Source organism: Cydia fagiglandana, chromosome 1 (genome assembly GCF_963556715.1).
Source record: "Cydia fagiglandana chromosome 1, ilCydFagi1.1, whole genome shotgun sequence".
NCBI lineage: Eukaryota > Metazoa > Arthropoda > Insecta > Lepidoptera > Tortricidae > Cydia > Cydia fagiglandana.
In genome coordinates this window covers 20879903-20994616 of record NC_085932.1, presented here as the reverse complement: position 1 = coordinate 20994616, position 114714 = coordinate 20879903, and the positions used below count along the sequence as shown (strand labels likewise).

At 39.6% G+C, this 114714-nt stretch overlaps 2 protein-coding genes and 1 long non-coding RNA gene across 5 annotated transcripts; 1 reads left to right on the top strand and 2 right to left on the bottom strand.

The window, feature by feature from the left end:
• Positions 1-26308: 26308 nt before the first annotated feature.
• On the bottom strand, positions 26309-109518 carry LOC134665188 (protein unc-79 homolog). Its single transcript, XM_063522095.1, has 59 exons — positions 109274-109518; positions 80738-80857; positions 79708-79869; positions 78845-79015; positions 78540-78632; positions 77549-77734; positions 76774-76933; positions 76087-76159; positions 75902-75984; positions 74418-74549; positions 73453-73578; positions 72575-72696; positions 70016-70205; positions 69428-69527; positions 68933-69227; positions 68710-68889; positions 68488-68633; positions 67523-67625; positions 66836-66966; positions 66192-66297; positions 65901-66016; positions 62891-63034; positions 59445-59525; positions 58201-58338; positions 57312-57464; positions 55816-55952; positions 54649-54831; positions 52555-52711; positions 51973-52174; positions 51522-51698; positions 50934-51062; positions 49899-50031; positions 48643-48777; positions 48014-48119; positions 47535-47675; positions 46861-46993; positions 45353-45518; positions 44560-44662; positions 43794-43889; positions 43323-43399; positions 43062-43171; positions 42609-42707; positions 41956-42082; positions 39793-39887; positions 39026-39149; positions 38548-38663; positions 36113-36223; positions 35357-35495; positions 34766-34920; positions 34098-34225; positions 31580-31792; positions 31404-31517; positions 30774-31002; positions 30176-30345; positions 29753-29937; positions 29299-29458; positions 28139-28363; positions 27746-27868; positions 26309-27025 (listed from the first exon to the last, which is right to left on the bottom strand). The coding sequence occupies exons 1-59, from the start codon at positions 109326-109328 to the stop codon at positions 26861-26863; spliced, it is 8229 nt and encodes a 2742-aa protein (XP_063378165.1). The 5' UTR covers positions 109329-109518; the 3' UTR covers positions 26309-26860.
• LOC134666348 (uncharacterized) lies at positions 83025-91339 on the top strand. Of its 3 annotated transcripts, XR_010098492.1 has the most exons (4): positions 83025-83534; positions 85869-86057; positions 89248-89342; positions 89873-91339. It is a non-coding gene; the product is annotated as an uncharacterized LOC134666348 (long non-coding RNA). The 3 variants fall into 3 exon arrangements; XR_010098487.1 differs by lacking the exon at positions 89873-91339 and having other exon boundaries at positions 83042-83534; positions 89248-89553; XR_010098485.1 differs by lacking the exon at positions 89248-89342 and having other exon boundaries at positions 83045-83534.
• A 590-nt stretch (positions 109519-110108) lies between the features above and the next one.
• Positions 110109-113493, bottom strand: LOC134666337 (transient receptor potential channel pyrexia). The gene has a single exon (XM_063523488.1). It carries the CDS (start codon positions 113438-113440, stop codon positions 110513-110515), a length of 2928 nt encoding a protein of 975 aa, XP_063379558.1. The 5' UTR covers positions 113441-113493; the 3' UTR covers positions 110109-110512.
• Between the last annotated feature and the right edge of the window lie 1221 nt (positions 113494-114714).

The following is a 114714-nucleotide window of genomic DNA, read 5'->3' as shown; positions in this document are numbered from 1 at the left end:
TGAAAGTTTGTATGAAGATCAGATATTTTGTGAGTGCGGAACTTGAATCTTTGTATAAGGGCATAGGCACCTATTATGAGAATACAAGAAAAGTAATTTCAGCAATCAACATCAAAATTCACTTGACTTAAAACTTCATACAAATTGCTAAAAAAGAAAGTACTTAATTTCAAAATTGCTTGGATATGAAAATTATAGTACTAATAAAGATGTAAAATGTTGAAGATAAGATTCCACGCGGACGAAGTCGCGGGCAACAGCTAGTAATACATAATCATAAATAACAATAATAGTGACAGAAACGTCAGTAACCAATACGCACCTAATATTATAAGAAATAATTTAAATAATAAACGCATCGTGCGATTCTGCGTTTTACTATGATTATGAGTTTATGATCAGGGGCCAAATTCGACATGTCAGATTTCGCATCCACGTCAAATCAATAGTTGATTTTATTGCATTCCTTTTTATTATAAATTTATTGGTACTGAGTATTGATTCCATCAAAGGTGGATAATATTATTTGGTACAACTAAAACTCAACTCTAAACTAAGGGTTCGGTTTGGTTTGCTTGTTACCCTAACTGTGGATTGTTAATGTCAAATGTTGACATTGTACGTATTCGAGAACTTATGATTTTTCCCACATCAACGGGAGATCAACACGATACGTCAAACATCGCTTGTCGAATAGGGGTCCAGTAGTGTACGTTATAAGCGTAGCTATTTTCACAACAGTATGTAAAACCAATATTTATTTGAAAGTTGTTTAATAAATTTTATATTAAACTGAAGGTTTTCTTAATTAAAGTATATTACGTATCTGGTACCTAATCACATACTTAGGTAACTGAAAGGTTTATGATTAACTAACAACTTTATGCTACGAAAAGTGTTTATTTAAACCTTACCCGTATATATTTAATATTCCAATTTACTGGATGACTCATTTTAAATAATTAGTAGGTAACCTGTGATAGCGTGATAGGTTATAGGTTCAATGGAACATAAAATAAATCTCAAATTTAGTACTTATTGAAGATAACTAGATAAAAATTAAAGAATAACCTGTCGAATGTTCACCAATTAAAAATACGGCTTAATTTAATTCACATCTATTGATCCGAGCAGTGAACGAATATTTCACTGGCTCCGAGTAGATCAGTTTGCGGCGCGCGTTGATGTCTTTGTGTGGCGTAATGCGCGGGAGTGCGAAATTTCTAGTATTTCTACGGCGTAGCATTTTACTATTGGTCACAAATTATAAATAAACGTTGTGCGTTATCCTTATCTTTTATTTGAGACAAGCCTTGAGTTGAGTTATTACCAGCTGCTAAGCTTGATTAAGATGGTTTTTTTTTGTAAATAATAAGTAATATGTACCTATTCTCCATTTTATTTTTGAGTGTCTAATTATTTACTTACAGTATTTTAACAAATAGTTTTTATATATAAACATGTTGGAAAACCTCCTTAATCAATAATGTCCCAGAATTCGACGTCAAGCCGTAAACGGATGATAGACCAAGTCATAACAGTTATCATAAAAATACAAAAAAAAAACCAACTCATGTTCTTTAAAAATTATGGTCACTTTAAAAATTCACTAAAAAATCCACACCCTGTAATTATTCAAGATTACACAATAGTAAAAAAAATAGAATAAATTATGGAATTTGTAGTAACAAGAGTTAAAGAACCATTACAGGCTGCGGATTTTTTAGTGAATTTTTAAAGTGACCATAATTTAAAAAAACATGAGTTGGATTTTTTTTTTGTATTTTTATGATAACTGTTATGACTTGGTCTATCATCCGTTTACGGCTTGACGTCGAATTCTGGGATACCCTGTATGTAAAGGGGGGCAAGCATTTTTGTACTGAAAATGCTTGTGCCGCACAGTGCCGCACACTGGTGGAATCCCGCCTTAACATTGAACTCACATGTGCTATAAAATAATAAACATAATCGTGTACATCTAGTATAACTACCGTATAATGTCCAATGTTATCTAACCCATGCATTTGTAAATACATAAATATATTCATATCACTCAACAATAAACATACTCTACTCAAAGAAAAGTGAATTTTCTCTAGCTAACGAGCATGACGCACACACATTGACACCGTCATAAATATACGCACATGCAAAGCATGAGCGATATGACGTCGTTTTGTTGTACTTTCAGTTTCGAGATAGAATTATCGCATCTGACCGTCGGTATCGGTAATCATAATCATTTGTGGTGAACGGATTATCGTAGCTCTATGAAATGTTGATTAAATGTGACGTTCCACGGGTAAAGGTACCTTATAGCGGTTGACACTTACGCTATTATTAACGCCGCTCCAATACTATTGTGGTGCTACGCGACGTAAGCGCCAGCCGCCATAAGGTACCTTTTCCCGTGGGACGTCACAAATAACGAAACGGTTTCTTGTATACTCGTAACACATTTTAATGCATAAATGTGCAAAGAGAAGTAATTTCAAAATTATTCTAGTAGGTAAGCCCAATCTTATTTTGGCAGCGTTTTTTCGTTGTGGATTTTTTCTGACCGCCTTGCGATAATTCAGTTCAGAAATAAGGTAAATAAGTATATAAGATTCTAGCTTAATAAGTCAGATAATGGTAACTTTAGCTTGAAAAAATAATTAAACAAATATATTAGTAATATGAAATGAAGCTAAATAACCTCCTTAATTAATTGATTAATAAAATATTATGTAGGTACACAATATATATTATCGTTTTACTGGAAAGCAATCCAAATGTAATGAAGGACATTATTAAAATGCAAGAAGTAAACAAAAATAAAAATAACCAACACTTGTATAATTGTGAATTGGGACAATTAACCCGTTTTATACGCGAGCTTTATGTATAATTGTTTTGCACAACTCCGAGCTTCATTAGCACAAGTTTCATAATAATTGTACTATGAATTTTGAAATTTTTATGCTAGCGTGCTAGGATGTTTCATGCCGGGTAATGTTGATGGTTACTTAGTTACATCGTAAAGTGTGAAATTATGTAGGTACCTACTGAAGTATAGTTAGAGTTAAGGTTAACTGGGGTTAAATATATTTGTAGGAATTTATTGAACTAAGTATACAAGCCTCATCAACAACCTACTTAATTTGCCAATAAGGTTACATTCATGGTTTAAGCCATAATTTTGACGCATATTAGCGAAAACAACAATACAATACAATACGACATTAGGCAAAATGATAGAATAACGTAAGTACCTATAAAATTACATACCATTTTGCTAAAAAAATGTCACGTCTTTTACAAATTTTCTGGGTTCATCAGTAGGTACCTACCCCTCAGTAGACATCTTTAATTTAGTGGTTAACCTGAGCTAATAACCATATATTTAGACATATACCTAAAATACATATACAATAAAAAACTCAAGGAACTAATATGTGTACCTATTAAATTAATGTATATTAAAATTTTAATTGACCTGCCTATACATAAATTGAAATGCATATGTGTTTATCTTATAATTTAACAAAATGCTATTTATGTAATTAATAATGTTATATATTTGTAATGTGACATATAACTTCCATGTTTGGCAATCTGCTGTAACTGTAAATAAGTTGGATAAATAAATAAATAAAATAAAAATACTCACCCACGTTAAAACAGCTTTCAACACAAACTTGTCACAAAACTATAAGTCAGGCACTTGCCACTTGAGTCACTTTTGTTGGTCTGTGTACTTCCAAATCTTGACGCTGAAGGATATAAAAATACCTAAAAATTAAAACGAATTGTTTTATCAGTTCATGTTGATTTCTTCTTCTTTTTAGCCCTTTTCAATCTTTGAGATGTAGGCCTCCTTTAATTTATGCCATTCTGATCTATTTTGTGCCCTTTGTACCCATTTTGATTTAGTCTATATTTCCGCTTCTAAAAACATTTTCGAATGTCTAACGTACCAATGTGTTATTGATTGTACCGTAATGACTGTATAAGAAATAATCGTGGCCCTAGTTTGACAGCTGCAATATATGGCGCTGTGCTACACGATATTATGTTTTGTGGTCACAGGATTTTCAAAACTCAACTTTTGACAACCTTAAACAATTAAACAGGTATGGCGTTATTCTGATAATCATTAATTTGTCCGTATCCATATTTTGACATTATTTTGTGTTAGTTAGAAAGAGACAAAACTTAACAAAGTTTTGCTAAGTTTCATGAATAAGGGGGATAATCAACCAATATTTCGTTAATATTGGTACTTAATCCTACCTCTAGTGGAAACCCAGTTTAGTTTGTTCAGAAATAAAGTTAAAAGTTTTTTGTTTGAACCAAAGCATATCAATAATGAAATGATTTGCTACAATAAATAGGAAAATTAGTATATAGAAGATGAGATAAATTCTAAAGGGATGGTCATAGACGAAGGAAATATAATCGTTGAAAATGTATTATAAGATCAAGCCTGTCAAATAATTACGGGTACACTTCACTGTCGCACCCCTGAAAATAACAGACATAGGGGAAATTAACCCGTCAAGTGTCAAACGCAGTTCCTGCAAGTTGTATAACAACACTGAGCCTAATCTCACAAAAACCGACGGAGTTACGCCGCCGGGTTATACCCTATCTTGCGGTTAAAATTAACGACCTTATTCCAACGGATTATGTGTCATTTTTGAGTAGAACTTAATCATGTTACTTGGGTACAATCGTTCCCACGCTAAAGACACGTTACGCAAATATTGCAGATAATTAGAGTCTTTTTTTAAAACGGACATTGTCTAAGAATTTGACAAAGAATAAAGTGGGGTTGAGAAAAAAACGGCATTGTGCCGAGCGGGTCAGAGGGCGATGTTATCGGCGCGCATCGGTGTAAATAGGGCCTTCGGGAAAACATAATTAGTTTTAAATTAGCGATATAACAGAACTTCTTATATTAACGATTGTTTAAAATAAATAATGTGTTATGGCAGCCTATAATGCGATTCACTTAATCGTGAGTGATTGAGTGGATAATTCATGGCATGCGATAGTAAATATTCGAGTATCGTTTGATTTATTTTGTTTTTTTTTTCATCCTCAAAGCTCATGCAAATGATTAATCTTATTTTATTTATTTGAAAAAACGACGTTAGTCTAAGTAGTAAAAATAGGTTGTAGTCTATAAACATATGTATTAAAACGTTATAAGTAGATGCATATGGCTTTCTTTTACCAATTTTTAAATGTCTACAGTATTCTAATATTTCATATACAAAACCACAATTCAAAAACACAAGCCAAAATAATCGCAAGTATTGAAAGCTTGAAAGTGCACAAACCAACAAGTTACACTCGCGAAGATGCGCTCGCGTCGCGGCGCGTTCGGAGACTGCGCGGATCTTGCGCCGGCGCATCGGCTCGGCGGGGCGGCTCGCGAGGAACCGACCCTTCGCTTGCATCCTTATGTGTCGGTCTACGCGAACTTTTTTAACACTGAAGAACCGACTAACTCCGACATTGTATAACGTCTAATTTTCCTTAGATCATCGCCGATCTAAACTGCAGAGGTTAACTGTCATGTGTTTTGAGTGTCTTTTCAATATAAATAATGAGTAATGACACTGACACTGAAAATTACTGACCATTATTATGACAATTACATGTTTGAATTTCAGAAAGTAATGAATAAATGACTAAGCAATGTACTTATATTGACAATTAAAATTATGAAGTAGGTGTAAAAGATACATTATCTCACTACATAATAATTAAAATATGTACTTTTTAACACAAATAGCCAATTATCAACCTTAACGAGATTTATTTAACGGGCTAATGCATAGCTAACAAATTAACGGTCTAATTAACAATTAACAAAGTAAAGGCATTCAAATATAAAATCTTGATAAATCAGTTCGATATCTTTACGAGGCTTTGTGTGGCGGCCTCGGACAGGCACACTGAGAGACAACAAAGAGTTCCCACTATGTAAACATTGTAAACGGTGACGTCGTAGGTTCAACTCCATCTAAGAAAACTGGTGGCAGGTAACAACTAGAATTTTTCTCAGTACAGTGTACAACTTGGTGCAAACATGTGTAAAACCTAAAAAAAGATTAGTCCACTAGCGTTACCATGGTAAATAAGTTTTATTCTTTATTCTTAAATGTTAAACATTTGTTATTTTTTCACGGCTAAACTCCGTGGCTAAACTATTGTACCAAAATGTATGTGGGAAGCTTAAGACCTGGGAGTGAACTTGCTGTTTTTGTAATCTACCTCATAGGGGCGGAGCGAAGGGAAGTAATCTTATAACAAAGACTTACATACTTATTAGGTATATGACATTTACTATTTTTACTATACCCATGACCCCACCATATAGAAAATTTCCCAAAAATCTAGTTGAACCTACTCACACAAATCCACGGAAACCGATTGAAATGCGTTCGGAAGAGAAAAACAGCTGAACAGACATACGAAAGCAATTTTAGCGAGGTATAAATGTTAGTTGGATAGAATTATATGATCTGTGGTTGGATAGACTGCCCAGTGTAGTGAGAACAACAGTAGATTACGAAGCAAACATCTACAAGTAACTCAATTTGCTCCTGTCAGCCTATGGCCTTTTACTGAGTGAATAAGAACATCAATCAAACATATTGTAAGTGCTAAAAGGGCTTCAGAAAGGACAGAACTGTATGTAATCAACCCGTAATGCTATCGCAAATGCCTCTTCATGCAGCCATATTAATGTGATGCATTAGCATTTCACTTATGTTTCCGTCAGGTCACTCGTGCTTTTAGAAACCATACCGCTCCCTCTCTCACTGCCTGATATACGTCGTTTGGAAATTGGGGATAAAACATTTCAAGCTGTGATGGAGGTTTTTAATTAAACGAATTCATTATCATTATAATCGGCTCGTACTTGATCACTGTTGCACTACGCAACAGCCGTTACAGCCCATCCGTTGAAAACATTCAACCATTTTTAATATGGAATTTATTGTGCGATATTACGGTAAATGAGATTTGTACAATAGGACAATGTGAAAACGCTCTTACGTATTTCAGTACCTATAGGTACCGTAAAACGGGGTGAGTAGGTTTCGCGGGGAGAGTTGGGTTATGAATGGGGAGAGAAGGTTTGAGAAAGGATTTTAAGGCTACTGCTACAAAAATAATGTATTCCAATTCCAATTTAAAATGGGGCTATAGTAATACGCATAATAAAAAAAAATCGATCCAACAATCTTCCAAAATCACCTTTGTATGAAAAACCCTCTCACCCCAAATACGAGGCACTACGGGGTGAGGTGGGTTTTCCTCTTTATAGTCAAAGTTATGAAATGGAACTACCCAAAATAAAATAAAAATAAAAATACAAACGTCCGGAACACTTATTACATTCAGTTTTCATATGTAAAAATAAAATGTTATCGAGGTTCGAATTTCAGTTTTGACCCTACTCACCCCATTTTACGGTACCTATTTTAACCAAATTTGAATTATACATATTTGAATTAATATTGGGGGCGCCTTGTTTACCCCCAATAGTAATCCAAATATGTATAATTCAACTGGACGTTTACACAAATTAATTGCGGTCTGACTAGACTTGGATTAGACACTTATTGTACCTTCTGTTTAAAAGAACTATCATTACCATCAAGTCAGCATTGTGTAAAATAAGCGTTGCATAAGTAGGTATTCACTGAGACGTAAACATAATAGGTACCTTTGATTTAACAGTGGTCAAGCGAACAAAATGACGACGGACAGGACGTGAACCCACGACCCTCTGCCTAACGAGCCCGCGCCAGCCCCGCGGCGGGAGAGAGCTGTGACCGATGCCTGTACCTTGTAGATAACTAGTATCTATGCTTTCTTCCTTATGGCCATCATTATTCATATATTATGAATGTCCAGTTGTTATTTAGTAAATATTAAAACACACAAACAAACAATTTAGTAATAAAAATATATTTATTTAAAATTATACGCGTCTTCCTGATACTTGTAGATTAAATTAAAATTTGGCTTTCATAAATTCAGTGACTACAAAAAATAAGAAATTCCTGACATAGAAGTACCTACATATGTATCTAAGTAAATGTATATACGGTGGCACCTACCTACCTAGTACTATTATTTATTCTGTGACGGTGGCTAAAAATAACTGCATTTCCCGTTGCCAGGGAGGTCTTGGGATTATACTAAGCAACTGAGCAACCGCGATTTCGGGGTTGGTCCCATAGTAAAAGTTGATCAGTATAATCCTCCCTGGCAACGGGGAAGCAGTTATTTTTAGCAACCCTGTATAGGTGTAGTTAACATCATCAAAACAAACACTTGACTGTAATTTTGTAGTCATTATTGTAATTGTTCAAATTTATAACGTTCTTTAATGGACTTGTTTTTTATTTTATCGGTTTTTTTTACAAATGCTTATTACGGTATAAACTATCAAGAGCAATCGTGGTAATAGGTACCTACTACGTTTGGTTGCGATGTTCACATGCCCTTGAGACAATTAATCAGAACTATTTCGCCTAATTTTTGTGCAGTTGGGTGTCAAGTATGGAGTGGTAGCGTATTCAGAATCAGCATCTCGCTCTTAGCGAGACGTTTAGCTATTGAAGGCTGATTGGAAGTTAACTAACGGCTCGATTCGGAAAATGAATTAGATTTCTACTAGACTTCAGCAAGTTACGATATGGATAATTTAAAGATATTTGTAAGATAGATATGTCAAATTTGACGTTTCCGCGATTCTGGAGGTCCTCTTGAACGATTTGGACAAGTTATGACTTAGATATCCAAGTCACATCTAGTCGATATCTAATGTAGATCCCTGTTCTGTACTTGTGTATGTTAATAGTTTGACGTGTAAAATTTGGAATTTAATTATGAATAAAGGCTATTATTAAAAAAATGTAGATCTAGTTGATCTCTATATCGTCTCTAGATCTTGTGATTATCTCGAAATCCGAATAGGCTGGTCAATCTGTGAAACAGCACGTTTATTCAAGTAATAATTATTCTAAGATATTTTAAGAAAATAAAAGGAAATTCGTAGCACGTAAGTACAAGTATCACTATTTGATCTGCTCGTATTAACTAGTAAAATGACACAGTAAAAAAATCACAAAGCTAAGTTAGAATATAAATGAAAATATACTTATAATATAACTTTTAAGTTTGTAACCTTCCAACAAAAGACATGTTTGTAGCCTGAAAGCACTTGACGATGGTAATTAATTTATGTTAATAGAAAAATACAATTTCAGTTTAGTTTAGGTTTTAAAGATGTAAAATTCAATCTAAAACATGATTTTAATTTTGGTCAGTAGTTGTTCCTTTGCAACCCTATACCCTTTTACAGTAAGGTTTTTCCAACGGGTCAGTAATGTAAAATATACACATTTTTAATATAGTATTCACAATGTATATGCACACTTTGTATAATTTTGTTTAGTATAAGATTTGCATGGTATAAATGCTGTATTGTATAATGATAAAATGTCTAATTCCTGTTTGAATAACATTCAATGTACATAATTTCATATTTTATAAATGTTAATTTTCATAACAATTATATAGTCGAACGATCATAAACTATATTAGTTAGTTGATCTAAGAACATAAATAATAATGTTCAAAACGCCTAGCAGAATTGCAGAATTTATTTCTTACAACCACTCTAAAAATCCCTTAAATAGTTAACCATTGAAGAATTTTGTTCTGGCGCTTCGCCGGCCGCTACCGCGGCACGCTCGCTTCGCTCGCTCGGCTCGCGCGCTGTTTGTTCGCAGTTCAACCTAACACTCCTCCTCGCTTCGCTCGTCGTCGTACCTAACGGAGACCTGCGTCATTATAGAACAACCGGCAGAACGTATTCATTTAGTTTCATATCTATTTGATCATATGTATAATTCAGAAGGTATTTATGTCATGTAATTATTATGTTATATATAAGATATTTCAAATATTTTTATTTGTAATAATTACTATAAGTTATGTATGTTATACAAAAAATAATTAGCCAATACAATTTTTATATGACATACTAATATATGCGAAGTACATTAGATAATTTCTACAATATATATTAAAAACATATATTTTTTGTTGATATTCCTAACGTGTGTTATATATTGTGAATAATATTAAAATTAGATTATATCAAATGTTGGTATAAATTATAAGACGCACCCTTTTCCAACCGCTCTCGCTTGTGACTTGCGACTTGCGAGCCGCGGCTACCACACACCAGCATCACGTAACGGCGATTGCCCCTGTCCAGTAGTTGATACAGTTCAGGCCAGGCCGTGTAGCCAAGATGCCAGTCGCTTACGCTCCGTAGCGATCGAAACGCAACTGTCACTGTCGTACTAATATGGAAGAGTGATAAAGAGACATAATGCTTTTCGTTGTCGAAGCGATAGCCATTGTAACCTTGGCTAGGCCGGCAGGTACGTCACGACACACACGTTCCTATACGGAAATCGGTTGCACGAGATCTACAGAATATCTACTTGCGTATGCGTAGTGTCCATAATTGGGCAAATCCAGATCCAGATCCAGATATACATATTTATGTAAACAAGCAACTGTTTAATTAATTGAAATAAAACTGGTCAAATGCGAGTCGGACTCGCGTTTCAAGGGTTCCGTACATCACACAACTTTCAACAATTTTTTTTTGTACGTGTAACGTGACGTGAGTGAAACGTCTTGAAAAACCCGAATGAGTCAATCAAGTTTTCAACACATGTAATATGAAGTTTTCTGGCGTGGTGGCTTATATCTCTGCAAATATGCAATGTAGCTTAGATAGGAAATTAAATGCCGAACAATAGTACAAGTGTCTAAATGCGAAGACTGAAGACCGAGCTCCGCCAGGCGTGTCTCACTCCGCGATTTCGTCGCTTTGCTACAGGTAGCTAAAAGTACATCCGTTCGACCCCAATTTTGGGGTTTGCCATAAGCCGCGCGTGGCGCTGTCGCCACCTAGCGGCCATATCTGTGCTGATCGTGACAGACGCGTTTTGTTAGAGAGTGAGTCTTCTGTACCTAGTACTATTATTTATTCTGTGGCTCCGCGTAGAGCTTAAAACTCGGAGCGTCCGACGGGTCGCGCTTCCTACAACTTCCGCAAGTGTTTTAAAAGCGAAGGCCGAAGAGAGATAATACCTACAAGATGACCAAAAAATACGCACATTCCCGTAGCCAGGGAGGTTTTGGGATTATACCTACTGAGCAACATTTACTATGGGACCCGAAATCGCGAAAAAAAATGTATCCTCCCATAGAAAACGGACCAGCCAAAACGTATGAAACAGCCAAATTTTTCTTCGCGATTTCGGGGTTGCACGTCGGCAACGGGAATACACTTAGTTTATTTTTTGGCCACCCTGTATAGTGCTTTTTAAAACACGTGACAATACCTAGTAACCTAATCAATCAGTACTACAAGTACCATTGCGGCTGTGTGCCAGATACAGCCTAGTCGCATTTTGTTATCTACAGTCCAACTCACGCTTGAAGCTAAAGGCACGCCTCTTCGGGACGCTTCGGGTCTTCGGCCTTATGCGGATATCGGCCTAGGGCCTTCGCAATAGCTGTCTACATCATGTTTCACTTAAAGTATTGCGGCTGTGTCCCTAAAAAAACCTAAACCGCATTTTTGTTTTTAAGTCCGACTCACGCTTGACTCTAGATTTCTAATAAGTTTTCCTGTCATCTTTAGGTAAAGGACTATTTTGTGTATTTTTTTCAGAATTTTAGACTTAGTAGTTTCGCAGATAGAGGGGGGGGGGAATGGTCATTTTTTGTCTATTTTCTTGAATAAATTCTAAAATTTTTATCGTAAATTTATAAAAAAAAATATATTTGAGATTCTCACAATGAGCTCTTTCGTTTGATATGTAACACGACATAGTTTGCAAAACTTTGATTTTTAATTTTATGGTTTACCCCCCAAAAGTAGCCCCTATGTTTAAAATTCATTTGTTGACGTTACATATCCGTTTTTGGGTCACAGACTTACATATGTGTACGAAATTTCAACTTAATTGCTCCAGTAGTTTCGGAGCAAATTGGCTGTGACAGACGGACGGACAGACAGACGCACGAGTGATCCTATAAGGGTTCCGTTTTTTCCTTTTGAGGTACGGAACCCTAGTTCCGTTTTTTCCTTTTGAGGTACGGAACCCTAAAAACATAAATATCACATATTTTAAGTAAAAAATGTCTTTACACTGTCTTAAAAGATTACCTTACTATTTATAGTGTTTATCATATAACACGAGTTATGGTAGTTACTTAAATAAAATTAAAAATTAAAAACATAAAATACCGGGTGTGGCCTGTAACACGAGCAAATAATAAAAACATACATTGTACTCCTCAAACGGTCACACTTTTGTTCAACAACTTTTAAAAATTATGAAGTATTTAGACTCCCTATTTTTCATATTAAATAAATATTATCTTCAATGGACGCCATCGCCACGCCATATTATTGTGATTGACGTTGCTTGTCACGCCTTTAAACATAACAAAATTCGCAATACATTGCGTCTTAGAATAAACTTTAAAGTGTATTAAAAATCAAACCACAAGTTATTTTTAAAAGTAGCTGAACAAATGTTGGTCAGTATGAGGACTACAGCCTACAGTTTAATTTTTTGCTCATGTTACAGGCCACACCCGGTATAACTTAGTCTGCTTAATAAATATAACGGGCCATACTACATGAGAACATCTTGTAATTTGCGAACGAATCATTAGGTGTGTAAATGCTATAATTTATTGAACAGCGAGATAACAGGCAATCGTTTTTTTTTCACCGAAAATATATAAATTCTTATGAATTGGAATTCCTGCTTGAGGCAAGTAATTTTTATACTCGTAGATATTCATTTATATATATATGTACTTGTTTTATCAAAGTAAGTCAATAGTGTACCTAGTGCTAATGTTCCTTAATCCAAAATATTAAATATGTATAGGCGTTAAGGATAAGGCGTTGCAATAAATTTAAGGCATACTGAGGATGCTAATAGTAGAAACGGAAAAGTATAATTTTCCGTTTCTACTCTACAAGACTACCAAGACGATCATTTCAGCGTCAAAAATATATAACCGAGCGAAGAAGATGGGGTAAGCACAAAATCAAGGCTCTGTCAAAACGTCAGTGTTTGTTTTTTAGTACCATGGCCATAGAATGGACGCGTCCCAAAATTAATCTGACTAGACATTCGACCATTTAGTGTCATCATTAACAGTTGTTAAATATAATTAGGTACTTCAATAAAATTGCGTACAGTCCGCGGCATGACTTGTCGAGAAAAAACGTGGATTCCTGTACGGGTCCAAATAATTATAACTATTAAGTATCTTGTGGTATTCTTGTTACTTTGTTATTTATTTTGCATCTTGTCTAATTAAGAAAAGCCCTGTCTCAGGTTTTTTATTATCATGTATTTACTTTTTTTTTTTAATTTATTGAACAATAAGCTAAATAAAGTAAATTATTATTACAAGACCCATCGTGGGCAAAACCTTGAGGAGGTTTGTATGCCGATGGGGAGTTCGAGAAAATAACATGACAATATACATATCTATCTTATACTAATTAAAATTCTTAATATATGTAACTAAAGTCGTTAGATTGTAACAATTGCGTCTTAATTACTTTTTTTCTATTTTTCCCGTTTACATATTTTAATCTAGTATTTTCTGGCAAATCATTTAATATTTTAGGCAATATATATGTATACAGTCTAGTGCCATAAATGTTCTTATATTTGGGTAAACAATATTTGTTTTGGCTCTGTAAACTTCTTAGTTTTGTACATCTTATATATTCTTTTAGTTTAGTAACATGGTGATATTCTTCAGTTAGTATGGCTAGTTTACATTTATTTTGAACTGGGAGTATATTACAGTATTTGAAAAGTTGTGCGTAGTCTGTTTCGTGTTTCTTTTTTATATGCTTAGGTACAATTGTCTTCAGTAGTCTTATCTGTAGGTTATATATTTTTTCTATATATGTTTTAAAGGTCCTACCATATGTACTCAGAGCGTAACCGATCACAGAGTCAGCCAGGGCTAAGTACAGCATACGCAAGGTTTTGTACGGTAATTTGTACCTTAGGGTTGACATTTTACTTAGAATTGCTCTTAATTTATCGCACACATAATTAATATGAGGTCCCCAGTTGAATCTATGGTCGATTATGAGCCCAAGATACATGTGTTCTGTGACTACTTCGATTTTATCACAGTTACAGTTTGTGATATTATGTTGGTGCAAGCAGCTATGTTGGTGTGCAAACACAGTAATGTCATGAGTGGTTTTATTGTGAGCCGAACGAATATGCATTATTTTCGTCTTTTGCGCGTTAATTACTAAACCGACGTCGTGCGCCCATTTGCAAAGGGTGTTGAAGTTAGATTGCATTGTGCGCTCGGCAGCCGCTATGTCACGGTCGGCTGTGATAATGCATGTGTCGTCCGCGAACTGATAGACAGATAGACAGACTTACCCTTACCTTGGTTTATTCTATAACTATAACACTTAACTATTCTATTATTGACATTCTTTGTCATCAACGAATAATTAAGAACAAATGCGGACTGCGGCGCCTAATTAACGAGGCAATCTGGACTGGTGACACTCGTGTCATCGCAAACTAAGTAAGTTAGGAATTTTCGAATACAAATCATCGAATATTAAAGTGGACCAACCTTATATGAACATATGTAAGTACGAAATACAAGATCAACGTCATTAACAGTCAGTCATTTCAAATACTAAAAAATACTTAAATGCAAGTTTGTACATTGTACAATACGGTTGAAATGGGCCAACGACGTCACTAGGGAATGCAAATCGGTTATTTTAGGTTATTTTTTGTATGGAAATAATCGGTTATTAACCGAAACCGCGGTTATTTCCATACAAAAAATAACCGATTTGCATTCCCTAGACGTCACCAAAAAAATCTTCATCATACGGAAAATCAAACTATAGCTCCATAGCTTACTATGTGCTGTGCCATACTAACAAAACTATGTGCTTCAAGTTCAAGGTTTACACGGTCATGTTTCTGAAACTCCTGCGCAACAAAACAAGACAACCACAAATTGCGTCGCCTTTTCATCTTTCCATCTTTGCGGTGGTTTGCGACATGCGGACCACACTACACAGTACCGTAGAAAACCAACTGTTCCTCATTTAGAACCTTGTAGACTACAAATTAAGGATTCTATTTCCATAAACTTGTTTTCACATCTACAAAATGTAAGTTAGGAATTGTTTTTAGATCTTAAAACTTGAGATTTCAGGAATGTATGCCTTAACATAATGAGCTACAGTTGATAATTGTTCATCTGAGGTTTTAAGAAGGTGTTGAATACCAAATTGAACCAGAAACTGTCACGAAAATATTAGCCAAGGACAAATACGCAATTTTAATATTATTTTAATAATTACTAACATTTCTGCGGGACAGAACTATTAATTTTGCGACATTGACGGTTTTAATAAGCAATTATTATTACCGCAAAACAATTAATTTTATAAACTAAATCGTTCTTTAAATTGAACTATACCATTTTTAAATTAAATGTAAATAAACTACTATTATAATCATATTGTAATCCAATTATTGAACTTGGTGGAATATACTTAATTTATTATGATGCTTATTTTGTTGTAATAAGGTGTATTCGGGTAATACCGAAAATCGGATAATTCCGAAATTCAGATGAAAATCACCCTTAATTCCATCATAATAAAAGTCTCTTTTCGGAATTATCCGACAGTTTTCGACATTCGGAATTACCCGAGTAAACCTTATATTATATCGATGTTTGCTTATATTTACCTATTCTCATCAAATCAACAGGAATAAAAATACAAAGTAATCCTTATTTCGGTATCAATTACCTACTCTTCGTTAATTTTATTCTTACTACTATCTACTGAAATACTTAGGTAATGTTAAATTGCTGACACAACATAACATTTACTTTTTAAGGAAATTCAGTAATATATATTTTTTTATTAACTACCTACCTAAAGGCTAAAGGTACTATCTACTACTACTATCTACTCTGATTTAGTGCCAGCAGTCGTAGGACATATCAATCATGTAATTTACGTTGCTAGTGGCTCTGTGTGGCATATAAAAATTTCATGAGAATCGGTTGAGTTGAGAGTTTCGATCTGTAGAGAATATCCGGATATATTTGCCCAAGCTGAAACTTATACCTTCACTAACGCTTGGTCAATAACTTTAATACTTATGCTTCAACTTTTGTTGCTGCTCTCACTTTACTTTATTGTGTTATCCTGGTAATCCTGGAGTTATCCTGGATAGGTACCAATGTAGTCGTTAAGTGTATTCATAAACATACTTATTAGCTAGCCTAGGTAAGACTGACCGCAACCATGTCGTAACTGTTCATGAGTCAAGGTCTCGAGCTAATCACACTCGATACGTGTCAGTTGGTCTGTCATTCACTCCATTCGTCACGCGATGTCCGAACCTACGCTCGCATGAGAATTCTGTCAAATTATAAAACAACAATTGATACTTTATTAAAATTATCTTTTCGTTCATGCTTGTCAGTTACTATTTTGTGCAATAGTAAATACAGAATATAGGTTAGGTTAGGACATCCTCTGACATTGTTCAGGATAATAAAATTGATGTTGCGTAGGCAATTCAATGCAAAAGTAAACATTAATATAGCTACAGTTGAAGAAAGAAGGTAGATATTAATTCAGATAGAAAGGGAGAACTTATAATCACAGTACGATTCTTATTATTCTTAGAAGTCTTAGATAGTATTCTTATTATTACAGGTTTTTGGTACGAAAAAGATTGTTGATGAAAAAAATTAAACTCCCACACAGCAGCACCTCCTCTCTCGTCCACAAGAGTTGGCCTAGGCTCAGTAGTGACAGGTATCTACTTTACGTATACTTTGTAGCCTAGAAACATATATATATGATGACAATTATGTAGGTAGTGAGTAATAACTGCCTCATGCTCAACCGCCTGTCCGCTCATCCGCCTGAACCTCGCAAATTTCATTTTCATTGCGCATGCTTTAAGCTCTACCCTTTTAAGTAGCTACATGGATTATTAAACTTTCTACATATCTTACCCATCAAACGGTAGGTGACATAACTCGACGTGAGACCGTCCCGGAAACGGATTTTGGTGAGAAACCCACGGTTCAGCTCCGTCTCTTATCTGTCATCTGTCGTTACTCACGAGCGCATGGTTGGCATTTCTTCTTTTGTAGGTTTTGCTTTATCCTGAAATGCTATTAAATCATACACTCGCTTTTGTTAAGTTTGGGAATGAGGCGAAATATTTATTTGTGACTCGCTTTGTTGACCACAACAATACCACAATACCAGTACACCAATAAGTATGTATATTTCAATATATTCTATGAAAAGACTAAAAAATCAGTAGGTATAAATCTTTCACCGGATTTTATTAATCGACTTGTACACGATTAAGTACATACATACTTGCATAAAATAAGCTCGTTGGAAAATTTAAAATTTTAGAAATTGATAGACGCCCTCGTTAGATCGACGTAGATCACGCCCGTTGCGATGATCTAAGTACATAAATTATGACAGTATTTACGTGTTTCAATATTGCAGTAAAAAAAATCCAAGTGCAATTGGTGGCAATTGGCGGCTTGAATATAATTACGAGTATATCTCCTATTTGCATACTCGTAATGTCTGCAAAACTTTTATATTTAACTAGGCTATTCTGAAAAAGAAAACCCAATACCTATTGCGAAACCAGTAGGTACATTATGTATTTATAAAAGTGGGATTGAGCAGCAGAAGTTGAAGAATAACTCTTGTTGTATGGTTAATAAGAAATTATCCTCAAAATTAGGGTAGATCTATAGTCACTTCTTATATTCATGCATGATCATCAAAAAGTGGATCTATCTACCAAAATACATGCAAATACTGGAAAATTTAAAGTAGGAGCATATAGGGCACGCTCGCGTGTTGATGGAGATTATGGCACAAAATAAGAAAAATCTGATCTCATTCCAAGCAAAACATTATTGCTGAGATGTGTTCCCACATTCTTCAAGTGACGTACCGACGAAAGTGATGTATCGATAACCTGGAATAGAGCAAATATAGTTGTCGAAAAATACCAGAGTAGTGAGGAGCTTGTAACGAAAACCTATTGCAATTATGATAATACCTAAAATCACAGTATAGTAGTAGGTATTTAATTCGTTTTACCAGCACAGATTTATTTACAAGTAAATTGAGTAACGAACTGAATATTAAATAGTGATTTTTTTTGTTTCGCTAGTTATTATAAGGACCTTATGCTTTCCGCTATTTCCGCATTTTGTGTCTCAATCAAGACATAAGAATTAATTCGCAAGATTGATCGACCACCGCCTTCGATGGTTCTTCTTACGAAAACCCATAAGAAATAACGTAGACTTTGTATTTAAACTTATTCAAACATAGGTATTAAAGCTTGTATTCAGTATAAGCTTCACCAAAACGCGCTATAGGTGTAGGTACAATTTGCTGAGGCTTGGATGTACTTATAGTAACTGAAAGTCATAAAACCGATCAGAACTTACAGATAAGTAAGTAAGTACTCAATTTTCCAATTCCCAAGAATCGTCTCTGGAGGTCGTTAAAACCAACTTAAAGGAGAGGGTTATTGAATGAACAGTCTTATTGTATGATATATCGATAATGGCACATCCCTAGCGGTGCAGCGGCGTTGACACGGATCCCGCGCGGCCGCGCGTGGTGCTATAATCATTGTTATTATGACATTTTTCTAGTGACGCAAACCTAGTGGTGACATAAGGCTTTCAACTCAGAACAACATTTTTATTTTGACCCTAGAGGTTGTTCAATGATAATCAGTAATACTGATATCTAATTACCCACGATTATATTGTTATTTTGAAATAAATAAGCATTCACTTATAAATAAAAATGTATTTGCTTCATAATCTTGATGATCTCGCTTTGCAATATAATTACCTACACATTATTAGACATTCAATACATACATTTTTTAATATTGTTATTTGATGTCCTAAAATGTGATGTGACAACCCTAAAGCGACGCCATCTTGCGGGAAGCTGCGCGCGCGCTTTTTCTGCTTCTAATTGGATTGGATGGAACATTGTTTTGAGCAAACTCGAATGTAGGTTGGTCGGTAGCTTTATTACCTTCTAATTATCTGAGATTTGAGTGAATCTTCCACAATCATTTTTGGTAAGAAACGAAACATGATTTGTTATTTAAACTTTATATAATCCTGATTTCACTTTTTCTTTAAGTATGTACTTCTAATCTGGTTCGTTTCGGAAACTAATATCACCTGAATAATGTAATATCAAGATCGTAAAATGTGATGGTACAAATATTTAACTTTTTGCACAGTAAGAAATAAAATATACAAAAGGTAGATTTCACGCCTTAATGCATTCTTATATCTGTCAGCAATAGGCAAATAAATTTATTATGGTGGGTGCAGTGAGAAAAAATCTAGAAATACTTAGTCGAATACTCCTTAGTATTCACACTATCCAATATCTCTACCGCATAACTACTTAGTTCCAGTTGACTCTACCGTCACATACATCGTTTTATACATTTTTACATTAAATTTGTCACCATTGTCATAGCCATGTCATAACATAGCTCATAAGTTACAATAATAACTGATGACATTTAATTATGACTATTGTTACCTACACAATTACCTACGATGAATTTCCGCACGTTCAGAGTAGATACTCACATGATGTTTGTCAAATTTACATAACTTCGAATGCCATAAGAACACCCGACACCGGCACGAGACAAAATTGACAGACCATGAGAATATGTCGTTCTACACATTTCATGTCTAGTTTTTCTTATCGATTGATTAGGTTGTCACAAATCCAGGCAAACTGCATAATGGCATATAACTCACAAATGTTCCGATCTCGTGACTAGCATTTATTAATAATTATGGTACCCACTGTTAAAGTAATATTTCTACGTGCGCGAGTAAAGTTCACACTCAAAAGAATATTGAGAAAACAAACGGCCGAGTGTCACCATTCACGATATTTTGAAAACTTTAAAGACGTTGCGGCATTAGTAACCCTTAGCCTATGGACAATAGGAACTAGTTTTCCTAGATTTACGTGGAAAAATTACGTGGTTATTTTGTAAATACCACAAAAAACACAGTTGATGTATCGATCGCCCTGTTACGTGTGAAATTGATTGAATTGGGTATTGTTTTAAAATGACATTATTCAGAAATGTTCCCTGTGTCTAGTTTTAGCAAGTGCTAGGTGTTTGCAAAAAACTAGGTTTGTCTCGTTAGGCACTCTGAGAATGCAGCATAATTGGCAAGTATGTACATAAATTCACACTGTCAACTCTAGACAATTTATAAACGTAATCTAACGTTTTAAAATGAAACATAGGTATTTGAAATTGTATTAATGATAATGTATATAGAGTATGATATAGAAGCAGCTTAAAAGTCATGTACCTAAGCAGATTTTTTTGTTTGAGATTAGGTACATCTACAATAATATTATATTGGCGTCATGATTATAAAAATCTGTACCTACGCTACTGGGTGCTCTAGGTTTTTCTTCTACTGTTAACAGTCAATTAATTATGTATCTGAGAACTGAGAAGAAATCGTAAACCATTGTCCACAAGCGCAAGCTTCAACTTAACACGACAATGCATCTTCAGCCAAAAATTAATCATCCTTTCGTTAGCAAAAGTTCAAGGCTGATTGTATTACACGACTAACCAAAACTCTATTAATATCAATTGGCCCTAGAGAATTGTAACAATATGTATACGATGGCCCAAACTAGACGACAATAGATTTGAATACGGCGCGGAGATCTGAGACTTATTAACTTGTGATGTATGGTGATGCAAGGGCACGGTCAATTTGTAGTTAAATGTCAGGCCGATAAGATGATAGATTATCAAAAATAGTAAGTAGGTACAGTCAACTGTAAAAATATAGGTGTAGCCAGCTTATTTAAAAAAATGTCCCATAGTTCTTAATTCGCTGACATAATAAGAGCTATGGGACATATTTTTGAGATGATTTGTGCACCCATAATTATTTTTACAGTTGACTGTAGGTTAACTACTTAGATACCTACTAATGATTGTAACTCAATGATTTACCCGTATCTATACAATGGTTTTTACCGTACTCGTTAACTAACCGCAATTTTATAAATTGGGTGCATATCTTGATGCATAACTTGGTAAGCCCATCTACACTTCTCTTTACATCTCCATATGCGCACAAGCTGCAATACCCGTGTTGCGCATCGCAAATAGTTCATACAAAAATTGCCCAACGCGCACAAAAGCCTTAATGAACGCAATTCGGGCGATGGCGACGAAAATGGCTGTATTAGCAGGCCTATTGTTTGGTCACACCCAATTTCACCGGCGACGTGGGCGGTAATGGCGTAGGTATCTATAATGAGGTGATAATTTAACTTAGGTTATAGGACAGCAATTGACCCGTTACCTACTTAGGGGCTATTCATAAATTACGTCAATTCTGGGAGGGGGGGGGGGGGGTCTGGACATCGGATGATGGTAGCATGACGTAGCAGGAAACGCGGTCATTCGAAGCATGATTTTTGGATGATTTTAGGGGGGGGGGGGTCAAAATTGTCAAAAATAGATGACGTAATTTACGAACAGCCCCTTAGTGTCTTTACCCATGCTTTACCCTTTGAAGCAGTGCCTGGTGCGATGTGTCAAGGTCACTCAAAAACAAGGGAGTGTCTGTTCTTGAATGAAAATAATTATCAGATATTAACGTTTTACGTTTTCGCTTAGGTACCTATCTACCTACAATATTAATTGTGTAAGAAAGCGACGCGCTGATAAATATTGATATGAGGGACAATGAAAATGATTAAAATTTCTATAATTCAGGTGAAATGTGAACAATAGTGTAACGTCAGTATATTCATATTGGTACCTACGCTAAAGCAAGTAAGTGCAAGCGTAAGATAAGTGACTATTAGCTGTCATTTTATTAACTGTTTTCAGTTTACGAAGCGATTTATATTATATAAATGCAAAATGCACCTTTTGTGGTCGATGTACTAAATTAGCATGATTTTATCTTTACTCACTATCTTGCTTTGTGTACATATTCGCCATAAAATTACATGATAGCATGTAGGTGGGGTTCTGTCCAAAATAGGGAGCTTGGAATACAATCGATTAAGCATTTTATTTTATAGCATCTAAAAGAATAAACGCGCCTGCTTAGAGTCTTAAGGGTTTTTTACTCTTATATTTCATTTGTGTGTCCATACGTACCAATAGATATTAGTCTAAGCTCATAAAAACTCATTTATTATACCTAACTCGTACTCGTAAAATGAATATAAAACTAAATTAGCTACAATTCAAATATCTAAAGCTAAAAAATTAAAAATACCTACCTAACAGAATTCTGCACCCTTGGTAGGGTGCCCATCACGCAGCCAGCGTTCCCGCGCTGGATTGCTATGGCCAATCTTTGCGCGAGAAAGCGGCCTGCGCGAGGGTCACCTGTGGTCTCCCTTAGGCGTTTGCTGAGCGCCTTGTGGAGCCCCCGTGCCCCCCTACCCCACGGACATAGTCTAAGCTCGTCAGTTTTAACTCTACTTGTTTTAACCATTACAGTCCTTTAGTTAATTAGTACTTTTGTTGAATCTTTGACGATAATCTCTTGGTAACTCTGTAGGCGGCGGCGGCTTCTTCTTATTGTATTACATAAGCAAAACCATTGAAGATTGTCTCTTATAAAAGCCTCTCAATCGAAACAAAGCAATTGGACCCTTACATCATTGTGATTAGGATGCCTGCTGATTTAAGAATGGCAAACGACGCTTACATTGTAAGCATGTAAATTATTTATTGCCTTTTGTTGAATGGTTGCCGAGAGGTTCCCACGGTGTTTTGTTTTGTGGTTTACGGTCAGTGTGATTGAACTATTGAAGTGATGGATTTGCTGTTTGAAAGAAAATAGGGCGAACTCCCTGCATACTACCTTCTACGCAGAGTATACAGCAGGGTAATCGCGAAAAAAGAATTGACAGTTACTGTATGTATTTTAGCTGGTCGATTTCGGGGTTGGTCCCGTGGTAAAAGTTGCTCAGTAATAATCCCAAATCCTCCCTGGCAACGGGAATGTAGTTATTTTTTAGCCAACCAGTATAACTACCTACTTATCTTTGTTGACCTATGAAATCGGAAATGTCAAACACACATTCTTCCGTGGGACAACCCGGAGCTACTATGACCTGCTTTTTTCTCACACACCCACACGATGCTCGATGTAAGTATGCCGGTGATATTCATTGAACGCCTCACCACCGGAGGCCAATTCTGACTGAATGGTTTGTTAAGGTTTTCATCTTCATCACCAATTAGTGCGAGTGTTTTTCTAATCATTATCTGGTGCTTCATTTCATGCATGGTGGAAAATAATTTATTTGAAATACAGTATAATACCATTAATACCCATTGAAACTCAGTAACAAAGCTCAGTAAGCAAACTGGATGGCAGGAAGTAGCTTTCCGTGAGGAAATCTTGATAACAAATCCAATGAGGGGCATTTGACAGATTCATATCTATTCAATGAATTCCCATCCAAAACAGATTTTGTTACAACATTTGCTTAGATGCTATGTCGGTTAATGTTGTACCAGACATAAATTACGTTATTAGGCTAACTACTATGAAGCTAGAAATATTTAAGTACCTACCTACTATACAGGGCGTCCCACGGCGATGCCACATGGAGGGAAAGTACCTTAAATATCATAGATAGCATATTTTGCTGAAAGAAGACTTCATTTTATTTTTAAAACTTAGTAAAGTTGCATTCATACTTTTTTAATTTTTTTTTTGAAAAAAAATATATGGAAAAAAATTATCGCGTCATTGGAGGAAAAGTACCTTGATTATTGTAAATGAACATCTTACTGAAAGAAGACATTATTTCGATTTAAAAAAAACAAGTTGAATTGCATTTTAAATAATTTAATGGTTAAACCGGGAATCGAACCCGCTAGCCCGCTACACGAGAAAAAAAAAAACCTTGTACCAAAAAAATAATTCTCACATTGAAGCCTTTCGATCGGTATGACAAAGCTACAAGGTATTTTTTTTTCTCGTGTAGCGGGTTCGATTCCCGGTTTAACCATGAAATTATTTAAAATGCAATTCAACTTGTTTTTTTAAATCGAAATAATGTCTTCTTTCAGTAAGATGTTCATTTACAATAATTAAGGTACTTTTCCTCCAATGACGCGATAATTTTTTTCCATACATTTAAAAAAAAAATTAAAAAAGTATGAATGCAATTTAACTAAGTTTTAAAAATAAAATGAAGTCTTCTTTCAGCAAAATATGCTATCTATGATATTTAAGGTACTTTCCCTCCATGTGGCATCGCCGTGGGACACCCTGTATAGGGCTTCAAATTAAAAGCACGTAGTTTCAAAATAATCTCGAGATTCATGCACGTGGTACCAAAAAATATCTAACACAATTTTAATCTAAGCAGCAACGTGAAAAATACGTCAATAACGCGACGTATGAAAATAATTTAGATACCATAATTTACGTGACTGAATGTCTCTAACTTTATTGTAAGCTCTAGGTGGTCTACAAATGCGTCGTAATAGGTAACAATTATTTCGGCTCCCAGCTAAGGTGCCGGAACATCGGCATAATGACACAATCAATCACCCATGAAGCAACAACCAATGCGTCCATTCACATCGAATCGACAGACAATACGGGTCAGAGTGCGTGCAATTAATCCAGCGGACTGATGTGGGCAGAATCAATTAAAAACAATTAACACGCGGGTTATGATATGCCATTAGGTAACCGCGATGTTGTGACCGCGATTGTATTGTCCCACCCTACATTTTAGTGAGTAGGTACTTTTTAAATGTATGTATTTCAATTACATATTTTCATTTTATTTCAAAGGGCCACATACGCCACCCAGGGTTAGCCACTTATATAAGCTCGGTTTTCCTAGGATAGCGGTGCCGTCATATAGCGGCCGTCTCTATACAAAATAATACAGCTAAAAATTGATGTCGTAGTATTTTGTATGGAGACGGCCGCGGCCGCTATATTATGGCACCGCTATCCTAGGAAACTAGAGTATTTCTAGAGGTAAACCGTTTAAACCTGGAGTTACCAGTAAAATTGGCTAATTTCCTACTAGTCAAATCAGCTTCTTTTTTAGAACTGTCAAAATTATTTACCTACTAATAATTATGTACTTTATATGAAAACGTGTATCACGTGTCACGGTCAACTCACCTACTTTTTTTATTTCAATCCGATTTATTTAATAGAAATTGTGGTTAAAATTAATTGCTATCTTTGTTTCTTTAATAATTATCTGGTGTTTTATTTCGTACACAGAGGAGTACCCAATTTAACCCTGTGTTAACGGTTAACTCCGAGTTAGTGGCTAACCCTGGATGGTGCAAGTAGCCCTAACTGTGGTTACTAGTTATGTGCAGGGCAATCCTATTTAGCTCATCTTTGATCTTGAATGCAAATAAGAAATGTAGCCATTCATATTTAGATGGTATTAGTGTGATACAACCAGACGAAATACAATTATCCGTCAATAGATGCAACGGACAATAGCGGTCAGTTCGAGTGGGTTTTGTTTTGCTCGGATTTCGCACTTCATTACATTAGGTAGTATTTCAATAGTATTGTTCGGCATATTGATCGTGTAATGATGAGCATTTTTAATTCTATTGATGGTTGTTTTGAAATAATATCGGTTACGTTCTGAATGTTTCAGCATATTATCGTTGTTACATCCACTTTTAACATGCATTATTTATTTAATTGCACAATTTAATTTTAATTTAAGTTACCCTTTCATAGGGTTTATAAACTTATACATATATGTATTAACATCAAAGCTGTCTCTTTCGTGACAAACCATGTGCATTCAACACTGGTCGTCCGCTTTGTAACAAGCAAACAATAACCGGTATCTAATGGTGCAATAATAAATAAACATTAGAGTATCTACCTAAAATTTAAAACTTACATGCGTGTAATAAACACTGTTAGTCGTTCCTAGAATTTAGCTGAGGATCATAAAGAAATACGATTTGAATTATAATTAAAATTATTTAATTCATAATCTAACATCAATGTACAAATAACATTTTTTCACTACTTATATCTATTTTGACACGGCTTTGGCTAAATTATAAACTATGTAAATAAAATGTGACGTCCCACGGGAAAAGGTACCTTATGGCGGCTGGCACTTACGTCGCGTAGCACCACAATAGTATTGGAGCGGCGTTAATAATAGCGTAAGTGTCAACCGCTATAAGGTACCGTTACCCGTGGAACGTCACAAATCACAATAGATTATGGACTAGACAAACAACAAGACAAGACAATCATCACAAGTACTATGACTATGTGTATCATGACAAGTACTAGACATGTATTAACAGCTATCTAGATTTAATAATCACCCAAGTGTTAATCTGTGTTCCTCAAGTTCACATAATTACTTTATATGCAAGTATCCTAACTTAGGATATAGTATATTACAGCATTTTATTAGAGTTATTCGGATACGAGGAATGTATTCATAAAATAATTTTACTGTACATGTAGTATTTAAACTCGCGTTCCTGCGTGGACGAAGCTCGCCGCACATAACCAAACACTTTTCTTCAAACATTAGAATATAAACCGTCTATATGAAGTAGAAGGCGTGCGGCTGCAGCTCGAGCTGCGCCATCTTGGCGAGCAGGCGCAGCAGGCGGCGCTGCGGGCGCGCCGTGGCGGGCTTCTGCGCGCGCACCACCTCTGGCCGGAGCGCGCGGCACGCCGCCACACGCTCAGCTACGTGTGGAGGCATCTACGAGCAAAACATCGATTGTCAATTTTACTTTCTTTTTCTACTCCCGTACTTTTATTTGTCATTTAAAGGATCGTGCACACACCTTTAAAACCCTACCTTATAGTTGTCAAGACAATTTTTTAGTCTATTCCCCAAAAAAGAATTTGTGCATACACGCAGTATCTTTTTGACGATTTTACGATACTTTGTGTGATGACCACTTAAACAATATTGAATGAAATACAGTGTTGCCAAGTTGCCAACCTTATTTTAAATGTCATCTCTGACAATTAAGTGAACCATAGACATTTTTTTTTAATTTTATTCATTCATTCATTCATTTCCCGCCCGTACCCTCCATTTTTGCTACTTCTTGAATTAAAAATATTTGTTAAATTTACAATTTTATTTCAAAGTAAGTGCTTGGTCGTAGAAAAAGTATTGTATGCAACGTTGTTTAACAAAGTCAAAAAATACTCGTGGCGTTTTTATTAACAATTTTAGGCTTCGCCTCAAATTGTTACTCACGCAACTCGCCTTTTTTGACCTCTCTTAAACAACGGTTGCATAAAATACTATAATACAAGCTTTTTACGTAACATTATAAGTTGATAACTAAGAATTAATTTTGTTTCAAACTGCAACCCACGCCACGTCAAAATTCTTAAACCGTTTGTAGTCTAGCGTGCTAAGCTCGACTTTGCGACTATGTCCATGGATATCAGGAAAAATACTTACACTGAAAAGCGGTGAATGCAGAATGGGCGTCCAGAGAGGTAGAAGCTTATTGAGTACGGTCGAGTTGCACTCCAGCAGAGATTCCAGCAGGCTCAGGAAATGCAGGTTCACGGTTTCCGCCAGCTGCATTAAAAATTAACTTAATGTGAGTATTGCCAATTCTTTAAGGTACATCAACCGGTAAAACAGAATTCAAAAAGGACATATTCTTCGCTTGATAGGTGAACATATACATAGAAGAGCCTGCTTTAATATAATAAACCCTACCTATCCAATGTGCATTGCGTGTCTCTCTCATTGAGCAAAATGTGAGACGCAAATTGGACAGGTCTCTCATTAAGCAAAATTGGACCAAGATATTGGACAGATGGAATACTATCCTAAGACACGTACCACTTTAGACTGCACGGTGACCTGCAGTATGCTCGGCACCAGCTTGCACCAGAAGTCCAGCAGGATACACACAGTGGTGTGGTTCGCTTCGCTGCTGGGGGTGCTGGCCGCCGCCAGCTCTTCGAGGTACAGGGTCCACAGGTGGCAGAGGATGAAAGCGTGGAAAAGCGCATTCATTCGTTGAGGTCCCGGTTTTGTTTGCTCCACGTATGAAGACATTATTGTCTGTGAAATAGAACAGGCAGATGATATGACTATAAACGGGAGAAAGAGAGATTTAGGGTCAGTTGCACCAACCATATTTGGCAAACTGATAACCGTCACTGAGCAGTGAACTATGAAAATTCCCATACAATAAAATTTAATGAACGTTTTAACGGTGACAAGCGGTTTGGTACAACTGGCACTTAAAATAATTACCTATTATTTTAAAAATATGGTATTAAGCTAAAGCGTACGTCCTCACTTCTGGAACCTAAATGGTCACGCACTGTGTGGTTCTAAAGGAATTTACTGCGTTTCCCCAACGCCCCTAAGCGCACAACAATATGAGTGACGATGAAATCTTAACCTTTTCGACGCCGTGTCAAACACAAAAGCTGTCACTCAGACGCCATGTCACCGAAGTGTCAAAACTGAAATTGAATTTTATGCATATGAACGTAGGTCTATGGGGAAGCGCTGGTGGCCTAGCGGTGAGAGCGTGCGACTTGCAATCGGGAGGTCGCGGGTTCAAACCCCGGCTCGTACCAATGAGTTTTTCGGAACTTATGTACGAAATATCATTTGATATTTACCAGTCGCTTTTCGGTGAAGGAAAACATCGTGAGGAAACCGGACTAATCCCAATAAGGCCTAGTTTACCCTCTGGGTTGGAAGGTCAGATGGCAGTCGCTTTCGTAAAAACTAGTGCCTACGTCAAATCATGGGATTAGTTGTCAAGCGGACCCCAGGTTCTCATGAGCCGTGGCGAAATGCCGGGATAACGCGCGGAAGAAGAAGAGAACGTAGGTCTATGTTGCTCTGTGGTATGGGACCGATTAATCGGTCTTTGGCGTTGAACCTACAGTGCGGATATATCGGTCACTGGCGTCCAAAAGGATCGAGAGATAAAGGGATCCTCAACACTTGTTTCTTCTTCAATACTTCCTATCAGGCACCTGTATGTGGTCGGTGATGTGGCAGTTGGCGTCCTGCGGCACGGGCTGCTGCAGCGGCTGCGGCTCGGCGCCGGCGCCGCCGCACGCGTTGCACAGCGCGCCCATCACCAGCCACGACACCAGCCGGACGCGGCTGATGCACTCGGTCACTTCTCGCGATCTGTTATAGAAAATAAGAGTGCTCTGTTTTTCCAAGGTTTTGTCAGGGAGCGATGGACTAAGTATTCACAGAACCGATCGAAACAGATAAACCGATTTGCGATAAAGCAGAATGGGGCGTGGCTAAAGAAAAGGTAAGGACTGAGGCCCAGACAGACAGAAAAGGTGATAGCGGAATGAATTACATATATGCGTTCTTCACGGAAAATTAAAAAAAAATTAGGGCCGAGTGGAGAAAAATAAAAGAGCCCTTCGCCCAGTAAAATCGGCAAATTAAATAATAATGTATACAAACCCAGGTAATGCTGTGGTGGTGAGCCAAGGCAACACATGGCGGCCCTGCGAGCAGGCCTTGCCGCCTCGTTCCGCTGCCAGCTCTAACGCAACGTACTGAGCGATCCCGCCCTTCACGATCGCTCCCAGCGTGTCCTCGTTGAGACATATTAGGTTGCGGTTCACTATTGACTTGGATACGGATCCCTGGTGACAGAAAACATACACTTTACTATAGTTATAATGCGCTCTTTTACTATAGTTATAATGCGCTCTTTCAATGGGCGTTTGTCGTCCAAAATTTCAGGGTACAGTCAGCAGCAGAGGTTGCTAAGCATGCCAGGTGTTCAAAATAATCTTGACGCAACTTTATTGTTAAGAGAATAAGAGCACGTCAAGGACATTTAGAACACCTCGACCACTTAGCAACGATTGCTGCTGATACCTTGATTTTGTTGAGCAGGTGCGGGTCCTGGAGTAGATCGATCATGTCGGGCAGATGCGGCCGCATGCAGTCTACTGCGCCGGAGCCGAGGTCCCGCGCCTCGGGACCGCTAGGTGTGAGCAGGTCGCCCGTGTTCAGCGCCGGCGGGAGGACTAGTGTGCAGTTGTGACCTGGTGTAGAATAGTGTAGAAATTAATAAAAAAAATGTGGGTCAATATTACCGAATTCTCACTACACACATTTCTACCTCGCCCCACAATGAGCTTGATAAGGCTAGAGTTAACCTTTTGAACGCAACGCGTATCGTGCGCGCCGCGTTGACGTCTTTGGCGGTCAAAATAAATTCAACAAAACAATTCGACTTAGTCCATAAGTACCTTACAGCACAAACTGTATGAGTATGAACGGGTTCTCGTCCGGGATGGTGGTCTTGGTACGCAGCTCGAACACAAGCACGCGGCACACCAGCAACTCGTCTCGGTCGCGACTGAACACGCGCACACAGACGGCGCTCAGCTCCGAGATGATGGACAGCTTGACGACGTAAAGGCTAGTGTTAAATAAATTCAATAAACAAATCGACTTAGTCCATAAGTACCTTGCAGCACAAACTGTATCAGTATGAAGAGGTTCTCGTCGGGGATGGTGGTCTTGGTACGCAGCGCCTGCACCAGCTCGAACACAAGCACGCGACACACCAGCAACTTGTCTCGGTCGCGACTGAACACGCGCACACAGACGGCGCTCAGCTCCGAGATGATGGACAGCTTGACGACGTAGTTCTGGATGGAGTAGCTGATGATCTTGGAGATTGGCTCGAGGATGCTCTGTGTAAGAATGGTCCAAGTTATTCAAGTAAGCAATACGTAGGTATATACATAATATTGCTTGCCACTTTAAATCATAACCAAGTCTGGAATATACAAAACGTTCGTTAATATTCCTTTATTATACTCGTAAGACAAACTACTTGGCAGTACTATGCAGAATTGCATTGGGAAAATATTTCATGTATGATGTTGTTTCTTGCGGAGAATTAAAAATATGAGAACGTCATTTACTAGTATTTATGATGATTTGAGATTCAAAACGCGGCAGAGTAATAACTAACCAGGTTCATCCAAAGCCCGCAGTTGCAGCACTATGGAGCGAAACAGCGCTTCTAGCTGGATACTTTAACTGAAGCAGCAAGCCAGCAGGAATGGGTAGCGAGTCATTTATCACGGACCTTGTTCTGATTAGCGCCGGGTATCCTCAGCACGGCGGCGGCGGCTCGCAGCAGCGTGCCAGGCTCATCCAAAGCCGGCAGCTGCAGCACTATGGAGCGGAACAGCGCTTCTAGCTGGATACTTTAACTGAAGCAGCAAGCCAGCAGGAATGGGTAGCGAGTCATTTATCACGGACCTTGTTCTGATTAGCGCCGGGTATCCTCAGCACGGCGGCGGCGGCTCGCAGCAGCGTGCCAGGCTCATCCAAAGCCGGCAGCTGCAGCACTATGGAGCGGAACAGCGCCTCTAGCTGGCTCAGTAACGCGCAGCAGGCGGTCGTCGGGCCCAGCACTTCTGGCGCCAGGCACGACAGGTACAGGCAGATGTTTGACGCGATCACGGATATTTGCTGAAAACGTTTCTTTTTATATATGACAACTTTCTTAAAAGGTTATCAGTATTAAACTGGCGAATATTCGAAGCCAGTTTCTAACCCCCCTAAATCATCAATCCCACTTAGGGCCATTTGAACCATTATATACTAACCCGGGGTTAACCGGTTAATCCTGGTGTTACCATGGTTACAAATACAATTTGACACTGGGTTAACGGTTTAACCGCTTAACCCCGGGTTAGTGGGATGGTGCAAGTGACGCTTAGCATACTTTTACATTTCGTACCTTTCTTACAAACACGTCCCAAGTAGCATTGCAAGCTGTATATAAGCTGTATTGAAGTTTACTTGTATACTATAAGCTGTACAGTTAGGCTGTACAAAGGCTGTAAAAGCGCTTATACAGCCCTTATAAGTTAAAAAAGGGCCCAAATTATACAGCCTTTCGCGTTATTAGAGCTGTAGAGTAGCTGTATAAGCAATACATAAGCTGCATAATAGCTGCATTACAGCTATATTTCGGTGTAACAGGAAACCTTAACATAACAGATAATCTCTTATAAGTACGATATAAGAATATGAGTTTTAAATGAGTGTTTAAAAATGATTACAAGAGAATAATAATCATTTAAGAAACTAAAATGTCTTAATCTTGTTCATTCGTAATATAGTAATGGCGACAATAAAGTGTTATAGTGGATGGTAAAAGTAAAAGTAAATATTATAGAGGACTTAAGTGGAATATTATACTATTTGTAAGTGCCGATTATTATTTATTGTGAACCTATGAATCTTTTCTGGCAAAATATTCACGCGCCTGCAAAATAACAAAGAGAAACCATAAGGAAAATATCAAAAATCGGTAAAGTTAGTGTTTGTTTTTAACAAAAAGTTTTATAAATATTAATTCTAAGGCTAAAGTTAATTTATTTTAGCTGGTAATCATAACACGATGTTAGTCTGCTTAATATTTGCAAGTATTTCCTTAATTATATTTACAAATACTTTTTTTTTTCATTGGAAAATGGCGACAATTTTTAAACAGCTTACAGGATAGTTGGAGAGCATTATAATCTTAGTAGCTGTGCTGTGTAATAAATGGAGTGTCATTTACAGCTTTTGTAATTAAAACAGCTTTATAATAGAAGATTTGTATTCGTTTGGCTGTATTTCGGTTCTCCGTACATAAGTTATAAGTCTCTTTAGAGATCCGTATAACAAATAAAAAAACCCTTAGGTCCAAATGTATTTGGTCTATTCTTCGTTTCATTTCATAATTTTCTAAATTATTAATTTTGTTCATTACAATTTTTTATTGTCGTGGTCGAAATATATACTTATACGAGTGTAAAATTACGCCGAAATAAGCGACTCTGTCAGTAATATAGAAAAAAGCTGTACTATAGCTGCCATTTATTCGTTTAGTTTTATAATACCCTTACAGACAGAAGTTATACAACTAATATTCTTATAGGAGAGTAAAATTACGCCATAAGAAATAGCTTTAAAACGGGGTTGACAGATACATTTGTACAGCTACAAGTGCCAGGTGATACTACAATACAGCCTGTATACAGCTCTTACGATAAAATTAGCTTGTAGTGTTTCACAACACTTAAAGTTTTAAAACGGAGTTGACAGATACTTTTATACAGCTAAAAGTGCCAAGTGTTACTACAATACAGCCTGTATACAGCTTTTACGATATAATTAGCTTGTAGTGTTTCACAACACTTTTAGTTTTATAGTAGATTTTCTATATACTGATAAAGCACCCCATGATTCCGCAGAATCCTTTATAATGATTTTATACAGCTTGAGCTGTATAATGTCTGTAAAATACCTCTTATACAGCTTAAATCTTTTCTGACACTCTTATACGTCTCTTAAATCACTCTAAGTTCTAAATTGGCTGGTATATTGATGTTGCCGACACTTCCATGCTACTTGGGACAAATGTCAAAGTGAAAGGATTATCAGGGTTTATTTTTATTAGACTTGACTAGCGTTTATAAATTACACCATTAATCTTAGGTAAATAAACCTTGATACATTAATATGTTGCTGTAAGTTGTGTTAAAGTAGACTATGGAGTGTATACTTGCAATTGATGGTAATACTATATGGATGGTTGTCTATGTTATATCTTATAGCCCACACACTATAAATGTTTTAATAAATGCGCTTAAGTTAGGCTAGGCTGACTGTTTCATTAAATATACTTATAAATTGCTTTCACTGCTCCATAACTAAGCCAATGTTCTTTTTTAAAGAGATTTCAAAGACCCGAAATATGTAGTTACATACGGAGTTTACTTACATCGATAGGTAAAGTTTTCTTGGAGTTCAAATGCTCGACCACGAGTTGCAGCGGCCCGCACGGGTACAGCTCGTTGAAGTCGACGAATGCCTGCGCGATGCTCTTGAAGAACATCAGCCGTTGTTTCTCTTTTGGATGGGGAAATTTAAACAGTAAATCACCTTGGCTACGGAAAGTCGTAGAACTATGTCAGAAAAAAGAACTGTCTAGCTATCACGGTTCATGGGATACAGCCTAGTGACAGACAGATAGACGGACAGTGGAGTCTTAGTAATAGGGTCCCGTTTTAACCCCTTTGGTATGGAACTATAAACATGGTCGTCTATCGTCTGCATTCCATAAAAACTGTAATGAAGGAACAGGATTAATGAAAAGTAACCAAAATCGTGAAAGTGCCTTTTGCTGATGAGCTACGAACACCACGCTGCCCGGCAGACGCGTGTTTGTCTCAGTCTGCCAAGCGTAGTTGCCAAGGTACTGTCAAAAATTATAACACTTACCGGGACTCCTTAGCAGGAATATCTGCAGGAACACCTTGTTGGGCGCCAGTTGATGCAGCACACAGCGCAGGAACTGATGAGCTACGAACACCGCGCTGCCCGGCAGACGGGTGTTCGTCTCTGTCTGCCTAGCGTAGTTGCCAAGGTACTGTCAAAATTATCAGTTACCGGGACTCCTTAGCAAGAATATCTGCAGGAACACATTGTTGGGCGCCAGTTGATGCAGCACACAGCGCAGGAACTGATGAGCTACGAACACCGCGCTGCCCGGCAGACGCGTGTTCGTCTCTGTCTGCCAAGCGTAGTTGCCAAGTTGGACCACCCTGCCAACAATTACCGGGGGTTAATAAGCTGAACGGCTTGACCCTAAGAACGCTACGCGGGTCTGCAACTGTTGAAGTTGTTAACTAGCATGAGTTATCACGAGAAACATTTTTCTACCTTCTCACGTTCTTCGTAATTGATTGCCTTTCAAAACTTGTCACAGGTACCTATTTCACAGTTAATTTGTGTTTTGTGTTTAAACGTAAAAGCAATGTTAGAACACGCCGCCTAATCGTATGATTATTTCAACAAGGTTAAAATTAAGATGCACTATGATAAACGAGATCTACGAGAGACCTTTATTGTCTGCAGTTATTAAAAAATTATCATTTCTATAATTAATACGACCATTTTATAATTCCTTTTATTGCATGAAAATTTTAATACACGAACAATTTAGCTAAATAAGGTACAGAGAAACAGGAGGAAACCTACCTGCTGACGTTATGCAGCAACGATGGAAGCATGGCGGCCGCAGCACACGGCTCGCGGTGCACAAACGTAGCCAGAATGATCACGCAGAGCCCCAGCTCTTCATCACTGTACTGCTCGACTGCTGTGCCACATTCAGCGCCTGAGACATCGAATAACAATATGTGATCAGAGTTTCAGGTTGAATCTCTACGGCGTTCGGTCTTGTGCTTGGGTCAGAAGCGTTTATTACATGTACACGGTTGCCAGGCACTTTTTGTAGAAAAGCCGGTCGGCCTGCCTGCATAAAGTGACTGTCTGTCAATTTGTTTGGGGACATCCCACAATATTGAGAATCTAGTAACTATAGGCTTTCTACTATTACAGTCTTTCTACAACTTTGAAATCATGATTTTTGGCGATCGATCAATACAACATAGTAAAATATTGTGGCAGGGGTGCGAAACTCTTCTCTTCGGGCAAACTCTGCTCCGTTCGACTCAGAATTGCCCGGAGCAATTATTATGGTTGATACATCTTGGCGTCCCTTTGCGTGCACGACCACAGATAAGATAATGGCTTGAATTTTGACAACCCTAAATAGCTGAAAGGGATATTATAGTGCCATATAATATAAAGAGATAGCATAATTCGACCCTGAACCGCTGTTAAACTTCGGTCAAGTTCCTTTATGTACGGTAGTTCTGTATTATTCTAAGGTCCTTTATGTACGGTAGTAGTATTATTTATTGTGTGGTAGTGGTTATACGTTATACTGACAGCGGTACTGCAGCGTGGTGTCGGGGCGCGGCGCGGTGCCGGCGTGCGCGGCGCGGCGGCCGGCGCGGCTGTCGGCCTCCCACCAGCCGCCGCTGCCGTCCGTCGCGCTCTCTGCAACACACCACCACCAGGTAACCACTCGACACAATACAATTTGTATACGGAAAGAGAAAAGTCATAGAATGTGTTGGTTGTCTTAAATTCCACGGCTCTTCTTTTTCCGCACACTCTAATGCAATTGAAAGCTCTGAGAATTGTATGTTAGAAGAAAAATGAATGTAAGGTATCGAACCTTCGCATCTACATTTGAAAAAATCTCCGCCTATTTTTACTGACGAAATTGTTATCCTAGACTAAATTCCAAATGTCTACATTGATGTACAGTCAGCAGCAGAAGTCGCTATACACTCCAGGTGCTCAAAGAGAGGTAAACGTTTAAACTGTCAAAAAGTTGTTGACTGTCATGGTAGCATTTACTTGTGAGCGCTCAACATGTCACAAATATCTTAACAGTCGCTATTCATTAATTTCTACACTTACAACAAATCATTGATACCTTAGCTGTCAAAAAACCATTGGTATCTAAGCGGTCAACGTGTCAAATATATCTGAACAATATGGAAAAATAGACGTTTAAAGCGTACATGTATGGTCGTATATTGAATGAATAATAGCTATGCTAATTTCAGGTAAAGCATTTTGACAATCATCGAAAGCAGTACAGTCTTGTCATCACATACATCTATCTCACGTTTTGCCCTTCAACCATTGACAGAGGCCTGTCAGTCAGCTTACTGAAAACTATTTCTTTTATTGAATAGAATCATCAAAACGAATGAGTGACACATAACGAAAGCTAACTGAAGCCGAATTTAGAGCCAATTGTCAAGGCACGTTGTGGTGTTGTGACTAAGGCGTTTGCTTTTCAAAGCAGAGACCGCGGGTTCAAATCTCAGTCGGACGCACCTAGAGATTACAGCTATTTTTTTGGGTTTCATTTCTATTGTTAATTTGTAGTTTTATATTAATTTCGCATAAGTTTATATGTTGTTTGAAGATATGTCACATGTAGAGTATGTACGACTTTCTAACAGGACGTTGTAGGTTTGAACCCGCAGTAAGCGTTCCTTAGATTACTCCTGTGCAGAATGCCATTTGATGTTTACTGCTAGGTTATACTGGTTATACTAACAATAAGTTCAAAGATATACAGTATGTTGATACATACTGTATATCTTTGAACTTATTGTTAGTACGAACGTTAGTTTGAACGAAAGGCCAAGAAAGAGACCCATTAATGTTTAGGTCATACTGAACAACTTTTACTATGGGACCAACCCCGAAAACGCGGAAAAATACTTGGAAGTTTCATACATTTTGCTGGTCTGATGTTGATATTTTCTATGGGAGAGTAATTTTTTTCCGGGGTTTCGGGGTTGGTCCCATAGTAAAAGTTGCTCAGTATGACCTAAACATTAATGGGTCTCTTTCTTGGCCTTTCGTTCTGATACATACTGTATTATAACTCCGTATACTCTATCCTCTCTGCTAAGTTGTAAAAACAAAATTCGTCATTCCTATGGTCAACAGTTAGCATTTTACGTAGGTGTATATGCATGGCAGTGATGGTTTTAACGGCTAGCCTCTATTACAAAGCCATAAGGTTTACATGTCAGATTGGGACAGAGAACGTGTTAAGTTTCAATTCTATTATTTTCTCCTTCGTTCTTTGATCGATTCGGAGCATCGTATTTTAGTACTATATAGTATATTTTAGTACAATAAGCGGGCTAAATGAATATATTAACATATAATTATATGCTCTACGATTTGGAAGAACGGCCGCCTATGACAGTTAAAATAAAAAACCTATCATTCTCGTAAAACCTACTTATTTATTGTCTAAGTTTGACACTTGACGATAAAATACTTCTTTAAGAAAGGAGGTGTCAATTATTAAGGAGGTGACAGTATTTTTTTAAAAGTTAAACAGATAAAATGTTGATGCTTAGTTACCATTGAAATAACAACTGCTTAGCAACTGGTGGCACCCTGGCTGCTGACGTACGTGATTGGCAGTGCGTGTAGGTATTAATGACAGCAGCTTGAATTTGAGTGCTTAGTTACCACTGAGTTTCTAACCGTTATTGTCATTGTGATTAAATAAGGGTGTATGTGTTAAAGAAAAACTCAGAAGTTAAGATATATGTGACGAACTGAAAGCCTATGCTAAAATGACAACTTAGACGTCCTTATTTTTGTGACGATTGAAGTGTATATGTTTTCTTGGACACCTTACCCGCTCAGGTATATCTGATGCTGACTGTACTTACTACATATTGGCAGACTGGTAGAGAATGCCTTAATTAAGGCATTAAGTCCGCCATTTGTACCTTCATGTATTGTGCAATAAAGATTAAAATAAATAAATATACCTGAACTCTGTGGTCGCGCTGCCGGCGGCTGAGGCGGCGGCGGCGGCGGCGTGGGCGGCGAGCCGAGCTGCGCGGCCTGACGGGCCAGGCGCCGGGGCGATGCTCCTCGAGACCGACTGAGAAATTAAAAGATCGAACGATTTTTTTAAAAGCAAGGGGTATAATAGGGAATATTACGCGAAACTTTGCGTAGGGTGCGCCACTACCACAATCCATCACAATCTGGGGGTCTACCGCGAAACAAGAAAATGGAAATTTTGTTATCTAACCTATCTTTCTTGCATATTCGATTTTCGCGTTTCCCGGTAGGCTCTTGTTAACAAACCGCCTTGATGCATCAATGTCACAGTTAACAGTTTAAGGCACATTATGTATAAGTTACTTTATGATTTACTATAGACACTAATGCTGCACTCTGACTGCAGAACATTGCAGTAATACCCCCTATTCAGAGAATATGACTAGTAGGAATACATACGTGGCGCCCTCAGACGAGAGTTTCTTTGTTAAGTCCTGCGGCCTCGATGTCGGCGTCGGTGTCGGCTCCGGCGTCGGCTCCGGCTCGTGCTGGCTACTGGAGTCAGTCTTGTCGGTTGAGTCGTCTACACGAGAAATTAAAAAAATAGACCGGTGAAGAAAATGCGACGACAGTGTTTAGAGTCAGACCATGAATAGTCTGCAGCGGATTTGATAGCCCACGCAGTGAACGTATTATTTAAAACGTCAAACTTCTATAAAATTATGACGTAAAAATGACACTTGCACTGTGTGGGCTATCAAATCCGCTGCAGACATTTTTTGGTCTAACTCTACTTCGTATGCGGCGGTATGCCTGAGCAAACACACATACATACACATTCATAAAACTTTACGGGACTGATTTTGTTAAATTAAGTTTTATCCCTTTCTTTCAAATACATAAGTCAAAATGACAGATAAGGACAAACGATTATTAGCTAATTGAGGTTTGTAGTGCGTTTATGAATAAGGGGGTTAGAGTCCGTCTAAGCTTCCTTAAATTTGTCTTGCAGTGGCTAGGAAACCCTTGAGTGTGTTAGGGTGGTATTCCATTTGTCCAACATCCATATATTAATAATATTTTTCAATGTGTATTCCGATTCCGTGTCATATTTTGCTTAATGAGAATGAGAGACTGAGACACAATGATATTGGACAAAGAAATTGGACATTTGGACTGAATCCAAAAGAAATTGACAAGTAGCGTAGCGAGGCGGAGAGTGGTACCTGGTGGTAGAGTAAGAGCTTCGCGTACACGATCGACCAGGGCGTTGAAAACTGGGTACTGGTCCTTATTGGGCTTCGGACCTATGGGCAGCAATCTGGAATAGTATTCAGTAATTAGTATAGGCCCCGTGCATGAACTATAGGGGGCAGCATAGGAGCCGTCAGATTTTTGGCACGAGGCGTAAATGTGTCGTTTATGCCGATGTAGCCCACAAAATGGCAGAACCTTACTATGCGCAAAGAAACGTACCGACAAGAACGGTAGATGGTAGCACTTGCTTTGGAAATGTACATGTGCACATGTTTCCGATTCAAGCCACAAGATAGACCATCCAACGCGCACGGTCCCTATACTAGTAAGCCCTAACATAAATAACATTGTAAACGTATGAGAAAACAATTTTTCTCAAAGCTGTTCAGTTTATTTTATAAACCCGGTAACTTCGTTGCAGATAAACCTAAAAACCTGTATTTTATGTGACCAAGAGAGCATGACTAAAAGAGAGAGAGTGTTAGGCACTAAGGAATAAAATCTATAATCAGTAATACCTCTAGCCGTACGTCCACATGGAATGGGAAGCCTTTTATAGGCCTCTGGGCGGCTAGGGGTTAGTAGCGATATGACGAGTCCACTTTTTCTCGATTCGAATCATTCGAATCGATTCGGCCACTGATCCGAGTTGAAATTCGAACTGACTCGACTCGACGGTTTGCGTGGTTCGCGACAAGGTCACGGGCCGCGGAGCCGCAAACGAGTCAAGCGGCAGTTGTTGTAAACAGAACCTTCAAGGCACCGATTTAAGGTTTATTTTTCAATGGCCGTACTAGCAGTGAACTCGACTCGGGATGGCGAATCAAGCGGCAGTTGTTGTAAAAAGAACCTTCGGGCTACGGAATTAAGGTTTATTTTTGAATGGTCATAGTACCAGTCAACTCGGATTGAAACGGCGAATCAAGCGGCAGTTGTTGTAAGGACTGTATCGTTTGTTATGAATACAACTTTACTTAGCCGTTTTTCCTGGTATTATATTTTTATTAAAAAATTACACATATAGTTTAATTTGTGCTTTAATAATAAGTAACATTTCGTCCTGGGAGATCACGTAAAGCATATGGTTTGGACAATATTTACCCAATCCTCCCGATTAACTACAACGATTTTGGACAAATACTACAAGAAAATTTAGGGTTTGCGAACAAGACGAGATATTACACAAAAAAAATCGTACTATGTAAACAGCAATTACATATGAATCGTAAAGCGAAACATCTGGGCATAGTCTAATCATTTCTTTTAGTTGGAAAAAAAGTTTTAGATCTGTGCTTGGTGGCCTTTTAGAGAATATGGCATGTTACTTACGACAACCCCGACTTTGGTATACAATATAACCATCATGGAGCGTTTCTATCGACCTGTTCTAGCCATGGTTCAACGCCATGAATGTCCGTTAGGCTTTGGATTTCCGTAGATTCTTTTAGCTGTTTCCCTCATTTCGCTGGCGTCAGAAATTGACGGGAATCCAAAATGTTGCATAAAAAGTCGTTTTCATGTAAAGATAAAAATTCACCACATTTATTCTGTGGATGTTCAATTGAGCAATCATGAAAAGGACACTTAGATGGCATATTTTGGCAGCATATTAACCTTTTGTTTCTTTAAATCGGACCAAGGAATCGGTGAAATAGTCTCAAATTAAGCTCGATAGGCTTGTCCGAATTACATTTGCTAGAGGGTATTAAAATCATCATAAAGTCCCTAAAATAAAATAAATGTAAAACCTTCTTATATCAGATATGGCTTAAAAATACCCCCAGATTATACCTTAAGAACATAGTAATACAAAATAATACACAGGTCAACAGTTAAACCAGGTTTTATCTGTATTTATAATAAACGATACAGTCCTTAAAAAGAACCTTCGGGCTATCGAATTAAGGTTTATTTTTGAATGGCCTTAGCGTAGCGTTGACTCGGCTCGGAGAGTTGGTGAATTGGCGATTCATTCGCCGAGTCAGCGGATCGGATACCAAGTTACCAGTCAGTTTAGTGGCCGAGTTGATTCGGATTGCCAATAGTCTTGATTCGAATCAACTCATCTGTAGGTTGATTCGGATTATTCGAATCAGATAACTCGACTCGCCCATCGCTAGGGGTTAGATTACCTCTCTGGCGGCGGGATGTGGAAGGGCTGGTGCGGCTGGTGGTGCAGCGGGGAGGGCGCGTTCCACGCCAGCTCCATCTTTGATAGCGGCGACTCCGGCGACGCGTATGCGCCGGTGAAGGCGCGTACTGGTAAATGGAATGGACAACCATGTCGTTATTCAAGGCCGTATGTTTAAATGAAAATTAAATTTGGTAAATATAAGTCTTGGTCCCACAACACCCACAAGATGGACAGACGACCTTGTTAAGGTCGCCGGAAGACGCTGGATGTGGGTCGCTTCCAACCGGCACGTATGGAGATCCAAGGGGGAGGCCTATGTTCAGCAGTGGACGTCTTATGGCTGAGATGATGATGATGATGGAGTCTTGGGCGCTTAGAGAGGAGATGATGTGGGAGATCTAAGACGGAATGTCTGATTGACCGCCCTAGAAGGCCAGGGGCCCGTTTCTCAAAAGCTTGTAACTTGTAATACAAGCGAGTGTCACTTTTTGACAGCTTTTATTAGAAAGAAACTTCCACTTGTATTACAAGTTACAAGCTTTTGAGAAACGGAGCCCAGAAGTCTATAAAATTCTGAAAGCCTTCGGAACGCCAATATAGCGTGAAGTGTAAGTAAGTCTACTAGCGTAACTAGTGGAATAGCGTGTTCACCAGGGCTCTTGACGTTGTCCTTGCGATGCGGCGGCCAGGCGGCAAAGTTTCCATCGCCATTTGATGAAGGCGCCGTGTCTGGAGATGTGCTGCTACCCACTGATACGTACCAAAATAAAAATGTTATTACAACGTTAGCCTTTATACCTACTTACATTTTAAGAATAACATGCAAAAAGAAGTTCTTTATTCGGTTAAGCCTTGCTTAGATTTTTTTTCTTTAACTCTGAAACAGAGTAACACTTTAAACTTTCGCGTTTTGTACACATATTTAATCACACAAGCGGGTCTACCGCGATCTTTCCGTGACCACAGCTGGTGCAACTCAGCTGAAACGTCGGAATTTAAGGTAAAAACAATGAAATTATATCGCGGTAGACCCGTTTGTATAATTAAACACGCAAACAGAGTTTTAATATGCGCAATACAATATTGTTCACGATATTGTCTCACCAATTATCCTTTTCTGTTTGCCCAGTATTTTGGCCCGCGGTGAGGTTTGCGGCCCGTGTAGTTGATCAGGCCAAATCTCTACTGACTGCCCGCTCATTGGGGTAGACTTTCTGGAAATTAAAAGTTTACATTATAAAGCAAAAACATAGCTACGAAATTTATGGAATTGCGTCAAATAAAGTTATGTACAGTCAGCTGCAGAGAAGCATAGAAGTTTGTATGCAAAGGTGCTAAGCGAATAGTACTGCTCACTGTACTTACAAATTCGATGAGTCACTACCGATGGAGACAGAAGAACTGGTAGACAACTGATGTGTAGAACGAGATCCCAATTGAGCCTGACAACAAATAATATTATTGAAATATAATATTAAAATTATATAATTTGAGGATAAATAAAAACGCAAAGAAAAGACGAGGCAGGGAAAGTTGACGAAATATAAGTGAACCGATCTTGTTCAAACTTTGTTCAAGAGATCGGCACACTTTAACGGCGCGATTCAGGAATTGAATTAGAGATTCACTAAATATGACGGCATATTTCCAAAGCAAAGCCGGCAAAAGGTACCTTATGGCGGTTGGCGCTTACGCTATTATTAACGCCGCTCCAATATTATTGCGGCCGCCATAAGGTACACATCTTTACTATTTCATATCTATTGAATCTCTAATTCATTTCCCAAATCGCGCTGCCGTAAATTTCGTCAATCTTACGCAAATCATTAAACTTACAATCTTGCTAAGCGGTGGGTGGGGCGCCGATGTGGTGGCAATGGTCTCGATCTTTGGTGGGGGATCTTCGTAATGCGACGGCTCATCAAACGAACCCTACAAATAAAAAGGTAATTGAAATTTATTTTTTATTATTTTTTAATTTAAAATATGAGTCACGCAACAAGGCCCATATTACAAATACCTTACAAACTAACATACGTATGTATTTTATAAACTTAAAAACTAAACACTATTTATGCGACAAAACGGCGTGACTCCGTTGGATCGGCTGTTCATATTTATTAAAGGCATTTATCCAGATAATATTATGAGGACAAGTAGTGAGATATCTACAGGTGGCCAAAAAATAAGGGCATTCCCGTTGCCAGGGAGGTTTTGGGATTAAACTGAGCAACTTTTACAATGGCACCAACCCACAAATCGCAAAAAACAAAATTTGGCTGTTTTATACATTTTGGCTGGTCCATTTTCTATGGGAGGGTAGTAAAAGTTGCTCAGTATAATCCCAAAACCTCCCTGGCAACGGGAATGCACTTATTGTTTGACCATAGTGTATAGATATTCCTTTTTTACTTCAAATAATAAACATATATAACGTTCCACGGGAAAAGGTACATTATGGCGGCCGGCGCTTACGTCGCATAGCGCCGCAATAATATTGGTGCGGCGTTAATAATAGCGTAAGCGCCAACCGCCATAAGGTACCTTTACCCGTGGGACGTCACATATATGTACTGTATATGTCGTGAACTATAAGAATTACCGGTGCAGTACTCCCGTGTACAGTAGTGTCGACGTCGCTGGTTTCAGGAATAGCGATCAGCTCGCTCTCTGACGACTCATGCTCGAGGCTCCATTGCTGATACCTGTCGATAAGATAAATTAATAAATATAAGACATCTTACACAAGTCAACCTAGCCCAAAAGAAAGCAAAGCTTGTACATACTTACGAGTATATAGATACGAGTAAATACATACTTAAATACATAGAAAACATCCATGACCCAGGAACAAATATTTGTGTTTATCACACAAATAAATGCCCTTAACGGGATGCGAACCCAGGACCATTGGCTTCACAGGCAGGGTCACTACCCACTAGACCAGACCGGTCGTCAATATATACCTACACTGTATACAAATATGCAGATGAATTTTAACATCAATAACTCCAATTAGTGAGAAAATAATATTCACAATGGATATTATTATAAGAGTGTATTCGACGGAGAAGAAATATACTTTATAGAAGTAATGATGTAACCATTTTTCAGGTCGCACCAATCTAGAAGGTATTCTAAAATAATACAAATATATTTCAAGCAGTTTTTATTTTTGGGATTTGTTAAAGACGGGTCTATTTAGAACCTAAAATTCTATTGACATGCAGGTATGGTGCTCAAGTATGGTGCTGTGGTGAGACTTGTACGCAAAACGCATTGTCACTGTCAAGTCGATGCAAACTTAACGTAGTCGGACTCTACGTGCTCAACAAATCGCTACATGGTTGTAAAAGGTGAACTAGAAAGCAGTGGTGCTCGCGGCTAAGGCCCACCTGGCGTCTCGAGGCGGTACAGTTCTGGAAGGTACTGACTTGTTGGCGGGCTGCTCCCAGTGCGTGGGCATGGCGTCCGCGGGCTTGGGCTTGCGCTCCAGCGGCGCCGGGCTGCCCGCCGCGCGCTCGCCCGCCGCGCAAGACTTCAGCGACGGCTGCGACAGCTCTGGAGGACACAAACAAATTGACAAATAGTTATTTGTACAACAAGAGATCAAAGTTTGATATTTCTTCGAGTGCTTATTTTGAGTCCCGTGCAAGCGAAATATTCTATAATAGATTCACGAGCGTAGCGAGTGAATCTAATTTAGAATCTTGAGCGTAGTAAGGGATTCAAAAGCGCACGAGATGTAAATAACTTTGATCTCGTGTAGTACACAAAATTTTTCACCCTAAGCAGTGAGAACATACCTAGAGGGACAGAGATAATAGAACCCAAGTATATCAAACTTGTATTAGACCCCGCATGTTGAAATGACATTTGACTATAAAAGTCACTTGAATGACATTTTGTCTCACTCAGTGAGCAAAATGCGATTTTGCTCACTCATTCTGTCTCACTAAGTGAGCAAAATGCGATTTTGCTCACTGAGTGAGACAAAATGACTCAGTGAGCAAAATCGCATGTTGCTCACTGTTTTTAAGAAGCAAAGTACCCTTGTTCGAGCTGCTGAGGTGAAAAAGTTTTTTTTTTACTAAACCTTACGTATGGTGCCAGCGCTATGCTGCACACCTAAATAGTAGATTACTAAGCTTGGAATAAATTTAAAAGTGGAAGAATTAATGTCTTGGGTGAGACTTGAACTCACGGCCTCTGGATCGACACTCCAGCGCACTGCTAGTTCGCAGACGTTTCTGCTTGTTAAAAATTAAAAATTAGTAGATTAATATAGAGAATCCTTAGTAGAATACTGGTCGAGTATTTAAGTAGCCGGCAGTGTCAAAGGATTTACATACTTTATAATTTTTAATCTATTTCATGATCAAAGCTCGGCAGGGGTGAGCCATTTTGACGTCACTTATGTCAAATGTATATATTAATATAGATACACCTTGGAAAGAAATATTAAAATAAAAAAATTATTAATTATGAATAAAGAATAGACTAGACTTAGACCCCAAAAAAATATAATTAAACTAAAATGACAATGCCTTATGTACAAATGAACTTTAATAGTAGCATATGGATGGATATATATATTATTTGAAGAGGTTTACTAATAAAGCTTGCTATAAAATTCATTTGTTTTAATGGCGACGTAAAGATCGTAGCGGAAAGGCAGCCTAAATAAAATATTTTTTTTAGTTATTAAATTACACCACATATACCATCGAATGACAAGGCATGTCCATGTTGTGCAAACTCTGAAAACAGCTCACCCCCGCCGAGCTCTGTTCATGATGCTATCCCCTGATATAAAAGCATTTTGAAGACCTCCATCGAAAAGCTACGTGAACCTCAATCGCGAGGTACAGATAAAACACTTTATTTATAGTTTTACACGTACCTCTAGTTGTGTGTGGCATCACGATCATAGGCGGGATGCGCTTGCAGACGTGGTACTGCGCCTCTACGGTGTTGAGCACGATGCGAACTAGCGCCTGGACTTGCGCACACAAGGTCCCGCTGCCGTAGTGGTACTGCAAATAAACATAACTCTTGAAAAATATTCAGAATGAAACCGTATTTAATGCAATGTTGATGCGATCTACGATGTTGTTAAGCCCTCAGTGTTCAAAGAACCTGACTAGTCCGTCCGCACTAGGCCACCCGACAAGTTCTACACGGCCATAATTAGAATAAAATAGAATAGAATGCTTTTACATATAGTTGTTACAGTAAAAAATTGTAAAAACACATGGCACCCTGTTAGGGCGTTGCAAATAAATCTTACATCTAGGTAGTTTTTGAACATTAGGACTAGTATGTCACTGCCAAAAATGCCAAGTCGGTGCAAATTGTGGTCGAAATTCACAAGAGAGTTTGTCTTGAAGGAAAAAAACCGTACGAGAGTACTGTTGCGCCGCAGGAAAACTTTCAGTGCAACTTAGGCCATAAATAGTAGAATATTGCAACAAGCTTGTAATAATTATTAGAGTCTGTGTGGAAAGAGAAGAGTCGTAAAATGTATTGGATCCCATACATTTCCCGACTCTTTCCGCATAGACTCTAGCGCCATACCTTGTACATGACGACGGACAGAGCCATAAGCCAGTGACGCCTGACATGGGGCTCTAGAGCGTGTAGGGAGTGAGTGACCAGGATTCCGGCCATGGACGTCGGGGCAGTCACTCCGGCGCTTGAGCCGGGGCTGCTACAAAACTGTCAAAAAAATTACCTGTAACAATTTCTCATACCAACTCACTAGTCACTAGTGAGCATATTAGGTAAATGAAATGATTCTATTGGTTCTAATTTGTCAGAAAAAGATTCAGTTTTAATGTCAATACCATGAAATCCCAATATAATTGACGACTGGAGAGGACAATATGAGAAAATAGTCTAAGGGCTAGTTGCACCAACCACATTTGACAGACCGATCAACGTCAGCCGGCGCGCCCCGGCGCGCCACTATGAAACTTTCCATACATAAAAATTTAGCGAACTCTTTAACGATACGAACAGTGCAACCGACCCTTAATCATCAAAAATAAACTTACTTGTAACAACATTAATGTGGGTTCAGCAATGCTGGCGCCCATCAAGTGGTTTTGGTCCAACACCTGAGGTAGGTTCGCTATGAACGCGTTGAAGATTGCAGATTGCCTGTATACGAAAACAAAAACTTGTAACAAATAGAGATGCATTATGCATTTAAATAAGTATTTTTTGCGTAGAAGACAAAAGCTCTTCTTATGTACTTATAAATTTTTGTGTAAGTATATTCAAACATTGCTCTAAGATTTTTTACATAGATACCAGGGTTCTAAAAAAAATCATTGCAACTATTTGCTTACTTATTCGTTCTTTCTAATGCTAAAAAACGAACTATAGACATCGCCATTCATTACAGGAAAGTTTTAAATAAAGGACCTATTTTATGGGTCTTACCCGATTATGTTACTAAGGCCCAATTAAAATTAAAATTAATTAACTAGGCCCAATTGCACCATTCCACTAACTCGGGATTAAGCGGTTAAACCGTTTAACAAGTGTAAAATTGTACTGGTAACCATGGTAACGCCAGGTTTAACCGGATAATCCCGGGTTAGTGGAATGGTGCAAGTGGGCCTAAGCTTATTTTATTTTACCCAAAGGAAATAAAGTTTGGTTTAATGTCCGCACATACCTTAACGTGTGTGGCGAGATGTGGAAGCATTTGTCGATACAGTTATAACCCAGAAGCAGAAACAAATGCCGCAGCACGACCTCTTGCGTTTTCAAAGATTGCTTATTGTCTTCATTGGGGTGAGCTTGGTCGGACCTAGAATAAATACGTACAATACGTAGACAAAAATACTAAGACGCATTTGTGAGGCCAAAAGAAGGAAAAAATGTAATATGAGTTTAGGTCAATTTCGCCAAAAAGATTTATTTTTGTTTTGTTTTTCCAATGTTTTTAATGTATTTGTACATAAAAAATAAATGTTATTGGTAAACTTGTCACTTAAAATTGATTTCTACTTTTTGCAAAGTGTTAATTACTTGTCACTTTTTGACATCTATCAATAAGGATATTTAGTCTACATCCCATAGCAGCAACATCACCATCAAATAAGGCTTTGACACTTTGTAACAATAACTTGTTATTTTTAAAATTAATATTATCTCTGAAACTAGGCGAATTTCAAAAAAGTTTATAGAATGTTTTTGTCTCTAAATATGACCAGGAATACGCTGTTAAAATTATTCGGATTCCTCATGTTACACCGTGTATAAAGCAAAATATTTGTAGTCTCAAATTTGGCAGATGAGTAGATGGCACTGTACGAGCATGACCCTATATAATCTTAGGGTGATATTCCACCTATCCAATTTGTTTGTCCAATGTATATTGCGGCTCGCATTTTGCTTTAATGAGAGAGTGAGACGCACTGACATTGTAGAAAAAATTGGACAGGTGGATTAACTAACTAAAGTCCACACTTAATGTACATACTTAATGTACGGTAGTTGAATACCAACATTTGACAATCCAGTTACCACATAACTTATAGCGCTGTACAATACTATCTATTTCTGCTGAGGAACATATATAGCCATGCGATGCGATGCCAATATTTAGATAAACCAAACAAATCTATACTAATATTTTAAATGCGAAAGTGTGTCTGTCTGTCTGTCTGTTACCTCTTGACGCTTAAACCGCTGAACCGATTTAGTTGAAATTTGGTAGAGAGATACATAGTTTGAGTCCCGAGGAAGGACATTATGGTAGTTTTTATTCCAGAAACCAGGGGATGAAAAGGGGGGAGGGGTGGAAGTTTGTATGGGGAATTGATAAAAAGCAGATTGGTAAAAAGTAAGCTACCCAAATTACTCAATCCACGCAGAGGAAGTTGCGGGCAAAAGCTAGTAATTAATAATGTGTTCATGTAATGTTACCTTGACAAGAACTGCATAAGAAGAAACACCAGCAGATTAGTGGTTTCCCTGTCAGCTTCCTCCAGGTCCACCGCTTTAGGCATCACCGTCATGATTTCTTCAGTAGACCGGCCAGATAACGTATGCAAACCCTCTGTAAGACAAACATGTTACCATAATTTTAACAGACCTTACAATGACAAGGGACTTCAGAGAGGCTACAGTGAGACCCAACATACACACGACACAGCTATATAAATAAGGGGCCATTTACACACAGGTTTCCTGTGTTTTCGAAAATGAGATAAGATGTAACACGAGACAAAATACATCATCGTGTCAACTACAGGTTTCGCTTTTGATGGTCGAATTTATCCGTGGCAACAATATGAAAGGCTATTAAATTTAGTTCAGCAAGAAATTTATTAAACATTTACGAGTATCTTAGGACATAATCGTACAGTACACATTGAGTAAGTACTTCTCTCATTAATGTACCATAAAATGTGCCTACTGTCTGATGCGATTACCTATCAGCTACTATAGTGGCATACGATTTAATTGCACCAAATCTTATGAGAAACTCTTGTTTTGTACCCTTAACCAAATATGATGTCGATAACAAAAACTACTGGCCAACTATATTGTAACACCTGCAGAAGAGCCTTTAAGACCAAGTTCGGCCTGGCCTGCCACATTCGGGCCCATAACAGGCGTAATCTGTAATTAGTGTAATTACTGAGGTCGCTATCATCAAAATCCATGACGAGGACTATACAGTATGTAACTGAACGAAAAGCAATTACTCAAACCCGTTACTGTTTAGATCATACTGAGCAACTTTTACTATGGGACCAACCCCGAAAACGCGGAAAAATAATTGGATGTTTCATACATTTTGCTGGTCTGAAGTTGAAATTTCGTATGGGAGACTCAATTTTTTTTCGCGATTTCATGGTTGGTCCCATAGTAAAAGTAGCTTAGTATGACCTAAACATTAACGGGTTTGAGTAATTGCTTTTCGGTCAGTTACATATTGTATATAACAAAAGTTACCGTGGTTGTTAGTGCGCTGTGGAGTCGGTATAGACGCGGGCGCCGCCAGCAGCTGTCCCAGGCCGAACCTCGAGGTCTTCCTCTTCAAGAGGGGCGCCGAGTACTGGCGGGAGTACACCTTCTCTCGCTCTGGAATACAACCACCTTATCTATTACTAGAATTGTTCTGCAAACTCGATTGTAAGGAAAAAATAAATATATAACTTTGAATACTAAGAAAAAAACCGTGTTTTTTTAGGGCTCATTTAGACGGCGCGCGAACTCGCATGTGATTTTAGTTCCAATGCGGACTGTTGGTTACGTCCAATTCAACCGACCGATCAAAACCCGCAATGTAAGGAGTTTAAATTAATGTTAACCTACACACGTAATACACACATACGTCATGGTTAAATCACGTTGACTATATCATCACGATACTTAACCACGTGTTAAAATAAAAGTGCCCAGGAACTATCTTGAAAGGTTAACTTATTTCCAGGTTTATTACAGTCTTTATGTACGACTATTTAGTGCCAAAAGTGGCACTTAAGGTGTTCACCGCTGAGTAGTTGAGCACATCGCGATAGACCTCTCTAATGAACTCACCGTGTTGTCTGTCCGGCTGCGGCGGCATCGTGGCGGGGGCAGAGATAGTCCTCTTGTACGGCCACTTAGTGCCGAAAGAGGCACTTAAAGTGTTCACAGCTGAGACGCTGAGCGCCTCGTGAGCGCGTCGCACTTTGTACTGGAACCATTCGGAGCTTGTGTCCGTACTAACGAGTTCTGTTAAAAATGCCATTATTTAGTTAATAAAATTTCTAAGTGCATAAAGTAGTGAGTTGTAAATATGAAAAGGCACAGAGAAAAAAAAAGATAAACAAACACAAAACTTACCGCAAATTAAAACACCCGACAGCGATCTCCTAAAATTACAACAGTCGCAATAAATTAACATTTAACAAATGAAAAGGTAAAGTAAAATATTACAAATAAAATTAAATAAAGTAAAGAAAAACGTTTATTTTATTGTTATTATAATACATAATTGTCGACCAACCTCTCAAATTGTTGAAATCCACGTTCTTATTAGAGTTGATTTGAGCTTCAAGAAAGAGTGCTTCGAAGCGATTGAGGAAAAACTGCCAGGACAGGATGTTGCGGTCGCTCAGGGTGTTATGGAGCTGGTACACACACTGCAGTACCATGGCTCGGTCCACGATCACCAGATCGAATTGTGTCTCCAGACAGTATACGAGCAACTGTAACAAGGAGTGACTAGTGAACTAACAAATAGCCTCAAAATACGTAAATAAAGCTAATTAAACCATTAAATCAAGGTCATCCTCCTCATTTTCGCGTTGCCCGTCTGCATTCTAAAGAAGCCCGTGGCCGGGTTTGGCAACTTATCCCAAGAGTTCGCGCAGATACTAGATTTAAACGAAAAGCTTCCAACCCAGAGTGGAAACTAGGCCTTATTAGGTCGAATTTCCGCTGTAGGTTAAAAAATTCGATGAGTTATATAAGGTTCAAATTTTGTTTATAAAATCTGCGCTAGTCCAGTAACTAGTCGATTTCTGGACTGAAAAAATCCAGAAATACAGTGTCAAAGACAGAGATACATTTTGCACAATATACTTACGTCAATGGCATTGTCATGTATAGTGCCGATGTACAAGGTGGCCCGTTGCGCCACGTACACGTTGATATCGTCCATGCTCGAGATGAGGTAACAGAAGGCAGTGGCCAGCGCCGTCTGGAGAGGCAGGCTCGTTCTGACGGGCGAGCCGTCCATAAATCTAGACACAACATTGACAATGACATTAGAAAAGAATGGGGGACAACAGGAATGGTCAAATAGTGTACTTGTTTATAATAATGTTTATGGTATCTGTCATAAGCGGAGATCGGCGGGGGTGAGCTATTTACCTTATAATTTGACATGTCTTATGTCATATTATAAGGCAAATAGCTCACCCCCGCCGATCTCTGGTCATAAGTTGGTATTATTTAAATTTAAAGGATTAATATGATGTGACACTTTGATAAGCAAAAATATATTCATCTCTCCTGTTCGGAAAGTTCACCTTTCATAGGCTGAAAACCGGGTGGAAAATTTAATTTCCCACCCTAGGGTGGAAAGTATTTTTTTTTATTTTTACTTCGAACAAACAGCATATTATTCAGTTAAAAGCTCTCATATTAGCTTCCACATGACTGAATTTGGCGCCGTTTACATTTTGATCGAAAAAATATCGAAAACCATAGACAATCCGATCTCAAATTGAGATGTATCTGAAACGGCCTTAATGTATACGCCCCTTAAAAAGTGAAACTGAATGAATGAATGTATGATAATATTACCAATAATTAACATACATTTCTTGTGTTTTACTTTCCTCACAGTCGAAATGAAAAGTAGAGTGTTTAACTCGGGTAAAAGTAACCATCTCACCCTCGAACTATTGGGGTGAAATTGATCACAAATATCTCGGGTGAAATTGATCACTTTCCACCCTTGGTTAACAATCTACTATTGTTACTTCACTAGGCAATGACTATGGCTTCTTTTTTCCACTTTACCTGCATGATGCTCGCTCACCTGATGATGACGGTGACCTTCTCGAGCGCGCGGAAGCGGACGCGCGCGTCCCTGTGGTGGAACTGGTCGCGCACGAGCGCGCAGAACACGTCGCCGCCGCCGGCCAGCGTGCAGCAGTGCAGCAGAACCGGCACGGCCACCGAGCAGATGGCTGAATGGGACGCGTCGCATACGGTGATGCTCACTCACCTGATGATGACGGTGACCTTCTCGAGCGCGCGGAAGCAGACGCGCGCGTCCCGGTGGTGGAACTGGTCGCGCACGAGCGCGCAGAACACGTCGCCGCCGCCGGCCAGCGTGCAGCAGTGCAGCAGAACCGGCACGGCCACCGAGCAGATGGCCGAATGAGACGCGTCGCATACGGTGATGCTCACTCACCTGATGATGACGGTGACCTTCTCGAGCGCGCGGAAGCAGACGCGCGCGTCCCGGTGGTGGAACTGGTCGCGCACGAGCGCGCAGAACACGTCGCCGCCGCCGGCCAGCGTGCAGCAGTGCAGCAGAACCGGCACGGCCACCGAGCAGATGGCCGAATGAGACGCGTCGCATACGGTGATGCTCACTCACCTGATGATGACGGTGACCTTCTCGAGCGCGCGGAAGCGGACGCGCGCGTCCCTGTGGTGGAACTGGTCGCGCACGAGCGCGCAGAACACGTCGCCGCCGCCGGCCAGCGTGCAGCAGTGCAGCAGAACCGGCACGGCCACCGAGCAGATGGCTGAATGGGACGCGTCGCATACGGTGATGCTCACTCACCTGATGATGACGGTGACCTTCTCGAGCGCGCGGAAGCAGACGCGCGCGTCCCGGTGGTGGAACTGGTCGCGCACGAGCGCGCAGAACACGTCGCCGCCGCCGGCCAGCGTGCAGCAGTGCAGCAGAACCGGCACGGCCACCGAGCAGATGGCCGAATGAGACGCGTCGCATACGGTGATGCTCACTCACCTGATGATGACGGTGACCTTCTCGAGCGCGCGGAAGCGGACGCGCGCGTCCCTGTGGTGGAACTGGTCGCGCACGAGCGCGCAGAACACGTCGCTGCCGCCGGCCAGCGTGCAGCAGTGCAACAGAACCGACACGGCCACCGAGCAGATGGCCGAATGAGACGCGTCGCATACGGTGATGCTCACTCACCTGATGATGACGGTGACCTTCTCGAGCGCGCGGAAGCGGACGCGCGCGTCCCGGTGGTGGAACTGGTCGCGCACGAGCGCGCAGAACACGTCGCCGCCGCCGGCCAGCGTGCAGCAGTGCAGCAAAACCGGCACGGCCACCGAGCAGATGGCCGAATGGGACGCGTCGCATACGCTCCACAAGCTGAAAAAATAATAGTATGATATCGCTAGCGTCCAAATATTTATCAAAAAACAGGCCGAGTGCGAGTTGGACTCGCACACGAAAGGTTCCGTACCATTACCCGAAAAACGACAAAAAAATCAATGTTGTGGTAGGTATAGGAACCCCACTTAAATATTTATTTTATTTTGTTTTTAGTATTTGTTGCTATAACGGCAACAGAAATACATCATCTGTGAAAATTTCAACTACCTAGCTATCACGGTTCATGAGATACAGCCTAGTGACGGACAGACGGACGGAGGGACGGACTGATGGACAGCGGAGTCTTAGTAATGGTGTCCCGTTTTTACCCTTTGGGCAGGCGTGGCTCACTCCACGATTTCGTCGCTTTGCTACAGGTAGCTAAAAGTACATCCGTTCGACCAACGACGACCCAATTTTGGGGTTTGCCATAAGCCGCGCGTGGCGCTGTCGCCACCTAGCGGCCATATCTGTGCTGATCGTGACAGATGCGTTTTGTTAGAGAGTGAGTCTTCTGTACTATTATTTATTCTGTGCTTTGGGTACGGAACCCTAAAAAAAAATATGATACCGCTCGCGTCCAAATATATATCAAAAAAACCGTTTCAGGCCATTGTGCAATTGTTTTTAATTATATGATATACAAGCAAGTATATTTTACTAAGTAAAATTTTTGAAAATAATATTTAAGACCAACCTTTGAATAGTGATATGTAATATAGTTCGTTTTTTTTAGCATTAGGAATAAGGTAAACAATCTTGATGTGTCTTTTAATTGAAAAACACATTTTAAAAATAAGTTACGGCAAATATGTAACAATTATGAATCTAATACGATCATTTATATTCTTCTGCTTTCATAAATGATAGTTACTGATTTTTAATAAGCGTTTTTCAATTAAAAGACATGCCAAAATCGCTTACCTTCTTCCAAGTTCCTTATAACGCTAAAAAAAACGAACTATAGAAACCACCACTTACTTGTCAATAAGCAGATTCTCCTGGCACCAGATCAAGAACCCCTTGTGCTCGGAGAGGGCGTCGGCGTTCAGAACCAACACCTGCAAGCACTGCAGCAGGTGGTACAGCACGTTTGGATGGGACGTGCTTTTCAGTTCCTGTGCAGAAAGTAGCTGTGTTTTAGTCCTAGGCATGTAAAATAGTAAATGTTTAATACATGAGAAAATATCCCTTTACTAAACAATATTTGAACAGCAACAGCTTTTCATTTTTACAAGCTTTTATTTAGTTTCACCTGACCGTTGTCTGTCTGTCTGTCTGTCTGTCTGTCTGTCTGTCTGTGTGTAATCAAATCTTACAAGTTAAATTTGATCCACTTCCCGGTTTCCGATTGAGCTGAAACTTTGCATACATACGTAAGTCGGGTGACAATGCAATATTATGGTGTCATCGAGCTGATCTGATGATGGAGACCGGAGGTGGCCATAGGAACTCTGTGATAAAACAACGAAACCTAATTGTGTTTGGGATTTTTAGAATTGTCTCAATGAGTATTAGTAGCCTGTGTGGAAAAAAAAGTACAGTCGGCGATAAAAGCTTGTACGAAAAATGAAATTTATGCCAAAAACTTATTTAATATATCCATTTTCGCAGACATCTTTTAATTGTATTGCCAAAATTATATTTCTTAAAATACTTTGCATAACAAAAGGTATCTTGTAGAATCTATCAAACATAACTTAATTAGATTTGAAAACCAATTTTAAAGTGGGAAAAATTTACTAAAATAAAAATTTTAATAATTCAATTTTCTTCTAAGCTTAATAGCGTTTTCGCAGAATGTTCGCAGACGTATCCGCTTGATACAAAATTAATTTAGATTTGTGAACCACCTGAAAGTTAGACGGTATTTGAAAATAACGCTTAAAAATTTGAAAATGAAACATTGCGCTTAAATTCTTCATTTTAAAGAAAATTTTGAACTAAACTCGGTATTCCTTGTTTATAAACTGAATCCGAACCATCTACTATAACATCCAATCTAATTTATTCCACCTATCCAATATCATTGTCCAATGTGTACAGATCACCCGAGGCAGAGGCAGACCAAAAATGAGATGGCGAAACGACCTGGAGGCCGATTTTTGAATTTTAAATAATATCTCCAATACTAGGCACTTAAATTCTACTAATAGAATTGAAATCGAGTGGTTAATACCACTAGATTCCAAATTTCGATCGCTCGTATTTCAAAAATTAGCATTTCCCCGTTTTCCACCGACTTTCGAGTGACTAAATCAAACAATCGAAATTCAAAAATCGGCCCCCTGGACTCATTTTGTGGCGACTGGCGGGAGCATGCACAAAGCCGTGACGAGTGGCGAAAGAGGCCTTTGCCCAGCAGTGGGACACAATATAGGCTATAAAAAAATGTGTATTGCGGCTCACATATTTCTTTTATGAGAGAGTGAGACTCACTGACATTGGAGAAAGAAATTGGACAGATTAACCCTAACCTGTAACAGCTGGTGTATGTACTGCAACTCCTGGGGCAGCTCGTCAATGCAGAAGTGGAACTTTCCAGCAGACGTCGGCCAAAAGTTGGTCATGTCTTCTTCTACAGACTCTGCCATCGCTTCATGGTCTCCCAGCAAGTTAGGCGTTGATACCTGTGGAAAAGGATTACTTTTATTGGATGCATAATACTTAACTTTGTAACTAACTAGTAATACAGAAGTAGCAAGGTGATGCGATTCGTAACTTTGAACAAGGTCTTACAATTTAGAATAAAACGATCGATGGATAGGAAATATGTACACACAAATTAGAAATACATAAAATTTCAGTCTCCGTAATATTGGTGATCGTCTGAAATGAGCGCCAATTGTTCCCTTGATATCTTATTCTTCGGTTACACCACAGAATAAATAATAGTACTAGGTACAGAAGACTCATTCTCTAACAAAACGCGTCTGTCACGATCAGGACAGATATGGCCGCTAGGTGGCGACAGCGCCACGCGCGGCTTATGGCAAACCCCAAAATTGGGGTCGAGCGTATGTACTTTTAGCTACCTGTAGCAAAGCGACGAAATCGCGGAGTGAGACACGCCTGGTTACACTCTTGACAGAATGGTCGTGGCAATTATGTAGACTTTTGAGCGACTTGTTTAACGACACGTCGCCATTCCTCCCGTAGAGTTGCTTTCCGTGAGCATTCGCTTACTGTGGCCGATATATTGGCTTTGTTTTGGTCGGTTCATCACATTGGCGATCTTCCTCTCATCTACACCTAACACTAGTCTTAGTATACAATCTACTATTAAAGATCTAATTTCTGTATGAGGCTATTAGTTAAAACCCAGTAGGAGACTATCACACCGAAACATTATTTCCGCACACTCACGTCAGCTGTGGCGGTAGCAACATCGGTGTCCGTCAAAGTGATAGTGTGAGCTGTAGCCATGGGCGGAGCGTCTGTCGCCGGAAGACTCGTCGCCATATCCAGTTGCTCGGTGATCGTCTCCACGGTCGCTGTCATTATCTATAACATACGAGCTCTCAAAATATAAACTGACGGCTTGACCAGACTTACCCCCTTATTCATAAACGTTTACTAAAGTTGACATGCCGATAATAATCGTTTGTCCCTTTCCATCATACCGATACGTCGGAAAGGGACAAACGATTATTATCGGCTTGTCAACTTTAGTAAACGTTTATGAATAAGGGGATAAGTACATATACAACAGCATTATATTATAAGGTTTAATTTAGGTAGACTTGTGTTTACACTGCCAATAGTTAGAATCGGGCTACGCTAAGTTTTCATAAGTGCTACGTCTCAAGTATGGAGCTTATAGGGATATGTATACCTTACTGCCATGTTTGTACAAAGTTATAGTGGTCAGAGTCTCTTACAAGTAACTTTGGTTCCGACATGTTTATTAATATAATTAATTAGCAAAGCTCACCATTACCTTTCTTGTGAAATATTTAACGTACTCGTAAGCATGAACAAAACATCACAACAAATATTTTATATATTATTGTTTTAAAGCAAATGAAGTGAAATTTACGGCTAGATTTTTGCGTTTTATTTTGTAGATTTAGTTCTTAATATTACTTCATATCCATAACTATAAATAAAAGAAATAAGCAAGGTCGGTAAAATATTGAGAGCTAATAAAAAATAAGATGTATGATATTAAATAAGAGAAAAGACTTCATTGAACTTAAAATATTACCAAGTAAAGTGTGTAACATTACCAGAGGCCCGTTTCTCAAAAGCTTGTAACTTGTAATACGAGCGGATGTCACTTTTTGACAGCTTTTGTTAGAAAGGGACTTCCACTTGTATTACAAGTTACAAGCATTTGAGAAACGGGCCCCAGATCTATAATAACACCAGTGTGCGTGCATGCCAGTGTCGGCAAGAATAAAAGCCAAGTTAACTAGAAAAGGAATATAAAATATGAATAAGTTGATGTGATTCTTTAAAACGTAAAAGCCCAATGAAGTCGTTAAGGTTAAAGAAAAATTGTCTATGTTGCACTTAGATACTAGAATTTAGATTCACCACTGCAACAAAGACCTTATTCCTTTACATATAAAGCACACAATGACAAACAAGAGCAGGAAAGAACATACTTGCGTGTCGGCTGACGACTTAGTCAGGGTCGCTTCCGAATCGACGTCGCTTATGAGTGACAGTTGCATGAAATGAACAAACTATACATCTATATAGACATACATTCAACTCCAAAAATCGGCTACTTTATAGTACTTTGTTGCTACAACCCAACAGCACTTGGACTTGGACTTCAAGAACTTCAACAGAAGGCAACTAGGCATTAATATTCACGGAGAATACACAGTCACTTAACTATATTGGTCTCACTATACTATTAACAGTTTTCGTCACAGTACAGTTGCCGTCAGATATATAGGAACGGCCGTGGTGCTCAAAAATATCTGAACACGCGCTCTAGCGCCTTGACCATAGAGGCGTGTTCAGATATTTGTGAGCACCTTGGCCGCTCCGATATATTTGATGGCGACTGTACCTGGGTACTTATAGATCCCAAAAGAATTGAATTCCGGGGTACTTATAGAACCCACGTTGTGATAAATTATTAGACATTCAAATATTGGTTAGATTTGTTGTAGCGACGATAAGTAATATAAAGCACAACCATTTTTGGGTATTTTGTACCGGAAAGGGAAGAGAAAATCAAATGTAGAGACAGAGATATGTTAGAGGGAAATAGTTATGAAATCGCTGGCCAGATGTCGTAAGTCGACATAGAGAGAACTTACGAACTTGGACTAACAAACTTCGTGTGCCGAAATAAAAAAAAATATACATATATGTATTCCACATTTGATATCGGCTTTGAGTATAATTGTAAAATTTATTTTTAGTGTTTATCGTAATTCAGTGGGATGTAAAATCGAAGTAGGTAAATTGTGTGTTTGTAGATTTTAAAGACTTAATACCTCTGGCCGAATCATTTACCTAGTATTAGAATAAGATAGAAGGTAACATGAATCTACGTTTCATTAATGACGCAAAGATACAGTATCGCAGATCCTAACTCTACGAAACATCCTTCAAGGCAGCTTGACTCAAATCAATGTATTTTCTCTATCTAGTTATATCTATTGCTCACTTGTACAGTCATCAGCAATAGTATCTTACACAACTAGGGCCGCAAAAATATGTGACACGTTCTTATTTGGAGCGCAATAAGAGCGCGTCATATATTTTTGCGGCCCTAGTTGTGTAAGATACTATTGCTGATGGCTGTACTACCCTGTTGAGATTGAAATATATGCGCGATTGCTCTGTCTCAATGGAAATATATATATAATCTACTTAAAACGACAACATGAGATTGACGCGCACGGTAAAAATGATGGCGAACGGCGCGATTCGGGAAATAAATAAGAAGTGCACTAGATATGTAATAGTAAAGATAATTACCCGGGTATGTCCTTAAACTACGTCCAGGACCCGGGTATGTCCTTAAACCACGTCCAAGACCACCGGTGGACGGGCAGCAGCGTCCCTCAAATTCGGTGTACTCGACTGCGATCGCCAACCCGCCTGCCAAGCGTGGCGATTATGGCATTCACCCCCCAAAAAAGGGGGAGGCCTATGTTCAGCAGTGGACGTCTTATGGCTGAGATGATGATGATGATGAAAGATAATTATGTGACGTTCCTCGGAAAAAGATACCTTATGGCGGCCGCAATAATATTGGAGCGGCGTTAATAATAGCGTAAGCGCCAACCGCCATAAAGTACCTTTTGCAGAAGAACGTCACATATCTTTACTATTTCATATCTAGTGAATCTCTAATTTATTTCCCTAATCGCGCCGCAAGACATTACACTGTTTAACACATACTATGTCACAACCACAACATGTTTAACTCCTTTTTGTAGGAATCGAGTCGCTTAACTTCAAGCTCGGGTAAAACCATCTATCAGATTATTGTGTTTTGGTTTTAAGAAAAGGTAATAGAGCAGATATTTGCTGAGAACCAATAGATTTACCCGAGTTTGAAGTTAAGCGACACAATCCTAAACTAATATCGACACACATCCAATTTAAACTTAACCTCTAGCGCCTTAAGCTGTGAGCAATCGAACAAAAACGGTATTTCAGGTTCCAATAGGTTGTTTACGCTAATGTTTACGCGCCACCCGAAGGATATCTCGCAGACAGACAGACATACATCCATGAGCTAAACACCGGGAGCTACAGGTACATGCAACGGTCATTGAGCCCGACAAACAAGCCATGAGGAAGCCTTGACTTAGCCTACAGTCCACTTTTATTTAGAGTTTATTGATTTAATCGAGAATCATTTCTTCAACATGATGTTTAATGTATAAAGTTTATTACGCTCTTTTTTTTAAAAATAATAATTCGTCTCAATGAGGGTTTTCTCGATGCCATACCATTTCGATACCGTCCATTTCGATACCATTATACAAAGTATATCAAAATAGCAACGGAATGGACAAAGGAAAAATCTTAGCACATTTTTTTACTGCCATTTGGGTCGAAAAGCTAGTGTCCAGATTGAAAATCTTCCTAGCGAACGAACGCGCCACGTGTCGAAACGGATCGAATCATGTCGAGCGATTATTCGACTGAACGTAACTACTACTCACGACTACTGACGTAACCCGAATAAATTAAAAAAAAAATCCTGTTTACTAGTTGGCTGTACTTGTAGTAAGAATTAAAGTCCAAGCAACACAAAGATATTTCGATATCATCTAACTATAGCCATCTGGCAAAGCGTATAAGATCTTGAAAACCCTCATTGTGTTTAAAAAAAGTGTAAGTATCAAACAATCCTCTGTATGTTTAGGTATTTAAATAAAAGTAAACAAAATTTACCCTACAAAGGGCTCATTAAGCCCGTTGAGGGTAGATGAAAATATTACATAATCAAATATATAAGATAAAGTCAGGTCGTTCAGTGACAGATCCAGGCGGTTTTGTATTTCGTTGGATAGCCAATAAACCTTATGACTAAGCCGAAAATGTAAAAAAAAATATTTGTTTACTTTTATTAAAATACCTAAAGATACAGACTATCCCCCTTATTCATAAACGTTTACTAAAGTTAACAAGCCGATAATAATCGTTTGTCCCTTTCCATCATACCAATACGTCGGAAAGGGACAAACGATTATTATCCGCTTGCCAACTTTAGTAAATGTTTATGAATAACAGCCCATTCACACAGAGTCTCCGTATTTACGGTACCCGTTTTAACGGATACAACAAAAAATTATGCTTTGTTCACACATAGGCACCGTATAACGTATCCGGCATGAACTGAGAGCCCAGATATATGACGGATACGTATTCCGTTCATCCAGTATTCGATGACAAAACGGAATGTCCGGTATACTGAATACTGTGTCACATGTGAAGTCGCTCATACAACTCCATACGCCATCAATGAAAAAATAACGTATACGATAAAACGGAACAGTAAAACGGAGACCCTGTGTGAACGGGCTGTAAAGGGGGTAAAGCTATAATAGTAGCGATAAGAATAAATACGCACATGCGGCATGTGCACCAGCACGCCTCCGACGGAGCTCTTGTCGAGCGTGTGCGCGGCGGACAGCAGCGCGTCGGGCGCGGCGGGCGTGCCGGACTTGCTGCGCTCGTCCTCCCTCTTGTCCAGCCACGGCTCCTCTCTGGGGGGCTGCAAGTAACTACTTTTCTCAAAAATGGACGGCAAAGTCGACTTTGCCGTCTAAAAAATAGGTCGCGAAGCGCGTAGTTTATGGTCATTCAAAAATTAAAAAGTTAAAAACATTGCAGTCTCGATTTTGGGACTGCAATGTTGCATACAAATTCCATTATTTGTCGAGTTCCAAACTTTTTAAAAGTTGAAATGACCATATCAAATGAAGGCACAGGCCCATTAAACAGCCAAACAGATGATTAGTACCGCGATTATTTACATGTCTCAAATAGGTTGGCGTATTTTTGGCAGAAAAATACACTTCTATTTTTCTATTAAAAAAATAAAAAGGCGGCAGGGGCTTATTTCTGTCAAAATATATATGTAAGAACGTTGCTTTTGTAAAATATTTCTATGATATTTATATTTCTTGCACCATTTTTGAGAAAAGCACTATATATGACTCGGCTGGAAGGCTACTTGCTGGCTTCGGATTCAATTAAACGGACTCCCAAGGTCGTCCGTTTAAAACGAATCCTCAGCCTGCAAGTAGCTACTTCCGAGCCTCGACAATAATGTACTATTACAGTGGTGCCCAAACATTTAGGGTCGGTTGCACCAAACCGACTGTCACCGTTAAAGCGTTCGCTAAATTTTATTGTATGGGAAATTTATGCTGCGTGGCCCTTAAGGCCGAGCCACACCGGCTTGCGTGTGCGTGACGTGCGCGTGTGCGTGCGCTAAAATGTTGGAGCCGCACACGCACACGTCACGCAAGCGGTGTGCCATCTCTCATAAGGATCTGTATACTACAACGCCGCACGTGCACGTCACGCACACGCAGCCTATGTGCACAGGCCATTAATCTCTCGAATGCTGGAACGTGGGCCCGAGCAGTAAGTATTTAATTCTAATTAATCCTCAATACCTACCAACGTGTATCCGTATTCCGGCATATGAATGGTTAAAACAAGTCGGATCTAGTATCTCCAGCATTATTACATACTTCAAATAATAAGTCCAAATAAAAAATGTAGAAATTGGAAGAGCATGTTATGTTCGAATTTAAACTATCGTGAGACATATGTGTGACTAAAAACACATGAGTGAAGTGAAACCATAAAATTAGCTTAATGTTAGCATTTGTGTGTTGCACCCGGTAAAAACCGCAAGTGTCTAAGCGCCGTTGTCTAATTTTCAAAGTTTGTTTCAGGGGGCTATATCAGAATATACTTTACGCAAAAAACTGCCTACGCCTCGGCTAGTCTGTGGCCATGAGTAAGCCCATTCATGATAAAAAAAAACCGGCCAAGTGCGAGTCGGACTCGCGTTCCAAAGGTTCCGTATATTACACAATTTTTAACAATGTATTTTTTATGCGAAACGTGAGAGAAATCCCTTTAAAATATCCGTAGGGGTCGGATCAAAAACTGTAATTAAGTCCGACTCACGCTTGACTATATATTTCTAATAGGTTTTCCTGTCATCTATATATATAAATGTAGTATATTTTTATTTCTTATATTTGTAGTATATGTATTTTATTTTATTTTTATTATTTGTTTTATTTTCGCACCACCCGTTAACTTGAATTTGTTTCGCCTTCTCACTATCTGAAGGTTGTCTGGAAGAGATCGCTGTTTAGCGATAAGTCCGCCTGTTGTTACCTACATATTTGTACCTGTTCATACTTTTGTACCATTTCTTTTGTAGTGTGCAATAAAGCATTTTATTATTATTATTTGTATGTCTTTTCCATATCTCGGGACCATGGGGTCCCGGACCTTTGGGAGGCGTACGTGGGGCCGAAGCCAACAGCGCAGAGGCCCTTTAAGACACTTTAATCTAAAAGCAAGGGATACACGTGGCGGATACTATCCCCGAACGCACAATGTGATACATCAAGAGATGGTCCCCGCCAGGTGCAAAGACTATTGCAGTGCAGCACTTTTGTGCTGCGATGGGAACTAAGGTCATGGGCTATAGATTTGAAAGTTGGATGGACTGGATAATGGGCTATGGGAGAGACTAGCGGACACCTGCCGTGACAATCAGTCTCAAAATTGTATAAGACAGGTGGTGACTCGCCAACTCATTGAGTGGGCCCCGCAATGGCCGCACGCACAGTGCGACAACAGGGCAACACTTTGGAGCGGCTGTGAGGTTGTCGAGAGGTGAGTCTGCGGTAGCCAGATCCCGGTAATCCGTTCAAGGGCCGCCGGCGTTATGACATTTTACACTTCCAACCTGGAGCATAGGTCCCGCTCTTGCGACTCCACTCTGGCCGGCCGGTGAAGGCAAGCACAGAGGCGAGGGCCAGATGACAGGGCCCTCTGGAATAGGGGTCCGCGGTGTCGCCACTCACCGTCAGCTCGCCACAAGCTGCCCCCGCGGGGTTATTATTATTATTATTATATAGACCTATTCTATGTATTTTTTTCAAAATTTTAGACCTAGTAGTTTCGGAGATAAAGGGGGGGGAATGGTAATTTTTTGCCTATTTTCTTGAATAACTTCTAAACTGTTTTACAGATTTGAAACTACTGTTCTAAACTGTTTATTCGAAAATAATAAAAAATATATTTGAGATCCTTACAATAAGCTCTTTCATTTGATATGTAACATTATATAGTTTAAAATTATTTTTTTTCATTTACCCCCGAAAAGTGGCCTCCATGTTTAAAATTCATTTGTTTACGTTACATGTCCGTATTTGGGTCACAAAGTTACATATGTGTACCAAATTTCAACTTGGTTGGTCCAGTAGTTCCGTAGAAAATCGGCTGTGACAGACGGACAGACAGACAGACGCACGAGTGATCCTATAAGGGTTCCGTTTTTTCCTTTTGAGGTACGGAACCCTAAAAAACAAAACTGTACGTACCGTGGGCTGCGGCTTGGGCTTGTCCGGGACCAGAGCCCGAACCAGCTGGACGGCAAGCTGGTGCCACAACGCTGCCGCCTCGCAATACGAACACGCTCCCTCGGACAGGCAACGAGCTATGGAACAAGGTTTATGTGTAGGTATTTGATAAATATCCTCCTCCGAAAATTCCAAAAGTATTACTACTACATTCTATTATGATTTTTATCAAAATAAATGACGTAAGAAACACACTTTGCCTGTCACTTTATCTTTGTTTAATTATGTACATTTGCTAGCGGAAAAACTTACCATGTTCTATGGTATTGCTCTGACTGGACTTCAACATCAAACGCAGCAACTTTGTAGCTTCGCTGCTCACATTTTGTATGTTGATACGACGTTGCTGGAGCTCCATCTATAAAAAAAAAACATTTTAAATAAATAAAAAACCGACCACATGCGAATCGGACTCGCGCACGAAGGGTTCCGTACCATTACGTAAAAAAATCATGTTTGTTGTATGGGAGCCCCACTTAAATATTTATTTTATTGTTTTTAGTATTTGTTGTTATAGCGGCAACAGAAATACATCATCTGTGGAAATTTCAACTGCTTAGCTATCACGGTTCATGAGATACATCCTGGTGACAGACAGACGGACAGCGAAGTCTTAGTTAACGCTCCGTAGCGAACGAAACGCAACTGTCTCTGTCGCACTAATACGGAAGTGTGATAGAGAGAGATAACTACGCCATAGCGTGAACGATTGGCATCTTGTCTACGCACCCTGGCCCTTTCAAACGCTAAAAACGGCATTTTACACACTGCATGGTAAAATGGAACAGAAAAACTTGAAACAATATCTGTAAAATCAGTATTAATTCATGCAAAGGAGACGATTTTTAAGAGTGGGTAATTTGCTTAAGTTTTAGTTTGAAAGGAATGATGTATACCTGTTTCAGCAAAATGTCCAGCATGAGTATGCAGCAAGTGAGATTCTGCGGCCGCAGCGAGTCTTCCTTCTCTTTCGTGTCCTTCTCGTTCATCTCCGGACACTCTGGGTCCTCCTTACTCTTGCTACCGGCTAGAAAATAATGGTTAACATCAATAACATAGCCTGAACATAATTTAGGACAGTTACGCACGTAAATACAAAAATCGGACTCAAACAACGGGCAATCGAATATATAATAATATAAATTTCTTAATTTAATAACAATACTTCCGTGAGACACAGACATATTAAATATATTAAGAACGGGTCACTCACGTATTTTAAGTAAGTCAAAAAACACTCGACATCACCGTCAACACAAGCTTCTGATGACACTCCTCGGTACGGAGTGAAACATGTCGAGCGTTTTTCGATTTACAATACGTGAGTGACCCGCTCTTAATTAATACAATTAATATAACTACTCTGAATATAACAAAAAATCGCTTATTCTTACACTTTTGAAGTCCTTTTTGACACATTCAACATGTGATGTAAATGCTGACCATAAATGCTGGCCATTTATGCGAACCTCATTCATACTGACGAACCGCTTTCGCATTTCGTTTCATTAAAAAGTAACTGATTTGACTGGCCAGTCCGATCTCGATGCATTGTATATCGAAGGCCAATACTGTACACGTACCCATCGGAGGCTTGAAGATCTTTTCAGGGAGATTGATGACGCAGTGACTGAACAAGTCGAATAGCTGCGACAATGGGATCTTCACCTCCAGCAGCGAGATGGTCTGGGAAGAAACCACAATTAACACAGCGATGAACTATCCGCCATTGCATTATCATTACAGAGTTATTATTGGCTTTAGTTACATGAGACCCAACTTAAGGAGCATTCCACGAAATTGTCTACCGTTGTCCCGTACAAACGCGAAGTTTCTGAAGATTTAAAGGTATAAGAGTTTCCTTTTCTATGACAAATGGTCAAAAATATGCACAGAAAAATAATCGCCTGCTTTAAACGCAGAGAAAAAAGTCGCAACACAGGAAATAAAAAGCGTTTGTACGGGACAGCCCGTGGAATGCTCCTTAACTACTTTAACGAGAGTTATGCTGATACTGCTAACGCGTCACGAATGTTTAAAATACCACGTTTAGAACGAACTAGAGTCAGACCAACAGAAGTCTGCAACGATTTTGATAGCACACGCAGTGCAAGTGTTATTTTAAACGTCAGACTTCTATGAAATAATGACGTATAAATTTAATAACACTGTCTTGCACTGCGTGTGCTATCAAAATCGTTGCAGACTTGTCTTGGTCTAACTCTAATGGCTCCTCCACACGATGGGCCAGCTCCGGCCGCTCCAAGGGCTGGCTGCGTAGCCATGCGGTAGAATGAGATCGCAATATCACTTGCTCCCTCTAACGCATAAATGCGTCCCTTGGAGTGGCCGGCGTTGGCCCATCGTGTAGAGGAGCCATAACATTTTGACATGTTGTTTACCTGAAACCACTCCAACACGGGGAGGACGGTCTCGGGCGCGGGCGTGTCACTCACGCGCAGCACAGCGAAGTTATACAGGTTCCGCTCGTCCAAGCCGAGCATAGCGCCATCTGGCTCAAGGATCTTGGCAACGGGAACTTTTGTACCTGAAACCACTCCAACACGGGAAGGACGGTCTCGGGCGCGGGCGTGTCACTGACGCGCAGCACAGCGAAGTTGTACAGGTTGCGCTCGTCCAAGCCGAGCATAGCGCCATCTGGCTCAAGGATCTTGGCAACGGGAACTTTTGTACCTGAAACCACTCCAACACGGGAAGGACGGTCTCGGGCGCGGGCGTGTCACTCACGCGCAGCACAGCGAAGTTGTACAGGTTGCGCTCGTCCAAGCCGAGCATAGCGCCATCTGGCTCAAGGATCTTGGCAACGGGAACTTTTGTACCTGAAACCACTCCAACACGGGAAGGACGGTCTCGGGCGCGGGCGTGTCACTGACGCGCAGCACAGCGAAGTTGTACAGGTTGCGCTCGTCCAAGCCGAGCATAGCGCCATCTGGCTCAAGGATCTTGGCAACGGGAACTTTTGTACCTGAAACCACTCCAACACGGGAAGGACGGTCTCGGGCGCGGGCGTGTCACTGACGCGCAGCACAGCGAAGTTGTACAGGTTGCGCTCGTCCAAGCCGAGCATAGCGCCATCTGGCTCAAGGATCTTGGCAACGGGAACTTTTGTACCTGAAACCACTCCAACACGGGAAGGACGGTCTCGGGCGCGGGCGTGTCACTCACGCGCAGCACAGCGAAGTTGTACAGGTTGCGCTCGTCCAAGCCGAGCATAGCGCCATCTGGCTCAAGGATCTTGGCAACGGGAACTTTTAACTCGATCAGCTCCTGAAATAAAAGTGAAATTTAAGTCTACTCACTAGAGCGAATTTAGACTTTATTGGAACATTCAAAGGCAACAAAATTTGTAATTTCATCTTTATCTTATTTGAGTACAATTTACAACCAAAAGAGTGGGCCCTAGTTTCTGAAAACTTAATACTTAATTAGGGACGGTTTGTAATTTGTAAGTTAAACGTTTGTATTACCTTTTCAGGCACGTCGGAGCAAATGGCTTCCATCCACGCGGGCATGATGTAATCCCATATAGACTGCGTGATGATGCCATACGGAATCAAGCAGTAGAGCCTGCAATCAACAACATAAATCGATTTTTACAAATGTTATCTTTTAGAGTCATACTTCTGATCAGTTCAGAAGAATATTGGTATCGAGGGGGCTATGAAAACAATCAGTAAGACGAAAACCTTTTTTTATTGCAGTCAAATATGACCCGAAATTTTTATGAGATAGCAAAACTGCTAAGATTCACTACTTAGGTTCTAGAGGTTAGGTTTTAGATTAAATTCGATTGGGTTCTAGATGTTCTGTACATCATCGTTTTAGCCTTCAGTCGCCCACTGCTGGGCATAGGCCTCTCTTCGTTTACGCCACTTATCCCGGTCCTTGGCAAGTCTTATCGAAAAGTGCCCCGCGAATTTTCGAACGCCATCCACCCAGCGAGCCAACGGACGACTGGCGCTTCTTTCATCCGAAAGCGGCCACCAATCCGTCAACATTTTGTTCCACCTGCCATCACTCTGCCTGGCAACATGTTCTGTATACTAACAACCAACCTGTTAAGTCCATCTTTCAGGTGGTGTGTCTTGGTGGCCAAGTTGTCCCAGTGTCCGGCCTGCCGCATGTAGTGCGGCGGGTGCGGCAGTAGACACGCCACGAGTACTGCGCGGTGGGAAGCCGCGATGTCTCGCAGCCAGGGGCAGACGTGCTCGTTCTTTAGTTTTTCTACCAAGTTCGCTAGCTCCCCTGTAGAATAGTCACATAGATTATGTTGGAAATATACATTTTTATTCAAAATTAACACAAGAATAAAAGTAGACTAACAGTAACAGACTAGCTTCATTTTTCATTCGCAAATTATAGCTACTAAAGTACATAATTCAACCTGAGAATGATGATCATTTCTGCAACACGTAAAACGACAGATTACGTGTTGCAGAAATGAGACCAACAGACCTATAAGTGCAATTTTTTTTTACATAAGTTATTATAAATTTGTAGCTTTTATCCTGTCTATGATAATCCACTCAGCTTTTAAAAGCGTTGCGGTAAAATTTTAAGGTCTAATTTACGCGATATTTTGACTCGCCGTCCGAAATATGAGACATAGTGGATAAGTTTGGTATATTTGTTTAACAAAGTTTGTAAATGTGTGTGTTACCTGCAGAGTTCGGACAATTTATCGCAAAAATAAATATTGTATGGAACATGTTACAATTTTTTTTACAATTTTGAACTGCGGTGTTTGAGTCATCATCATCATCATCATCATCCCAGCCATAAGACGTCCACTGCTGAACATAGGCCTCCCCCTTGTTATGGGGGGTGAATGCCATAATCGCCACGCTTGGCAGGCGGGTTGGCGATCGCAGTCGAGTACACCGAATTTGAGGGACGCTGCTGCCCGTCCACCGGTGGTCTTGGACGTAGTTTAAGGACATACCCGGGTCACGTAGTTTAAGGATATACCCGGGTGTTTGAGTATAATCTGAAAATTTTATAAATGTGTACATAATATAAGTTAAATAAATCTTGTCCTATTTTAATCTTCGAGCAACACGGAAGGGAGGCGGCATTCGCACTAATTCCCCTCTGCCGAGGTACAAGATTAGCGCGTCAATCTAATCTAGCGCGGGTAATAAAACTAGTTGTACTAAGTCATCGAGACCTATACTGGCGAACTAAATTTGTTTGTCCGGCTCAGGGGTGAAAGAACTCTCGCGTGATCAAGCCGTGTGGCGAACTGCAGTGCCTCTGATGTACGAAGGTGCGGTGAAATGCAAAATTTCGACAAAATAAGCTTTAGTAAGAACAAAAAACCGGCCACCGCGCATGAAGGTTTCCGTACCATTACGCAAAAAACGACAAAAAAAATGACGTTTGTTGAATGGGAGCCCCACTTAAATATTGATTTTACTTCGTTTTTAGTATTTGTTGTTATAGCGGCAATAGAAATACATCATCTGTGAAAATTTCAACTTTCTATCACGGTTCTCGAGCCTGGACAGGGTGACAGAGAGACGGACAACGGAGTCTTAGTAATACGGTCCCGTTTTTATCCTTTGAGTAAGGAACCCTAAAAAGCAACGTTTTCATTTCTATTGAGATACTAAATTTCATATATCGCTCCTTGAGAAACATAACGTCATTATCCAAAAAATGGGGTTTTTGAGTTAATAACGCCATCTAGCTCGTATGATCGTAACGCACGCAATACGAAGACACCTATCGCCCTAGCTCTATTAGAACCGCCAGAGGGCGCTAATGTCGTTATGGCGAATAGAGGGAATAGGTGCCCGTCTCATAGGAACAATGTCATTAAAGGGAAGTAAATTGTATTTTTTTGCTTAGTGACGGTTTTCTATGAGATTCAATGGTAAGTACGTCAATTTACATAAGAAATAGTGTATCTATACGTACTATGTCACTTTAAACTTATAATATGGTATCAAAATCAAAACTCAATTTAAAGCAATAATCAAATTTACAAAATGAAAGTGTTACATTTCACATGTAATATTTTTTTTACATATCATACGTTTAATTACATTTAAATACAATTATTATATTTTAGTCTCAAGTAATTGTTGGATTTATCGATTTTGCTCGCTCAGTACAAATTGCGGATCGGTCGAGCGACAAATCCGACTTCTCATCTCTCAGAATACAATGACATACTTCAACGAAAATGTGTTAGTGTGCGTGTACACTAGTCACTCGTCCGTACACAAAAAGAGATCGAGGTTTGCAAGATTTGTCTTTGACGTGTGTCATTTTCTATGTATTTGTGTCGTCATTACAGAGGGCCTACCGCGAACCACGTTCGACGTGTTGCCTCCCTGTGACACTTACGTATGAATTTACAAGTGCCATAGAGAGGCAACACGTCGAACGTGGTTCGCGGTAGGGCCTTTGATTGGATTTTGTATGTAAGTGTGTGAGAAGTGCGACTGTGTGCACTTTCCCCCCGCGAAAAATGGCAGAATGATTTGTACGGTGAGATATCGCTTGGGCCCCTCCCTTCCGACGTGTCGGAAGCCGGTGTTGCTCGAAGATTTTAATAGATACAAATGATTTTTGATGGTTTTGCGATGATTTGTCCGATCACTGGTTACCTGTATAAGAGAAGGAGGTGACGTGGAACCAGTGGAAGAGCACGGAGAGCAGGCGGCCCAGGATCTCGTCCGGCGTGTCGGGGTTGGGCGTGCACAACCCCACCATCAACCACACGCCATACCTACACACAACAGTGTCATTGGTTACTGCCTCTTCAGTACACCTTATAAAACAAAGTCCGCCGCCGAGCATGCCTGTTTGTGTGTTTGTTCGCTATAAACTCAAAAACTACTGAACGGATTTTCATGCGGTTTTCACCAATACAGTGATTCTTGAGGAAGGTTTAGGTGTATAATTTGTTAACCCGTGCGAAGCCCGGGCGGGTCGCTAGTATTAAGATAAGATTTCTTTATTGTCAAAGCTGTGGTTGGTATTCCTACAACACACATCTTAATCCAGAGCAGAGGGCCTACCGCCAACCACGTTGGACGTGTTACCTCTCTGTCGCCCTTGTAAATTCGTACGCAAGTGTGACACGGAGGCAACACGTCGAACGTGTTTCGCGGTAGGCCCTCCTAGATGGCTTGTCAATTGTCACTGAAATATGTCAAGTAGAACTAAGTACTGTCTAACGGATTTCCGTCAATAAATATATTCAGTGAAGTGAAGAGAAAATGTAGAAATTGTGTATTTGAAGTATTTGAACCTGTGATATAGTTACGGACGTATTCCTACCGCATAAAATAACAAAATTCCGCAACGTGCACAGTACCTATAATTATGCACGACAGTTAAGCTTAGGAGGTTAATTAAATTGAGAAATTTATTCAGAATGTTTTGGGCTAGTATCGTTATATTTAGGGTGCACAATTGCACATTGTTAAAAATCGCAAAATAAGGGACAGGCATCAACATCACTGAATAAAGAATCACTCACCTGCCGAGTAACTGGCGATCCTCGATCGATATAGGGTCGGGTAAGTCGACGCTAAGCGGCGGCTTCAGCTGATCCGATGAGCTGTCTGGATCCTCCATGTTTATCGGCTTTGCTTCTTTGAGTAGGCTGCCAAACAAGGTAATCATTCACTCACTCGAATAGTAGAAAAAGTTCTGACAAACAAACTCTACAAAACTCAGTTGAATAATTCCAACATCGTGAGGAAACCGGACTAATCCAAATAGGGCCTAGTTTACCCTCTGGGTTCAGATGGCAGTCCCTTTTGTAAAAACTACTTAGTACCTACGGGATTAGTTATCAAGCGGATCCCAGGCTCCCATGAGCCGTGGTAAAAAAAGCCGGGACAACGCGAGGAAGATGATGACTAGAGATGCAACGGATAGTTGGTTGGCCGGATACCGGATACCGGATATTCAGCCTGACCATCAGCCGAATATCCGGTATCCGGCCGCAGGATATTCTGCCAGCGGAACTATACCAATACCTAGGTACATTTCGGTTTTTCAAGTGCGCATTCTGCAGGTTTGACCTGTTTCCTAGTGAACGTTCGCGCCAACTCATTTCTAGGTTCGAAATGAGTGCGCGTGCAAGTCAATGGATTTATTAAATTGTTTTAAAATAATAAACAAGTACGATTATGACCGTGTCTGTTTCTTAAATCCAATTTGTTTACTCCGAAATCAAGCAAGGTTACTATCCGGTATCCGGCCGGATAGTAAGTTACTATCCGGTATCCGGCCGGATAGTAAAATAATGGCCGGATAGGCCGGATACCGGATAGTAACCGTATATCCGGTGCATCGCTAATGATGACTCAGTTGAATAAATTCGACGAATAAAATATTGATGGTACTTAGCTCTTCCCGTAATACAGACGCTATGTGAGTATATTACAGTACAAGTTGTGTATTAACCTGGACAGGCTGCAAATATGTGTAGTGTACCTGATGATGGCCTCCACAAGGTTGGTCTGCATGTCAGAGTCCATGTGCCAAGCGGGTGGAAGTCGAGTGTGAACGACATGGTCTCCTCCGCGACGACTGTTGTGGCGGTTGCCGTGGCATTGCTGGCAGTACCTGTAGAATAAATGCAAATGCAGTTTAAGTTAAACTGTAATGTGTGTACTAGGCCTTACACACGTGCATAGCTTAGTATATTATTATTATTATATGTAAATGCACAGGCAGCTTAAAGCTGATACGTGCACATCAATGTCCACTTGTGTTTTGTAGTCTACGAAAGTGTTCATCGAGTTTGTTTTTAAAAGAGTTTATCGAAGGTACACTGATCACTGACTCGGGTAAACCGTTCCACACTTTCACTACGCGGTTAGACAGGAAGTGTCGTCTGGGGTTGCTACTACTCTGCGTCCGTGTCAGTTTCAGAGAGTGTCCTCTCAGTCTGTCATTTATGTTGCGAGTAAAAATATCGCTTAACCCGGGTACGTTGTAGTGTCCTGTGAGTATTTTATACGTTTCTATCAGGTCACCGCGTTGCCTTCGCTGCTCCAAGGTTGTCAGGCCCAATTCCTTTAGTCTATCTTCATATGGTTGGTTACGAAGAGACGGTACCAATTTTGTGGCTCTTCTTTGGACTTTTTCAATAAGAATTATATCTTTTTTAAAATATGGATTCCAAATTTGGAAGGCATATTCCAGTAAGGGTCTTACATATGTCTTATATAGCTTAATAAAGAGATTCTTGTCTATGTAACGAAAAGCTTTCCTGATCATGTATAAAACCGAATTTGCCTTTTTGGTAAACCCTAAAATATGTTCCTCCCATTTAAGATTGTTAGTTACAACTACACCAAGATCGCGCTGGGAAGCAACACTCTGTAAACTTTTGGAGCCAATATTATATGTGTGCTTAGGGTTATTTTTGCCAATATGAAGTACAGTGCACTTGTCTGCGTTGAGGGTTATAAGCCAATCTTTCGTCCATTGTAGAATGCGGTCTAAGTCCTGCTGTATGATGTTCTGACTGATAAGCGGGTTTCCCATAATCTTTGTGTCGTCAGCGAATAAATACATGCCCGAGTGTACAACTTGCTTAAGGTCCGTTAAGAATATTCCAAACAGCATTGGTCCGAGCACAGAACCCTGTGGAACTCCACTGTAGACGTCGTACGGATCCGAAAGGATATAATGGCTTGTACTTGTTACTTAAGACAGAATAAACCTATATTCAGTACGATCGAGTTCACCTTTAACGCCCCACCTCACCTGCGATCCTGGCAGGGTCGCCATGTACGGTGGGACGTAGAGACAAACAACTGCTTGCTATGATATTGGTATAATGCGCGTCAAATGATACATGTGTAGCCTTATATACTCTAACACTGTGTGTGGGTGAGTCACACACTACAAAACATGGCTAATAGTAAGAGTTAACTTAGGTGACTTGGCTTTAAAATGAGTAAAATTACCTTATTGGGTGCATTCCATTGTAATTGGCACATTCGTTAGAAAAACAAATGGAGTAGGCCGATTTATCAGTAGAGCGGCAGTTCTGAAAATCAAAAATTATTTAGAAATACTTCAACGAAAAACTTGCAAGAGACATGCTAATTTATAAGATACCTCTCAATAAATCGCTAAGAATATTACTTACCTTGTTTTCACAAACCATGGAGACTTGTTGCTGGGGATGTAAAATATCCAAGAAATTTTGATTGGGATGCTCCCTGTAAAGTAATTAAATAATTAGTACTAGTAAGCTGAGCTCATGACATTTTCGATAACTTTAAACTACCTAACTTTTGTATCTCATAACCTGTATCGGAGCGGCGGCGGAATTTCGTTGGTAAATGTGATGCCTGGTGCAATCAGCTAGGCAAACCTTGGCTATATTGGCGGCATTGTTGCTTCGGGCATATGTCAAATTGGTACAGCACTATAGTCTATATCTTTAAGTATTTCAATAAAAGTAAACAAACAATTTGTAAATTTTCGGGTAGTCACAACATTTATTGGCTAACCGACCAATTACAAAACAGCCTGGATCAGTCACTAAACGATCTGACTTTAACCTACATTATTTGATCGTGTAATGTTTTCGTCTACCCTCAACTGGCTAAGGGTAGATTTTGTTTACTTTTATTTAAATACCTAAAGATTTACCCCCTTATTCATAAACGCACCACAAACCTCAATTAGCTAATAACCGTTTGTCCTTATCTGCCATTTTGACTTATGTATTTGTTAGAAAGGGATAAAACATAATTTAACTAAATCAGGCCCGTAAAGTTTTATGAATAAGGGGGACAGAGTGTAAGTTATCTTTGCACATTCAACAAACCTGTGTATCTCATTGGCGCACTCGATGCAGAGATACAGTGGCGGGGGGCTGTCGCTGGCAAAGGTGACGCTGATGCAGTGGTCCAGGCAAACTTTAGCCGCCTCCGCGGTGCCGTTGCTTGGGCACATGTCGCGCTGACACGCGAATGGGACCAGATCATCTGAAAAGAAAAACGTTTAACTTCAAATCATGCCATAAAATTGGCGGTAAAGTTATTATATCGACAAAAGGGTAGGGCATGTATTTCAAATAAATTATTTTACACCATGCATGAAATAAAGCACTAGATAATTATTAGAAAAACACAGATCGGTGTTATTTTTAAACACAATTTCTATTTAATAAATCGGATAGAAATATAAAAACCGGATAAGTGCGAGTCGGACTCGCCCACCGAGGGTTCCGTACTTTTGAGTATTTGTTGTTATAGCGGCATCGGCAACAGAAATACATCATCTGTGAAAATTTCTGTCTATATCACGGTTCGTGAGATACAGCCTGGTGACGGACGGACGGACGGACGGACGGACGGACGGACGGATGGACAGCGGAGTCTTAGTAATAGGGTCCCGTTTTACCCTTTGTGTACGGAACCCTAAAAAGTAGGTGAGTTGACCGTGACGTCACGATGTAATGTTTCATATAAAGTCCATATTAGCAAATCGTTTTGACAGTTCTAAAAAAGTAACTGATTTGATTAGTAGAAAAATACCCTATATGAAAAGCCTGTTTGCTTCTCCACGTTAGTGAAAAAGGCATTAAGAATGAAACTTACTAGAAAACTTGCAGAGCAGCCCCTTCCTGTCGAAGAGCTTGGCGTCGAACGGCGGCCAGTAGTAGAACAGAAGCTTGGCGGCCGAGACGCGAGCGCCCCACGTGCCGTACGCTATCACGCAGAGCACGTCCTTTACCACGGTGCTCTTTCGCGACATCAGGCATTCTAGTAGCTGGCAGTGATGTGCTGAAAACAATGGACTCAAAATAGTTATTTGTACAACAAGAGATCAAAGTTTGATATTTCTTCGAGTGCTTATTTTGAGGCCCGTGCAAGCGAAAGATTCTATAATAGATTCACGAGCGTAGCGAGTGAATCTAATTTAGAATCTTGAGCGTAGTAAGGGATTCAAAAGCGCACGAGATGTAAATAACTTTGATCTCGTGTAGTACACAAAATTTTTCACCCTAAGCAGTGAGAACATACCTAGAGGGACAGAGATAATAGAACCCAAGTATATCGAACTTGTATTAGACCCCGCATGTTGAAATGACATTTGACTATAAAGGTCACTTGAATGTCATTTTGTCTCACTCAGTGAGCTAAATCGCATATTTTGCTCACTGAGTGAAAGACACTCGGTGAGCAATATGCGATATTGCTCACTGAGTGAGACAAAATGACTCAGTGAGCAAAATCACATTTTGCTCACTGTTTTTAAGAAGCAAAGTACCCTTGTTCGAGCTGCTGAGGTGAAAAAAAAAATTTACTAACTCAAAGTTCCAATATTTTATCGCTACTTCTTCTCATAACATTTTTCTACATGAGATACAGGGTTTTCCTAGCTCAGGTAGAAGTCAAGTATTGAAAAACGTACTTTATAACATACTCTTAACCTAATGTTAGATGTATTACTATGTTTATCTAAATAAAGATTTGTTATTATTAAGTAAGTTGACGTGAGGTGAGTCTATGTATATCGAAAATTAAGTGTGTGGCAATAACTTGTTTGCAGATTCAATATTATTTCATTACCTAAATAGGTAGGTACCTGGATTGTTAGAATGTTGGAACACCATCATTATGATGGCTGCAACAGATTGTGATGCCTGACTTTCCTCTTCTTGTCCTGAGTACTTGCGTGCTGTGGAAACATACATTTATTACATATGTATTTAAATATCAAGCACAAGCTGTTCGTCATCTAGTAGTTATCATAGACTGCATAAGAAATTAATTATCTTCTTCAATTTAAGAGGTATCCTCTTGTCGGTGGAGTATTTTCCATTTCTCCATATGCCATATCCTTGACCTCTTGATTCATTACATGTTACATATTATATTTCTTTTACTCACTGATAGTAAACGGCAGTATGTAATAGCACAGCAAATGCAGGATCTCCTGATGCAGCGACACTGGGAGAACAGCAACGCAGTACGCCACCAGGTAGGGGAGATTGTCGATCATGTCGTATTCTAGGAAGGGCAGCAGGCAGCCCAGGCATTGGAGGACTGCTTGGCCGAATGCTGAAACAGAGATCACAAATAATGAGCAATTATTTTATTATTATTCAGAGCCCACTGTGTCCCACTGCTGGGCCAAGGCCTCCCCCCTCTTCTTCCACTCGTCTCTGTTTAGTGCTTTATCTGGCCAGCCTCGCAAGAAGGAGTCCAAATTATCCCGACATCGCCGACGAGGATACCGGCTCCCCGGTTAGACTTTTGGGGCTCCCACTCTGTGGTTAACTTGGCCCACAAGTCCCATGACCTATCACGAGATTATGTTATACATGTTTATATGGGCCCATTTGTACTAGGAGACCTGGGAGAGATGATATTAGGCATAAACGACACGTATCCATTAGTACCTATTTGACTCAATTGTTCGGGCGCGCTCGACTTAATGGTATTCCACCTGTCCAATTTCTTTGTCCAGTGTGTATTTTGTCTCACATTTTGTTTAATGAGAGATTGCATGAGACGCATTGACATTGGACCAAGGACAGATGGAATACCACCCTTACTAATACTTCGAGGAGTCTTTAAAGCACTGTTTACTTAATAAGCAAGAAAAAGAACGTGTCATGTGATGTGACTCATGCTTTAGAGATTAACAACGTGATTCACTGTGTGTGAACGTGAGTCACAAAAAACAATTTTGGTAGACAGCGAGAATACTGTACCTACGTAGTATTTTTATGTATTATGTGTGCCCGTACCTTGCATCCCGTACTGTAAATGAGGGGCAGAGTCCACCAACTGCGAGATGGCGTTGAACAATCCCTTGTAGTCCAGGTTGGGGTAAAGGAACATACGGTCGGCGTCGTTGTCCGCATCTCGGATCATCTCCAGGGGAGACCGGGGCACATCTTTTAGCACACCTAGAGGTATAACAATTATTGAAAATAGTGCTAAGGTTTATATCAGCACGTCACAAAAATAAAAGTTTAAATTGAAAGGCTATTTCATATGGGTTGAGTGCTCCGAATATGATGATGCTCTCCTGACCGATTTCGGCCACAGCGACTGTAGGTATGCTCTGGAGTAGGCAATTTTTAACTCGTGTTATTAGAGTGTAGCTGATCCACTCTCTGGTGCGCCCTTAAGTGGCTCACGTACCCTATCTTCTTGCTAAATACTCGAGCGCATTTTGGACACGTCAAAAAAATCTGGGTTTATTCGTATTAACGCAAGGTCTCTTCAGCAAGTAAGCACGTCAGCGTCACCACTGTCATCAAAGCTTGATTCGAGAAAATGTCCACGTACTTACACATTTCAATGTATTTTCGTTTCGGCTCTGACAATGAGGACCTACAGTCATCAACGGGGCCGATCATCGGGCGCACAGCACCCAATTTTACTACTACAGAAACGTGTTTATTTTGTTAGGTTACTTACTCAGAAGCGTTGGAAGCGCTGGTGGCCTAACGGTGAGAGCGTGCCACTTGCAATCTGGAGGTCGCGGGTTCAAACCCCGGCTCGTACCAATGAGTTTTTCGGAACTTATGTACGAAATATCATTTGATATTTACCAGTCGCTTTTCGGTGAAGGAAAACATCGTGAGGAAACCGGACTAATTCCAATAAGGCCTAGTTTTACCCTCTGGGTTGGAAGGTCAGATGGCAGTCGCTTCCGTAAAAACTAGTGCCTACGTCAAATCATGGGATTAGTTGTCAAGCGGACCCCAGGCTCTCATGAGCCGTGGCGAAATGCCGGGATAAGGCGAGGAAGAAGGAAGAAGGACTTACTAAGAAGCGTCTGTGAGAAGTACTTGACGGTGTTAGCGATGTCCGTTCCTGATGGCAGCGGCTGTATGTTGTGCATCAGCCGCAGTTGGCAGTCGTACAGGCTGCGGATCTTCGCTGTAACTGCCATTGCACAATCGCCCTTATTACCAGTGCCAACGATTGACATTTCAAGAAGCGAAAACAGTTAATGATGGTACCGTCGCGTGGGAATATTTGGAACCATTTTAGCACAATAGTTTGATTATACTAAACTAAAATTACCTTTGAATTTTTTTTTACAGGTAAGATTACTTGAATCTCAATTCCACAGCTCATTATAGGTACATCAAATATACTCTAGCAAGTCAACCTTATCAGTAGAAAAAGGCTCAAAATTCAATATTTGTATGGGAGAAAAAAACTCACGCCTAAATTTTTCGTATTTGCCGCCCTTTTTTACTCAGAAAGCTGGCTTACCAGAGTGATTAAAAGGTATGTTCCAAATAGCACCACAGTGGGGTGGAACTCATCTGTAAGTAAGAGAAACTAGTAACAAATAATTGCTTAGAACATAATTGAACAAAGGGATGATATTTTATAATTCAAAAACCTTATAAAGGCATTATATGAAATTTTACTTAAGGTACCTACCTAAATGTTTACTTACTTTACTTTTTTTAGGACATCTAACAAAATACAAAACATTACATCAAGGTAAACTTTAATTTTATTTTCATCACACAAAGTACATTATAATATTTTTATAATAGTACCAACCTATACAATCATCCAAGACATTACATGTGTGAAGAACATCTAACAGATATTATACTAACAGTGAAAATGTATAATTAGTAATTTCCACTCTCAATACACAGAAAGTAAATTTACAACAGATTCTAGAGGATGAAAGCTGCAGTAAACAGTGAGCATTCCATTACTGAGACAACAAGTCCTATCTGAAATAGATACATTAACATATAAATACATACATTGAGAATAAAGCCAATTTGTCATAAACCTACAGAAATAAGCTAATTTAAATGCTATTCCACTATAGGTTCTGTGCAAACTGACTTTTCACAGTCAGCACCACAGTTCTATTTAGGTATAAACTAAGGGATCATATCTAGTTGAGTCAGTAAAGGAAGGCTTGAGAGCTACTTGAGCTAGACCTACGTGGAAGAAAGGTGAGCCACACAAAACACAGGGATAATGGTTTAGACGCACAGAAATATAAGATAATGGCTAGACATTGATTAAATCATTCATTGATACCAATGAGTGTGATTGACATTGATAAAAATCACAGGGAAAAGATGGATCCTTGAAATTCAAGATACTCAAGGGAGGTACATGTCTAAAAATAGATGGTTCCCGCTAACAAATGAAGAATTAATGTACGAAATACTAATCGAAATATCATGAAGTTGAGATTTTTTTAAAGAAATTTCTTCAGTTTCGCTAAAATGAAGACTGAAATCACTGAAAATCACAATTTGGCAAAAAAAATTATAATAATGTTATATATCAAAGAAATATAAATAGTTATCATACACACTCCAATTATTATTATGCTTCATGCAAAATAAGCACCAGCTGCTGAGTTGCGGAAACCTGCTCATGCTACAATAAAATACACATAAATATTGTAACTCGGTTGATATCAAGTCATGATTTAATCAATGATCATCGCACCATCTGGTAATTGAACACTCAAGTATCTAAAATTGGATAAAAAACTGATGGTGATTTATTGACATCAAACAGTCAAAGTTAACCAATAACACTTCACTACATCACAGCGTTAATTGACTGTATGAACACATAAACCAATTTGTTGGTAAAGGTGCAACAGAGAAAGTGGGACAACAGACATTTGAAGTAGTTGGGGATGACATATTGTCAGATACACCTAGTTGCAACAGATCACAAAACCTAAGGGTGTCCACAATATTTTTTCTACTATTACATAACTTGCCGATAGGTTCGAAATTTCATTAAAACTCAAAAAAATTATATGACCTAAAAATTAATAACAAATTTATACACTGGGTGGAAAAGAAAACTAATATAAAATAATTTTACACTAAAACAAAAACTGAGTGGAGAAACTTCTTAAATTATGTAACCAGATGTGTCTAAAACAGCTAGATATCCATCATATTATAAAAAGATAAAAGTAGCTTGCGATGTGGTTAACAAGTATGAAAAACTAAACTTCTAAATTTTATTAATTAAAAAAAAACAAATTAAAAAGTAAACCTTACGGGAGCCACTAATGTACGACCAAATAATGCTCAACCCAAGAATGTACAGCCCAATAATAGGCGTCCATGGTGGACGCGTATTATTGGGCTGTACATTCCTGGGTTGAGCATTCTCGGGCCGCGCAATATTGGTCCGGGGCGATAATACGAAGCCACTCTTTTCACAGGGCAATAATGTACGACCCCATAATTCGCGTCCAATAATTTGAGTCCCTTGGCTTTCAATTATTGGGCTGCGCATTATTGGTACAGGTCGAGAAAGCCCGACCCAATAATGTACGACCCAATAATAGGAAGCCAAAAACCAGAGAGATTCTTTTTTTTAAGGGAGCTGTCAAAATTAGTAGGGACGTTCTGACATTAGCTCTTGACAATTTAAAAATAATCGGTTTTTTCTAGTGCCATCTTTCAGTGACATTGACAGTATTGTATTGACACTTGTTGGTTTACAAATACAATAAAATGAATTCTAATAAAAGAAACAGTAGACTCAGTAGAGGTACGAGGTACTGAAAAAATATTAATTAATGGAGAAGCCGAAGTTGGAGGTAAGTGCCGCAATTCAACAACTTAAGCTAAAAAAATCTTCGTGTCCGCATGGTATTCCCTCGTGCGTATGGACTGTACAGCATGGTGCTGGCGGAGCCGCTATGGCACATATTTAACCTCTGTCTCGAGCTAGAAGTATTCCCAGAAATTTGGAAAATTACTTGAGTGATGACCAGTATTGAAAGGTGGATCAGGAGATAAGGCAAGAGGGTTTCGACTTTCGACCGACACAAAGTTTGTACCCCACACTTAATTTTTTTAGACTGCATGAGAGACAGACAGCAGTAAGTATGTAGATTATGAAGGGCACAGATTGAAACCAGCAGTGACATGGCAGTTTGTTCAAAAGAATATCTTGGTTATATTTGACAACCAGTCTGGCCTAGTGGGTGCCTAGCCTAGTGACCCTGCCGGTGAAGCTGATGGTTCTGGGTTCAAATCCTGGTTAGGGAATTTATTTGTTTGATGAGACAGATATTTGTATATTGAATAATTATATTGTTGTCTGGGTGCCCACAACACAAGCCTTCTTGAGCTTACCGTGGGACTTGGTCAGTTTGTGTAAAAATGTCCCAATATATTTATTTATATTGAGATTGACTGAGAAAACAAGGTGTATGCTACAAGGTGGAGGTTTCTGCAAAACATATTGGTGAGTCCATTAAGACAGCTGTTTATCAGAAAAACTGAGACTGGGTCTCTGATCAATGGGTCAAACACCATCAAAAACTACTACTTAAGAGCAAAAAAATTGTGTTTATGGGGTGGCCCCAGCTCCTCCATGTCACCTAGCAGTGTCTTCAGGTCGCTAACTGCCTCCTTCAATGTGCACGGAGTCCCTAGGTATTGGTTCCTGTATACTTCTACCTTCTACCTACAGTGTAGGAGAATATGCTTTACTGTTTCTTCTTCTTCCATGCACACTCTGCACATGGGGCTGTCTGTTTTACCCATATTATGTAGGTGTTTGATTAGTGCAGCGGTCGGCAACAAGCGGCCCGCGAACCTCTCACTTGCACCCCGCGTGCCTCCTAGGCTATTTTGTATGTAATATTGACAAACAACAATGTCTGATAAAGTCATAAATATTAACAAAGTGCGGCCCGCATCAACTTCGGTAACTACTATTTGGTCCTTGGCTGCTAAAAGGTTGCCGACCGCTGGATTAGTCTGTTATGACCTGTGATTAATCCTACTATTTTGCGTAGTTGGTGTGAAATGAAATGAAATGAATGAAATGAAATGAAATGAAAAATTTATTGATAACAATTTGTTACATGTCTTTTTTTCCATATAAGTACTAGTATTGGTCTAGTATTCTATGTGCATATACCTGTAAACATAATCCAAATTATATAAATAAAATTAATCGTTAAAATTTGCAATATATCGAAATTATTATTAACAATGAGAATGTAATTTATATCGGTACTATACAAATGTCACGCCTGTATTAATTATTAAATTACTAGTGGAATATTAAAAAACTCACTGTAATCGTAAAACGTGTCTGGGTGTTTTTAGTAATATTTTGGTGTAAGCTTGTAGTTTTGTTCTTTGGTCTGCCTACAGGTGTTCATTTTAGTCCAGTACTTATTGTGACACTCTTGGCAGCAGTCCGTCACAAATGAACTACGAGTGGTCGGGTTGAGCTGGAGCGAGGCCAGAGTGGTCGCTGAAGATAGGAAGGCGTGGCGCGAGCTTGTGAAGGCCCTTTGCACCTCTGGGGTGCCTTAGGACAACAACAACAACTTATTGTGAAGCTGGTTTCTGAACCTTTCCTGGCCAGTTCATCCGCTGCATCGTTTCCTCTTGATCCACTATGCCCCTTTATCCATTATACTGTTACTTTGTTGCCTTCTTTGCTCACTTCAGTGAGGCCTCGATGTCATTCAAGTATGAGTTCCGATGTAAGTTTGTAGCTACCTAGTGCTTGCAGTACTGATTTACTGTCTGACAGTATTAGTATATTTTCTTGTTTTACTTCTCGTCTTTTTATCGCTTTGCAAGCTTCCATTATTCCTACACATTCAGCTTGGAATCCCGTATTGTGTTCCCAGTGTAACCCAGGGGTTTTGGGATGTATATGTTCAGGTCCTCCGAGAAGACACCACATCCGGTCCCTTCATTTGTTTTTGAGCCATCTGTGGATATTCTTAAATTTGTTTGGTATAGTCCTTGTACAAAAAGAAACATAAAACATGAAAGAACACACATCATTAGTACAAAGGCGAACTTATCATGTAATTCATGTATGCGGCACCGCGATATAATACATTCGGTAAAGACACACTGAAAGAAAACGAACTTAAAGATGTTCTTCTGTTCTGCAGGAAAACAAGAAGATTCGAGGAGAATGGTGTGGCACTTAATGCCGCCGGGACAGTAACCTAGCTGCAGCTCCAACTCTAGGGAATTGGGCTGAATGAACGCAACACGTGATCGACAGCCCACCTGCTTCCTGCCGAGCGTCCCTACACTACATCTACATGGATTCGCTTATTCTGCTCTACAAAACTTCTGTAAGTAGAGAATGCACAAGTGCAAGAGTTGAAGGATTGAAAGAGCTTGTCGTCTTACCTGACAGTCTTCCACACATTTACCTTAATTAATTTAAATGATTTTAATAATTATAGTCCTTTTTAGGGTTCCGTACCTCAAAATGAAAAAAACGGAACCCTTATAGGATCACTCGTGCGTCTGTCTGTCAGTCTGTCTGTCTGTCTGTCTGTCCGTCTGTCACAGCCGATTTTCTCCGGAACTACTGGACCAATCAAGTTGAAATTTGGTACACATATGTAAGTTTGTGACCCAAATATGGACATGTAACGTAAACAAATTAATTTTAAACATGGGGGCCACTTTTGGGGGGTAAATGAAAAAATTAAAAAAAATAATTCAAATTATATCATGTTACATATCAAATTAAAGAGCTTATTGTAAGGATCTCAAATATATTTTTTTTATAATTTTCGAATAAACAGTTTAGAAGTTATTCAAGAAAATAGGCAAAAAATGACCATTCCGCCCCCCCCCCCCCCAATATCTCCGAAACTACTAAGTCTAAAATTTTGAAAAAAATACATAAAATAGGTCTATACCTATAGATGACAGGAAAACCTATTATAAATGTACAGTCAAGCGTGAGTCGGACTTAATTACAGTTTTAGATCCGACCCCTACGGATTTTTTAAAGAGATTTCAATCACATATTTAATTACACAAACGGGTCTACCGCGATATAATTTCATTGTTCTTACCTTTAATTCCGACGTTTCAGCTGAGTTGCACTAGCTGTGGTCACGGAAAGACTGACGTCCCAACAAACCCACAAACGCCAACCAAACGCGCGTCCAAACGCGGTAGACCCGTTTGTGTAATTAAATATATGTACAAAACGCGAGAGTTTAAAGTGTTAGATTTCACTCACGTTTCACATAAAAAATACATTGTTAACAGTGCCGGATTAACCAATAAGCAAAACAAGCACGTGCTTAGGGCACCACGTTCAGGGGGGAGCACCAAAATGCCAGGATTCGGGCCTGGTTCGGCCTAAAAGTAAAATTGCGTTTTTTATATCGAAACATTTTCGCGCTCGCTTCGCTCGCCTTTTCAATAACTTTCTAAGGTATGACAAAGGTGACATTCGGGTGACGACTGCAGCAACATTACTCTGTTGCAAAGTACTGTCAACTTAGTTAAGTTAAATATAGACCTGTTTAAAACAGCCAACGAAGTATTCCTAAGAAATACTAGGAACACTAACAGGCTGGTCATAAATAAAATGCAAAGAACTGCCACTTTTAAGAAAAATTGTTATGCTATGTGTGTCAATATATTTAATAAGTTACCCAACAACATAAGAGAATTGCCCAATAGTAAATTTAAAAGAGCACTTTTTCAATGGCTGCTGTCTTCGACATTTTATTCTATTAATGAATACCTTGTAAATCAACAATCTAGTTTATAAATTATGTTAATTGAAGTGGTTTTGTTTGAGATAGATACATGATATATTATTATTTCATAATTGACAGTGTATTTTTATTTCTATTGTTGTTGATAATTAATTTGTATTAAACTAGTTTAAGTAGGTTAAGTTAGGTATATATTACACTAAAATTTGCATGCTGCATAGTCAGTTAAGAAAGATGGGACTTAAAAATGTATAATTTTAAGGAAACAACTTGTATATAGCCTTTTTTATCGCAAATAAAATGATAAAAAAATGATTAAAACTTCCGTGATAAAATGATGTGACTGATTTCCATACTAAAAGTAAAAATGTACAACTGTCAGTGCCGGATTTACCACTAGGCTGAGTAGGCTGAAGCCTAGGGCGGCAGAATTTAGGGGGCGGCAATTTTGGGTGAAAAAAAAGTATTTTATTTGCTTTCCAGAAAGGGTCGACCAGAAGTATTCCCTTATTTTTTTGTAAAATTTAAATAACAAGCAGATTTTGCCGCCCTCTGTCATGTCAAGACCCATATATTGAAACAGACAGACGGCCGGACGGACAGCGAAGTTATCCTATATGGATTCCTTTTATTTCCTTTTGAAGTACGGAATCCAAAAAAATTACTATTTTCTAATCAAATTGCATTATTTTCATCGAAAAAATTTCGCGCTTGCTTCGCTCGCGTATTCATTTTGGTACCTACATTCTTTGTGACCCATCCCCCATTTTACATTTTTTATATCTACCTACGTGCTTATAGCTTGTGAGTTTGGGATGGTCGGCGATTCTTATGTCTTTCGTGGTATTGAATTGTTGGGGATAGCACAGAACCTAGCGGAACGCCAGCGGTAATGTCCACACTATCGGAGCAGCTTCCGTCTCCTACGGCTCATAATTGCTTCTACCGGACAAAAAGCAAGCCATCCCAGCATAGTCTCTCGAGCAGACCTCTATGCCAGACCCGACCGAATGCCTTAGTTATATCCAGCATGACTGCCAATGCCTCATCTTGATACTCGGTGGCCAAAACCCAGCGATACCCATCGATCGCCGGTCAGATCAGGCAAATATAACGAGGTCGCATCGTCATTGAGTGACAAAAACGGCCCTTATAAATCTGTATCTAGAATAGTGACGTCACTTTATATGCATTTCGATATGGCTATGATGTGTTGTACTATATAATTAACGGCGTCTGATTGGAAAGTACTTTAAAAAGCTATAAGCGAGGTGGATAGGGGCGGCAAATCTGCATAGCCTACGGGCGGCAAATGTCTAAATCCGGCACTGACAACTGTCTATCATATTGCGTTTTTATATCGAAAAATTTTCGCGCTCGCTTCGCTCGCGTTTCAATCACTTTCTTAGATATGATAAAGGTGACATTCGGGTGGCGACTGCAGCAGTATTAGGTACTCTGTTGCAACATTACTGCAACGGCACTGTCAATTTTCGTGATAAAATGATGTGACTGATTTCCATTCTCAGCTGTAATGCGGCATTGAACTTCTCTCAATTTACCAAAAAAAATCAATGTAATCTTGATGACCCTAGGGAGAGGGGGCACCATGGTCTAGAAATGCTTAAAGCATCAAAATATCTTAATCCGGCACTGATTGTTAAAAATTGTGTAATATACGGAACCCTTGGAACGCGAGCCCGACTCGCACTTGGCCGGTTTTTTTTTCAGATTACCTCAATTACAGTATACTACAATACAATTCAAATACTCTTTATTGCACACCTCATTACAGAAAACAATACAAATAATACAGGAAGAAGAGATTAAACAACAGGCGGTCTTATCGCTAAAAAGCGATCTCTTCCAGACAACCTTACTACTTTTGAGGTTAGAACAACCCACGAAAACATTTAATGTAAAGTGTTGCCAAGACTAGTTGCATAAAGCTTTTACACTAAAAAAGTTATCAGATCCCGTAGTAGGTACCAAGACTTTTACTCTGTCATTCCTAACTTTATAAGCTCTAACAGTATAAAGCCAACATCTTGGTCAAACAGTACGGCTTGGCCGTTTCGTTGGTGTCATACTCATATGGACAATCCCGTAATTACACTTTCAGAATTTGAAAGACCTTTGTTGCTACTTTGTACAACAAGTCCACTGAGGGAGTGTTTGTAAAAACGACATATCAGTTTATATAAACTACGATAATACAAGGTCATATAAGCAGGCATAATTTTAAAACATTTAACATTTAGGTTTTCAGAAAAGTTACGTACCTATTTCTAGCGACATCTATGTATGTAGGGCCTATATAAAATAAGCCAGGAAAGTTATGAAAGTGAATTAAAGTTCATGTTGCACTGATAAAATCATTTTAAACAAATATTCTAAATATAATTATTCTCAAATTTCAGGAGCTGATACAAGCAGCCAGAATGAGTCTCTGCTGAGTCGCCGGCGCCGGACGTGCGTCGCGCGCCTCGGGCGACTGACGTCTTCGTGTGAGTCGCCAATTGCAGGGGAAGTTACGAATAGTTAGGTATAAAAGCTACTTTAGTCAACCTCGCCTCAGTACTGTTTGTATTGACTGAAATACAAGTAGCATATATGAGACGTTCGGACGTATCCGTGAAAATACGAAGGTAAAGGAAATTGCACTACATTTTTAGAACCTATTCACCTGTCAGTAAAATATTGAAAAGGAAAGTTCATGAGTTTTATTATTTTCTTTCCTCCAACAGCTTCACATGGAGCAAATGTAAACCTTTTATGTTAATAATATCAGTAATGTCAAGGTACAACGCTCTTTAGAGCATATTGCCATTCCTTTTACTCGAGTGGCCTGTGGGTTAACTATACGAAGCGAGCCTACGATGCATTAAAAGTGCAGTATAACAATGCATTCAGAATGCTGTTGGGCTTACCTCGTAGATGTAGTGCATCTGGCATGTTTTGCGAAGCTAGAAGTTTTCTGGCAATCATGCGCAAGAAAATAGTATCTCTGCTAGGTCGAGTTAGAAGCAGTCCCAAACATACATGTTCGAAAAGTAGAACTCCCTTAGTAGGCCAAGCAATAAGAAGTTATGGAGGGAAATGCTAGGAACACAATTTTTGACTACGTAACTTTGTTTGGACTAGTTAGGAGGTGAACATATCAAAAGTCCCCGGCTGTAGCCCCGGTGCTGGGGGGTAGACTAGTTATAGTCCAAACAAAGTTACGGAGTCAAAAACTGTGTTCCTAGCATTTCCCTCTACAACGTTTTTTGAGCATTCATTTCCTGACCTATAGATCGTGTTTCAATTTATCGCCTCTCGTTGGCAATTAAGGTGGTTCGCTTTCCATACAAAAAAAACAATTACATAAGTACCTAATAGTGTGTAATTACTTAATATAACGCAATTGTTTTTTGTATGGAAAGCGAACCACCTTAACTATTCGCACAACGTTTTGTAGTTGCAGTAAGTACTTACATATGGCCGGTTAAATTTTCGAAATAGGTATGTATTTACGTACAGTGCTAATTGCCGCACATAGAATAATTAAAGTTTGATCAATCGGAATATGTTCCTAAGTCACTTATTACATTTCGAATTATAAGTCTGTATTTTACAGCTTTAGATGTGCATGACTGCATATGCACATCTAAAGCTGAAAAATGCTTTCATGAAATTATGGCTAAATTATGTTAATAGGGACAAATGTATCATTTTCAACCAAATGGGTTCTTATTATCTGTTGTCAATAAGGCGCTATTTCCATAAAGCTTCAATTTGAAATCAGCCTCGTCGACAACCGACAATGTTAACCTTTTGGTTGAAAACGTCACAAATTATGGCGATAGAGAATACAATGTTCTGTTGTCAGAGTGCAGCACTAGTAAAACCCGTAAACGAGTGAATTGCAAAAAAGTGTAGGTGACACAATGGAATATTCACAAAAATATGAAAGAATGTAACACAAAATGAAGAAAATGTATGTGTTTTTTTTTTGTGTTACGTCACACAAAGGACGCCAAAATCGACGCCGCAATATTTTTCACGACGTGTAGAATAAAAGTGGCGTCGAATTCAGGAATCCGCAAATACTATGGTAGCCGATAGCCAAGTAATTTATCAATAGAACAATGTTAAAACAGTAGTAGAAACGGTGAGCTTTGCAAACTTTTAGTAGATTGGTTTGGTTTTGGTAGATTTCTCGGTTTGGCATGCTTGATGCTCTTCACATCACCACAGACGGAGGTCGACAGTTCGAATCTGTCTTGTTCAACCAATTGATGGAGGCACATGCACGCATACGAAGTATACGAACCACATATTACACTACCATCCTGGAGCTAATTGGATTATTTGCATCTACTATTATAGTATATACCTATGCCTTATTTTTACGCCTAAGACCCTAAGCTTTTAACAAAAACCATTATTTCTTTTATACCTACGGGCGGTTTAGCTCCCGTACCTACCTCTATTATACCTAGCCACGTGCTAAAGCAACAATGTCCTTTAAATCCGTATCCCGTATCGTGATAGTATTAAGATTCAACTCGTCTACATCGAGGTGGTCGATCGTCCTAAATACATTACCAAAACATGTTAACTCGCATGAGCCGTTACATAGATCTGAACCTTAATACTATCATGATAATTATTGATTAATATTTTTAAATAATTTGTTAAGCATATTTACACTTGCAAATATACACTTGCAGCATTCTAATATTATGGTATGGTAAACATATACACCGGTCAAATCTTACAATAAAAAAACAATGCGTGATGTAGTTCTGTATTTTTTGTATATTGTTTATAGTCATAGGAGGAATGTGAGACTATGTTTTGCAAGCAAAAAAAAGTTGTGCTCCCTGCGTAATTTGCAAAAAACTGCAAAAACTTCGGAGTTTTTTCACTTTTATTAAAAAATTATGGGTTTTTGGTCAAAACTTGCTATGTAATGTTAAAAGAACATTAAATTTGGAACAATTTAAGCCCATTTACAGCGCCGCATGTTAAATAGTTCATGAGATATGGAACTTTAAAAAAAGGGTATTTTTTTCCTTGGAATGAAATTTTTAGTTTTTCCTATATTTCAGGACAAATATCAGCACAACCGCTCATGCTATGAGATATATTGCGATGAATAAAGTTGTAGCAAACTTAATTACTTTTCATTTACGTGCATGAAAGGGTCAGTAAATTCTACAGTTCAATAGTTATCGTAAAAAAATGAAATTGCTATAATGAGGAAGGCAACTAATGTATTGTTTTTAAGGCATTGTCAAAATCCGTACAAAAGGCAGTACCATCGCCGAGAGTGCCATCTACGATTAACTTTTACCGGCCTTCTCGGATAGCAGCCGAGCGATGTTAGAGATAAACCATTTTTAAAATGCACTCCCCTCAAGCACTTCATTCATTCAGTAATGAAATCAAGATGCAAACTGTAGTTTGGCTTGTTTTTAGGCTCCACTTTTTGGTCTTAGCCATCGATTGTAGTCCACGATACCGATTCTTATTTAAAAATTAGTTCTGGTTTTCACCTTGTTTTGATACGACCTTGACGGTGATTGGCGTGGTGTTGACGAAACGCACCGGAATGACTGAAAGTCGTGTCAATAGATAACTAGCTGTCGCTTTTTAGTGCTCTTGAGTGTACTGTGAGTCGTGTTAATACAAGATCACGATAATATCCTATATCGAATATAACCACAACAAATGGATACATCAGAATCAGCTACCATTACCCACTCTAGGTATACGTTTGTGTTATAATCTACGGGTTTTAACTAGCAATATCCTATTACTACGAGTCTTAACTACATACACAGGTGTATAGATTGACAAACCAAATCGGGAATAGAAGAAGAACTAAACGAAACACGTAGTATGTACTAGTTTTTATTCAGTAAGGTATAGATAAGTGTGTGTTAACATGATGCATGATCTGCCAAGCCGGGCAGATTGCATACATTTGTTAGTTACTTTCTAGCAATGAGATATTCTTTTGGCATAATTAGTTAAACATGTTAACATTGAGATATATTTGGTTACGAATTACACATACCTTATACATATCATACCTTAGTATTATACCAAATAATTTACAAAATTTTTGTTATAGGTACTTAAATATCCAATTTGTAATTCAAAAACTTCAATATGTATTTGCCGTATTTTCTATTGACAAATTAGTCCAATTATTTTTATTTTTAATTGGTTCAGACTATAAATTCATTTGTACAGTAAATACTGAATTAGTTATTTATAGTCACAACCCGTGGATTGACAACTCACTGAGCAGTAGCTCCACATACATTTAGCCTTAACAGCCATTAGGAAAGAATTTGCAATATTACGTGTAAATACGGTAAACTACTGAAGAAGTTATAATATACTGGTAACTTGACAAGACTGAGTCACATACATGCCTATAGCACAAACATATACTTAGCGTGGGTAATGGTAGCAGATTCTGATGTATCAATTTGTTGTGGTTATGATATTATCGTAATCTTGTATTAACACGACTCACAGTACACTCAAGAGCGCGAAAAAGCGACAGCTAGATATCTAATGACACAACTTCCAGTGATTCTGGTGCGTTTCGCCAACACCACGCCAATCACCGTGAACTATCGTCCAGGTCGTATCAAAACAAGATCAAAACCAGAACTAATTCTTAAATAAGAATCGGTATCGTGGACTACAATCAATGGCCACGACCAAAAAGTGCAGCCTAAAAACAAGCCAAACTACAGTTTGTATCTTGATTTCATTACTGAATGAATGAAGTGCTTAAGAGGGGAGTGCATTTTAAAAATGGCTGATCTCTAACATCGCTCTGCTGGTATCGGAGAAGGCCGGTAAAACCTCATCGTAGATGGCACTCTCGACGATGGTACTGCCTTTTGTACGGATTTTAACAATACATTAGTTGCCTTCCTCATTATAGCAATTTCATTTTTTTACGATAATTAGAGAAGTGTAGAACTTACTGACTCTTTCTTGCACTTAAATGAAAGGTAATTAAATTTGCTACAACTTTATTCATCGCAATATATCTCATAGCATGAGCGGTTGTGCCGATATTTGTCCTGAAATATAGGAAAAGCTAAAAATTTCATTCTAAGGAAAAAAATACCTTTTTTTTAAAGTTCCATATCTCATGAACTATTTAACATGCGGCGCTGTACATGGGCTTAAATTGTTCCAAATTTAATGTTTTTTTAACATTACATAGCAAGTTTTGACCAAAAATCCATAGTTTATTAATAAAAGTGCAAAAACTGAAAAATCACCGAAATGTTTGCAGTTTTTTGCAAATTACGCAGGGAGCACAACTTTTTTTTGCTTGCAAAATATAGTTTCACATTCCTCCAAGGACTCCAAACAATATACAAAAAAATATAGAACTACATCACGCATTGTTTTTTTAGGAGATTTTTTTGTAAGATTTGACTGGTCTAATATAACATGTTATATATTCGCGATTCATGTCAGCAGCCCTGTCGCCAGGCCCCCGCCCGCCGCGCCCGCCCCCGCCCCGCAGTAACAGTTATCTGTTTCCCTCGGGGGCAAAGTTGTTGTTCAATCGCTCGTGCTAATATTGATACCCGAGCAAGCGAAAGATTCCAAAATTGAACCGATAGCGTAGCGAGTGGTTAAAAAAATGGAATCTTGAGCGTTGCGAGGGTTTCAAAGCGCGAGGGTTAAACAAAATTTGCTCCCGAGTGAAACACAAAATGTTTCACCACACCGACCCGAAGCAAATATTAAATGTAAAATATCAAACAAAATCAAATCCAAATTAATGTTACCTATTAAATATTTATCATCCAAAATCATCATAAAAGTCAGTTCTACCGGCAAACATAAGAAAACAACTCAAAATTTGCATTTGATTACTTTGCCTCACATGTGAATAAAATGCAACTTTGCTATCAGTTTTTGAAGTGCTAAGTGAGCCTTTCCGAGTAGGTGTGGTGAAAAATATAATGTTCTAATGCTGAAACGTATCACTATCACTGTTTAGTTAGAACAACATGAACCTCATAGAACCCTCTTTCAAGTGCTATTGAAAGAGGCGGCTATACAGGGCCTGGGGCCTAGGGCGGCGAATAGTTATTTACGATACAAGTGCGGAAAAGAGGAAATTCGAACGAGTGGCGATAAATTAAAACACGACCGAAGGGAGTGTTTTAAATCCACACGATTTGCAAATTACCTATTCGCACGTGTATCGTACAACGTTTTACAGTACATGGCCCTTTAAGCTTTTGACATACGCACGAAAAGTGCTATTTTACGCACTAGTGCGGGAAAATAGGACCATAATTATATACTTTAAATGATATTTTTATTATTAATTTGTATAAATGAATGTCATTAGTCATTGCCTACATTAAATGTACTTAATCTATGCTTCCATAAATATATTTACTATCATTATCAATATATTACAAGACGTTGCACATATGTCGTTGTTTCACTTATATGCACACCAATATAGCCTAATATAACTGGAAAGCCTGGCAGGCTAATCTTTTAACACGTTGGCTGCCATGAACATTGAACATCACCGTTGGGATCACGTAATCTTCTCTGTGTGCCCATGAGCATCACCAGTGGAATCGAAAGCTCGTTACCTCTTTATTGACCTCAGTAATAAATGTATAGTCAGATGCTGGGATCACTAAATTTGTAAGGGGCGTGGGAGATACACTTTAGGTGAAGGATGGTGGGCAGCCAATGTGTTTAATACTTCGTTTATTTTTGGTAGGCTTAATTTTGCTGCCCTTTTTAGGGTACTTACCGTAGGGAACTACTACGTTAAAAAAAACCTATGCTAAAATAAAAGGTAAAAAAACCTATTTCTATCTAAAGAGTTTGTATAGGTGTAACTGGGTCACAGCTGAATTCTTATAATGCAAACCGAAGGGCTATATGCAAGAGTACTCGTATGGAATATCAAACACCTTACGACAAAGACCATAATAACTGTCTACCAAACTTGTGTCTTTAGAGAATACTCTTGTAGGGGGCCGAAACCTGGACGTCGTAAGCTAATCAGGAACGAAGACTTAATTAACACCTTCCACGTGCGCTGCCTTCGGAGTAGGTAGGTATGGTATACTAAACATAACATGGAAAGACAGGGTTACTGGTTACCAACGAAAGTGCGCTGGAGTTTGCTAAGCTTCCTAGTATCACCGCGCTTATAATCTGAGACCGCGCTACTCAAACAGAGACGTTTGCGGCGGCTAGGGCATGTTTAACGAATGGACAGTGCTATTAGGCAAGTGCAACGTAAGACGTCATTACTCCTCTTTAAAGACTGCGTAAAGCGTAATATGATTGCGTTTAACAATAAAGCACTGCAACTCATGGAAAGACCTAGCAACACACCGCGTTGAGTGGAAGAACACCTTTTAAGAGGTCGCGTAACCAATGTTAGGTCCTGGTTTTAAGACTTGGCCCGAAAACGAGCAATAAGACATATATGTGCGATGAGGGTCGCCTTAATGCGAACCAGGTATGTTGCGGATGCAGATTTTTTATGACATCCGCGGATGCGGATATTTAAAGCCTCACATCCGCGGATGCGGATGCGGATGTCAAGATTTGGTACTCAAAAAACGTCAAATGTTACATATTTAGTATTTTTTATTTAAAAAAAAACGAACCGTTTAGTATTTGAACAAGAATATAGGTGACGTTCCACGGCAAAAGGTACCTTATGGCGGCTGGCGCTTACGTCGCATGGCGCCGCAATAATATTGGAGCGGCGTTAATAATAGCGTAAGCGCCAACCGCCATAAGGTACCTTTACCTGTGGGACGTCACATAGGTGTGTTTTATTTAATAAACAATAACTTGGCCGGTTTTTCGGGATCTAGACGATTTCGTTATATATAATGACGAAATTACCTAAAGGCCCCAGTACACAGTGAAGGATGGGCCATGCCACACCCTGGCCATTGTGTACAGGGGGCTATGCTATGGTATGCAATGGCGGACGACTGCCGTCAGTTGTATCAGCCGTGGTGAGCAATCGGGGAGTTGTCGGTTTTTTGGCACACTTCAAAGGAATCGTGGCGTACCGTGGCCTGTGGTGCAGTTCACACAGTCGCCATTGTTTGTTTAGTTTCTTGAATTTTTGACCGCTTGATTCAATGTTAATAGCACAAAATGTCATCATTGTGGAGCAATGAAGAGACTTATCAGTTTATTATAGATTTATATGAATCAGAGCCTGCAATTTTTTTTTTTTTTTTTGACGCACCATTGTGTGAACACCTACGTGATATAGGCCTACTGTTGCGCATTGCAAAGCATGGCTTGGCATGGACCATCCTTGACCACTGTGTACTAGAGCCTTTACACTTACGCCAGCGGTGCCGTCTCTAATACCCTGTTACCTACTTGGTCGACATCCGCATCATGCGGATGCTCCGCATCGATTTTATGCGAATGCGGATGTTGAAAATAATGCGGATGTTCCGCGGATGCGGATGCGAATATTCGCAACATCCCTGGTGCGGACCCTCGTATTACTTGACAGAAATGTGGACGATTATGCCGTTCAAAAATTGTGTCATATATATATATAGCCACGAGCGGTCCTGTCGCTAGATCACAGATGCTGCTTAATTATTTTAATCATCTGTAAATATATAAAAGGCCTGATGATGATGCTTTACGCGGCCATTGCCAAGATGAGGGGGGCGAAGTGCACCTGCCGTGTTAATGCGTCGTTTAATTGTACATAAGCCCGAAGTACGGTAAAACCTAGGATTTACCGGAAAACCCCAAGTTTTACCGATGCTGATCGGTAAAAGCCCGAAATGTCAATCAATAATACCGGTAAATCAAAGAAAAATCCGGTAAATTGAGGGCCGCAAGAACCGTTACGGGTTTGTATTTGTAACGTCATAGAAGCGTCGGTTCCGCCAGCATCGTTGTTTAATCTCTCTCCTCACACAAAACTAGTGTCCGACCGAAGGTTGGAGTCTGTGCTCAACTACTTATCCTGAAGCCTGAAGCACGGCTTTGACTCCACATGAAAGTTCCCCTCACGGGGGCACTTCAGACTTTTAGGCCCAGGTGAAGATCGATACCCAGCCTTGCGATATTGTCAACAAAAAATTTGGGGCTCGCTGCGCTCGCGTTTTTGGCTGTTTTGGTTGACCCTGTATCTACATGTTAGCTTGACTGGTGAATGAATAGAGTTAGACCAAGAAAATTCTGCAATGATTTTGATAGCATTATAAGCAGTGCAGTGCAACTAGTGCAAATGTTATTTATACGTCATAATTTCATAGAAGTTTTGACGTTTAATAATAGTCCGGTGGCCGGCTGCATGAAACAAACCTCATCAAAAAATAGAATATACCTACCCTGTAGAGGTACCTGACATTTAGTAGCTTCCAACGCACTTGGTCGGCCTAGGCTTAACCTGGCAGATTTTGTACAAATGGCAAAAACGTTGGACAAAAATTCATCAAAAAAAACCTCATCGAAAAATAGAATGAAACTTTTATGGTAGGATACCTGACCTTGAGGACAGTAAAAAAAAAGTGGTCGGCCTCACCTTAGCCTGGCAGTTTTTGCAGTCCGACCAGATTTATTGGGTCACGTGAGAGCTACAATTTACCTCATCGAAAAATAGAATGAAACAAACGGATTATAATAGCTAAAATAAGCCTGTTGACGTATGTCTTGGTCGGCCTCACCTTAACCTGGCAGTTTTTGCAGTCCGACCAAATTTATTAAAAAATCATCAAAAAATTTTTATCGAAAAATCGTATGAAACTTGTATGGCACGATAGCTGCCTCAAAAGGACAGTAAAAAAAAAGTGGTCGGCCAAATCCTGTGTTGGCAGGTTCCTGTGTCCGACCAATTTTGTGGTACCACGTGAGAGCTACAATTTACCTCATCGAAAAATAGAATGAAACGAACGGATTATAATAGCTAAAATAAGCCTGTTAACGTATGTCTTGGTCGGCCTCACCTTAACCTGGCAGTTTTTGCAGTCCGACCAAAATTATAAAAAAATCATCAAAAATTTTTTATCGAAAAATCGTATGAAACTTGTATGGTACTATAGCTGCCTTTGAGGACAGTAAAAAAAAAGTGGTCGGCCAAATCCTGTGTTGGCAGGTTCCTGTGTCCGACCAATTTTGTGGTACCACGTGAGAGCTACAATTTACCTCATCGAAAAATAGAATGAAACAAACGGATTATAATAGCTAAAATAAACCTGTTGACGTATGGCTTGTTACGGATGGCTTTCACAAATTCAATGTGGCGGTGTGCGGCAGAATCCACTTGCATCAAATTTGATGCCACACATTGTGACTGGACATTAAGAGATGAAATGTATAAGATAAAATGGTTTGAAGGGCACATAACGCCTTTGCGAGTCGAAGAAATAACAAGATGATTATGATTAACAGTAATTATTAACAATAAAAGGGTTATTTCCACTAGTTCCCACCTTTTACCAGTGGTAACTACTGAGAAAAAAAAATCCTAGTAGTTACCACCAACTCGGTTTGGTGGTACCTACTGGGAATTTTTATTCCCAGTAGTTACCACTGGTAAAAGGTGGGAATTTTTTTTCTACTAACCGAGCTTCGAAGGAGAAATGCTACAGTTGATGGAAAAAAGGCTGATTTGATACAAAGATAATCACTTAATATATGTGAGGTTATCTTGTGTATTTTACCATTTATTAAAATTTTGGAAGGCTCACGTGCAGTTTTTCCTGTTATATTACAAGTGTTCGATTGAAAACTAAGCTTTGGTGTATACCTAGATCACCTGCATGTACAAGAAGGCGTTTCATATACGCCCGCCCATCAGATAGGTACACAAAGTCATGATGCGTATGGAATACAGCATGTGTAGCCAAGCCATTATGCCCTAAATTATGTACTACTTCGTTAAAACTTAGCTTACCTGTGTATTTACTCTTTCCAAAATATTTATCTTCCTTAAATTGCAGCCTACACAAACGGTCTTTGTCATTTGCCTTAGTTTTTGGTACTCAAAGCTTTTTCTCACCGATTTATGCATATCGGGTCCTTGGGAAAAAAGGGAGATCCTATAGGTATATTTCCACAATTTGTCGCACACTATTGCAGTATTGTGGAGAAAAAAAAACATACAACCGCATTGATAACCTCTTCCTTTGGGATTTGGAACTCGGTTAAAAAAGGAGAATGTTTACAATTTATTGGAAACAATGTATGTGATTTGACAGTGACAGCAACTCCACTATGGAGGCGCCACCGCGTGATAAAATGTCAGTTATGCCTCCTCATTCTATCTGTAGTGGAAAAGTAGGATATACGATTCAAAACTTGTCAAAAATCGATGAAAACCTTTTTATTTTTGACATCTGTGAGACATCATCTCAACGTAAGTGTTACTCTGAAACCACGTCGGTAGTTAGAAAACGTTATTTAGATATTAAGTAGATAGATTTATGAATAAAATTTGAACTGAATGTTTTCTTTTTTTTAAAGCCCTCTAAGACCTCCATGGACTCATTTACTTATGACTTTTTTCAGTTAGCATTATTAAGTTAAGTTCAAGCTGCGAAGAAACCATATTTTCAATAAAGAAATTATTATTCTTTATAAATGTGGTCGGACTGCAAAAACTGCCCGGCTAAGGTGAGGCCGACTAAGCCATAAGTCAACAGGCTTATTTTAGCTATTATAATCCGTTTGTTTCATTCTATTTTTCGATGAGGTAAATTGTAGCTCTTACGTGGTACCACAAAATTGGTCGGACACATTAACCTGCCAACACAGGATTTGGCCGACCACTTTTTTTTTTACTGTCCTAAAAGGCAGCTATCGTACTATACAAGTCTGCAGCGGATTTGATAGCCCACGCAGTGAAAGTGTTATTTTAAACGTCAAACTTCTATGAAATTATGACGTTTAAATGACACTTGCACTGCGTGGGCTATCAAATCCGCTGCAGACTTTTTTTGGTCCGACTCTATGAATTTTACACGCTTTGGAATGAAAATTGTCGAGTTACGAATTTTTTTCAAAAAAATGTATGGTGCAGAAACAAGAAATCATTATTAAGTACCTACTCAAGAACCGCAAAACAAACCGTAATATTCTCGCAGATGGTTATACTACGAATTATTTGTGATTTTTTGGCATATTACATATATCCGTCACGGGTGCAGCTTTTTAAAAAAAAACATTAATTGTTTCTATGGAAAAAGCACGAAAACCAAAGTCAACTGTTGTGAGATATTTTGATTTTTTGTACCGGCTAAATACATTTTGTTTGAAAAAAAATCATAACTAGTATTTTCGACTCAAATCGTCTGAAACTTACAACTTAGCATAAACATACTGGGGCAAGACCCATTTCAGTCAAAAAAAATCTTAATATATATTATGTTGACTTTGGTTTTTGTGCTTTTCCCATAGAAACAATTAATGATTTTAAAAAAAGCCGCACCCGTGACGGATATAATAATATGTAGTATGCCAAAAAATCACAAATAATTCGTAGTATAACCACCTGCGAAGATATTACGGTTTGTTTTGTTTCTTGACTAAGTAATAATGATTTTTTGTTCCTGCTCCATACATTTTTTTGAAGTGAAAACTTCTTTAGCGGCGCTGAGCACTTTTTGAGGTGGGGAAAAAATGATAAACTCGATACAGCGTAACACATAACGCGTAACGACGACGACGACGGCTGACGTCATGTGTCACGCACAATGTTATTCACCAAAGAACTTTAGTCATAACCAGGTCATAACGTATCATAATCAGGTGAATTATTTAAAACTGGAACTTTTATATTATTTAAGCAATAAAGCTCAATGTTCTAATCTTGTACGGGCTGAAATACGAGAATCTCAGTTACATTCTAACTTTATTCAAATATAATTCAATAAAGCTGCATCTTGATAAAATCGCTAATAAAAGTGAAAACTCAGAATACTTATCATGACCAAATATATTTAGATGCGAGGTCTGCAAGGTAACTTTACAATTTCTATTCGAATTTTAAACAATTAACGCTACAAATTTAAGCTCACTAGCCAGCAATTTCGGAACTAAAGTTTTTCAATAGTAAGGAGGATGGGTCAATTATACATAGGTAGTGCTGCAGACATTTTGGACTAGTCATTGAGTTTTCACTTCTGTCGGCACTCCAGGGGGCCGATTTTTGAAATTCGATCGTTCGATCGTTCGGAAATCGGTGGAAAACGGCGAAATGCTAATTTTTGAAATACTAGCGATAGAAATTGGGAATCGAGTGGTATTGACCACTCGTTTTCAATTCTATTAGTAGAATTTAAATGCCTAGTAGTAGAGATATTATTGAACGAAATTTAATACACGAAATCGAGTAGTCGAATTTAAAAAATCGGCCCCCAGGAGTGCACCCCGATTTTTTTTTTTATTCGTAACTCTCATTCCACAACTTTCATACCTAATCGTCTAAAATTCATAGGTTACTATAACAATGCCTAGCAAAACCGATTTCAATCAAGAAAACATAAAAATAACTTCGGTTTCTATGTCAATGACAGCCTAATTTCTGCCCACAGTGTGGCGTCAGTCCTCACAAATTGATATTCAACCGTCCGCACCTCATTTTATCGGTAATATCGGTCATTATCGGCGGTTGAATTCGGCGAACCAAGTTGGTGTTTGCATCCGCACCTCCTGATTCGATTGGGCAATTTAATCAGATTGGCGAAAAATTTACTAGTCAGGATCTGGTCAGGATACGCCTTTAGCCCCCATTCCCACGGGCGCTTTTACAACGCGCGTTAAAAAAGCGTTTGAATGACACCAATAGATACATGTGTATTTATTCACACGACAGCGGTGGCGCTAAATTGACCGTAGTTATGCAGAAAACGACCAACTCAATTTTTTTATCAATGCAGAAAGAGACCAAAGCTACTGAGTTAGGGTGTAAGTCACTTTGACAAATATAAAAAGTTGGTCACTTTCTACAGAACTACGGTCTTTTATCACGCGTTGTAAAGTTGCTAACACACTATCGCACCGCACCAAGGTCATTGTGGGACGCACCCATAAGTAAGAGGGAGAAAGAGATATCGCTTTCTCCCTTTTACTTATGGGTGCGTCCCACAATGACCTTGGTGCGGTGCGATAGTGTGTTAGCAACTTTAGATTTTCGACTTAAGCGCCCTCCAGACTATGCGCGTGAATCGCGGGCGAAGCGGCGAACGCGAGTGTGGAGTCTAGTTCGCTGATATGCGAAATCGACTCCAGACTCGCGTTCGCGGCTTCGCGCCGCGATTCGCGCACGAGTTTGGAGCGGGCTTTACCTAAGCCTTGGTCATTAAATCGAATTTAGAGTGCGGACAGATTCAAGCGCTTTTTAACGCGCGTTGAAAAAGCTCTCGTGCGAATGGGGGCTTAGAGTCCGTCGTTGCGACCGGCTGTAACGACCGATTTGTAAAAATGCATCGTTAAGCCCGCTCCACACTCGTGCGCGAATCGCGGCGCGAAGCCGAGTCTGGAGTCGATTTCGCATATCAGCGAACTAGACTCCACACTCGCGTTCGCGGCTTCGCCCGCGATTCACGCGCATAGTCTGGAGGGCGCTTTAAGCCGCCTCCAGACTATGTGCGTGAATCGCGGCGCGACGCCGCGGAGCGATCATATCGCGAAGTTGATGTATGACTCCACACTCGCACACTTCACGGCGATTTCGCAGTTTGGTTTGCGGCAAGATGGCGGAAAAGCATCAGCTGATCGAGTTTAACTGTTAGTTATCTATGGCATCATACGTGATTTAGCTGTTTTTCTATTTTGATTTCTTGTGAAACCGTAAAATATAGCTGCTTAATGTAATATAATATAATCATAATATAATTAATGTTTATCTGGCCACAGAAAAGCCAAAATAGTGTGTAATGTGGAGTCTTGCAAGTTCGCGCTTCGCGTCTCCTTTGACGCGGGCCGAAATACCGACAAAAAACGGAGAACAAGGCGCGAAGACGTGAACAATCTGCGAAATCGACGCCACACTTGCGTTCGCGGCTTCGCCCGCGATTCACGCGCATAGTCTGGAGGAGGCTTTACATTAGGTCCGTGTTCTATGTATAAGCCCCTTTAGCAATCACCGCTACCTGATTGGCTACTAGGCTAATCAAATTCAAATTTTTCAGTTATGACATTTATAATGGGACCAACTTCGTAATCACTTAAGCTTTTTTGGCCGTTTCATACATTTTGATCGAGTGGATGTCGACGTTTTCTATGGGAAGGCCAATATTTTTTTTGGGATTTCGGGGTTGGTCCGATAGAAAAAGTTGTTCAGTATGACCCAGTATGACGGGCGTAAGCCATTAATGCTATGTTGGGGGCTGCAATAGTGTCCTGGCTGCTCCTTCGTCGGATGCTATTGCAGCTTGTACGAAAGGCTTTAGTATATAGAATAAGTTAGTTGTAAGAATGTATAAATTTGTAGTTTTTTATGGAGCGACATGTTCACCTCAGTGACAAGCTCTAAAAATAAATAGAAAAAAAAAGTATGACGGGCGGCTATACTAATCTGTAGACACATATTATTAATCTGTGAGCTAGTTCAGCTAATATTTCACGTGCATCTGTTATTTGTGCACGCTTTTTGGAAATAATTATATCTCTAGCGTCAACAATCGGAATCTTTTTTTTGAGTTGAGGGATTGCGATGTTGAGGCTTGATTTTTGATCTGAAAGAAATTCAATCAAGATTAATTTTATCATGAGCAATCCAAGCTATAGTCCGTTTTTTTTAGCATTAGAAAGAACTTCGCAGAAGTAAGCTTCTGGTTCCAAATCCGGCACATTCAGCGGTAATAATTTGAAGTAAATTATATGTATTGACCATGCTACATTAGATAATTCAATAATTATTAACAATTAAAGAGCCCGATAAAGACTGCACGCTTGCTTCTGTGGAGTTCTTTCTAATGCTAAAAAAAACGAACTATATTCAATAGCAATACACAACAGTAGAGTCTGGCTAGCCAAAAATTGTTGACAGATATTTCGTTGTTGTATCACCAATTGTCTATGATTTGAAAAAAAGCTAAAAGTCAGTTGTCGATTTATGTCATTCATTCAAATTGTTTGCGGTTTTTATGGGGTTTATTTTAAATAATATTAATAATTTCTATGCTGAGTGAGGTTCACAAACTATTATTTAAGCTCGTAAATAATTACGACAATGTGCGAAGTCGACGTGTAGCGTTGTATAATGAAAAAGTGCAATGTTTACAACTTCTAACCAAATGTAAACAAAATACGAGGTTGGTGCTCTATAAATATTTTGATACTTTAAGTACTAGTTCTAACATTTGCCGATTACTTTGATTAAGTACGTGAATTTATTAATGCCTGAATCTCATAAATAGGACAAGTGTATAAAGAAACGGATAAATTAAAAGTTCTGAAAAATATCTATAAAATCTAAATATTGGAACGTAAACATGTGTGTTTGTCGTTGACTGTACTTTAAATAGTGGTAGAAATTATGTGAGCTGACTTTGAGTGCACTTAAACGTTTATTTAGCTTATTTCCTTAGGTACCTTATTTGTGCACAGAATATCAAAGATATTGTCTAGTATCAAAACTATAATTCCTACTACACAAAGTGTGACCAGCCCAAGATTTTTTGAATTTCCCGCCAATAATTTAGGTAAAATTTCAGTAGCCAGACTCTATAAGCAAGTTACCTTTTATTTTAATTCCGTCGTATTTGTATGATATCCTTTAAACTCTTGTCAATTAAAGGCATATCCAGATTAGTCAATTTTTCGCCAATCTGATTCAATTGCCCGATCGAATCAGGAGGTGCGGACGCAAATACCAATTTGGCTCACCGAATTCAACCACCGATAATGACCGATAATGACCGATATTACCAATAAAATGAGGTGCGGACGCAAGAATACCAATTTGTGAGGTTAGTATTTTTTTTTTTTTATTATGAATGGGCTTACTCATGGCCACAGACTAGCCGAGGCGTAGACGTGGCCTACGATGGAGCGAGCTCGCCCAGAAGGTGCCTGTTCACTCTTGATTTTCGTTTTTTGTATTTTCGTTCTGGGGCATTTATTCAATTTCATCATCATCATCGTCATCTCAGCCATAAGACGTCCACTGCTGAACATAGGCCTCCCCCTTTTTTGGGGGGTGAATGCCATAATCGCCACGCTTGGCAGGCGGGTTGGCGATCGCAGTCGAGTACACCGAATTTGAGGGACGCTGCTGCCTGTCCACCGGTGGTCTTGGACGTGGTTTAAGGACATACCCGTTTATTCAATTAAGAGGGCTCTAATTAATATCACCATAAATCTAAAATTGGAGATTGACGCCAATTTCATTACTGATCAAATCGACCGATTCGATCAGTCCCGAAGGAATAAGGAAGTCTTCGTTAAATAATACAAAAAGAGAGTGTGTAACTCAGAAACTTAGGTCAGATCCAACGGTCTTCTACTTCTGTTAAAAACTATTAATAAGAATTCTCTGTAAAGGCTTCGTCACACAGGCGCGTTTTCCGGGCGGCGCGTGAGCGGGGCGCGCCGCGTAACTAAAGCCCCTCATTCACACTCCTACCTTGTCGTCCGCCTCGCAGGATTACGGTGTAAGATATAGCTCACACACCATCCTACTTTGTAGTCCGCCTCACAGGACTACGGAGCAAGAAATAGCTTACACACGGTACTAAGGGCCTACCGCGAACCACATTGGACGTGCTAGGCAGCACCCCTGCCCTGTCACACTTACGTACGAATTTACACGCGCGACGGAGGGGCAACACGTCGAACGTGGTTCGCGGTAGGCCCTCTGTTTTGCCGTCCATCACCAGTACTATGGCATCCTACTTGAGTTTGTAGGACGGCTCGTAGTCCGCAACCCCCATACACGATCCTACCCAACGAGGCGGATTACGAGGCGAACTACAGAACTACAAGGTAGTGTGAATGGGGGGCTTAACAGACTATCGCACCGCACCGTGACCTTGGAGTGTCGCACCCATAAGTGAGAGCGAGAAACGTATCTCTTTTCTTTGTTAGTAGAAAAAGGCGGCAAATTGGAAAAATGTAGGCGCGAAGGGATATCGTCCCATAGAAAATTTTAATTTCACGCCTTTTTTTACTGACAAGATTTGCTTGACCACCTATAGCTACTTTACATATAAAACGCTCACGCCCCGCTCGCGCGCCACCCGTAAAACGCGCCTGTGTGACGAAGACTTAATTATAGTTCGTCAAACATATGTATCTCTGGTCAAACCAATTTGACAGTCAGTAAGCCCCCATTCGCACGACAGCTTTTTCAACGCGCGTTAAAAAAGCGCTTGAATCTGGTCGCACTCTAAATTCGACTTAACGACCAAAGCTTAAAGTCTAAAATCCAACAACACTGAATAAAAGCGTCACCGTTGTCGTGTGAATACATAAATGGTTATCCATTTGTGTCATTCAAACGCTTTTTTTAACGCGCGTTGAAAAAGCTGTCGTGCGTACGGGGCCTAAGAACCAGGAAAACTATACTCATTTAAAGTAGCTAACACACTATCGCACCGCACCGCGACCCTGGTGCGTCGCACTCATGAATGAGAGCGAGAAACAGATATCTTTTTCTCGCCCTCACTTACCGGTGCGAAGGGTCGCGGTGCGTGCAAATTGCAGGCACCTTTCTCTGTCATTCTATTCTAATTATAGCTGGTTTTGCAAATCTTATCAATAAAAAAAGGCGCGAAATTCAAATTTTCTATGGGAAGAGATCCCTACGCGCCTAAATTTTTCAAATTTGCCGCCTTTTTCTACTGACCAGATCTGCTTGACCAAGTATACATTTCATGGATCGAACAATTGTTTCCGTCTGGAAAGCCCCCTCCACACTCGTGCGCGAATTGCGGCGCGAAGCCGCGAACGCAAGTGTGGCGTCGATGTTCGCAGACAGCGAAATCGACTACACACTCGCGTTCGCGGCTTCGCCCGCGATTCACGCGCATAGTCTGGAGCGGGCTGAAGAAAAATATATCTCTTTCTCGCTCTTACTTATGGGCGCGACGCACCAAGATCGCGGTGCGGTGCGATAATATGTTAGCTACTTAACCTTACCATTATCTGCTTATTTTTTGCGCATGGCAACATTACTGAATCGTAAACTTAAAAATCGTCGCCCCATCCCTAGAATATCACTCTATGTGTCAAATATTTATAGTCTGTGGTGTGGAGCGAAAAGTGGACGCCAATTATTGGGCTGTACATTCTTGGGTTGAGCAATCCCGGGTCGAACATTATCGGTACGGGCCAATAATATGCGACCAATATTCGGCGTCCACTAAATGGATTCGTATTATTGGGTCGTGTATTATTGGGTTGAGCGTTATCAGGGTGTACAAGCTCGGTCCGTGCCAATAATACGAAGCCACTCTTTGAACAGGGCAGTAGTGTACAACCCAATAATACGCATCCAAAAAAGTGGACGCCTATTATTGGGCTGTACATTATTTGGTCGTGTATTAACCGGACTCAACCTTACAGCCTAAACACTAAGCTGGTGTGGACACCCTGCTACTAACGGATCGTGCCGGGGTCGTGCTAATCCAACGAAAGCCCCAGCTCACCTTTCGTCCCCGTCGGCTCCGGCCACACTTCACCCACCGTCTGCATTATACACAAAAAGCTTTCTACCTCCTCAAATCTCTGAAAAATAAACGCGACAATGCATGCAAGCTTTATTAGAATGAAAACTTTTTAAACGGCTCGTCTGTTGTAATACTCACAAGCCGCAGCCCGCGTCCCCATATTTATAAGTTGTATCTTGAAACTGCCCTGCATTGAAATGCCGGACGTGCTCAGTTATCATGAGTTTGGGACGCAGAATCAATAACACAGATAACACTACTACAGGTGCAGTTTCCAGCACTCTGGGCGAAAGAGATAAGACCTGAATCTAGATTTTCCTTTCTTTTCAGGCTATTGATCGATTGAACAGTTTGTTTTTGTTTCGCTTTCGGCGCGCAACGCGCACTCGCGCAGTTGTGCCAAATGTCCTCTGTCAATGTCATTGTCAGTAACAACGTCATGACGTTATCTGCGTTTAGTTTTTAAACTTCATATCACTTATACGTAGGTTGTTTTTGGTATTTTGTCGGGAATGTTTTTAGATAATTTTGTCGCATTGCGTATGTTGTTTGTTCTGTCTCTCGCGGGCGCACGCGTATAGCACATCTATAGAAAATATACCTTCTATTTACGGGATATCCCAATGAGTAAAGTAAGTATACCTATAGTATTTTTATAGATGGCGCCAGCAGTAGCTCGACTCCAAAGTCTCCTTACTACTCACTGCGATTACCTACTATTAAAAGATCAATGCCGATATAGGTAAAGGCCCCTGTACAACAATGGGCCAGCGCCAGCCACCCAAGGGACGCAGCCATGTGGTAAAATGAGATAGCAATATTACTTGCTCCCTCTAACGCATTATATTATGTCATGATTGTTTCCTTGTTAAGCGTTGGCATTAAACCTTTTTCTACTGGATGCCAAATTACGGGTATTGACACTGGCACTACACACTACAATGACAGGGCGGCAAACGAATAAAAAATAATATAGAATGTGAAAAACTTTATTGTCATGATTGTCACAATTTTATTATGGTGCACTACCTACAATCACAGTGTTCGTTACAATCGACATCAAGAACATCAAAACAGTGTAAATAATATGTCGTATTTAAGACTCAATTTAATAAATCACAGTAATTTATGCACACAAGTCATATGTTAAGATAGAATAGTAGCAACTTGAATTAGGTACTTCTTCGGTACAATGCATTTGATGCCGATTGCATCGTATTTACTTAAAAGTCTTAAAACTAGCCTTAAAACGAAAATATCACCTCTAAGTATTAAGTCCAAGCCCGTCTAACGAGAGTAACATAACAATACAACAATGCGATAGTTTATTGACTTGTGTACGATGGCATTGAAACTAAACGGTGCGCCATTATATCATCAACGAGAGTCAATCGTAACAGCAAGCGCTTGCTGGATGACCAGTTGCTGGGCACTGATCAATTTCTTCAGCTCACGAACTTCCTGCGTCAGCTGGCGAACATTCTCGGAAGTTTCATCAAGCCTCACTTGCAGACTTCCCAAACCGGAATATCCTGACGAATACCCGTATTCTCGGTAACTAGAATCATTGTTATTCTCATACTTTTTGAAACACGAATATGCTCCAGTAGTAGATCCATTTGAAGATATCGTATGCCCATACTGTTTTCTCATTTTTGCTATGTCGTATGCCGCCATCATGATATCCCTCGGCAGCCTTTTCTCGCTAGGATTTAACGGCTTAACACTTAGCACAACTCTATAAGCCTGTGGCGATACGAGAGCCGACGAGTGGAGTATTTTTAACAGACATTTAGGCAGATAACCGTTAAACAAGGCCAATTCCATGTAGGATATTAGTTTTGTTTGTCGGACGAGCTTCGAGAGACCCGCTGTCTTCCTTAAACCTTGAATATCGTGTACCGCTATACCTACTAGTAGGTTCATGAGTACGACGGTGACGAACAGAAGAAATAACACATATGTTATTTGCGCCGAGAATTCTAAAAACAGGGGAGGGTCATTCCCGTCCGGCTCGTTTAGCAATAAATCTAAGTTAAGCTCTCCAATCATCATCGTCAAAACGGTAATAAAACCCATAAATGGGTTAGCGAAAGAAGATGAGTCTGGGAAAATGACACAAAAGCTTATGGTAAATCCGACCAAAATGCATGAGTATGCCATTAGTAATTTTGCAAATTCTTTTTGAACTTTTTGGTACATTGCCACATAAGTACCAAACACTGGTAGCTGCCCGATCATCATCATCAAGTTTGTCCATCCGGCGAGCACCGCAAAGGCACCGATGTGGTTTTGCCATGTGTACGTTATGTTTGTATAGATGTACGATATGAGAAAAACACTTATGATCACAAACCACTCTATTATATTCTCCGACTGCATGAGATATTGCCTGACGGTGGAGTAACCGGCTATACCATACACTTTTCTAAAAATCTCAAAAATCGTAATCCCAGCCAACACCCACCATTGCATTTCAATTACGAAGGGATTTTTCCTTAAAAGATCTCCGAGAATAGATTGCTTCTGACACAATTCCTGCTCTTGTATAGTTTCTTCCATATCTTTACTACCATTGTAGCAATTATGCGCAAGCGCTGTCAGGACGTACAATGTTAGACATAGAACGAATATGAAACTGAGAAATAGTCTTGCTATATAGTATTTGCGTATCTTTTCCCACTTGATATATAGGAAAGCTGAACATAACGGATGTAATAATACTTCCTTCTGTCCTTCATCTACAAACGTATTAAGATAACTGATCTCGCGTGGGTAGCAATGTTGTAAAATGCTACGGAAATCAAGTTCAAGCTCAACTTCTCTATTGGTAGTCTGAGAATGATGTAGAGTGATAGCGCAATCAAGTTTCCGCGTGATCATAGCTAGTGACGCTGGGGTCTTGCGGGCTATTACATTGAGAGCAGAGTTTCCTTTTTTAGACCTCGTAGTGACGTCAGCGCCGTGATATATGAGCGTCTCGACGCAAGCCGAGAGACCGTCGAGTGCTGCGAGGTGCAGCGGCGTAAAGCCATACTCGTCTTTCTTGTTAACGTTTGCACCCCAACTAATTAAAGTTTCAATGATATCACAAGCCGAATCACATTTTCCGATAGCGGCATGAAGCGGTGTCCGGTTATCGAAATCATTAGCATTTGGATCAGCTTTCCCTTGTCTCAACAGTGATTCAACACATTCCAAACTAGCTGCACGCGCCGCTAGGTGCAAAGCCGTAAAGCCTCTGTGATTCTTCAAGCTAGCATCGGCTCCTTTAGAGAGTAAAAGATCAACGCATTCTACAAATCCGCCGTCAGCCGCTAGATGTAGAGCAGTTGATTCCCTATCTCCAACTCTCGTCCTAACTTTTGGATCTGCTCCGGGTGTATCCAGTAAGATTGCAAGGCATTGAAGCATTCCCAGATCAGCGGCAAGGTGAATGGCGTTAGTACCGCCAGGCTCAATAAGATTTACGTCAACGCCGTGTGAAATAAACAGTTTAAGACATTCCACGGAATTAGCTCGAACGGCACAATGAAGTAAACCACCTTCACAATTCACGTACTTGACCGCGGAATGGACTGAGGCACCTCGACTGATTAGTAAATTAGCCACTTGCACTGAATCTCCGAATGCCGCGCAGTGGAGTGGCGCAAAGCATCGTGGCATGTAATTAGGGTCCACACCACGGGAAAGCAAAAAGTTTGCACATTCTGTAGACCCGCTGAAGGCTGCTACATGCAACGGCGATAAACCGAGCGCGTCGCAATATATCGGATCCGCGCCCGCTTCTACAAGTATTGGTAAAAGTTGTGAGAGTTTCAGGAACGCTGCCCAAAACAGGCATACATTCTTCTCTGCTTCGGTCGAAGAAGAAAATGTATCAATCGCTGTCTCCACGGTAATGACCCCCGATTCCAATTCGTCTAGCAGCCTTAATCGACCGCCGACGGCTCTCATTTGTTCATGTGCGCTCTGACGTATTGACTCCGCACAAATATGCGCAGTTAGGTCGAGCGGGGGCTCTTCAAAGCTGTCATACATATTAGGGGCGCTCTCTGCAGGTGGTGAGGAGCCATAGGAGACGTATTCCAAATGCCCCATGGATGGAAAGTCTCCTCTCTCGAGTGTTGCCTCGTCTTGAGGTTGATTTTGAAGGGGCGGCGAGCTGAGGACGCGTGATAGGCGAGGGCGGTCCATGTTGGGGCGCGGACTCCAGGTGCCAGCGCGGGCGTCATCGTCGTCGGGCCGGGGCGAGCGGCTACCGCGCAACCAGCGCGGCGGGAGCAGGCGGCGCGACGTGGGCATGCGGGCGACGCGGCGGTGCGGCGCTGAATGCCGGGCCCATTGTCCGCCAATTGCCGAGCCGGAGAATCGTGCGCACCTCTTTGCTAGTAAGGCTAGGAGCACACATAACATGCTAGCGTTGCTATGGCTATTTTTATGCCTTATTTGAGTTTTGTCAAATTGACTCATCTACAGTACCAATCAATCTACAGAACGACAACCTTAATACCTACGTTAGATATGGTATGGTGCGATATTTACTTTAAAAAAATTCTACTCATACCTCATACCTACAAAATATGTGTCAAGTACTCGTTACTCATTTATTTTATATGTGCTCGTCCCACTTCAACTTAGCCGCTTTCCGAGCTACGTCTATTATTTGAGTCTTATAGAGCGCAGCGTGGTGTTCCAGACTCGATCTCTTAATTTTACACCTTATACTGCGCTCCATAGCTCTCTGGGAAACCCCGAGTTTGGACTTCTGAAAGTGCATGAAAGACCAGGCCCGGGCACCGTAGGAGCTGTGAAAGCGCGCTCATGTCCATGAGCCTACGTTTGAGTGACAGCGGTAGGTCTCTTTCATCAGGGTTTCCAGGCGTTTTCGGTGCTTCTTTGGATCCAAGCAAAGGAAATTTAAAAGAACTGCCATTAGGGTTCATTATTCGACGCGAGAGGTATAGTGGAGCGATACCACGCTATAAAATATGTGACAAGTGTGTAGCGGGGCACAATCTTCCATGAAATTAACAATGCACCACTTGATTCTTGCTATTTACCAACATTTTAGTGATGATATCATTGTCTCATGCTAGTATGAACTGCGACCATAGTCCGACCGGCCTATTGTAGGTATTTACAATGCATTGTATTGCAATCAATCAAACAGTGTATCAATTAAAACAGTGTTATTTACTTTTTTTTTGATGACCCAGGGCGAATCCTTTATGGATCCCACTGGCCCGAGAGAAGCTCAGTGGGTATGTCCGACTTCCACGGACTAAACCCCCTGGGGTGTTCCGCCGCGCGCTTTGTCGGCGGGGTTTAGGGAACTCGATTGTAGACCTCCGATACCCCGTCGGCGTACCCCAACATACCTTACCTTAACCTCTTATCAAGTAAAGATTTCATATTTTTGCCTAAGGTATCTACTATATATATTTACTAACACATCATATATATATTTGTAATTTCTATAGGACCTCTACCTAGAGTCGTGTATAGATGTTGGTCAGCACCGTTCGTATGTGTGTATTTCAAATGTAGGTAGGTACCTACTTAATTATTTCATTTGT

Coding starts and splice junctions, on each gene's coding strand:
- LOC134665188 (XM_063522095.1), bottom strand. CDS start 109,328: ATGCAGGGCAGTTTCAAGATACAACTTATAAATATGGGGACGCGGGCT. Junction 59,526..62,890: donor TGCTGGTGCACATGCCGCAT/GTGCGTATTTAT, acceptor ATAGATGTATAG/TTTGTTCATTTCATGCAACT. Junction 42,708..43,061: donor CAAACAGAAAAGGATAATTG/GTGAGACAATAT, acceptor GGTACGTATCAG/TGGGTAGCAGCACATCTCCA.
- LOC134666337 (XM_063523488.1), bottom strand. CDS start 113,440: ATGCCCACGTCGCGCCGCCTGCTCCCGCCGCGCTGGTTGCGCGGTAGC.